Source organism: Parambassis ranga, chromosome 22 (assembly GCF_900634625.1).
Source record: "Parambassis ranga chromosome 22, fParRan2.1, whole genome shotgun sequence".
Lineage (NCBI taxonomy): Eukaryota > Metazoa > Chordata > Actinopteri > Ambassidae > Parambassis > Parambassis ranga.
In genome coordinates, this window is record NC_041042.1 from 11453758 (window position 1) to 11597936 (window position 144179).

General features: G+C 42.4%; 2 protein-coding genes across 11 annotated transcripts; one reads left to right on the top strand and one right to left on the bottom strand.

Moving 5' to 3' along the window:
- Window positions 1-1837: 1837 nt before the first annotated feature.
- On the top strand, window positions 1838-77435 carry meis2a (Meis homeobox 2a). 8 transcript variants are annotated; one of them, XM_028395301.1, is made up of 13 exons: window positions 1838-2673; window positions 3159-3385; window positions 4878-5019; window positions 5322-5372; window positions 5768-5818; window positions 6290-6439; window positions 14319-14433; window positions 33967-34112; window positions 53565-53641; window positions 70222-70280; window positions 71812-71922; window positions 72380-72473; window positions 75579-75715. In XM_028395301.1, exons 1-12 carry the CDS (start codon window positions 2662-2664, stop codon window positions 72436-72438), a joined length of 1200 nt encoding a protein of 399 aa, XP_028251102.1. In that variant the 5' UTR covers window positions 1838-2661; the 3' UTR covers window positions 72439-72473; window positions 75579-75715. The 8 variants fall into 8 exon arrangements, with proteins under 8 accessions (XP_028251102.1, XP_028251104.1, XP_028251097.1 ...); XM_028395303.1 differs by having other exon boundaries at window positions 71833-71922; XM_028395302.1 differs by lacking the exon at window positions 1838-2673 and adding an exon at window positions 2767-2959.
- Window positions 77436-88541: 11106 nt separating this feature from the next.
- cdin1 (CDAN1 interacting nuclease 1) lies at window positions 88542-136177 on the bottom strand. 3 transcript variants are annotated; one of them, XM_028395368.1, is made up of 12 exons: window positions 136122-136177; window positions 135687-135800; window positions 127024-127069; window positions 125977-126041; window positions 125012-125072; window positions 122127-122199; window positions 115095-115174; window positions 114704-114753; window positions 113141-113208; window positions 111623-111688; window positions 111309-111414; window positions 88542-89695 (listed from the first exon to the last, which is right to left on the bottom strand). In XM_028395368.1, the coding sequence occupies exons 2-12, from the start codon at window positions 135785-135787 to the stop codon at window positions 89527-89529; spliced, it is 885 nt and encodes a 294-aa protein (XP_028251169.1). In that variant the 5' UTR covers window positions 135788-135800; window positions 136122-136177; the 3' UTR covers window positions 88542-89526. The 3 variants fall into 3 exon arrangements, with proteins under 3 accessions (XP_028251169.1, XP_028251167.1, XP_028251170.1); XM_028395366.1 differs by having other exon boundaries at window positions 136026-136126; XM_028395369.1 differs by lacking the exons at window positions 127024-127069; window positions 135687-135800; window positions 136122-136177 and adding exons at window positions 126210-126221; window positions 126304-126524.
- Window positions 136178-144179: the final 8002 nt, after the last annotated feature.

Genomic DNA, 144179 nt, shown 5'->3' on the forward strand with positions numbered 1-144179 from the left:
TTAATCGACTATTGAGTGAATGATGATTAAAATGAAATTAGAAAATTAAACACCGACTTGTGTAATGTCACATGAAACTGCTGTTATTAAGCGGATTTTAACCTGTTTCACAAGCAAAACGTTGTCTCGAGTTTATAGCCTCCATTAATTACTCAAATAAATAGTTGACAAAGGAAAGAGGTTAAAATTTCACGTCGTTAGGAGTCGTTGTTGGAAGTTTTATAGGGAAGGATGTGTTTCTGTGGAGCCGTGCATTGGACACGCATAATTAGCCTCTCCTATTTTCACACGCTCTTCGGGTGTTTACATCACTCTCCTCCGGGGCAAATCACATATTTCTGCAGTAAATGTGAAAAAAATCCGGTATAATCGCAAGATCTGCTAGATTTAAAAAAACTCACTCAGGCATTTGGATATTTAGGACACTAGACCTTAACGGAAGCTTATCAGTTCATTTTCATTTGTTTGCATTTATTTTACAGTCCAGCTTCAAAACTTCCCCGTGGAAGACGCGCGTCACAACAAAGCGGTAGATACAGTATAAGCTTTATGCTACTTACCATAGTTGTCCAAAGGAAGAGGATGAAAAAAGTGAAGCGTTAAGTGCACAAATCAATGCGAACGACAGTATTTAGCCTATGAAAATATCAGTCTTCAAATGCTGAGTCTGCCGGGCTGGATGTGTTTACAGAGTGTAAGAGAGACTTGGAGACGGTGAATGCCTTGGCTCTCTGCGCACCGCTCTGCAGCTCCTTCCCGGGGTATTGCACGTTGAAATGTCCACACAGCCGTTTGTCAAACCCTGAAGTCCTACACATCCCACCCCCCTTTATGCCAACAAACATAACTGTTGTCACGGTTTCATTTATTAAATCGTTTTCCACTTTTTCCTTTTAAAAAAGACCCTACTATTACTGTAAGCGACCCCGAGGAACTCTGCTTAGTATTTTGTTTGTTGAGAGAGTTTATTGACCCTCCAACAGTAGCCACAGCCCATCTCCCTGTGCGTGTGTCTATCTTAATCCTAACCTGTGAATAATTAATTTCAACCATCAAAAATGTCACGAAGCAATAAATGGAGCCTTTATGTGAGAACCTATCAATACAGCCATGATGCCATATTAGCACTGATGGAGCTAAATATTAAAAGGGATAGATGGCCTGCTTCTGTTTTGTGCGTAAAAGTGCTCAAGCTCCAAAAGGGGCTTCGCTGGAATCGATGGCCGGAGCGTTGCTCCTCCTCTAAACTTCAATCTCCTCACATGATTGATGATCTTGGGGAGCTTTGATAATTGACTACTCTGAGGTAAGGCACGGGTTTCTATCAAGAGATGGGATTGGATGAAAGAAACGTACAAAATTACTTTCTCCACAAAAGCTTTTTTTCCTCTTGGAAAAGTTCATTCTGGGCTTAGAGGGGTGCAGCGTGCCGTTTAATTTGCTAAAAAGACCAGAGCAATAATTAGCAGTGAGATTAGGAGGTATTACTGAGATATCAAGTATGCACACCGGCTTATAACCACAAAACAGATAACAAGTAAGCGTCATGTTCATATATTACAGTCGGCATGCTGAAGATGACTGTTTTTATCACTGATTGTAAGGGCGGATAAAATATTTATAAGTGTTCATCTTCTGTGAACGTTACGTTTTATCGTGCGTAAAAGTTTGGAATCGTAATGCGTAATTCTGGTTAGAACGTAACTTTTTACTCTAAATCATAATTCATGCCGTCTACTTCAGTCAGTGTTGTGTTTAATTCGACTCGGAGCAGTTGCAGTTGAAGTGTCCGCTCTGTTAAACCTCCCTCATTCAACCCTTTCTGCTTTTTCTTTAGGACTCCTTTCGGCGAAAAGGAATTGGGTGGGAGTTGGAGCTGTGTTGCTTTGCCTTTTACCCCCAGTGTGGAGTTGAAGCCGTCCCTGTGCCTCGCATATACTCTGCATATCACAAGATTTGGTCTCTCCTCTCTCTTTTCTGGAGCTGCTGTAGGACTGGCTATGGCCACCACTACTTCCGGGATCCGTCATTTCATTCGCCCACCGCTCAGCGCTGCGAACTGACTCTGTTTCTATAAGCAAGCTAGCAGCCAACCTGCCAACACTCGCTGACACTCACTCATCTCAGTCTCGCCAGATAGACGAAATACCTACGGGGGAAAGAGAGGATAGATCTGAATCGCAATCTCTTAATTTCTACTGCCTTTTTCTTTTTTTTACAGTGATAATAAAACAAGATAGCGATCTGGAGGCATTAAAGGAGACGCGGACTTGCGGGATGAAAACGGACTAAAAAGATTCGTCCTTCTCTTGAACATCATCACCAACCGTCATTCATTCATTACCTTGACAACCTCTGGCTTTGATTGACAGCTGGAGTGGCAAAAAGCCATGAGACACGACAATTTAGTTACATGCAGGTTGTTGATGGGCCGATTGTAACCTTCACTTTGGCGCATTTTTTTTCTTTTTTTCGAGGAAAGAAGGAAAACAAGAAAAATTGCAAAACTCCCTGATGCTACGATTTCAACTGAACCACACTGGCGAATAGGAGAATTCGCAAAGTTGGTTGAAAAAGGAATCTTGCCACTAAATCACTTTCTAAACGGGACTGGGATATTAAATATACGACAGAATCAGGAGTTTATTGGAGCGCAGCCTGATGGCGCAAAGGGTAGGTTTTAAATCTCCTACACTTACCTGTTTCAAATCCACTGTAGGGAGGCCCTCGTATCGCTAACCTCTTGTCGGGTGGTGGCAAATTTACAAAGTATTCATATCAAAGCTGCTGTATTTGACATTTTTGCAGCGCTCTCACTCTTCCAGCAGAGTGACAGCCTCTGCCTTCACCGACAAGCCTCCACGACAGTCGGAGCAGTTTCACAGGAGACTCCAAACTAATTCGCTCTTTTCGCCCACCAAACTCCGTGTCGAGGAGCACCTAAGTTAGAATGTTTTTGGTAATGACAAACCGTGTAACAATAAATATATTTGGCACTTTTTTCTCTCCTGGCTGCTGCGTCTTCTCGCAGCAACAGCTTATTAGTTTCTCCTTTGCGTGTGTTCAGAATGAGACGGCATGCTTTTTGTACTTTTCTTCACATTTGTTTGAAAAGTAACCGAGAAGTCCGCTGACTTTTACTCTAATTTTATTCCTAGTACGATGAGCTGGCCCATTACGGTGGGATGGACGGAGTCCCGACGTCGATGTACGGGGACCCGCATGCTCCCCGGCCGCTTCCCCAGGTCCACCACCTGAACCACGGACCGCCGCTGCACGCCAGCCAGCACTACGGAGCCCATGCTCCTCATCCAAACGTAATGCCCACCTCCATGGGCTCTGCTGTCAACGACGTTTTAAAGAGGGATAAAGATCAAATTTATGGGTAAGGTTTGCATGAACTCAATACGCATTTAAATACTTTTTATTTTTCAAACTTTTCCAGCGTTTCTAGAAGTTCGCTTCATTGGAGCTTCTCTCCCACCACTTTATTTAAATACTGTTTTGTGCAGGTTTGACCGCAATTTGGAGCTCTATTGTTGGCCAGGGGAGTTTTGTTGATGTGTAATTTTACACTCATTGTACATGGTACCGTCAAGCCTGCAGTAAGTAAGAGTATAAGCCCTGAGCTAGATATACAAGCTATAAAAATAATATGGACGCTCACTGCTCGCAGCCCAATCTCGAAAGTCACACACACTGCAGAGGATTGTAATAAAAAGTATTTTAAACGTCGTAACAATACTTCCGTGTTGTTAAGTGTACTTTAATAATACTGCACACTATTATTTGACTATCGTAAAAAATAGTCCTGACCCCTTTAAACGCTCTTGTTGACTGCAAAAAACTTCTGAAATGTTTTTAAAAAAACACGCGGAGCGCGTAACATCGCACCGTGGGTCTTTATAATGACACTTTTGCCACACAATGAAAGTGGACGTATGTCCGTACTGAACTAAAATATGATTACAGATGTGCTGCTCACTAATACGCACACAGAAAGTGCTATAATCCGTAGATATAATCCGGGATATGTTTCTGAGTAAATCGCCCTTATCTCTTTTTACTTACCTTCTCATACACATTAAATACAGACACACATCAATATGATAAAAAATATAGTGCCAGTTTTATGAAGTCATGGCCTCTTTGATAAACGCTTTTTTAAAAAAGTTATAATCCAATTTTTAAAATTATGACAGATTATCTCATAGTGTCTAATGACTGGAAGAGATATTTTACCAATTTTATTCACCTCTCCAGCACTATTAAAATTGATAGGCCTATTATAGAATTAATATTTAAATCATCGGTGCCTCTTGTGCAACCCTGTAAAGTAAATGATTGTTTTTCACTTTTTGTAAACTTCTTTATACTTTTGTAAAATTTCTAGAATTTCAGTGATACCTGTCGACTTTGTCAGTGTGGATTTTTGTGTTTGATTTTTGTTCACATCTCAGTCGTTTTTAATCTTTACACTGCAAGAAATGTCAGTCTCAGAAAGTCTGTTAATATCATAATTTAGCCTAAAAAGCTACTTTCTACTACTTTCTTTCTAAAAACATGACGTAAAATATTAAAGATGCGTATGTTGCCTCTCAAAACAGCTTCTAAAAGATTTATTTTGAAACCATATTTTGTTGTTTTAGTTGTGGGATTTTAATGTGCTGCTGTCTGACAAGTGTTTAAAACAGAGAGCGTGGGGGTGAAAAAAGGAAAATTGTCTTTGTCAAATGTATTTTGTATTTGCATAAGAAGAAGTATGAAATGTAGGAGCAGGGAGCCGACAGACTTGCAGGTTGATTGGACATTTTTTGCAGTGGGCATTGTGGAGCCGGTGTGCTGCTTGTACTCAGGCTGTCTTTCCCCTCTTGCAGTCACCCTTTATTCCCACTGCTCGCACTGGTTTTTGAGAAGTGCGAGTTGGCGACGTGTACTCCGAGGGAGCCCGGCGTAGCAGGCGGCGATGTCTGCTCTTCAGACTCCTTCAATGAGGACATTGCAGTCTTTGCCAAACAGGTTAATTTTGCAATACATATATATATATATATATATATATTTATAACAAAAATATTTGGGATGTTGTGGCTGCGTCATGGCGCATAGTTTTCTGCTTGCTTCATATTTTTTTTGCAATAAAAACTTACTCTTGATATGATTAAGGATATTAGTGTGTTTATACTCTGTAGAATTTCCATTGGCACACAAGTTGTTTCATTTTTTTAATTTGTGTTATCAGGTTAGAAACCAGGACAAATACAGACACACATTCCGCACATTTCATGCCAAACTAACTTTGACATTTGGTGTATTATTTTTAGGTCCGAGCAGAAAAACCTTTATTTTCATCAAATCCAGAGTTGGACAATTTGGTAAGCGCACCTCTTTGTCTCTCAGTAATTCTTCCTCTTTATGGTGCGGTTACTGTGCGCCGAAGTGTCCACAGAGCATCACGCAGTAAATATGTGAACGTATGATTTAAACTTCCGCACAGATGTCAGATCAGTTTTGAAGTGAAGCTCTGTGACCACATTTGCCGCTGTCATTGTTGAATCTCCCCATCCAACTTGACCCAGCTGACCAGTGTGTAATTACTCATTAGACTGCGTGATGCAACTTTGTTTTAGAGAGATATAAAAATATTTTTTTTGCTCTTGCTGGCTGTTGTGCACTTACTGTTGTGACGGGTGGATTTTATTTTTTTTACAACCCTCACAAATATGAATCCTGTCATGTGAGCTGTGTTTATTTTTGCTCTTTCTTTCAGATGATACAAGCCATACAAGTATTACGGTTTCACCTCTTGGAATTAGAAAAGGTACTTTTATTTTCTTTGTCTAAATAAATCTCACTTTTTTATCAATCATGCCACCTGCACAACAATGAGTGTTCCTCCATAAACAGTAGATACCTGAAAATAAACCGGGATGTATTGAGAGTTTACGCATGTCCATTTTCATAAAATATTCTGTTTTATTCATCCAACTATTGATGTAAGTGAAGTGATTATTGATCAGATATATTAGAGCCTGCGCATGGCACGTTGCACTCTGCTATTGATCCTCAGATTTAGTTTCAGCTGCACATTATTTGGCCAGCTTACGGCATGCTGTTTGTTTTTTTGTCGTCCCAACTTGTTGCTGAGGTCTCAGGAGAATAATAAGCTCTGCAACAATTTCACTATTGTTTCCTTGCCGCCGATAATGCCCCCTTAATTGGAGTTATTCTTGGACTGGCTGAAGCGTTTCCCCATCCTGAAAAAATGTGTTTTTTTTCCTCCTTTTTTTAGGTGCACGAGCTCTGCGACAATTTTTGCCACCGGTACATCAGCTGTTTGAAAGGAAAAATGCCAATAGATCTAGTTATTGACGAACGGGATGGCAGCTCGAAATCAGATCACGAAGAACTCTCGGGATCGTCGACTAACCTTGCAGATCACGTGAGTAACCTTTATTATATTCACGCTCGTGCTGTGTCTGCATGCGTGTCTGCTGCTGATGGAGAGGCCCTTGTTTCTGATGAATAATCGATTATATTTAGATAATGTGATTTCTTCTTATAAAGCCAACTTTTGGGCTGCTTAGTGCTCAGTGTGTGACCCTGCTGTGCCATCAGTAAATAGAGCATGCTCTGTTCTGCAAGGAAAATGTGCCGATCGATGTTCTAAGGTCAAAAGCTACATGTGATACAATAGACCGAGTTATTGTTTTAGTCTTTGATTAGGAGCAGTCATGTGTGCATAATGCGTCCGTGCTTGCCTGCGTGTGTGTGCTCGAGGTTTGAGCGTGTGTATTAGAAGGTGCGCGTGCGTGCATCAGTGTGTGTGTGTGTGTGTTTGTGTGTGTGTGTCGGTGCCCTGCATTATGGAGAGTTGAAAAAAATACGTGAGGCAATTATCTGTTACGCAGGTTTAACGTTAAAGCAGGGTATCAGCGGTAAGCTTTATAGCTTTAGGCCAATATTTAAAAAGAAAGGGGCTTTATATTTGGGGCTGTGGGAGCTGGATATGGCCTGTGCGTAAAGCTGTGGATTTTGCTGCAGAGGTGGAGAAAGTGGTAGCCTATTGAAAAAAGATCTCAGAACTAAAGGCTTACCATCAATGTCAAGTTCACAAGGCATATGACGGTTCGTCTGGAGGCCTTCCATTGCTGTTGATGTTAATGTGTTTAATTGTTCCGTATTGATTGCCGTGTGGTTTGCTCTGCAGTTGCTTTCTCCTCTGCTCCCCGCTTTATGGCTGCAGGCTCCATAATGCTGAATTCAATTATATGCACCTGAAGTACAGTAGCTTTAAATTTGAAGATCGATTCTCTGGTTTAAATTGCACATTTTCGGCGTAATAAACACAGAATCTCCTCCTCCGCTGTATGGATTGAGCTGACAGTGTAGTATTGAGTTGATATCTGTGAATTACAGCTTCTTGCATGTCTGTGATAAAGCTAATGTTTTGGTGGAGGGTAAAAAAAAATGAGCGGCTAGTGTAACAAAGTGACTAGTTAATATCTGTGCAGCACAAGGCCAAGCCTATTAGGAATTAAAGCAGATTTAAGTGTTATGCAAAGTCTCTGCGCTGCATCTGTTGGGTCTGGCTATAGGCCTAATAGCAGTGGATTCCCTTTGAAAGCCCGTCGCCTTCACGGGGCCACGCATGCAGCGCGCTGGCTGCACAAGGTGAACTGAGACATAATTAGACCGAAGATGTCGACATTGGCTACGGAAAACAGCAATATTGTGGTCCTCCCCAACACAAGTGTAGAAATGAGGCATGTTGTTGTTTATATTGTGGAGATTAGATAAACTAGCCTGTTTAGTTTCATGGCAGATGGCTGATACTCAAGCCAATTTCCATTGGGTGCCTCCAGTGCTCAGACACCAGCTTTGTCATCAGTCCACTTGTAAGAAATATTTTGATAATTACAAAATTAAATATGCCAATAAAGCAAATCAGGAGCAGCAATAAACAAAGGAGGTTACACGACAAGCCATTTATCTTGGAGTCATTTGGAATGACCAGCTCATTAGGTATTTAAGGTTTGAGGGATTTATTTCACTTTTGTGGCACCAGTAAACTTTTTATTATACCTAACTGCTGCATGGGCTGAATTTGACTAAAGCAGTTTTTTTTCATTGTTTGCTTTTAGAGCTGTGACTGAGCTGGAAACGTTCATACTCCAGATAAAGAGCTATTTTTTTGTGTGTATGATGTTTATGTGAAAACAATATTTGCAGAAAGTGAAACATTGCAGTCATGATCTTTTGTCTTGTAATAAATAGTTAGCTTCACCAGCAGTGATGTCTAATTGCAAAGAGTCTCACATGCCTAAAAAATGTGTTTTGAATATTGGAAACAATACATAAAAATGTGCATTTGGCTGCAAAACTGTGCCGCTGGATGGAAAGCAATTGCTCTTCTCCATGTGTTGATTTATTTATTTTTCTTTGTATTTGGCTGCTTTTATTATTCATTTCTGTCCTCGCCGTCTCATTGAAGAGAGGAAGGCGGTTTGATAGTTAGATATGCTAATTTATTTAGTTTAGAATTTCTCACGTCCATTTTTCTTTGCTTTGATATGCATTTTTAATATATAGCCCTGGGCTACATCTCATTTGGTGAAAGTTGGTTTTTCTGGAGATGATGAGGCTCTTCACTGAGAAGGAGGCAGCCCGTTGAGCTTGTTTTTTTTTTCTTTTACATGTGTGTCTCCCCTCCCTCCTCATACCTGACAGTGGAGTATAATAAGTGCAGTTTTATTTACACTTGAATGCAGCATTGTCTTAGAGATGATTGGATTATAGTATAGTGAGAGCAGGATGAGGCCTTGCTGACACTGTTGATTTCCCTTATTCGCTTGCGGTGAGTATCTCAACCATGTAGCCCACCCAAGGCTTCCTCACTCATTGCCCCCCCATCCTCAGATCAACCGCATCCTATTTAAATAAAAAGGGAAAAAAAGACTTTGTCTTACACATGGTGGGTGATATAGAGGAGAAAAAAAAAGTACAGAGCGGTGTAGTTTTTGTAAATGGTTGGTGTGTGTGTACTTGTCAATGATTTGCTCTCTTGTCTTTTAATTAATGAATACAATTTCTATCTTTTCTGTGCTACATCCAATTAGGGAGACAAATAGAATTAACAGTGTCTGAGTATTATCTGTTCTAATGAATTAGCCTTTGTGTCTTCTGGTGCTATTGTTCCGTGTCTTCAGTCAAGCTTACATATTAGCAGAAGGCTTTTTCATTTCCTTTATGCATATGCTTTATGCTGGTGGAAATTCTTGCACAGTTTCAGTTTTGTTATACAGGAATTCTGTAGGATTTTCAGGCCCCGCTGCTTTGTTTTGGAGAGCTTTCCTCAGGGAGTGATAGTAGTTCCCATAGTTATGGTGCAGCTTATCTTCACTCTGCATGGCTGCAAAGAGAGGGAAAAGGGAAACCGGCCCTTTTCTGTTTGGATTTGATTCTTCAGTACTGGCTCTGACCGCTGCAGACCATTGGCTACCAGATATGTCACAGGTGTAATAAAGTTGAGCCTATGCAATGATTTCCTGTGTATCAGGGTGGAGATGGGTGCTCGGTAATGTCCTGTCCTAGTTCTGTACATCACTATGCACAGTGCGGCGCATACGCAGCCCTTGTGCCTGTGGACAGCGAGCCCTCGGGTTGAGCTGGCCTGCTGAACCGTGGAATTTCTCAGTTTTGGAGGTACTCTAATTCTACTAGCTTTGTTCTCCTCGGGGACTTACTACGTTTGGATCTCATGAAAACAGTCCATTGTTGATTTGGGCCGCTCTGTCTGTTCCACACAATTGTTTTGTGATGGTGGGATGTCTGGCTGTACATTTCCTATTTGATTAGCGTTCAGAGGCAGGGCCCTGTTGGCAGGCATATCTAATCATCGCTGCTGTGGCCGAAGAGAGGCTATACTCACTTGTTGCATCTCCCACACTGTAAACGGCTGCAATGAACAGTTGCTAAGCAGGAGTCATTTTTAGATCATGAGGGATCTGTACAATATAGTTAATTATAGCACAGATATAAATTTACATACTAATTTGTATTATGTGTAAAATGTCAGTTTTATGTTGCCATTCCTTTTTTTTTTGAACATGTCATTTTGATGGCTTAACAAGCCATGAATCACAATAGCATTTTTTAAATTGAATTTCTTCTTTCTGAAGACATATTTGCACATCTTATGTTGTTTCACTACAGTGAGTAAGATTGTTTTTTGCCTCAGAGAAAGTTTTCAGGCATAAATACAACCAGTCAATCCCTCTTGTCTGTTATAACATGCTGCGATGAATTATTAGCTGCTAAATTAAGGGCTCTTTATATTCTGGATAATTGAGGGTGTTGTAAATGCTCAGCTGTTCAATAGAAGTGCACCTACACTTTTCTAAAGTGGCTGTATATAATTACGAGCTCAAGCCCAACAAAAATGTGTGAGGAGTTGTTTCTCTTTTTCTGTTTATAACATGTGCCAAGATGTGTCCTGAAATGTCAGCTCGCCTTATGATTTACTGTCCTGTGTGTTTTCTGGTGTGTCAGCGATTCTGTACATGTTCAGCACAGGATCCCTGTAGCGGCTCTTCACTGTAACACACACACACAAAGCTAGTCATTCCCAGCCTACCTTACACTGCTGTTACACCGACAGATTTCTCCCCTTTCCCTTCAGGTTTCAGGGGAATTTGAGGGAAATTCAATGATGCTGCTAAATCAATTTTATTTGAAATTCCTAGGGATGTAGGCAGAGTGTAGTGAGGCAAGTGAGATTGTGCCAGGCAGGTGTTTGTAAATGAGAAACCAGGGATAGCAGCAAAGTAGACAGCAGCATTCTCCTGCTCTCCTGTGGCCTGGCTGCACTACAAGCCTTCCTTCCCATATTGTCTCCTGCTTTTATATTAATTACAACTGGTATTATCAGCCGCCAGTTGCTAACCCCAGCAAATAGAAAAGGCTGCCCCTAGAGACCACGCTTCTTTTGTATCTTATTCTCAATCTTGTCCTATTGTGGATGTTTGTGTGTGCAGTTCTGCCTGCACATGTATGTGTATTTGCTTGCTGGCGTTCTCCTCCTCCTCCTCCTCCTCCTCCTGGTAACACTGCTCTTTAACACAATTAGTGAAGAGCATGGAGTGAACCATGTTTGACTCCTAATTATGCCCAGCTTTAGGGAATAGTCACATGGGCTTGAGGCCTTTTTTTCCTATTTCGCTTCGTCCTCTTTTTTTTCCGAGGACTTCTTCTGTAGGTTGAAGAAGACTATTTGGGTGACATGGTTTTTTTTTTCAACTTGTTTGAACTTTATCATACCCACGGGGGTTGTGACAAAATGGTTGTGTGTGTTTGTGTTGTGCAGTTCAGTGTCTGATGATGCACCCTCTATAGCTTACGGAGGACCACTAAATAATTCATAGGGAGGAAAGGCTGTTGCTTTTGTCGCCTTGTTGAGTGTGGAAAGTTAACACGGTTGTTTTGATATTTGTTGTTTTGCAGACATGGTTATGAATGAATGGTGACTTACAGACATTAAAGGAGGAGTGTGTGTGCCCCATTGCATGCACACTAGCTGTAGTAGTCTATTATTATTAGAGGGTGAGATATAAAGTTGCAGTCTTCCCTTTTCTCTATAAGATCCAAACTAACAAAGCATTATCTATATATTCCTGCACACGGGCCCATTAAATCCACAGGGTAGCAAATCACAGGAAAATATCATTCCCTTTAACACCATTAGCTGAGGTGTCTTTGAATTTAATTTAGTGCCAGCACCATTAAAAATGACACATTACTCTGCAATGATAGCTAAATTAAGTCCTATCGATTCCACTGTTGCATTAAAACCATGCTGTGGCCATAGCTGGCAAGTGTTGGAGAGAGAGATAGAATAAGAGAGCAAGTGTGTGTCTCTAAGAGCAGCATGCATAGTTTTCAGGTCTGTCTTGCGTCTCGCCGACAGTGGGTGTCTCATTGTGAGGAAGCAGAACCCAGTCATTTTCTTCTCTTGGAACAACAACAGCCCGTTCTGAGAGTACAGAGCCCAGCTCTGCTTAAATACATTATGCACTCTGAGAGTCTGGGAGTTTTACCTTTCTTCCTTCCATCCCCCTGTGTTTCATATGACAAAGACAAAATTAAACTGTTTTCAGAGGGTTGATGGGCTTTTCCCACATTAGTGATGTTACTTAGCCAGTGCTGTGTTGAGAATAACAGAAAATTACTATAACAACAGACCTTGTTCCCATGAAGTGTACCATGTGTTGATCGGTGGCCCAGAGAGTGAACACATCACAATCATCCACCCCTCTTGGAGCAGGGACACTTTTCCCTCGGCTCACTGTGGAGGGTTGAAACCCACGCACAGGCTATTGTTCACCCTGTCTTCTTGCCCTTCTTCTGGGTAATTCTCCGAGCTCTTTATCTGATTGCCATCCGGTGAACAGCTGACGCTGAGAGGGCCTTGAGTGGAGCGCGGGGTCTGAAGGGTCTTGTGTGTTTCTGTCTGCTGTTTTCAGCTCCAAGCTGTTTGAGAAAACAGCCCGCCTTCCCCAAAAAACTTAGCAGATAAAAGGGCCTCACTCACAGGCATAGCAGCAGCCTCGCCTTTGCAGCAGAACAAGCAGCAGCACATCAGGACTGTGTGCCCAGGGGAACTCGACAGCGGCTTGTCTTATAGCCTCTGTTTCCCTCCAAACCTCTATTAGTCTCCGGGCTCTATCCTGTCTGTCCTCCTCCAGTACAGCTCACTCTGACTGGGGCAGGCAGAGGCAGGCAGGCAGGCAGGCAGGCTCCTCTCTGGCGGGAGCTGAGGCAAAAGAAGTTCATCAGGAACTCTGTTCAAGTTGGACAAAATGGTAAAAAGGTCTATTTCTTGGAATATTCTGAGGCATGTACATTTTCCCCTCTGCTTTCGTATGTATATATATGTGTTTATGTGTGTTTGAGGGAGAAAAAAAACACATAGCGGGAACTGAGAAGTGGGCTGAGGTTTGTGGGAAGCCTTGGTGCAGGCCTGTGTTTGTTTGGCTTGGGTTCTGCTCAAGGGGCTGCTTCTCTTGGGCCCCAGACAACGTTGGTCTTACGTTTGCCAACATTTTGTCATCATGCTCAGGTGACATGTTAAATTGGGAAAGACTAGCCGAGGTTGTGTGAGCTATGACGCTGCATCAAGTCTGTTTGAAGTGTGTACTTGATTGAGCCAGTGTGTTTGTGGGGTTCAAGTGTAGTAAATGACGTGATCAGTCTTTCCCTCTCTTGCTTGAATGGCAGAGGAAATTCCACCTCTAGCCTGCCTTCATGTGGCACTGATAAAGCCTTTCCTGTACAGTAGAAAATCCTGTTGCCCTGTGTGCACTGACAGGGCAGTGGGAATGACCAGGAAAGAGAGGAGGAGGAGGAGGAAGAGGAGGAGGAGGGAAAATGAGCTGCAGGCAGGGCAAAAAAAGTCTCCTTAAAAGCTATGAATTTGTTTATGGGTATTTCTTTGAAGTTAGCCAGCTGAGATTTAACACTTTTTTTTCAAGATATCTTTGTATATATAAAAGTGAGTGTGCATGCATGTGTGTTTATACTTCTTTCTCTATTATGTCATTAGCATGTGTGCGTAAGTGTATTTCTGCAGTCGTCTGTGGGCGTGTGTGTATGTCAGTGTGGGCGTGTGCACATTTTTGGCAGATTAGCAGGAGAATCACTGTCATATCTTATTTTCATTTCTGACAGTGGTAATGATTAATGGTGGCTGTGGTGTGTTTGGACTTTTTACCTCTATATTTCTCACTTGACACGGAAGTCTCAATTGGTTATGGTATAAATGAACTCCACTGGGCTCTACCATATGTGTTTAGACGATTACTCACAAGAGCTCAGCTCTCTACTTGCAACGTTCAAAATCAAACGCCACATTAACAGTGCTGTGTTTTTTCTCTCATGCATTAATGAAACACTTTGATTACAGTGCTTTGACTTATAGCCAGCTGTGTTAGCGCATCCGTTGCTTCCTATTCATCTGCGATTATTGCTTCTTTGATTGTCTCCTAGCTGGGACATAAGTAGCAGGGGTTCTTCTCCTTTCCAGGAGAATGTAAGCAGGCCAAGGACCCTCACAGTGCCTGTAGACCCTTACAGATGTCACTCTCATATTTCCAGAATACTCATATGAACTTTCTCTTTTTCTCTTTTTCTCTGTTTCTCTCCCTCTACCCCCTCCTCCCCCCGCACTCTCTGTTCCCGGTTTGTGGTTTGGATGGGGAATGTGGTTGGATGCACGGATGGATGGATGGATCCCACGCCTGCTTTCTCCCTTTTTCAAACCTCAGAACCCAGCTTCCTGGAGAGACCACGATGACGCCACCTCCACACACTCAGCCGGCACACCGGGGCCCTCCAGCGGGGGACTTGCTTCACAGAGCGGCGACAACAGCAGTGAACAAGGTGAGCGAGTGTGGAAATGTGCATGGACACATGTATATAAACAAGTGCAGTCAAACACCTAAGCATACATAGATCCATACAGGACAGGCACGGATCCATGCAGGACATATTAATCATCATACATGGATAGAGTTGCCAGCACTTCACTTTAACCCTGCCTAATGTGAGATGTATAGTGAATAGAAGGCACATTTCTCTTTACACATGTCCCACTCTTTCCTTTAACACTTTGGATTATCCCTATTTTTGACTGGCGTCCATGTAAACACACCTAAAAATGAATGCGCTTATCCACAGTTACACACATGCCACACATACAACCAACAGCCACTGTAATACACCTACCTCAAAAACAGCTTTCCAAAATGTTGCTATTTAGAGAGCCAAACAAAAGCTGGTGATTAATAGTATATTTCTGCCAGTTCCTGCTTGAATTTAAACCATATTAACTTTGCCTGCACAACAGCCCCTAATTATGTCTCTCTGAGCCTTGTGTTATCTAGTACACGACCTGCCAAACAGCAATAATGCATTTCAAAACAAATGTATTTGAATTTATTACAGATAGTGTGTTTAAGTCATAGCTATCTGCCTTGTATTTTTGTCACGGTGTGTCTCAGGTTTGACATGTAATTCGTGAACAGCACATGTTATTAGGTAACTTTAGATATCAATGCACTGTGAGAAGAAAAAAAAAACAAAGAAGTTTATGAAGTACTACTGCTGTCTGAACTGAGAGAGCAGATTATAAGCTCCTGACCTTCCTTTTCTTGTTTTGAATGCACCAAAGATCCCCTTTCACTGGCGGGTGTGTGTTTCTGTGGGTTTTTTTTCTGTATTAGTGTGCTCCCTCTGGCAGCATCCAGAGTTTTTCATGAAATTTCATCACACTGTCTACTCACACACACACGCACACACAAAAACACCCACTTCTGCGGCATGTTGTGTCTGTTTAAGGCTATCGCTTTGCCAATAAGCGATCAAATGTATGGATGGGACGCATGCTCTGTGGTGGGGGTTGTTTAAATCATAATTCTGCTCTTTAGACAGAAGCAGCTTCTAGACCATTACTGACCACAGATGGAGGGCCGCAGCTGACCTCTGTGGTCAGGACTAGTTGGAGGGAGAAAGACAATGATAACTAAGCCTTAGTTAAGCAACAGGATGTGTCTGTATGACAGTGTGAGTATAAGGAGGGAATGATTACTAAAATGTAACATAATTGATGTTCATTGGGATGATTGCTTTCACAACAGAAAGATTGCAGGGACAAACACAGAAAAGCATATATCACAGTGATTTTTACATCAGGAACCTTAAAACTTGAAAAAGAAAAACCAGAGCAATTGTAGAATATTTTTCAAAACAAAAGATCAGAAGACAAAGCCCAGGTAGTGTTTTACACTCCTCTGTGCAATTGAATGTGAGAGATGAAGAGCAACTGAAAGAGGAGGGGGAGACGAGAGAAAGAAATGCACTGCCTATTGATTATCTTACACACATAAGTACAAGTGACCTGTAATCCACAGAGCACTTATCGACTCCTTTCCCCACCGTATCCAGTAACAGCGGATCAATACGGGCCAAAGACAGTTACGGTACAACACCATGCAGCCGGCCAAGACAGACCTAGACTAGATCAGGTCCAGAGCCTGACCTACACTGAAGAGAGCTAAACGCTACATCCACCAGCTCAGAGGCGCTTTGTGGTTAAAAACGAAGATTACAGCTTAGAACACAAGCTGAGATTTAAACGAGCCATTGAAGTGCAGAGGTGAAAGAGTAGAGAAGGTGAAAAAGTAGGCACAGCGAAAAAAAAAAAGGAGAAAGAGAGAATCGGGAAAGAGACCAAGGGCAGCTGATTTAATGGTCTAATGAGGCCGTCCTCTAGCCAGTTGTTTTGTGTGAGGCATGCTCTGACCTTTCGCTTCGCTCGGGAGCCCCGCCGCCTCATTTTTCACATTCTTGCAATTACGTTAACGCTTGAAGCGCTCGCTGACTCCCGACTCTGGCCCTTCCATTCTGACAGAGCCTTCCCTCTCCAACCTCTTCCCCTTTCCTGCCTCTCCCCCTACTCCAGTGCGCTCCACGCATGAACTCGCCTCCTATCTCAATACATTTCAACATAAAATTTGTAGTCCGCACTCTCAAGTCCACAGAGAAAATGTGAAATGTGTGCTTCACTTCAGTAATGGGGTCTTTAACAGCTTGGCCCCTGTTAAAAGGGGTGACAGTGTGGATCAGTTGAGGAAGAGAGAATAGATGGGGGGGAGAGAAAGAGTGAGCGAGGGAACTGCGATTTTTTTTTTTTAGCTGCCAAGAAAAACAAACTTTTTTTCTGGCATCTTCCATATTGAAAGGCGTGTTGTGTGTTTGCCTTTGGCTTAAAAATCATTTACCACAAAAACTGATCCTGGTGCATCCTCATTGTTCAATATGTGATCAGAGATTTCCTCTAAAGTTTATATGAGTTTCTGCTGGTTGTTTTTAACAGTATAACTTTATTTAACCTCTTAGGGGATGTACAGGAGAGAGAATGTTACTCGCGTACCTTTAAGTACGTGCATTATGCAGGCCTCAAGATAGTTGCTGTTTCACTTTCACAATCTCTGGCTGGTGTCTTAGCATTTTTCTGAGTCTGTGCCAAAAAACAATTTAACAAGTGCACAAATATGTATTATCATCCCTCTTGTGGAATAATTTATTGTTGAGCAGTAAACCAAGGTGAAGCATGTTCATAGCTGTCAGTAAAGATTGCCAGTTAAGGTTGTGACACATATGAAAAAGGTTCCTGTTTAAAATCTGCAACCTCTCCTTAATCCCTGATCTTAACAGACATTTAATCAGAATTTCCCTGCTCAAAAAGAAAATATGAATTATCACCCTCAGGGCATGTTCTGCACTCTCACTTACTGACTCTTAGAGAGTGACTCCCTGTGTTCTGCCTAGATAAACAAAATCAGCGGTTAAGGGGAGATGGTACAGAAGGTAACATACAATAACTTTGTTGGCTCTGTATGCACATCATTTTGATTAACAGTCTTTTGGAGCTCCTCCAAGCTTATCTTGAAACATCAGAGACATCAGTTGCAGGGAGTTAAATTTGATGAATGTGCATGCCTTAAGATAGCACTCGTTTCCAAGCAGGTGTCGGTAATATGTTAAGCACCCAGAGTGTGATGAAGCAGTGTGATGAAATATTCTGCACGTTCGCTCACACCAAACAGAGTCAAGTCAGATGCACTCAGTCATGAACTGTAAATCCCCAAATTCTGATTCAGTATGGTAGGTAACATTTATTTCCCCTCTTGCTCTATGTGATAAAAGCATGTGTCTGAGTCTGCGTGTGCATGCCTCAGCTCCAGTCCACACTTGTAATTATTAGCTATGCATGAAGACCAAATCCACGTTGACATCTTGAGTGCTGAGCAAAGGGGGCTTTCTGTACAATTCCCAGATTCTACTGTAGATGGAAAAGGCTCAACAGAAGAGAGGAGAAAGCATTTTGTACATTTTCTCAGCAATTGAACAATCCCCACGCTTTGCGGATAGACAGACTCCCCAGAGAGACTGAGAGAGGCATAGATGGAGAGAGAGGGAGGAAGAGAGGGAGAGCTTGAGTGTTCGGCTCCAAGGGAGCATGCTGCGCTTGATGGTGTTGTGGTACATTTGTGTGTGTGTGTGTGTAAGTGCGGTGAGCTCCTTTGGCCCTGGCTTGGGGCCCCACTCAGTAAGGTCTTTGTGGTTGAGCTCACCATAGGGGGGTCATTCCTGTTGGGGACACGACTCCTGGTGTCCCAGCATGAACAAGCCCTGTTGAATCCTACATTTTCCAGACTTTTGGATTTGCTTTTTTTATTTTTTTTTGGGTTGCATATAACTCAATGAGACTCAAAAATGTGTGTAGCGTAAGAGAAAGAAAGAAAGAAACATGTAACCATAGTAGACAGAACACCAAAATCTCTGCTAAACACAAGATGGAAGCCTTGTTGCATTTCAGTAGCCTATACTCCAACTCTGGAGTGATTGGCGAGGTGTGTCTGTATATATAAAGCATACGATGTGTGTGTGTGTGTGTGTGTGTGTGTGTGAGCACGTATGTGTTAGCTGTTTCCTTCTAAGTGCCTGTTAGAGTTTAATTTAGTGTAGTAATTAAAGCTGAACACTGGCCCATAAACAACAGATAAACAATAAAGCAGACCCAAGCCCTGCTGTTTCATGGCTCTCACTCCCAGCTGTTGGAGCACTGATAATTTTTACACAGTGCCCCCACCTCACCACAACACAATGCTGAAGCAACAAGGGTGTGTATGTGCTGTAGATGTGTACATGGGTGTGTTTTAGTGTGTAATGGCAAAGGCTGAAGAAAAAAAAGGGTCAAAAAAGCACATAAACACACAGGTTATGTCCACTCCCCCCCTCTCAAAAGAAAACACAGAAAACCACAGTGAGGCAATCAGAAACCTACAAACCAGCTCAATGGCAACAGAGATCACATAAACATTAAACCAAGTGCTGCCATGTTGCTGTTTAGCTGTTCAGTTGCAGCAAGTGGAGCTGCACCTAAAAGTAAAGATATACCTGTCTAATGGAGATAACAATGATACACCGTTTCTCAATAGGATACTGTGTGCAACTTTAGCTTTGTCACTACATGTCAGCTCCATGTTAGTCAGGTGTCTGTTATGGAAACAATATGTCTGATGGTTTGTTGGGAAGGGGCAGGGCCATTGTTGAAAGCTGAGAAGAGTTGCTGTGGAGGGGGAGAAAACATGGTACGGAGGGGATACTTTCATGATCCCATTAGCATAAAAGAGGCTAAATTATTCATGTGGAGTGCTTAATCTATAGGGAAAACTATAGTTAATGCACATAGTTTTAAAATGGATCTCTCCCTGCCTCTGCTCTAACACCAGATTCTTGCTGGATTCAGCAATCGCGGGCCTTTACGGGAACGGCTGTCACTCTCTCTTGCATACACACACATAGACATAGTGCGTGTGGGCATACGTGCACACTTGCTTAAGCACTGCTGCACTTCAGGCTGTTTCAAGGGGCTCTGCTCACAGGCTCATCCCCTCTCTCCCTCCATAAGTCCCTTTCCCATCCCTTCTCTCCCTCCATTTATTCCTCCATCTTCTCTCTCTCCCTCACCGGCTCCCTCCTTTACTGTCTGCCTCACACTCCTCTCCTCACTCACCCCTCTCTGTCTCGCTCTCAGTACCGCAGACTACCTGGCCCTCATCCAAAATGTGATTAAAGAGAATGATCAGCTCCCTCAGCTCCCTCTTTCCTTCCTCCCTTCCGCTCTCTCTTCCTTTTTTCTTGGTCTCTGTCTTTCTTCTGACCCTGTGTTACAGCTTGAAAACAGCAAAAGAAAAGGTACAGTAAAAGGATGATGGCTGCCAATATAGTCAGCTCCACTTCCAGTAACTCTGCCTCTTCCTCACACAACATCACCACCACCCTTTGCCCCTCTATGAACAGTGCAGCTTAAGAGTTCCCACTCTTCTGGTCTCCTTTCCCCCTCAACTCTAGATGGGGCCTGGTCCCTCTGGTCCATAATCATGAACAGGCCCCTGGCGCGACCTGGCCCAACCCAGCCTGGTCGAGCTTGGCCAGGAACTGGGTCCTACACAGCAGGAAAGGCACATTAACTGGGTCAGCCTAATGTGCAAACTAATGTTTGGAGAACATAGGGAAAAAATTACCCAGATTATTCTGACAGCAGCTGAGGAGAATGTCTGTTTTGCGCCATTAAGGGAAAGCTTGGGGGAAATGTTTTTTTCTTCCTTTCTTTTCTTTTCTTCTCTTTCTGTCTTACTCTAAGAAGTAGATGAAGACCAGCTTATCTGGGAGAGAGCTGAGCATAGTTAAAAAAACAGAGAGGAAACAGAGTTGCAGGGAAGTAATCAGGACTAAACAACAGTAAAAGGAGGGGAGTGACTTTTTCTTTTTTTACCCAAAGCCTTCAGCCCAAAACAAAGAGTGCGGTGCTGTTGTATTACTTCATTATACAGTGGGTTTACACACCCATGTTCCATTGCTGATTACACTAGTGCATGTGCTGATGATGAGGAGTGCACAGGGGTCTGATGTAATATGGCTGAAAGGGATTTTAGCGCATGCCCCAAAGGGCATTTCCATGTCCATTAATGCCTCTGCTGCATTTTTGCGAGCACGACAAAGCGCTGGTTCTTTAAAGGGAGAGAGTGTTTTCCCAGGAAATTTTCTGTCTTGTTTCAACAGGGTAGCCTGAAGGGGGTCAGCCAAGAAGTCACCCTTAAGAGGTGATAATCCAATCGCTCTAGTCCTCGCCAGATTTGTTTTCACCTTGTCTGGCAGTGTGTTTTTGTGTGTGTTTATAGAGAATGTAAGCATGTGTGTATGTAATAGACATAGAATAGGAGGCAGAGATGCCACTGGTTTCTGTGTCCAAACCCCAGGCCCCTTTCTAGATCAGAGAGAGGTTATGCAGGCCAAGTCTGTCAAAGGCACACCTGCAGGGAAACTCCAAAAACCCTGACTGCCAGCTTACACAGGCCCGTTTAAGGTGTGCTTATTTGGAGTTTAACCCTGACTTCAAATGTCCTTTCCCTCTCTTCCCCTTTGTGTATGACCAATGGGCCTTGTGCTCTTTTACTTTCTTTCCTTTCTTCTGGCTCCCTTGGCTATTTAATCTCTTCCACCACCCCCACCCTCCCAATTCTCCTCCCCCTAATGTCCAAACCTCACATCTCAGCAAAGATCCATCCAAAAGACAGCACGCGGTTGAGTGGAGTGGCTTAGCAAGGCTAGCTGTAGCTTGTTCACTTACTGTGTGGTTTTCTCGTGTGCAAACTGGGGTTTACACACTAAAGCATGTTTGGAACTGAGCAAAGCCGCTATACCCTACAGGTAGTGCTTTAACCATGCTGCCACCGTCCAAGAGAGTGGGAGGATGATAAAGGAAGTGTGTTACAATCCGAGTTCTTCCTCTCTGCTTCTGATTTTCACGCGCACATCTTTCACGTTTATGCAAAGCTTTTGAGGGCATTATGCAAGATAAGCTCATTTTCTAGTCTGATTCCCACTCTAGTACATGCTTTAATGACTCTTAAAGCCAAGGGCTGCTTTTTTAGGCATAATAGCAGTCCCGCGGTCTCTCAGTTTCCACGTAGCCAGGGTGCTTTTTCCACACCTGATCACTTTTGTTCACCCATTTTATGGCTATTGGGGAGCAGGCGGAGGTGAGCGATTTGACAGTGGTTAGTGCCATGAGCCCTAATGTTTATTGGAAGCAAGCGTCTAATAATTTTTGATTACCCCAGAGGAGGTATTAGCCATGTTAGTCAGCAAGGATAATTTCTTATTTACATGCCCCAAGCAGTGAACACTCTGAAGGAACACTGGGGCTAAATGCGCAACAAAACGAATCAAACATGCCAAACGAGATGCTCCATCCTGGCTGGCTGCAGGGCTGAAGCTGAGAAAACCTTCATTATGCATTTACCATAATTCATTTAGAGGGTTATCAATTTGCAGAATACAGAAAAGATGTTTGGAGGGGGAAGCAAGAACGCCATATCAAACGATGGAGGAGAAAAGAAACAAGGGGAAGCAAGATGAAAAGGAGTAAGATATTCAAGGATAGCTCGCTGCCTGGATTTTTGAAATTACACACTTTTCTATGTTTTGAGGCAGAACTTGCGCGTTAAATGGTGCAATCTCCTCTCTTTTACCAGTGTCACGCTCCGCCCCCTAAAAAAAAAAAAAAAAAAAAAGCAGAAGCTGATTCCCCTTTAATGAAAACTGTTTGGCTCAGGAATTCTCTTCCTGACATTTTTTTTTGTTTTGTTGAGATCGCAGCTACACAGAGATGTTCTAGTTCAAATATTGCCTTTCTGTTCATTTAGGGTTGCTCTTTGTTTAGCTTCGACCCTGCTTACTCAAGGGTTTTTGTATCCGTCTCTCTCAGTGTGGATTTTAAGACAGTTACTACATGTTTTCATTTTTCTCCCCTGGCAACACACACTGAGAGAAGAAAAAGACCTTTAAAAGCATCTTTCCCTCTGCCATCAGGCAAGGATGACTAAGGCCCCATTAGAACAATTGGAGGAAACTTAGGGAGACGGGGAGTGTTTAAAGGAATGAAAGCAGCAAGAAAACAGCACTATATTGTGATAACCAGTGCTTTCTTTCATTATCTCAACACAAAAACCTCCACCTAGGAAAAAATTGCACTGTTCACTCTATTGCTCCATTCAAAAATAAAACAATGAAAACAGAAAGGTAGGAAAAAAAAACAAACAAAAAAAACATTTACCATTTTCCAAAGAGAGGGAATTGTTTAGTATGAATGCTCCCAGAGATGCAGTCCTTAGACAACTGAGTGTCTGCAGGAGACATCTGTGAAGCCTGACCTTCTGACCCTGGAAAGAATGCTCTTAAGGTGGAGGGGGGGAAACTGCCTTTTCCACTGAAACATGGCCTACAGGACGGCCCAGGAGCAGCAGCAGCACAACAAATACAGCTGCTTTAGAAAATAACAACACAGCAAAAGTCAATGAAAATTATAAGAATGGGGTAAAACAAAACAAGTGATATAATTATTAAGACTACAAGTAGGTAAGAAAGAGACAAATGTAAAAGAAGGTTGAAATCACAAGAGAGAGGTAATAATGAGTGAGAAGAAGAAACAGGAGGATGACATGCAAAAGAAAACACAGATGGACTTGGTCTGGATCGTGCCTCACAGGCCTGCCTGTCTCTTACTCCTTTGGCCCCCCATGAGATCATTTTCATCCTTTATGAGTCAAAAGGAAGCCTGGTTGAAAATGGAAGGTTACACAAGCCAGAGCCCAAGCCCTTGGAATGAGAGAGGAGAAGATCCCTGCTGCAAGGGCCCTGCTGCTATTCAAAGCACCTGCCATTGTGTGGGCGCTCATCCAGGCCTATTGTTGTGCAGAAATTAGTCGTGCTCCCTTTGGCTCCCTTCGGCTCCAGAGGCATGTGGCAGACCCCCTTGTTGTTTCGGGTTCAGATATGTGGTTGGATAGATGCGTGGCCCCGGCTACCATCACCACTGGCTGTGGCCCTTTGCCCTTTCTCCCACAGCACAGTAACATTATGGTTTTCTTCTCATCCACTTTCTGTTGTTCACTCCTCAAGAACACTTTCAGGCTAACATTCCTATAGTTTTCCCTCTCTTTCTTTTGTACTCCTACTCTTCATGCTCCTTTGGTGTATATGCTTATTGTTCTTTGGAGCACCCTCATTATACCGATGGTTATATTTTAAGGGCCTCTCTCTTTGATTTTGGTCTCATGGGGAGTGAGTGGTGGGCTGGTGGGAGCTGTAGGGCTGGCCCAGCTCTCAGGGCTCCCCAGTCAGCGTCTCGAAGAGTGGGCTTCGGGGTATTGTTGGGCTGGGTACGGCTGCAGAAACACTGGTTCTACTGCTAGTGCAGGGGGTGGATGTGAGGGGAAAATTGAAAAGTCAATAGTAAAGGCCGCACCAAAAAGAAAAAGGGTGGGTAAAACAAAAGGAGATGGAGAGCTTCAAAAAGCTGAGAGCTATAGAGCAGTGCTAATTAATAGCATCAGAGGAGGAGCTTTTTTCTTCCTTCTGGAACTTTAATGCTGCATATTAACTTGCAAGGCAGGGTGATTAGAAGCCCACATTCCGAGTCAGGTCCATTTGACTGCAAGATTTTATAAGAGGGAGGATTGATAATGTCTCCTGTAGAAAATAACATACAAAAACAACCATACCCAGCCAAGGTGGTGGAGTGGATCCTGGCATCCACCCAACCCCGGAACCTGTCTCAGGAGGCTAAGTTTTGGTAAAGGCACCTCGGGTAGGTTCAGGAAAGATTATAGCTTGGATTGAAACAGAAAGCCTCACAACATTCAACACATTACAAAGTAAACTTCTTCCATTAGCAAGAAGCCTTTTTCTTGCATGATAGTAAGTTCCACACCAGACATGATATTTCACTGCACTTGTTGACACAATTGTAAGATGGTGAATTGCTAAATAAACACCTGATATTTCACTGCTCATTTTCCTCTGGTGAAGATGGCTGATTTCTCTGCATTTGTTAGTTTTGCACCCGTATTCTGAAATAGATTGTCATTCGTCCTCACTCCCCCTTTTATTAATGCAGCTAATCAAAAGGTATGGTCCAAGACCGTGATGAAACACGACTTTTGGTGGGTCAGTGAGGCAGAGTGGCAGTAATTTGAACCCAGGCTTTGCAATTTGTATTTTTCACAGTGGTAATAGCCTGCTCTCTCACTGATCCTGCCATCGCAATTTCCACTGCCAACAGCTGTCAAGCCCCTAAAATCAAAATTAGTGCCATGGAATTGGGCCTTAATGAAATGACCTGCTGGATTTACCTTAAGGAGCAGGGCGGACAGTCAATACCGGCCTCGTCAAAACTCCCTCTCTGCTGCTGCAGTCCCATTAACGAAAGGAAATAGTCTCGAGTAAATGTATTAAGCACTACTTCCACCTTCTAATTATATTTTTCCCTTCTTCCTTCATAATTCATTCTCTCTTTTATTAGTTCTTAATATTGAAAAAGGCTTTTAACTGTCTCTTCTGTCTTCATGGGGTCACCAATTATTTGTCACTATGTATTACATGAATGTCAGAGGAGTCTGAGGATAAATATAGTGTCCTACCACAGCCAGGGTTGTGCAGTTGTATATATATGTATGTGTAGCATTCGTATAGCAGAAAGGATGTCCACAATTATACACAAAACAAAATAGCATTTAGGGTTACACCAAAGATTCCATAACTCAGAGCCCCCTCTGCTTTCCTATAGAAGTGAATGTGTGCCAAGGCCCAGTGGAGGACACTGGGCCATGGTTATTGACTTGTAAAGGAGCCGGTAGGTGAGGGGTCTTGACAAGACATGAGCGGCTGACTCTCTTGTAAAGCTGTATCTGATTTCTCTGCTAGTTGGCTCCCCGGAGAGACCCACTCTACCCTCTGTTGATCAGATTCTCGCTCTCACAGCTGTATGGAAAAATGCAGTGATAAAAAGAATGAAAGAGTAGTTTTGTGAAAAGAGACGATTTCGTTCTGTATGCCATGATTCCTTGTTAGGGTGAGAATGAGAGCAAGGGAGGTAGAGGAGGAGGAGGAAGAGGAGGAGGGCAAAGGGGGCAGCAGCTAGGTGAAGGAAGTCATGAATACATGCACTACACTGGAATAAAACTCCTCAAATTAATGCTTTAATGAGTTGTGTAAAGTCATCTACATGTGTTGGATTGAGTGTATAAAAAAACAGGAAATTATATCAGCAAGAGGGCAGACAAAGCAAGTAAGAAACATCCTCACTCCTCACATATCTGACTAATTTATGAGGCTAAACTGCACTGACAGAGAGAGAGAGAGATGCAGGTGAAGGGAGGAAGTTTTCATTGACTCTCTAGAGCAGGCCAGCCCAAAGCCCCGGAGGGATCTCTCTCAGTTTGAACTTTATCAGGGGCTACGCTTAATCAATACACTATCGGAAAAAGAATTAATTACTAAAGCAGAATAAAACAGCTGCATTTTAAACCAAGGATTCATCAATTCTGTAATCTCTTGGTTACAGCTCAGGTGTCAGGAGGATCATTTCAGCTCCATGTAATGAGGAACTGTGGGAGTTTACCCCATCCCTCTGCCGTCCTCCTCCACCTCTTCATTTCTGACCCCTCCTTCCATCCAACACGCTCTCTTTCTTCTCTTCTCCTCAGCTGTTTGTCATATACCTACATCTTTTTTTATGCTTCCCTTCCCTTGCCCCATTCTTAATAGACCAACTGTATTCCACTCTTTTAAGCTCCCACCCTCCCTCCCCACTACATTCCCTTCCCACCAAATTCCTGTCTTTGCAGGGATGGGACGAAAGGGTATTAAACTTGAAATCTCTGGTGCGAAAGCCGTCTAGAACGGGACATTCCCGCTGCTGCAGCCATCAAGCCGGACATTCCTGCACTCAGGCTGGGACACCGCTGGTATTACAAAATAAGTGGGGGGGGGCTGCAGGGAGATTGGTGTAAGACCTAAAAACAACAACCCACCGTACTCAAGCAGTAAATATGTTTTTCCTGGTGTCCCATTCAAAGTTAAAATGAAATCAATGGCACTTATTGAAAACACTTCAGTACACAGGGACAGACAAGTCACATAGGAAGTATCCCTTGTGTCAAAATAACCTTGGCCACACTGTTGTCACGGCCACTGCCATCCACCCCTGCAGCCCTTGACCTCAGCCCAAAGCCTGTAAACGGACCGTCCTTGACTCCCCCGTAATGGGGGATTTCAAGGCAGGTTGAGAAGGGGTTATGGGTGATGAATTGGGTTTTTAGTGAGCTCATTAGGAAGCCAAACAGAGTTTAGACTGGCGGAGCGGAGCAACAGTGCAGTAATCAGTTCTGCTCGCTTTGTTCCCTGCCTCCAGGACATTTGTGTGAAAAAAAAAGAGGAGAAAAAAACTTCATGGCATTTGGCTGATGAGAGGGCTGCTGAGCAGGGGCTACAATCTGATGGTTGACTTGTTGATTTATAAACCTTTTAATTCATTTACTATACCAAAACCCTCTCAGCTTTATGTAGCAACCCCCCTTCCCCCAACCTCTGTTAAAATCTTTGATGCCACTGTCTATCAGGTGTGGTAAAAATGTCTGTAATGGATCCAAGTTGTGCTCCTATTTCAGCACAAAAACAGCAGGTTTGTTTGTTTGGTTTTAAATTGTAATTGAGGGTAGAGAATCACTGCTCATGCTGTTATCATATGTTGCCTCGAACAGTGAAAGCTGCTCTGAATCACGAAATCACTGGTGCAGCTGCTCTTTTTGGTGGTTTTTACATAGAAGACTTTGATATACAATAGTTCCTAGCGGGGATTATAAAGCCATTTCACTGCTAGCAGATGAATCCATATGATGCATCTATATGCTCCTCTCTTTGTTTTTTCCCCTGTCTCATCTCTTGATTCCCTGCTTTTACTACATTACCACTCCAAAGTAGAAGATTTTAGTCATTTTGAGTAAGCTTATAGAATTGAAGCAGCTTGTTTTACTAATGATCACGCTTGTTTCAATTCAGCATAGCCCCTATCACTGTTGGGAAATACCCGTTCTTTAATATTTAATGCAACATCAAACCTTAGGATTTAGGTATGCTTCTCCAGGTGCACACAGCTCTGTTTTTCTGTTGTAACAATGATAAATTATAGAGTGAGTCGTGTCGATATATGCAGTTTTAACCTCTAAGAAATCTCCATTGTATCATATTAAGCGGGGAAAGAAAATGACAATGTGTGCACAGACAGATGAGGTTTTTTAAATTTAAATTTAATTTAATGCTACAATGACAAGTTTGTTTTTTAAGAAACAAGACATGACCTGTGTGACCGATTAGACCCATTCGGTTCTGTATGTAAGGGAAGTATACAGCGGCAGTTTCGTCTATGGTGTTAGAGTGCAGTGGGAGCAGGGTGGAGTTGTCAGGGAAGCAGAGAGTGTGAAATGTCTGGTGGAGACCCAAAGCCCTTCATTAGCCACTGATCCCTGTCTGCTGAGTGAGGGGCAGTCATGGGCATCACAGCTCCTTTTTAGTTCCCCCCTCCAAAAAAAAAAAAGGGGGTGAGGGGGTGGAGGGTAGCTCCCCCATCCCCTGCAATTTAGCCCTTTGCCATTCATGCAAATTGGGTCCTGACATCTGCAACAGCCTGCCTCCTTTCTTTTATACATCTTTATTCCATCTCTTTTCTTTGGATCTTTTTTCCCCTCCTCAAATAAAGCCCCCTTTTGGATGGCAGAGCCTTGTTGCAGCTGACATGCATTCTATTACACACATCTGTGTAAAAGCAGCACTTTTTGTGGGTTTTTATATACATACACTAATATTTTATGGGCAAAGTATCAGAAAAATTTAAAACCCGAATGTAGTCTTCATTTATGATGTTATAAGGCAATTGTTGCATGTAGCATTTAAGGTCCTTGGCTGATTCTTGATCTTTTCAGAAGATTATAGAGGTTGCAGGCAGTGACTCTGGAGAAAAGGCAGTAACTAGGCAGCTTTCCCCCCTCCTCCTTTAGCTCCTGGACGAACTACTCTTCTTTGGCTCCAGAGGAGAGGCTGAAAGGGGAGGGTGGCTTTGCTCCAGCCTATATTTTGGGTTAAAAGGTAAAATAGATTAACTGGCTGTTAAAAACAAGTTTTACCTCCAACCCTTCACCCTCACTCCCCTCTATTTCTCTCTGTTCCCTCCACTTCAACTTCACCCTCTATGGTAGGGATGTGCTCAGTGGGGTCAACACTTTGCCCGTGAGAGGAGAGAGGCCTTGTATCAGTGAAGAGGCGATAGTTATCTCCAGCATTCCAGGGATGACAGAGAGATATCTGCCTGATGGCAGGGTTAGGGGGCTTAGAGAAGGGGCGGAGAAGGGAGGGGAGGAGAAGAGGTACAGGAGTTGTTGAGCAACTGCCCACCACCACCATACACCGCACACCACACACCTCCCTCCCTCCTTCCTTCCCTACATGCCTTTCTTGCTGCCTGACTGCCTCGCTTCCACACACATAGAAAAAACCCATCTAATTAGAAGCTCTTATTCCACTTCATTTAAGGGAACACTTAATGATGTGTTTTTGGGGGGAGACAACTACACATTATTTCTCATGCAAAAGGAACCACTCAGTTGTAGCCCCCAGGATGCAGATACAGCTGTGTTTGAGATGGAGGTTTGTCCTCATTTCTCTGGGGTGTCATGGCTGTTGGAGGAGAGGAAGGGGAAAAATGGCAGTGTTTTCTCATTCACCTTTAGCCAGTGTCCTAGTAGTAAGGAGGGGGGTGGCAAAGAGGAGGTGGGTAGTGACATCTAAGTTTGGCAGGGAGACTTGCTGAAGGAGAGAGTTTGTTGTAATTGCTCTGACAGGTTTTAAGGCTGTTAATGACTCCGGCCTGAGCGCTACCAATTTGTCAGCATGCTTGCTGTTTACTAAGCTGTTGTTTTATGGTCCAGTGCAAGGGGCTGCTGCTTGTTTAAGCACAGATCAGGAAATAATCAGCGTAAAACACTGGCTGCAGTGGTGCAGCCACACTAAAACAGTTCCGTTTAGAGCCCTCATCTACTGTATGGATCTGAATGAGTGCAGTAAACCATATGGTGTGTGGTCACACAAACACACACAAACACACTGATGGCTTACTAACTTACTGTTAGAAATTGGATGCTGAAGTGTGTGTTTTATCATTAAAGGGATTATGTTCTACTCGTTAGCACTTGTGTATGTGGCATGTTATGTGAGTGCGAAGCATATTGCTAGCATGTGGTTATAGCAAGAAGACCTGTAATCCCCAGTCGGCACAGAGAAACAGAGGGCTGGCAGTTCCACTAGTGTGAATAGAGCCTCTACGTGTTTGTGTATGTGAGAGAGATTGTGTGTGCGTCAAGAGCATGTGGTCCCAGAGCCGGCAAAGACCCCTCCGTAAATCCAGAGTAAATAAAAGGGGTAACCAGACGGACAAAAGAGGAGCCCCCACCGCTTCTCTCATTCGCTGCCATTTGGGGGGGACTGAATGTGCTAAACGCCGCTTATGTTGGCTGAAAAGTTGAGGAGAAAAAGAGGGAAAAGGGAGGCTCTAAATCCCCCCTCTTCTTTTCTCTTCATTCTCTGTGGCCAAGCCTGCAGGGATAGAGGTGGTGTAATAGGAGGGTGTTGGAAGGAGAGGTGGAGGGCCCGGTCACTGTGGTGTGCTAAGGTAGAGAAGGCTTAGCTTTAGTTCTCCCATCTACTCCTCTTTCCTTCTAACTCTCCTTGTGTGTTTTTTTCTCTTCTTCTTTTTTTTGGGTGAGCTTGGGTGAGCATGCCTGACTAGTTTGGGCTGACAGGGGGCGTGGGGGGTCTGTTGTAATTAGTCACTTTAACCACAGCTTCCATAAGCCACTGCTTCTACACTCTTGCTTCATTACCCTGAAACAAACGCAAGGGGCCTCCCAGCACAAAATCACTGCACAGCCTTTAGAATAATACACACACACAATGTCTAAAGCTTGTCTAGAGGCTAGAGTGCATGTATGTATAATGATATAGGGCCCAGTCTGGAGTGTTATTTGATAACTAACCATGACTGTGTTTGAATGTGTTTTCCAGCTATTGACAAGTCATTATTTATTCACACTCCAGTATATGAGAACAGTGGAGCAGGAGAGGGAAGACATTGGTCTACTGATAGCTGCAATATGTTTTACTCATGGTCATATCCATAATACTTCCAGGGCTGACTAGACCTTAGTGGCTCCCTTAGGGCCAGCGTACCTCCTAGACATGAAGCATGAGCCCTGGCTCTGAGTCATCAGGGCTGCCATGAAGTCGCCCTTACTTTCAAGCAGAGATTGTAGGACAGTTTGTACAGAACACAATTTATTTTGTGTGTGCAAGAAATCCTGAAGCGACCCTGAGTGTGCCAACATTAGATAAGCAGAGTTGCAATGTGTTTACAGTCCTATCCCAACCCGTTAATGAGCTCAGCCCTGAGACCAATTTACTCACAAGGAGATATATCTGAATGCATTTTTAATAACCACCCACTGGTGATGAGAGAGGGAATGTATGTGAGCGTAATGTGCTCTTGGACTTGCGCTTGTTTGTTTGCTAGCATGCTCATTCACTCTCTCACCCTTATTGCGTCCGGTCATTGTCTTCCATCTTGCCTGATTACACCTTCTTGCTTTCTGTGCATATGAAAATGTGCACAGAAACTTTCATTGCAAGCACTTTAAGTCAAGATCTTGATAGAACGAATGAGGAAGGAGAGAGGAGAAAAGGTTGAGAGAAGACAGAAAGAGAGAAAGTAGGAGAGAGAGAGAGGAGGAGGAGGAGGGGGGGGCTGTCTTTTTTCTGTCTCCAAGGGCGCTGCTTTTCCAAAAGTGCCTGGGGCTATACTCCAGCACCTCGGCTCCCCTAGGCCTTTCCACTGCCTCCTAATAGCCAACCCCCATCTGTGTCACATGGCCAGATGATGGGACTCTTCCCCCTGCTCTGCCCTGCACTTTTTTTTTCTTTCCCGATTTTTTTTTTCAGAGTGCACATCCACACAGGTTAGAATGGCAGAGTTGCCAGGGAACAGTCAGAAGCCATTAGCGTTTGGGACAATTTGCCCTGCAGCGTTCCTTCTCTCGCTCATAAGAAAAGAGTGGGGGTGGATGCAAAGCACCAGCTCTCCTTTAGATGTAATGAGGTTGTGCAAGTTGGATCTTCTTTATTCTATTTCTACTCTTTTATTGCTGCTACTGCTTCTCCTTCTTCTACTCTTCCTTCTTTTCATGTTTTGTCCACACTTGGTTTTTCTTTATTCTCTGTTGAGAATTTGCATATTGATGCATAGAAGTGTAGTAATTCAAAAACAACTATTTAAACTGCAGACAGAATTGAATGTTGCATATCTGATCTGTGGACACATGTCAGTATCCATGTGCATGTAAGAGAGAGAGAGAGAGGACCTGAAAAGCACAGGAGTCTGGTTTCATCCTTGCGGGCTAGGGCAGGAGGCAGCGAGCATGCTGGGTAATGAAGTGACAGGTCAGTCTGTAAATACGCACGGGTCGCTCTGGCCCTGGCCAGGGGGGAGGCTATCGCATTGCAGTGAAAATGGAAACGTCAATAAAATTAATCTGCCAGCCTTTTGGCCACTGTGTGGTTCTATTGGATGAGCCTGACTGCTCACAGCAGGAGAGGGATTTGGAGACTAGCTCGAAAATCAACACAAAACCTAGCAGCATACAAACAAACACCAAACTGTGTATCAACATTATTCAGTGAAGCTCAAAAGCAGAGAAACAAAGGGCGGGTGGTTAAAATTCACAGCTCACTAGTTGTGTTTTTATTGAAGTTTGGAAGCAAACTGGGGGAGTTAGACTTAGCTTCCGTCTGGGTCGCATTTCTCAGGAAGCCCCTCACAGTCAGGGTAGGGCTATGGCCAGACCAAAGTTTATTGTTTTAGGCTTTCCTGAACAAGGATTCGTACTTAGCCTGGGATTTATGGCATTTGCCACTAATGAATGCCCATTCTACAATTACAACACCCCTAGTCTGTGTCCCCGGTCCCATATGTCCTTCACAGGGGCTGTTGCTTCTTTAACTTCACACAGGGAGCGCAAAGTCGGCACTTCTTTGTTTTCCTCTTTCGTGTGGCTCTGCACTAATGATGTGGAAGGAAAACACTGTGCACAGACAGAAAAGAAAGACAGGGAAGAAAAAGAGAGGGAATAACAAGGGGGAGAAAAAAAAGAAGTTAGAAGTGCGGGCCCCTGCTGTCCTTGTATTCTTCATTTATTTTGCATTTGATTACGCCACCAGTCGGATCCTTTTTCTTTCCTCCTTTTTAATGTTATTAGTTCAAATATTTATGCGAGATTAAGGCTTGTATAGGTGGTTGTGATTGACGCCTCCCCAAAAACAGGAGGACATGCGAGTCTGAATTTTGAGAATGTCAGGGTCCTTCTCTTCCTTAGTGGAGGAGTTTTTCAGATACATAATTTAGATGCCCTCAAGGAAGGCTTTCAAGGCATTTGTGCCCCGGGGCAAGAAAAAAATAACTATGACTGTTAAAAGTAAATCATTTTTGCTAATGCACAATTAATGCTGGGGAAGAGGAACAAGAAAAAGGCAAGGGACAAAGATGGAAACTTTCGATTTAAAGGCGAAATCGTGTCAGGGTATGCGCATGTTTTCCTCATGAAATCAAACACTGATGGACATTAATGCAGGCAAAGCCACCGCTGGCCTGTCATGCTAATCTTGCGGCGGAATGGTGGGGGTGGCGGCGTGTTTTAGGGTTTGGGGTGGGGTGGGGGGGCGAGCAGACGACGAGTCCATTATGTGCATCGAAGTGCAACAATGAACCCCAAATCACATATCTACTTTAATTCTCATGCACCTCAACTGGATGCCACGAATTCACGGAGGCCTGTGTATTTCTACACATATCTGCATAACTCCATCCTGTCCCCTTTGGCTCTCTTCAAAAATGAAAAAATGCTCTACATTATGTCAAGCATGCAAATGTAATTGAATTAATGACATGAGTCCAAGTCTCTACTGTTCTTGAAGGCTCCTTGTCCATTTTTTTTTCCTTTCTTCCTCTTTCTATTGTAGAAATGCAATGAGGACCCTAGTGTTTCAGCGTCCAACCATAACATTAGAGTCATTAACCCCTCTTCCCTCCTCTTGTGCTCTGGGGTATAGTGCAGCTTTGCTAGGCCTCTCTTTAAACCCCTCACTTACTGTACAGGCCTGCGTCTAAGGCTAGCTAAAACCCCCTAACTTCCACATCCTCACTACACAACACTGGCTTTGCTGCAGGACTTTTGAATTCCTTCATGGGTATCTGGGGTATTTGTCCATTTATCCATCTTTCATGAGCCTTAAACTCAGCTTTGACTGTCTATACTTCTGTTTCATCTTTGACTTTTGTTCTGTTGTATTCTGAGTCAGTGTTGTGGTCTGGGATGTTATTTAACTCAGGGTTTGTTTCCCGTCCAGGAGATGGCTTAGACAACAGCGTTGCATCGCCTGGCACAGGGGATGACGATGATCCAGACAAGGATAAGAAGAGGCAGAAAAAGCGTGGCATTTTCCCTAAGGTGGCCACTAACATCATGAGGGCGTGGCTCTTCCAGCATCTTACGGTAAGACATTTTGAAGATACATGTGTTTGATATCAACCCATGGAGAAACACACACATACAATCAGAAACACACACACACAGGCACACCTGTCACATAGGCCTTACATAGGGAGGAAAGGAGTGATTGACAGCAGAGTTGTGATGCTCACCTGTCAGCCACCTGTCAGAGAGCCACAGTGACCAGGTCAATCTAATCAGTCTGGACTGTTTACTCCGCTCAGCACACTCTGGGTAAGAAGAGAAATGGCTCAACAACCCGCGACATTTATGCCACTGTGAGATGCACTGTGTGTCTGGCCTGAAGAAGATGGTTGTGGTAGTTAGAGGAGAGTGATGTTCTCCAAGAAGCAGTTTTTCACCAGAATGAGCAAAGACTTTCTATTCATCCCTTGATCAGTGTCAGATTTTTAATTGACTTGGTGCTAATCTAGCTTGTGTTTGAGGTTGAGCTGCTAATTTATTTCTCCTCCATAGCTGAGGGGTAATTGTTTGTTTGCCAAACAGTTCAGTCAGACATCCCTCACATTGGCTCATTCACATCACTAAACACAGTGATGCTACACGACTTGGATTAAATATTCAAATGCCACATTAATCCACATGTTCCGTTTAAAAACAATAAAAAGATACTCTCTGTTTAGCTGTTCTGTCGGTGTCTCTTTTGGAAAGAGGGTGGCCCACATGTCTCCTCACCCTTGCTAATGTCCGGACATTATCAGAACATCGGGCTGTATTGATTTTGCAGCACAGGTCAGATTTCAGAAGGAGGTGGCCACGCCGGGACACATAAGCTGCCTGAGCTTGTGGCTCCCTGTCCCTGAGATGGAGGGAGAGTGTAGTGTGTTTAGGCCAAGTAAAATCAGAGAAAGTAAAGGGGACTTATTTTAGTCTTGTAGCTCATCCGCACATTTAAGAGGGTCAGGTGCCCCCAGTGCACCCTGTAGCCCCCACCCCAAACACCACAGTGCCCACTCCCTGCTAAAAGCCCCTGTACCCTGATTACCTAACCAAAAGCCCAAGTAATAAGCGGCCAGCAAATACAGCCTAATTGAAAGGGCTGTAAATCCATTACATATTGGTCAGGGATAATCAGGAGTGCTTTAATCACTTTTATCTATTCAGGAGCAGTGAAGCTGCAACAGCAAAGCCCTGAGCCTCGCAGGCCTTAGCGGCTCCACCACGCCAGTCTGCACGCTTATTATTCTCATCATTATCAAAATGACTTCACAGCTGTTCACAGCTCCATCGCTCCCTGACTGGAGACCTCTCACCAATCCATACACACCAAGCTTCAGTCAGAAGCTTAGGGCGGGAGGAAGGCTAAAGTTTTTGTTATTATTAAGTATTATCTGAGAAAGTGTGCTTTTTTTCTGCTTTAGGTCTTTTTTCGGGAATTGTCTTGATTGCTCATGAGTGGCACAAAGGGAAAATATGCACCTTGTGATTTGGTGTTTGGTGTTTGGTGAAAGCCTCATACAGCTTCAACACCCCCATCTGCACCTTTTGGATAAGTCGCCAACAATTTTCTTTGGAATTGTTTTAAAGCTGAAGAAGGAAGGGAGAAAATCCAACGTTGGGCACATTTTTCAGAGAGCTTGTTAATTCAGATAGAGAAGAGCTTTCAAGCCTCTCTTTCTCTCTGTCCCTCTCTCCTTTATCACATCCCCTGCTTGTAGATGTTCTCCAATCTTTATTTGTTTCTTTTGTGTAAAGCCTTGGCCAGTCTTGTACAAATAATAATCCCTCCCTTTTAACCTGCCTTCATTTCTCTGCTGAGGAAGAGGACTAATTGAATTATCCCCCTTCTCTTCTCACCATCCAGTTCTCCCACCCATAAACTCTCTCTCTCACACACACACACACACCCATTAACCATTCTCCTTTCTTTTAATTTGTTAAGCAAATGTATTTGCCATAGCTGGATGCGTTTGTGCAAGGGTGAATTCTTGGGGACTTTGGCCCCTGAATGGCCTATAGCGGCATTCTGCCATTCACGCATTCATTAACTGAGGGGTGAGGAGTGAAAGGAGCGGCCTTGTATTTTCTCGAACTGAGGGGCCAGCATGGAGCTTCTCTTCCATGAGCCACAGGGGTCTCTCTACATATGTTCTCAACATCCAGCCATTGTCACATCTTCTGAAAAGCTCAAAAGGACAGGACCCCCCCTTCACACACACAAAAAACAACACAGGCCAATAGTAACAACTGTTGGCTTTTAGATTCTGTATAACAAAATTGCCCTCTCCCTCGCCCCTCCCACCATCCATCCCTTTGCTCTGACCTCATACTCTCTTGGGAGAAATCATGACATGATGGTCACATCTAGAAAGTAACCTTATTTGAACTTGAATTTACCCTCCAGCTGAAGAGATGAGTACAGGTTTTGATCTCACAAAACATAAAAAGACTTAACAATCATACTGTAAGGAATCTGGGATAACGCTGACCTCTTTTATGCTGAGGCCACATGCACATGCACTAGGGAGCAGGTGAGCTGGTGACCTTAAATGTCCCATATGTAATTGGCAAACGGCTGGACAGATCAGCTGGTGTTAGCTGGCAGAAGAGGGTCAGACTGTCTCTGCACTCCCTTCTTCTATCCTCCCTCCCTCTTTTTCTCTCTAATGCCCCCCCTCCCTCCCTTGCCATGAGTTTCTGGATGTCTTCCAGCCACATTAGGGGAAGGGAAATCCCAGACTGTTGGTATAAGCTTTTCAATACTACAGGGAGATTATGTTATCAGAAAGGTAAACTTCACTGTTAGGGGCAAAATGTTCTGCTGTACTTCCAAAGCATAGACTACACAAGTCAGGATAAGAGCAGGATAGGTAAATGTAAGAAGAAAAGACGAGATGAGAGAGCAAAAAAAGTGATTCCCATTGTGTCTTTGACAAAAGCAAACTCTAAATTTTACAATTAGCTGCTTGGCGCCCCGGTCCTTGCCTCCCTCTCACCCCCTGCTAGCCCCTACTCACCCCTGTAAAGACAAGGGTCGGCCTTGCAATGAAAACAGGAAGCACTCAGATACAAAGATACCTCTCCAGGCTCTGGCCTTGTCTTTTGACTAGTGTAAACTCTCAAACACCTATGAAAATAAATAGGGGACCTCAAGAGCAAACCAGGCCAATGGAAAAGTTTACAATTGTGTGTAGTTACTTGGAAGGGAGGGAAGGATTGTGTGTGAGAGGGGGAGAATGGTCAGTTAGATAAGTAAGTAGGTAGCCCTCTCGAGCATCAAGCGTCTCAGGTTCTGCGCTGGGCCACCCTTTGGCCTGGGTGTTTGGGGAAATGCTGTTAAGCTGCTAAGCCAGGTGTATTGGTCCCCTGGGCTCCTTGAAAGGGAAGTGATATATCCTTTGGTCATTTAGAGAGTCCTTTGACTGTGAAGTAGAACTGAATGTTCAGATGAGATTTTGTTTTTGTATGATTAGATGGTATTTAAATAAAGCATCACTAGTTTTGATCCTCTTGATTTTAGCAGTATTGATTCATGAGCTGTTTTTTTGAATAAAGTGATGAAATGAAAGATGCCAATGTGGCAATATAAGCCCTGCCTAATATAGGCATTCACTGAAATGAGGAGTTTTGTGAGGAGTTGAGTGCATTATGCTGCAAACATCATTAGATACACTAGTGACAGTGGCGACCCCCCCCCTCCACCACCCCTACACACACACACAAACATAGCATTAGTCTCCATGACAACAGGGTGTCATCGTCAGGTCGAGCCCTCCTATGGGAGCTGCTCTCTCTACCACCCTTTATAGACGCACATAAAAGAGCCAGCTAGGGTCATTCACAAGACATGGGCGCAGGCAAGGCCGAACCCTGGCAACGGATGTTTGTTCCATACGATAAACAAGTGTACAAGTCCATCCCGCAAAAAGAGAGGGCATGTTGTTTGAGTAGACTAAACAGTCAGGCCTGTAGTATCCCCAGTTTTGTTTAAGCTTCTCTAGTCCTTCTAATCCTTGTGTGTTGTTCCAGGACAAGCAGCATTTAACTGGTGGAGACACACATCTGCAAACAGTTTGAAATACCCAAGCCCTTCCTCCTTTTACATTGCACTGCCGAAAGCTGTTTATTCCATTTTTGTTGGTGTCTACTTTTTTCCAGTATACATGATACCATTCATTTTTTATTTTTTTTTTAATAAATACACTTTTTATTTGATTGTTCATTTGTAGATTTTTAATGTTTAGGAACAGAAAAACTAACATTTTAGTATATATCTAAATATTTAGTTTCAGAAATCTGTTAACTTTTCCTACTCCTTAGTTTGTTGTGACTTTAAATGGAGAGGGAGGTGGAGACAAAGGAGAGGCAGGGAGTAGGTTTAGGGGTAAGAGTGAAGGGTGAGGAGGGGGTAAAGAGGGGGCTCCTAAAGGTCACAGAGGTGGACGCCTGGAGGAGGCCCACACACTAATCTGTCATGTGCTTGTTTGCCTGAGAAGCCCAAAAGTCAGTTCTCCAGTCACCCGTAGCAACTCAGGCGACAGTGTGGTTCACTGCCACTGCCCAAATGTGACTATCAGCGGAGGACGCAGGAAAGAGAGTCATCACAGTGCTTTTGTGACAATACCCGGCGCTTTGTGTGTGTTTGCAAAACAGATGTTAGCGACAACATGACAGGATAGTTTTAGTGATGTTTAGCACAGGAGTCATTGAAAGTCATTGATAATGAGTGTTGGAGGAGACCTTTGGAGGGAGGCGGAGGGGGTTTTGAGGTTTGGTGCCTAGCTATTGTCTAGTCACTGTGTTCTAATGTTGGCTGCTCAGCGACCCTGGAAAACAGAGACACAAGCCACCTCAGTCTGCCATCTGTTCTTTCCCAGTCAGGTCAGGACCGAGGGGCTATGACAATGACTGACTCAGATTCAGATACTACAGTGTAAAGATACTTCAGAAATTCTTTATTTCACTCAAGAATTTTGCCATCTTTATCAGGACTTATTAAAAGAATGAAAAATGTTTGAAGGCATATCCAGTGACTGTCCACAGCCTGGGTAGTCATATGAGAGGCTGCTTTAAGTTTGCCGTTTCATTGCTGTGCTGTGTTAGCGTGTCACAGCTGTGTGAGTGAAAAAAGCCTTGTTTACAGTGTGCTTTGGCATAGATGCTGTTCCAGAGATTTAGTGCTGCATTAGAATGTAATAAGCACTAATTCGTTTCATGCTCCGACATCAGACCTTTACACTTTGCCCCCTAATCCAGATCTGCCACAGTTCCACTTCAAAGCCAACTTTCCCCACGTGGAATCCACTGACATACAAAGCATGGCACATTAACTTTACATACACTGTGTGATGTGTGTGTGAAAAGTGCTGGTGTGTTTATTTTTGTTTTTAGTTTTTTTTGTGGTGTTTTTTTATGCCCATAGGCCCGCATATCCTCAAAATGAGCATCATGTTATTTTGCATGTGTAAATGCAGGGATACCTGCCTCTCCTCCTTCATGCTGCTGCATACTTCCTGTTAATTTTCTATCCTGCTGTTTGCATCTTAATGCAGGTTGTTTAATGAAGTAGCAGAAATGAGTGCTTTCGCTGAGGGACTGTTTACGGCACATTCCCTCTGCATGGAGGTGATTAAGCTGTGTGAAACTCCACAGTGTTTGCCAAAGGAAAAAAAAGAGAAACCTGCCACAGTAAGACAAAAATAGAGGAAACACAAAAGAGGAGACTGAAATGTTGTGGTGTAATGTGCATTTCTTTAAATGATGGTTTTACCATTGTGTCCTCATGAAAGAGCAGAAGCGCAGCATGAGTTTGACCCACCCCTGCAGAGGTGACTGCACATGCCCTGACCACAGCAGACTACAAACAGAGCTGGGCCTGTGGAGGGCAGTCAGATTTATAAACTCAACACCATGAACAGTGAGAGACTCTTACAACAATACACACGCACAAACCGGAGGAGATTTTTAAGGCCCTATATGCTCCGCTGAGAATAGACCCCAGCTCGGGAAAATCTCCCTGCCTTCAGCGTTGCCAGTGGCTTCTGTAGTCATAACACAGATCCAGACTAGGATGTGACGGAGTTATGGGAAATAGGACGCGATGACGTCATTTGTAATAAGGCACCCCATGTGGTAGTCTGTGATAGCACATATGCCCCGGTGAGAAAAAAACATGGTTATTAAGATGGTGGTAGCTGATTCTGTGCTGTTTTCCGTTTTCTACACTTTTGGGGTTATCTTACTCATAACAAAATGTATAAGAGGATTTTGGTTTCACATCTTAGAGCTAGTTCCCTTAAATTACCCCTTACCCTTCCAGGGGTTCCACCCTGCAGGCAAGTCTCTTGCCCCCATGGTTGATTGCAGGGTTGTGGCAAGAGCTGTTAGAATAGTGGCTGCTGCTTGCCCGGGACCATAGAGGCCAATGAGATTCTGCTGCAGGCCCCTGAGCTGCCCCAGCATTGCTTTGATATTCATCTCACACCAAGAGAAGAAAATGCAAAAGGGAAAAGGGAACAGTACCGGCCTGGAAACGGCAAACTGGCTAAAGAAGGGAGGAGGAAAAAGGTTGAGGGATGGAGGCGCTGAGAAGAAATCAAAAACAGACTATGTGTTTCACTGTTTGGTTTGTCATGGGACCCTAGCTGCACCAAATCCCACTCGTGCCATTTTTGTGTGATTTTTCTCCCCTCCCTTCCTATGCTCTTCTCAAATGCATGCTTTTGTTTTGCCCAGCGCTCAGTCCAGGGGCAGGCAGAGGGATTCCTGCACAGTGGGATCCTTATAACTGGGAGCCATGTCTCTTGTTCTCACCTCTTCCCCCCACTTCCTCACCTTTTCATTTTTTCCCCATTGATATCCTCTCTTTTTCTCTCTCTCTCTGAACATATGGACTGGTTTTTAAAAGAGCGCCCAGTCCACATCAAAGACTGACGCTGAGCGGGTCAATTTGTTGCTGCTTTCCCCAACTCTTCCCCCTCCACTCGCCACAGTGGACCCTCCCTGCACCACAGCTTTTTACCCAGAATGCTTCATTGCTCAATCATTTCTGCCTAGCATATATATTGAGCCATATGTTGTTGCTGTCTGTTCCCCACACAGAGCAGACATAATTCACTTCAGATCTAGATTTCTCTGCAGCCACATCCCCCTTAGATCATGTAAGGCTATACAAATGAGCATGTGTGATAGATGACAATCTCTGTATCAAAAATAGCTGTACCACACACTGATAAGAAAAAGCAGATGGATAGAGGAAGAAGAGAACCAATGAAAAATCAAATAAAAAGAACAAATAAATATATAAATCCAAATCTAAGCAGAGCAGGCCTTGGCTCCAGATGTGAATCTCTCTGAATATTGATCGTGGGGAAAGCTAGTCCCCCCCATATCCCCGGGGCTGCAGCGACTGACACACAAAGCACCTCTCTAAAGCCCATAAACCAGCTTGTACAATTATTTAGATAAAGAGGGCGACAACAGCAGTGTATGCCTCCCAACCCAGAACCACCTCCTCCTCACTCCTGCTCCTCCTTTTCCTCTTTCTCATCCAGCATAGAGATGAAGAAATATAAAAAGGGGGGCAAAATGTGTAATTAGCCACACATTTCTGAATCCTCCTTAATGTTCATTACTGAAACCAGGGGCAATTACAAGTTCAAAGGGGTTTAGGGCACCCGCAGCCCGCATAATCAGTCACAAATTAAGCACCGCTCATTTGTCATAGCACAGCATGCACACTTGTACATGCACGCAGAAACACACATGCACGCATATTGTCAGAGTTGAGTCATAGACAGGCTGACAGGCATCAATTTCCATACATGCACAAATCTGAGCTACCCCTAGGCTCTGGGATAGGCCGCCCAATCCTCTTATGCTCTGATGCTTTGTTTTCACTAGACAACAGCAAACGCCACTGACACCTTCACCTTTGCTAGCTCAACATTATACTATATCCTTCTTGCGCTCATCCTCTTATAAGTGTCCTGTTTGCACTTACAATCCCTGCAACCACCTGTCCCACACCATCTCCATTTTACAGCTTTGTTTTTGTAAACCTCTCTCTCTCTCTTCCCCGCTGTCTGTCTCTCCCCACCTGGCTGTGTCCCTGCAACACGTGACAGTGTGTGTTTCACGTCTGTCCCCGGAGGTGTATCTCAGTTACCTCTAGGGCTAGGTCACAATGGCTAATCCTGTCTTCAGGTGGCTGTTTAGCACACTGAGAGGAGAGCTCGCAGAACCGGAGGTGAGCTCCTGTTACAGGACTCCCTGACCAGGGGTCACCTCCGACACTGTCACACATATACACACACACTCAGAAACATACACATGTCTTGGTGGGAAAGGTAATAACATTTGCACATACATACACACATACAGAAGGTTTCACACACACACACACACACACACACACATTAAGACTGCTTATCTATCCCAGGTGGCTCAGCCTTCTCTCTTGTGCTTCTTTATCTCTCTACTGTACCGCTGCTCATCTAGTCTTTCTATGTCTTCTCTCATTCCCAGATCAGTCTTGTTCACATTAGGATTCCCTGATATGATCTCCATGAAGGCTTGCTCTAGTGGCCATGCGTTGCCTGTCCTGCCCGGCACCTTCATTGTTTAAGCTTGTCTCACTCAGGGGCACAGTCAGGTCTCTAGTGAATTGAATGGAGCCCTATCATGTGTGGCTCTGCCTCAGCATAGCGGGAGAGAGAACTCATTTTTCAATGGGGGAACGACATCCATCTCAGCAGCCAAATGTTGGCTGTTTCATTAAGTAGCCCATCCAGGCAGACAGATGTGTTCACCACACAGCCATGTTTGCCTATGCAAGAGCGTGTATTAACCCACAATCCTTTGGGGGAGATTAATAGGCTACCAGCCCCTTTCCATTGATTATCTCCATGCCATTTTCCCCTCCTTTCCTTGGCTAGATATTAAAAACTAATGAAGCCTATTGAAAACGAGAACCGCAAGTCTCTTCACGGATCATTTTAGGTTATTTGGACTCAAACAGAGAGGGATCTCTTTAAGGCACAGTTTGAGTCGAATTAAGAAAATAAATGTGGAGAGCAGTGTTGAAGAAACAGGCGAAAAAAAAGAGGAAGAGAGTGTGACTGTAAAAAGATGTGTGTTTAAGGAACGACAGCTCCACACTGACACATGGAGCGGAGACGAGGCAGATGTTAGCAATTCCAGAGCATAGCAAAGCATTCCTAGTGTTGGAACAATGTCCTAATTGCCATAATGGAGGTGGTAAGCGCTGACAGTAATGGAGTCGTGGGGATCCATCCCCAGCAACCTGAATTAGGGGCCGCTTGGCAGATCCACTTCAAGATGGCCTGAGCTATTTTTTTTTTGTCAAGATAGATGTTTTAATCTTGTTTTTTTCTTTCGAAGTTGATCTGTACTTTGAGCACTTTTCTCACTAGTGCCATGGTGTTGGATGGCTCGTAATGAAGGTGGGCATTGCCATGTGGATGGAGAAGTTGGTGTGGAGTTGTGTGACAGAAAGATCCAAGAGACCTGGGCGGAGAGTGAGCAAAGAGTTAAAAGCGTCCATGTGATGGGCTCACCTCTGCACCAGGCCTGGTGAAAGGCGGCGGGGTGCTGTCGGGGAAAATGACTTCCTGAGACATTACCATCAATCACCAGACAGGTCAGGCCCCCCAATCCCGCCATGAGGATGGAGGAGAGGAGAGGGGGATGGGGATGGAGGATTAGACGAGGGGGGACGAAAACAGAGAGGAAGACTGTTGGGGAACAGACTATTAACAATCTCTTCCTCTCACCGCTTGACTGTTTTATGTCCTTCTCTTCCTCTGCCTATCTGTCTCTTCATGTCTTTCTCTGTTTCTATTTTCCGGTTCTCCATAAAACGGCTACCCAGGCATTCAGGAATGGCCCCTGCTGGTCAGAGTCCTCTTCTCGGCTCAATTGCATCATTAATTATTCCACAGGCAGTGGGCTAGAAGCAAATCTAAAGAGAGGAAAAGAAATAGAGAGGGAGCAAGAGTTAGATGGGGAGATGGGGGACAGCTGTCTAACACCCCCAGTTGGTCTTGCTCTCACTCTCTGTCTCTCTCTTTCTCTTTCTGTAAATGAAGGATGGGAGAGGGGAGGGGCTTGGGTTACCTCAGTGAGCGGTTGTGTTACATTCCTGAGAAGGGAAGGGGTGGGGGGGGTGGTTCAACGAGTTGTTGAAAAGAACACAGACGCTTGTCAACAGCCTCAGAGCCAGGGAGCCATCATGCCTTGCGTTAGGCCCGTAGGTCAATGACCTTCTATTGCACCCAGGCAAAGAGAGGTAGAGGGAAACATTGAGGAACAAGGGGAAAAAAATCCTCCATACGGTACGTGTCACTGCTTGTCTGTGGCAGAGGTCAGTCAAAAGTCTCAAAAATCTCCAAAGCTTCTCTATCTCTCTTCATCCATATAACACTGTACGAGAGCACTGCCTGAGTGGATTAGCTTTTGCCAAAGCGCTAGTAGTCGAAGGAAGAGGAAAGCAGCCAGAGAGAGACAGAGAAAATGGCAAGCGCTGGCAGTCAAGCTAAAATGGCCCATTAGATTTAAGGAGTAAAAGTTCATCAGCTTTATTAATGGGAAGGTATATAAATGAAGTATGAATTACCTGACTTTTATGGAGTGGCGAGAGTGAAACTGGAGTGTCTTATGATATAATGTTTTAGTGAGCTGTTCCGAGCGCTCTGATGAGCAGGCTGCAGAGGGGAGGAGGAGGAGGAGGAAAGGAAGAGTGAAGTGAGAGAGAGACTGAAGTGTGCTGGGGTCCCATGAGTCCAGCGGCTGGAAGGTTGCCTGATTGTTGCTAACATGCGTAGCTGATCGGGTTAGCTTGGAGACAGGGACATTTGTAGCTTCCAGGCTTATTCTTTGCGTGTCATTAGGTAGCATAGTAAAAATTGCCAGAATGAAAAAAAGGGTGGTGACTATTTTAGGTTTTGTCACTCTTCTACACATATGCTGCCACAGCTGAACACATCTGCAGTTGCACGTGCACAAGTACATACATGCATGCAAACAGATGCATAAGCATGAGGAAACGCACAGACAGACTCACACACAAACACACACAAACACACATGCTCTACACCATCCTGTAATAAGCGGTAAGCTGAGCTTGCTGATGGTCATCCTCCCATGGGGCTGCTGGGTGGCTGCCAACTTCCTGCCTGCTTTGTCAGTGGATAAAGCGCCTAACAAACGAGAGGGCTGTAGCTAGGCAGGCCAGCCAGGTCAAAGGTCACATCGGCCCCCGGGCAGGATTGAGCCTAAGAGCACTGCAAGGAGAGAGAAAGAGAGGATGGAAGAATGCACTTAGGTTGGCTGCTATTAACACACTAAAAGCTAACAAAGCCTTACGTCTTCTCTTCTCTTCTCTTCTCTTCTCTTCTCTTCTCTTCTCTTCTCTTCTCTTCTCTTCTCTTCTCTTCTCTTCTCTTCTCACTTCATGAAGGCATTTTAACTCCTGTGACATGTCGACCCTCCCTTCAGAAAAATTAAGAAAGTAAAAGATCCTGAGGGCATTTGTCAGTCCACACAGCCTCATGCAGCCAGCCGCCCCTGGGTGTTGAGCAATGACAGGAGATATCTTCTTGACTCATACACTCCTAGATGAAAGGGGAGCTCAGAAGCCTTGCATTTCTGAAAGGCAAAAACTGTATTCAGCAGAGAACAGACACAACAGGTAGGGACGTGGTGGTGACTGATCAGGGCTTGGCTGGCTTTGTTCCATGGAAGTACTTGTGATCACACATGAATGCACCTATGGTTACCATCAACTATGCTCCTCTGTCTCACTGACAGCGACATGATCTGAAGTGTCTGTCTGTCATGGACCTGAGAGCTTTTCTCAGTAGCAGAGGGCAGAGAAAAGGAGAGGCAGAGGAGAAGAAAAAAATGTTTCTTTCCACCCCAGCTGTCCATTCGCAGGGGGAGAAAATTTGACATGGTTGACTTGAACACATTTAGCATCATTAGCAAACAGGAAGTGTCCCCTGCAGCTGTTTTTTGGCAGGGGAAGGGGGTGTTCCTGCCTGCAATGTACTGGGCAAATGTTACCTTCCATGTTTGCCTTTGATTTTTGACCTGAAAACAAAAATTGACATTACAAATGTCCTATGATATCTTCCAAATTGGCTTGACATTCCATAGTTGGCCCCGGGGGTTTCTTGTTTGTCCTCTGTAAGTGGTTGTGCTCTTGTTGTTGTGTCCTGAGGCTTACTATTAGAACGCACTGGCCTTTCTCTTGAGAATGCAGAGTCTTAAAGAGACAGAGGGAGAGAGGCTAGAAAGAGAGCTGAAAGAGGTGCTGATTGTGTATTTGAATACTTATTCCCATTAAGTTAGTGCACAATGAAAGGGAGAACCGTCAAGTGGAAACCCTCAGAAGCTTCTATTTGAAGAGTGAACACCCCCCCTTTTCTCTCAAGCTCAGTCTGTCCATCTCTCCACAAATGAATCTGTTTCTGTTTCAATTGAAGATCAGCCCCACTTTACTTTGACTTAGGAAGTTAAACAAAGTCTGAAGAACACAATAGAGAAAGAGGATAAACTTAGAGAGACCCTGTATGTTAATATTAAGTACTTTTTCCAACAGACTTTATCAACAGGCTTTAGGTTGTAAGTGCTTTACAGTCTTGACATTGGTTGGATTTCTTTATAAAGGCTTGTAAGCTTCAGACTGACTTAATAGTATCTAATACCCTACAGTATATTAAAATATAAGTAAGTGTAAACAAGTCTTTTTTTTTAATAAAATGTGTAGATAGGTCATTAAAAACTAGTGTTGATGTTTATTCCACTGCACATTAGTTATAGCATGTGCTACCAACGACTTTGTGAATGGCCCTGTAACAAGTCGTGTGGATGTGGGGTTGTCCCAGGCAGAGTGGGTGGGTCTTCTGCTTTGACGGGCCCACCAGGCCTCTAATGATCTGCTTATAGGTCTTAAAAGTACCTCGCAAAGTAGGGACACCAATTACTTCACACTGCCCACAAGCAACATCATAGTACATAAAAACACGTCATCTTAGAGAATTACATTATAAAGAGATCTGCCACAGACTTACATATAATCTGAATAAATCCATTTGTAGGAGGGTGATCCTTTGGTTCTGCAGCAAGATTTCCTGAATAGTAAGAGTGGCTGTGTGTTGACATCAAGGAAACTAGAAAGGAGAGCAGAGGAGAGCTTGGTACCCCTGAGCAGGCAGTTACCACAACAAAGCCAGCAGACTGGTCTAAAAAAACCAGGCCAAATTCCTGCCCTCTAGGACCTGGCTTAAAGCTTGAGCGGAAACTTTGAAAAAAGGGGACGAGATGAGATGAGAGGAGAGGAGAAGCAAAGAGGGAGTGAAGAAGATGCGAGACAAGGGCAGAGGAGTTAGTGAGAAAGGGATGGCTGCTGGGGCCTGTAGAGTATGGCGGGAAAGGGAGAGATCGACAGAAACGAGAGAAAGAGAGAGAGAGAGAGGAGGCTAGGCCCCCACTGTAAGGATGGAGGGATCGAGTTCCTCCTCTTGAAAGCGTAAGGGCAGCCATGTGGTGGAAAAAGAAGCCATGAACTCGATCTGACGATTAAATAGGCACATCTCTTTGGCTGCAGGCCTCAAATGGGACCATGTCTGCAACACAGCACACACATGTATGTTACCGTTGGCAAACTGCAATAGATCTACAGGTTGAGCTCAGTTGATATTTGTTCGGGAGTCTTTAGTAAATGTGCATAATGAATATGTTTTTATACTTTTGCTTTCTTTATTGGCTAAAAGTGATATGTTATCATTTCATTATGTATGATAGCGTTTGGAAAACCCTCTCTCTTTTTGTTGGTCGATTACTAAGTCCTGGAGGTGCATTGGGATTGTGTGGGAGTGATTGCTATTTAGCCTCATGGAGCTTGATACAATCAGATCCCTATATCTTACACATCCTCTAGGGCTCCTTCCATTCATTCCTCCCTCGTTCTGACTCCCCTCACCCACTTTACTCCCTCTGTAGCTTGGCAGGCGAGCGGGGCAGTTATGCCGTAGAGCTTCTCTACAACCTTGCACTGTCTCCAGTGAACATAAATTAATGGTGTAGAGCAAACAGGCTGCTGGCTAGGGTCCAGGAGTTGGCTACAGGAGCCCAGCCAGCGATTGTTGTGGGGGGCCGTGGCAGCAGCAGCAGTAGTAGTACTGATGCACTGCCAACCAGCCAAACTGCCAGCCAGTCAGAGAGGCAGACAGACAGACTAGGGGCCCTGTTGCTCTATAATAGATGCCACAGGCCTTTACCAGTCCGTCTTGTATTTGCAATCATCACTGTTTTACAGTCAGAGGGCAGTCCACTGAGAGCCCTTACACTTAGTGTGGAAGCTTTGGAGTCTGGAGTGAGAGAGACAGAAGTGTAGTGGTATGTTCTGAATGCAGATTGTACAAGGTGTAGATATGGATGTGCTTTCATTTGCTGTTATCAGAGGTTGGCATGCAGTGCGTGTGGTTTGTTGTTTGGCATCATGTGAGTTCTGTTTATAAGTCGGCTCTATCTGTGTGTGTGTGTGTGTATGTGCAATTGAGAGAGAGAGAGAGAGAGAAGGAAAGAGAGAGCAGCAAGGTTGAGTCATTGAGTCATGTGGCATTCTTGCCTGTTTTCAGACTGTTGTCAGGAAGCGGTGTAGTTCCGTTAAAAAAAAAAAAAAAAACACCCAAATAACCCTCTACCACCACCCATATCCACTCACCAAAAGAGGCCACAAGCTGGCACTAATGAAGACAGAATGAGAAATAAAAGGGGACATAGATATGAAGACATTTGTTTTTTAATAACTTTGCATTTATACTTTTTAGTAGCTGTACAGAAGAAGTTAAGTCAAAGTTAAGATCAAATTTCCAAAGCAGGATTACTTACAAACACTAGATTTATTTCACCATTATTATAATTGTATTAGAATTAAAATGCTTCAGTATTTACTGACAATTCTGCAGCATCAATTCTCTCACTGTCAGAAGTACAAATGTTTTCTTTTTTTTTATTGTCAAGTGTCCATCTCTTTGATGCTTACACATGGAAGTAATTAACTGCATTCTTCATTTTAAATCACAAAATCTGTCAGAAACCTGCAGCTAAAAAGAAATATTAGGCACGCTCTATGCATAGTAAAGACTCATGACAAATTCAGAAACGCCAACTGGATTTATTTGTCATATCTGTCATTTGATCTCTCAGTAATGCCGATATGCATTCAATCTCATTGTCATTTGTCAAAGAAGCCAATTGTAATGTTATTAGCGACGGCAACTTGATATTTAAAATGTGCCAATCTTACCCCAGCTCAACACAGAAACCATATTAAAATGTCATTCCTATATTTGATTGCATTTATTTCTGACAGTGAATATTATTATTATCCTCCAGTCACTTTGATTAAAAACAAATACGATTCCAATCAATGTGTGGATGGATGAAAGGAAATACTGGGATACAGCTTTTCTGCATAAAGAAGTCACAAAAAAGCCCATCAAGTCTGCCAATACTTAAAAGCATTACGGTGACAAATAAACACTTAAAGTTGAGCGAAACATATAGAGGCAGATTATCTAAAACCGAAATCCAAGGGACAAATTAACTAGGGCTAAATCACCCCTTGCATCTGGAGCAAATCCTTTGTGTTGCCATGGCACTGGGGGTAAACAGCCAATGGCCTGTGATTTCCTGGGAGTCATTAGCATGGAATAGGTTTGCAAGCCTCTGCAACCTTGTGACCCAGCTCTATAACTCATGTCAGACACTGATGATGTAATTCATCAATGGGGTCCACCGGCAGCTTGGGCAAAGGGACTGCAGGTTCAGTGGGTGGAGATGAAGCAGCAGAGTGGGAAAAGTGGTGGGGGTTGCATGGAACAGCCAGGATAATGATCAGGCTGCAGGATTTGATGACGGCTGCAAATAGGTGTCAGGAGAGTACGAAAGTGATATATAGCAAACTGGATGTTGAATGAGTAGATAGGAGTCAGTGTGGGTGAAATGTGTGGTGTGAAGTAAGAGTAGATGTGGTTATTGTATATGGTGAAATGCCAAGCTGGGCTCAGGGGGGGTTTAAGGACCATACACAGCAGATGATAGAGCTAGCTCAGCTTGTAATGTTCAACAACCACAGGGGCCATTACATCCAGCACTATCAGAGGGCACAGAGCACATCAGACACTGTAATTTAGGCAGCAGTCACTCACACATACACCCATGCACACACAGCACTTCGATTCAGGATAAATGGCACAGTGTGATCCACCTGCCTGTGTGTTTGTGTGTTGATGTTTTGCTGAGCATTTTTAGGTCAGATTGTTGAAACTGGGACAACATGTGTCCATCAGAAGATGTGCCATTAACAGGTTTCAACATAATTAACAGAGTTGCTTCGATCGGAGGCTTGTGTTGTCAGTGGACAGCAAATTGAAACTGCTCATTTCTGGCTCTAATTATCTATAGACTGTTTTTGCGGTCAATCTTCTTTTAAGGATATTGGCCTTGGTGTTTGTAACTGAACATATTGAGTGGATCCAAAGCTAGTGGGGAGATTATCAATACCATCTTTGATCTTGGGCTGTGTTTGTGTTTCATCCATTAAATAACCATGTCATACTGTCTCCTGAGGGTAGAGAAGGTTGTCTCCAGGAGGAAGCATGTCAAATAATTAATCTTTAGGCTAGTGTGTTTAATGTTTATTCACCAATTTACCCCTCTTTCCTCTTTTCATTACAGACTTTCATTGATTTACCAACATGCATGTTGTTTTTACTTTGGCAATTATTATTAAAAGGTTAGTCAGGGGGCTAAATAGCCGCTCTCCAATTTCATGGCTGCTGCAACATTGTAACCACTAGGCCCACCATGTTGACTTGTGTGTGTGTATGTGTGTCACTTCAGCCACCACACACCATTTTCTGTAGCTGAGATTTCAGAGTGCTTGCTTTAGGGAAAGCTGCCACTACGTAAAAAGTCTGGGTGGCCCGAAGTCTGAGCCATAAAAAGACGTGTGTATGTCGAAGAGGAGGGGCAAGAAAGGAAGAGAGGACAAAATGAAGACAGGATGAGGAGAGGTTATTTACAGGCACTGAAAATTTGCTTCCTCGTGAGTGCGTGCTGTGCCTGTGTGCGAATGTGTGCAAGTCTTGTAGTTGATCGGGTTGATCATCTGACACAGCAAGGCAAGGAGTAGGGGGAATAAGCGAAGGCTTGAAGAGGTATGAGCCGAACAAAATAGGATTTTTTTTAGTGGTCAGAGTAAATCTCCTTACTCAGGGGTTTTGTGTGCAAGGGGGGCTTTAACGTCCCCACTCTCCTTGATGAGACATCTTTCTTGTTTGTTCAAACCATTCATTACGCAGTGGCTGTTGGACGAGCTGTGCCGCTGGCCGGCGTATTTATCACCAGGCTAGAGCACGCTCTGGCTGACAGTAGGCGATTGATGACCGGGTCCGGCCCTGAGAGGCTGAGGAAGCCTTAATACAATGTAAATGACCCACTCCCATTTCTAATCTAGGCTGCTCCTATCCCCACACTTTCATATCACATCAATGTGTGTATTGCTTCTGTGCATAGGTCTGTGCAGTATGTGCTGCAGGAAGGGAGAATGTGTTCTGTTTGTATATTTGTAAGCCTTTTCTGATGGTGACCGAGGTCACGTGAAAGCACAAAGGAAGCCCAGGAGTGTACGGGGGAGAGAAAGAGTCATTCTGACTCTGATTGCATACTGCTGTCCACATCGCATAAGCACATGCATATGGATTCATACATGTTGCCTATATAAACTCAATGGACACTGTGCACACTGTGGCTGTCCTTGTTTACACACACAATCATATGTGCATGCACACACACACACACACACACACAGTGACTGTCTCCAGTAGCCAAGGAAATGTCAGCACCTAGCAATCAAAAAATGTATTTCTATGGAAGCATTATCGTCTTTCCTTTGTTAATGATTTTAGCATATTAAAAGGGACTAAGTACAAAAGTACAAATCAGATTAATCCCTGTCTGTAGCCGGGACTCATTATTTGTCCAATCTTAGCCTTGTTTGTTATTAATTGTGCACATTCCTCCAACCATTTTTTTCATCTCTGCTTTAATTAAAACATTTAAATAGCCAGGGCTACCTGAAAGGAGAAATCCTCTTTGCTGCTGATATGAAATTCACACTTACATCAATTATTTCAGCTGTAAATGAGAAAATGCTTCTTAAGCAGCTGTTATCATTTCATGTTAAAATTGAATTGAATTTACACGAGCCAGGGCAAACATTACCAGCTCGAAAATGTGAGTGTGGAGATGGAAGAGCAGCTGAAAGTTAATGTTTAGGAGACTGAAGGTATTTCCCTGAAAGGATTGAATATGTGTTAATAGAGCGCGAAGCCACCCAAATATAGAGGAGGATTTAACATTACCTTTACAAGGGATTCTTGTGTGTATTGATTTGCAGGTGTCATCTGGATAAATATATGTATGCATTTGTGTTTACACATGCTTGTGTGCATGTGTGCGAGCATGCTCTCTGTTTAAAGCGACTGAATGAAACACATAGTGTCTCATTTGTTTCGTTTGCGTGCGCCCCGACTCCTAATCTGGCCCTTAAAGACATCTGTCACCAGCGATCACTGTTGTTTTGTCATGCTTCATAGCAGGCCCAGGGGGAGCAAGGCAGCCCAAGGTCTGCCATTTATATCAGCCAATGTTCTCTAGATTGGACCTGACACAAATAGTATCATTGCAGCCCCTTGTTGGAGAATTACATTTTCAGGTAAAAATCTTGGCGAAGCTGTGCAGGAGATTTCACAGCATTCTGTTCTTTTAAGCATTAGTCTGTATTCAGCTGCTCTCTATGAAAGAGCCACCACCAGGAAACATGTCAGACATTCAAGGAAAGATAAACGTATTCATTGCAAATCTGCTCCCACTCATTCTGTTGCATGGTATAATAAAAAAGAATTCTCAGACACCACCATATCTGTGGTAGACCTACTGTACAGTAATGTACTTTCAAAGTGTGTGTTCTCTGTATGTGGTGCATACGATCAGTATAGGTCACATTACTGTATACTGTATAGTGCGTAGGCGGGGGTGGGTGTAAGGAAGGGGGTTATCGCAGTTGACAGTTTTGACAAACTTGTTTGGCCAGCTCTGACAGGTTTAGCACTGAATTGTGTGTGTGTATGGGTGGTTGGGTGGTTGGGAGGACACGTGTATGCTGTGAATGTCTATACTGTGCGAGGGAGGGGCAGGGTTGGGTGGAGGTCACGAAAAGGTGCAGTCTTGGGTTACACAATGTAACAAACACAGGATCATATTGAATACATACAGTAATAGGCAACAAGCAGGAACTTGACTCTGAGCATGTGCCGCCTCCTCTTCGTGAGTGAATATTTATGTAAATCTGTATGTCAACAAGGCTCATGCGTGTGTTTGTTTCTCTTTTTGCTCCTGCAGCACCCATACCCTTCTGAAGAGCAGAAGAAGCAGCTAGCCCAAGACACAGGCCTCACCATCTTACAAGTAAACAACTGGTGAGTCAAGATTTCCGTTCACCCTATCTCCACCACCAGCATCGCACTGCCTTTTATTCTCAAAAGCCTTCGCCTCCCTCTCCCCACCAGCCAAGACAGCTAATGCTCCTAAAGTGTGAAAACCGTTTATGTACATCCCTCCCAATCGCATATAGACACACACGTAGTGGCACGCACATAGACGTACACACAGACAACATTATTATATGTAAGCTACCGGGATGTTCCGGTGTTATCGGTAAAGTGTTCTGCGGCTAAGTCACTGGTCTTTGTGGTTTGATGCACATGTATTCAGTGGGATATATTTAAGGGAGACAGACAGAGATCATAAGCTATCCCTACAGCCCCCACACCCACCCCACCCCTTTATCCAAAACCATACCTAGCGCCGCCACTGGTGCCCCCACAAAAGGCAAAACTGCCTTCCACCCCCTCCCCATTTTTTTACACAAGCTATATGGTGGATTAAGGTTTCGGTGGCCTGGCCAGCAGGGCCTTTGTAGATGGCTTAGCACATAACTGGGGGTGGTGGATTAAATAAAATGATCACAGAAGCAAAGAAATGATACAGGAATTACTTATCAAAATACTAGCCCAGGTTTTATCTGAGGCTTAATTTTGTTCAGTACATTCTCAGGGTGATGTTCAGATTAATTGAACTGACAGCTTCCTTTCAAAATTCCGGGAAGGTATTTGCACGGATTTCAGGTCTTACACAAACTTAATTATATGGAACCCCATTTTATCATTCTAATTCCATGTAGCGGGGGTTCTATTTACAAATGACAAGTCTGTGCCTTTTATTCACAGCTTTCCTTAATATATTTATCAAAGCGGGTTCATTTACAAAGTGCTCTATCTGTTGGGTACAGGCAGGCCGACATTAACGAAGCTTTTAGGTTTATCAGACTCGCAGCCTGACAAGCCACCCGAGGGTCAATTGATTTTTTTGGTTCTGTGATTCATTTTTTTCTCATTTTTCCTGGATCACAATGAGAAACATGCCTGGAGAATTAGCCTGGTTTGTTGGCCTTATCTATCAGCCCCCCCTCCCTCATCCTCCCCTATCCAACCTGACATACTCTCTCTCTCTCTCTCTCTCTCTCTCTCTCTCTCTCTTTCACCCTTTGCTTTATTCCCTTCTAGCCAGGGGAAGTCAAGCTACTTAAATTGGCCACAGGAACCACTGTTATCAGACTTTAATGCACCCTACAGTGTGGATAGCATTTCAATTACACCAGTAACCAAAGATTAGCCCCCGCTTGCCTGTTTCATGCCTTGTGCCACCGTTTCAGGACGCCATGCACCTTACCTACAGGAGCAGAAAATTGAGTTGCCTTGCCTGTGTCATGGTGATTAATGCAGAAATACTCTGCTAACCTGGAAGGGGTGAGAGAGAGAGAGAGAGAGAGAGAAATAGACAGAGACACAGACAGAGATAGATATAGGAACACTCTCTGTCTTCTCATTGGCAGTGAAATCTAAGCCCCAGCACTGAAAGGCCTCAGATCTAAGGTCTGAAAGAATCTCACACTGTGTAACGTCCTCACGAACCCTGTTTCTACTCACACAAACACATGCATGCACATAAACATACACGGCTGTGGAGCTGTGTATTGATGTTACACCAGCCGTGACAACAAAAACACACCGGGAATCAATTTTCACAAATAAAAGTTACCAAAGAGGCTTGGATTGCATTAGCCTATCTGTGGTATGTTCTGGGCGTTGTCCACATGCCTGGAGGATGCTGCCATAAGGGAAAGACGAGAAGGAGTGAAGATGCTGAAGTTTTTTACTTTTCACTAGGCAGGGTAGTTATACTTAATGTGTCCTTGTTTACTTTTTGTCTTTGATTTTTGCTTCCAGTTCCTTCTAATGTGGTCCACCCCGGATATGATAGAACACTGAAGTATGAAATTCCTAATTTAAAAAAAAAAAGCTCTTCAAATTCCTGGCTGGCCCCTTGCATTGTTCTGTAGTCCCCTTTGATGCATGGTCGCTACCATGCTACTGGCCAAAGAGAGGGAGAGAGAGAGAGAGATAGAGACAGACGGAGGGAGAGACAGAAGCAGAGGATGAGTGGGGGGAAAGGGAGGGGACGGCCCCCGTCTTCGGTTTCCAGTGCTCTCCCTCGGGGAAAGGATGTGCTGAATCAGGGCTTTGTCCGCCGGCACAATTGCAGCCCAGCGAGGGCACAACGGTGCTCTGTGTGATAGTCAATAGACAGTGCATCTCGCTCTCTCTCTCTCTCTCTTGCTCCATCAAACCTCCCAGAACCGTATCCTCCAACTGACACCTACCTTTTACGTTTACCTGCAGCTCACCTGTACACACAGAAAAACAAAGCCCTGCTGGTTTGTAACCTTCTGGATCTAGTCTGTATCATTAGCTTACAGCTTCACCTGTTTGTAGCCCACACCCCATTAGCTGTCCCCTGTTAATAGAGAGCAAAGGAAAAGGTTAAAGTCCACAATCTCCGCACTGGTGTTGAGCAGATGAGGAGGAGGACTTGATTATCCTGTTAATAGTATCCTCTGTGTACAAAGGTGTGTGTATGTGCATGCTGTGCACATTATTACTGATGGGAAACTATGCACTCTCAGAGATGTGTGTAGAGTGTGTCAGGGCATCATTAGTTGACCATTAGGTAGCGTGGGGTTTTGTTTGTTCTGCCCACAGTTGAGACAGCAGGCGTCATGCTAACAGAATCGGGGCGTGGTTTGTCATGTAAGTGCTTTTTTTTCAAGTTTTGCAGGAAAAGGTGAGGGCTATGTCACACATTCTGCGATTGGGAAGTAGGTGAAACAGCAGACTCAGGTGTCTCCTAGGCTTTTATAGTTTACAGTATCTAGTGGTATATTTGCCTGCCTCAGCAGCTCCTGGTGTCCTGCTATCAGTCTGGGCTAAATGGAGCCTGACCGAATCCTTTCATGTCTCAGCGTCAGACCCAGCACGACATGCCCTCGCTCACTGCCATAAACACACACACACTGACTATGCTGCCGTTATTTACCACTGCAGCAACGCGTACACACTCACTCATACACGCATGTTACCCACACACACAGGGTTATTACATGGGCCTGGGAGATGACGGCGATGACAGATCACTGAGAGAAACGGTATCTAAAAAAAGGAAGGAAATCGTCCCGTCATTATTCCCTCATCTCACAGGCAGCCAGTTGGTCATTTCCATGGCAGAGAGCGAGAGAGGCAGACCAAGTCAGAGAGAGAATCTGTCAGTTCTTGGCATCTATGATGACTGACTGCTGTGCCACTGGAGCACTAATAACAATAAAGAGGGCACTAAGCCATACTCTATTTTTACTTCTCTGTCTCCTCTCTACAGCCCAGGGGAAACTACATGCACAGACACACACACACTCACAGACAGCGCTGGGGAGAGGCCCTAATTAGCGGCAGAAAGGAATACAATGAGTGAGTTATTAAGACACAGGGGCGGATCGCAGCCAACCTTTGCCCCCTCTCGGAGCACAGGTCACATGATAAGGGAAGGATATCCGCCAGACGACGGCGCCAAGCAGCCTGTGCCCACTGAGGAGATGAAATAGGTTCAATCTCTGCGGCCATTCAGGGCAGGGCATGGTGCACTGATTGTTTTCTCTTTTTTGTCTGTCCTTACCAGGAGGACAAACTCCACCTTGAGCAACAATAATTATATCATTCACTGTATGTTTACATTAGTTTAATTTACTGTTTAATGTCATTGTTTTGCAACTGAATAACTGAATGAGGTAATACCACCAAACCTGCTGTATATATGTCCAGTTTTTCTATAGGAAATAAGTCAAATAGAGATTCAAAAGCATACTAAAGAGCCTATGTTTCAAAAGTTCTTGCATGCCTTTCCAATATTAGCCTATTTTTGTGTAGAATCTTGATTCTCTCCCTATTTTGCGCCCTGCTGTAGCACAGCATGCAGATAAACTGAGTTGTGATAGCTCCAAACTGACTCCTTTTTAGCTCTCTTCACAGCAGGTTTCTCCATTCCCATTCAGATCCTCTCCTTCCCTCTGTCCTCTTCCTCCGCGGGTCCTTCTAGAATTTATAGAGTTTATATCACTCAGCAGCGGTATGAAGAGGTCGTACTGCAGGTTCGCATGCAAATGGTAAAGCACATTTGTTTGTAGTATCTGAGAACAAGAAAGAGAAAAAAAAAAGCCAAATTTGTTCCTCCACTTAGCAAAGCATTTTCCACGCCCCCCCCCCCCACTTTTCTCAGTCCAATGAGACACTTAGGAACACTGGCTTTTATGATTTTTTATGATTTTTTATGATTCTCTGGTTTGGCAGACGAACCCATTATGAAATGCAAAATAATAACTAATATTTTCCAAATGTAACATAAAGTTATGAAACTGGCTCTAGCCGCCTATTTTTTCCACATTCTTTATAAGTATTTAAGTCTCATGAATCTCACACAGACGCCTTTGAGGTCCCTTTTCCCCTCTCCATACTCTGCTTCATATCTGTGCAGTAAGTATTCCGTGCTTCTCTGTCGCTGCCTCTTTGCCACATTGCTGGGCTAGTTGACTGAAGTTGCTGGTTATCTGTCTAACTTTGACCCAGATGGAAATGTCATGCCTTTTTTTGGCTGTAACCAGGGACTCCCAGCAGTGGCCATCTCATGCCCCTGGCTTTCTAAATATACAGCTGGAGTGTGGAGAGGTTGCGGCTGTGTGTGTGTCTCTGGTGTCTCTGTGTGTGCAATCATAAGTGTATATGTGCGTCTTACTAAAAAGAGAGACTACCAGGGCGCTGCCAACACAGGCATCATGATCCCTCTCATTTAGGGACCGCTAATTGGCAGTTAATTAGCAGAATTGACTCTGTTGTCAGATCCCAAGTGCCAGCCCCCCTACCAACACCCTCTCCTCACTAAGTTCATTTGATCTGGCTGCTTTCTTGATGCTGTAATAATAATCCCATTTTATCTCTTTTGGAGGGAGAAACACATTTGGAAAAACATATTCTCATTATTGGCAGAGGAGAATAGAACAGACTCCCTGTTGTAGCAGGTTTCATTTTGTTTTGCTACAGATTCAAATATCTGTTCAATCTCCACACATGCTTTACTCACAGGATAAGCCTCGGGAGTCTTAAACAGCTGATGTGTGCCACTGTGTTTATGTGCACACTCACACTATATGTGCTGTGTGTGTGAGTGCTTGGTGTGATTAACAGGGCCCGCTCCCACTTTAGCAGACACTGGGGGCACGTTGGGTCATAGCATGGCAAGGACACCCACCGAGGCTGCAGAGAAACCCAGTGCCCACCTCTGTGTGAGTCTGGAGTTATGAAAAACAGGTGGTGCTTTAATAAAACTGGCAAAGTTGGGCAATCATGCAAAAAAATGAATGCCCTTTTACTTGTTTTCCCATTACAAGCTCAAGACTCTCCAAGGCTGTGGAATTCTCCCAGCAAAGACGGCATGCAAGGAGAGTGAAGCCAGACGAGGCAAGATAGAGCTGAAAGAGGCATTACAGAGAAAGCATTAGAGAGAGATGGAGAGAGATGGGAGGAGGGAGGTCTTTGTACTTCTCTGCTCCTTTTGGCTCTTTTATTCCTCAACGGCTTGGTTTTATTGGTGGGTCGTTTAATAACAAGGGCTCTGCGTTTGAAATGAAGTCGAGCTGCGTTTGCGTGGGCAGGCCTCCCTTTTTTATTTTAAGATGGTAATTTCTGTACTAGGGGTGAGAACTGGTGAGAGAGAGAGCGAGAAAGAGAATACACTAGAGAGAGAGAATGAGAGAGAGAGACTCCGAGGGAGAGCAAGAGGGGTGAGAGTGTGGGAGAGGTAGAATTCAAGGAGAATACAAGGGAGGAAAGTAGGTTAATTTATTTCATTTGTAAGAAGAGAAAGAACTTAAAAAGAAGGTTGGTGATAGTGAGAAAGAAAGTGTAGGATGCTGTTTTCATGAACAAGCAGCTTAATGCACACGGGCAGCCACAGTAAGCCTGCTAGAATCTCCCTGCGCCTGAGGCCATCTGTGAGCAGAATAGCAATTTTATTACTTTGTCATTAAACCAATTTCACAGCAGTATTGTTTGTTAATGAGCAGCCGCAAACGAGCGAAGATGTCACGTACTAGAATAGCAGCAAGATTTGTGACCCCAGCACTCCTCTATCTCATTCTCCCAACCTGTACCTCATTCTTATTCCTCTGCTCTTTCTGCCATCATCTTCTTTCTTAACATCCTCACTGTCATCCTTACTCTCTCTCTGCCGTCCTCCCATCCTGCTCATCCCTCCCTTTTTCCCCCTGTTATAGAGGTCTCCTGCTCATAAAAGATGGAAACTGCTGAAAGATAAAATGCAAAGTCTATACAGTCAAGTCTCTGTTTATGAGCTTCCATTTGCCTTTAGAGCTCATTGGGACGAATGGTTTCAGCACAGGCTTTCAGGGTGTGCAGTTGGAAAGCTTGGCATATTGGCCTGTTATTTAGCTCTAAAACCTAACATGGGTGCCAACGGCAAGTGCCAACAGAGGGACTAAGCATCTGAATAGGTGCATAAGTCCTTTGGATTGCATGCGAGATGATGTCATGCATTTTTTTGTGATTTTTTTTCTAGGCTTGATCACTGCTTTTTTATTTGATTAGTGATGTAGTCAATCTAACTTGAATTTTGGCAGTTGTTTGTAATGGTCTGTTTTCACACAGAAAGCCATGTGCTTCAGCTGCTGTGCTGCTATAAGTGTCTTTATGGCTAGTCACTCTGTTTATGTTTTTACTCTGGAGGTCAGTTGGCACAGATTCTTGGTCTTTTTGTGGTTTATGACTTAGAGAGAGAGAAAGAGAGAGAGAGAGAGAGGGGCAGACAGAGGGGGGGAATTAAACTGAAGCCCCAGAGGATCAGACAACCTGACAGAGTAGATTTGCAATAATTAGTTTTATCTGCTAAGGGAGATAGCCAGAGGAGCTGTGTGTTAGCCACAGGGTTCCGGTGTTTGTGATGTGAATCAGGAGACTGGATGTTGTGTATATATTTTTGTGTTAGTAGTTAGTAGTAGGGGTGGGGTGTAGGGGACTAAAAGGGATAAAGGTGACCAGGTGTAACAGAATGGCCTTGAGGGTATATATGTGTGTGTGTGTGTGTGTGTGTTTTGGAGCCACAGAGGACAGGAGCTCCTTCTTTGGCTGAGCTCTTTAAACTCTGTGAACCTCTAAAAGGTATTTTCTCTCTGTCCAGGCATGCTCATTCTCTCACTCTTTCTGTTTTTCTTTAACGTCTTCATACACACTCTGGAGTCCCTCTACCTCTGTGTTTGGATATAGAGTAACCACATGCAAATAAGCTCAGCTTTGTTTGTGTTTTTTTTTCACATTCAAAATAACCTCCAGTGATCCCTCCTAACGTCTCCTTGAAGAAACAATAAACGTATGTTCTACAGGAGAAAGTTGTATTCACATCCTTAACAATGCAACAATGTATTTTTCTTACCTGTTGTATTGTGTATTCTATAAAGCTGTGATTCATGGCCCTGTGCCCTCTGTGGCTTTGAGGTGTAGGCCAATAAGCCTATCATGGAAGACCCTATAAATCAATATAGACCTTTGTTGGTTTAAGCCATGTTCTGCCCCAGTTCAGGCCTGTTATGGATGAGATATCAGTAGAGTTTGTGCCAAGCAGGAAAAAAGGGAGGAAAGAGGGGGAAAGGGAGGAGGGGGTGGGGTCACAGGGCCTCTCTGCAAAAACAGTCTTAATTGGAATGTGGCCCGAACGCTTGCACGTATCAAACCCAGTAATTTGCAATTTGGAGGAGGTGAGAAATAAACGGTGCCGCTCGCTGCCACATTCTCTGCATGCAGTCGGAAACAGGCACACATGCACTTTGATGAAGTTATCAGGAGGAATTAGACACTATTAGCCAAAACTGTAACATGCATAACAAGATGCTGAGATACAGAGAGGAAGAGCAGGAGAAAGGAAGAAGGGAGAACAATGAGGAGTATATTACCCTAATCTAGGGTTTCTCCATTGCCAGCCTTATGAATATTTATTCCTCCCATTACTGATGATGATGTTTCAATTGGGAGTTTCTGTGAGCATGGGAGAATGGTGGAAAAGCCTTTTGCCTCAGCCTGCAGCCCCTGAAGATATATCTGCTTTATCATCTTCTTGTTATACTCTATAAGAGACTATTCTATTCAGCTCTGGCGTACAGGGAGGTCTTCAAATTGTTGTCTCGTCATTTCATTAAAAAGTTCCACATTCCACAGATGAAGAATCATTCATGACAGTTCACAGACTTGAATTCTGCAGCTGAATTGACTGTAGCTTTGTTGTATTTGTTTAAGGCTGTCACATATGAAGGAGGCCAGTCACAGCAGTACACAGTCAGTGGTAGAGCTGATCTGAGAGGCAGAGGGCTCGCTTCAGGCCACCAGGCACATCAGAGTCCCTGTGGTCTGCTCCACAGTGTCAGTGCTGCTTCTGCCAGCAGTCCCCTCCACAAACAACAGCTATTTATATCACCAGCCTGCTGCTGGGCTTTTTAAGCCCTAAACTCTGCTACTGACCGTGCCTGCACATGTGTGTTTGTGCATCCGTGTGTTCACGCGTATGTATGTCAAAGCGATTATGTGCAATTGAAACTCAGATTAATTATTCAATAGGGAAGTCAGAGGCAAGCTGACAACATTTAACCGATGACTCTCGCGGTCACTAATACTGTATGTGCTAGACTTGAACTCGCTCACTCAGACGCATCATGGAAATGTGCTTGATGGAAACACTCACTCAGATGCCAGAGACACAATGATGAGAAGATGATGACATCCCAGTAGGAGGGAGAACCCCTGTCCAAACACACACACACACACATACAATGAGTCCTGTACTCCCCAGTTGTCTCAAGTGCAGTGGTACCTAAACCCCGGCCTTAGAGAATCTTAGTAGTTTACTCAATAGGCATAGATGTCATTTTTTAATTGCTTCAACTGCTGTGGCTTTTCACTGCCCCAAATTCACAGCACACCACTATGAGTAAGTCGCAGTAAGAGCAGGGAGAACATGTATACATAGGTTTGGGGGCGGGGAGGTAAAATGGGGACACCTTCCATACAACATCCTATTGCCTTTGCTTTCTGACTTCTGCTAATGCACTTATATATTCAGGAGTCTGCAAATGTGCGTGTACATGTACAGCACATGCATGCTCGCAAAGCATGTATGTGTGCTCCTTAAAGAATGTAACTGTTGCTCTTGGCATGCCCCTTCTTCTCTTTGAGCAGAAACCATTACAGTCTTAAAAAGGAGGGAGAAGAAAGATGTTTGATATGAAGCAAAGGAAATAGATTGGCCTTATTTCCTGCCTGGCTGCTGCAGCGCAGACACTTGTGTTGCCTAGACGATGCAGGCAATTGACACTCAATTTTGTTTGAAATATCACGCCTCTATCATGTCATTATCAGCTTCCCCTGGTAATCCACAAAGCCGCCCTGTTTGATATCTGACAATAAGGGGGGAGTCACAGAGTCATGGAATCTCTCACTCGATTACCAGGCAGAGAGAGAGAAAAGGGGTTGAGAATGAAAGGAAGCATGAAGATGGGAGAGCAAGAGACAAAGACGGGGTGAAAGAAATAAGAGATGGAAAGATAATGCAAGAGTAGAAGAGCTAAAAAAAAGCCATACATTTGTGTGAGAGCAGTGAGAAATGTATGAAAACTTAGATCATACATGCCCTCCCTGCCAGAGACACACAAATCAGCCCAACAGGTCTGGCATTTTGGGAGAATCTGGGCGATAGAGGTGGCACTCTTTACAGCTGAGAAATTGGGGTGATCTTGTAAGCACACCCAGTCCTTTCATGAGGGCTAGGGGTAATGATAGTTTTGGAATTCTATTCTCTGTGTTGCTTATTTCTGTATGTGTGTGCCTGCCAGTAAGTCTCTGTTCTATTGCTTGTTGGCCCTGCATGAAAGCAGGAAGCCCTCACCCACCCATGAGGTGAGAAGCTGGGTTATGAGGAATGAGCATTACCTTCCAGCGTTGACGGCCTCTGTCATGCGGCATGTGCTGAAGCCTTTGACGGGAGCTAATATTGTGCGTTGGGTGTTTTCAGGTGTTCTTCAAACAACAGAAAACACAGCTGTTAGTCCCTCAGCTCCAGGGCAGCCAGAAAATACCTTTTGTGCACCTATGCACGTTAATAAGGTGTCGTCTTAAGGGAGGAGGTGCAACTGTAAGTTAAGAGGGTCTTGCTAACAAGAGAGATGTGGATCAAGTCTTCCTGTAATCTCCCTGTCTAGGTGTGATGCTATTAATTAAATAATAAAGTATTCCAGGGCAGAGGTGCCACGCTCTGAGGAAGGAGAGGTTAATGAAGGGAAATATTAGGGGACTGCTGGGGAGAAAGTAAAAAAGAGATGATTTCATCCTCCCTCAGAAAACTGGTAGAGCTAGGGCAGGTTAGCCATGCTGGGTTGCTACAATAAGGTCTCTTTCATACAGGTGTGTTGACGCCTGGGGCAGGCTTGGCCTCAGTCCATTCCATTCACCCTGGCTGATTTGAACAATAACTATCATATCTCTTTAAAGGGAAGGGAGGGTGAAGCATCAAGAAGGAGATGCCTGAAAGCTGTGTCGGGGCCAAGAAAAACCCCCGCTGCCGTTGTCAGAGCTTGTTGATGTTGTCGGGAGGGAAAAAACTGTTTTTTCTAAGCCCCCCCCCCCCATAACCCCCACATTTTTTTTCCTCTTCTCCTTCCACTTCTGTACTGGATTCGGTGTTTTTGTGCCGTAGGACAGAATGTGGTGAAGAGACAGAGGAACAAAGTGCTGCTGTGTGGAGCAGCAGCTGCTGCTTGCCGGATCAAAGGGGCAACAAGCGTGGTCTTCCTGGCCCAACGCTGCTCTGGAGGTGTTTGACGGACAGTCAGCAGCTGGGGCCGCACAGCCCGCCCTGTAGGGGTCAGGCTGCTGGACTGCCAGGCCCAGAGGTGACATGCCCTCACTGGACAGGGGGAAGAGGGGGGAAGTGTTAGATGGGAGGGTAAATAGCAGAAGAGATGTCTATGTTTGTTTCTTTTGTTTGTTTGATTGTCTTGCTGTTGTTCCTTCTGGGATTATTCTGTATTCGTATCAGACGTTTTATTTTTATTTTTTTTGAATGAAGAAACAAGTTCTAATTTATATGTATAGGTGGTATGCTAAACCATCAGTAGCCTCGCGTTTCACTCCACACTGCAGTATTCCACCTCTCTGGTGCTGACAGAGAATCAGTGAGAAAAGGGAGACAGAGAGCAAGCATGCCGCAGTGCTATTGATTTATTTTAATTAGCTCCTCGTTAAATCTTGTCAGTTTGCAACACAAATATATAATTCTTTGTCTGATTTTCCACTGGAGTCCTAATGACTCGCACTCCCCGGGTTTCAGAGAGGAATGACTTCTGCAGACTGACAGAGCAATGCAAATGTTAGTCATATAGGGTTGAGGGGGGGATGCCACAAATGGGCAATGAGTGGAGTAATAAAAAGGGAAAGAAAAACAGGTCAGTGAAAGTCCATGGAGGAGAGGTGAAACAGTCCCCCTTTCAGAGGCAGACAAAAGAGTGTGTAGGGGGTGTGATGTGGGGGCACTGTGGATGAGGGAGAGAGGGAGAAAGGGAGAGATAGACAGAGGTAAAACTATGTAAACACAGTGGCTGCCCTAAACGTGGGCCCTCTCTGACGTTCCTAAAAAATGATCCTGCCTTGCTCTGCTTCACATCTGCACTAAATCAAACACGGGGGTGAGGTAATGTTCGCCCGGCGTATGTCTCCTGACTCCTGTTTTAACTTAAAGAACGGATAGAATAAGGGAAACTCTGTTTCTGATAGGATGAGCTTGAGGAAGCTTCCTCGTTCTTTCCCTATCTCTTTGTCCTTTATCTCCATCCTGGAGGAGGGCAGTCTGTGAAAAGCTCCTTTGTGATAGTTTATGATAAATCCACAGATACTACTAGGTTCAGTCGGGTGGTAAACTATGTATAGACTGTTACAGGGGGGCCTGCCTGGACCATGTGAGCTGATTAAATCACTGTTGTTGACACTACAGTAGATCAGTGTTGGAGGTTCAGTAGCCACAGACTGCCCCGTGTCTGACCGGACCATAATTAGTGTTTGCTTATACTAAACACACCCTCCTCACGGGGTTAATTTGCATGCACTTCCTGGTCAAAGGACAGTGAGTGTTTTTACTCCTTTCTTTCTCTTTTTTTGAAGGGAAAGGATCAAACTAAAGCTTTCCTCCTTTGAATCCAGTGAGTTGTGACTCAATTGCTGGGGGTTTGGAATCTTTATTTCCTTCTGAAGCGGAAGTATGGAAGCAATGAGCTTTAATAGGAACCAGAGGACAGTCGTGTTTGCAAGCACTGATCATGGATTGAGTTCAGCACGTTCTTGTTCAGATTGTGTTGCATCTAATCTTCCCACAAAGACGGACAGACAGGGGCCCAGGAATTTGACTGTCAAACGGAAACTTGGCATAATATGAGCTTTCCAAATTGGGCATGTGTAGGTCAGCCATGAAGGCAATAAACTGTCAACAATTTCTGTGTCACACTTTGAAAGCCACCTCCCATTATTGTCCACTCTTAAGCAGTCTACTGCTTATTTCTTGGAGAAGACATGTTCAGTGTTTCTCAGTTTCTCTCTCCCGTCTCATTTTGGCTCTGGCTCGGTTTCTTTCTTTCATCACAAACTCGTCAAACAAGTGACCCCACTCCTGATTGGCTGGGTTTCCGCCGATCTCTGCAGCAATTGGCCAAACAGCGAGGCTCTTTCTGTCTCGTCTCCCTCCCGCCTCTCTCTCACTCCCTGTCTCTTGGCTGTGCTCCAGGGTAGGGTGGTTTGGCATGACAATTTCTCAGGGAAGGAATGCTGACAACAGGAGCGAGTTACCAGGTGTGGCTGCAAGTCAGTTAACCAGAAACAAGGTCTTTCTGACAGATTGAGATGAGGAAGTAAGAAAAAAGTACTGAGTCAGACTGACTGGTTTGTGATTACATCTTCAAACTTCCTGTAATCTGCCATAGATTCTGTCATTTTATAAAGCCCTTTCTTTTATGATTAAGATGTTGTATTGCATTGGTGGAAATCTTATAAATCTGAAGGACTCTACTTCATAAAATTAAAGCACACAGTCCTCACATGCGTTCTATATGCATAACATAACTTTGTACATGCTTGCCAGGGTATTTAACACCTGAAGAGGCACTCTCTGAAGCTCCCCCCTTGTGTGAGGGTAGATATTAGTAACAAGGGATGCTGTGTTGATCCAGCCTTATGGAGACCCTGTGTCAAGTGGACTCCTGCTGCCCTGGCTCCATCATTCATATGGGCTTGTTTTTTTCCTCTGACAGATACAGCCACAACGCTCAGAGCACTAGTAAAAAGTACCACTTTATATCATAGTTTTTTAAGGCTTTCTGTGTATCTATGTGTTTGTACACATGCATCCCTCACACCATTTCAGTGCATGTCTGTGAGAAGTGCTACTGTGGGCCAGTTGGCAGTACTGTGTGAAGAATGCGCTGACATGCACAATACACACATATTGACTGACACGTGCATACATATTCACATGCATGCTCCAAAGCGTACTTAGCACCACAAGTGCAGTTTTTGATACGCAACTTGAAAATGTGTTTAAGGCTTATTGGCTGGACGAAAGCAGTCACTCACATTAAACAGCATGTGTACTGCTGCCCCCACCAGCCCTGCTTTCTCCTGGGGTATTGTACACATTCTGTGCTGTATCCCAATGAATGACCTCCACACGACCCCCTAACCTTGCCTTTAATTATTTGTTTGAAGACAGCATGGAGTTCCCATGCTGAGAGGTACTCTGTGTGCTGTGTGTGTACGTGTGTGTGTTTCTGTGTGCTAACACTGAGCAGAGGCAAGCCATAATAAGCTAGACCACCAGATGTAGATAATAAAACATGGGCTTTGGGTTGGAGGTTTTTTTAGCTAGTGTCCCCTGTGAGCCTCCTGTGTTCTGGTTAGCCTACGGACACGCTGGCGGTGGTTGTGGTCATGTCCATGGTGTCGATGTGTAGATTTACGGCACGCACATAGCAAATGGTTTAGGAATTCTGAGTCCCTGTGGTCAACCTCTGTGTCTCCCTCAGGGCTTTGGGTCCTCAGATCCATCCATCTGACTGTCCATCCGAGTTGACTGGCCCTCATCTCTGGAGGATTCCTGCTTGTGTTGTTCTAAGCACACTCCATTAGCAGCTCACGGGTCGAGGGAAAACACTGTTATCAGGCCTGGCTCTGATAATCTCAATTGGCTTTACCCAGACTGATAAAAGGTGCTCTAAGGCCACGAGAGGGGCCCTTGGTCATCCCCCCCCCACCCCCCATTCCCTCCAGTGCACCTCATCGCCGCCCGTTACTGTGGCAACTTGTTTAGCTTGCAAAAACAGAGCCTTTGTGACTATGTGGTGTGATATGGTGGGAATTCGCCAATAGGGAATGCTGACAAGAAGCAGGCCCATCTCAGGAGGGAAAATATTTGAATATATGTTTGTCTACACAGAATTTAGCTGTTTTTACACTTAAACTTAACATTTCAAATAGAAAAAAATGCTGTGGTAGCTAAACATTTCCTTACGAAGCTGGAAAAAACACAACATGAAGAACACTGTTTTTAAAATCTGCGAATGGCTCTTTGATCATACAGACTGTTCTCCAGTACGTAAATTGTTTCCTCTGCAGTCACTGCAAACCGTATGGTCAAATTTAGCACCTGGGAAGAACATTCCTAATATTACGTGTTTATGGTTATGACCCAGAATAGGTAAGAATGCACATGGTTGTGATTTTGAGCCCCTTGGTGTGTCTAGAAAAGGGAGAAAGCAGGACATGTATTTTGGCAAGCCTTGTGCTTTGTGCTTAAAGAGGGGGTGTGATACCAAGAATGTCTTACTGTTTACTTGCTCAGCTGGTTTTGATGCTTTCTCTCTTAAGCACTGCAGGCATTTCTGACAGCATAGCTATCTAACAATGCTCTGTCCTCTTTGTTCTATCAAAAAAACACACTTCACAGTTAATAAAACTTAATCCTCATCCCTCCCTTAAATCCCAAATCATGCATTACAATCATATAATTTCCAATCCAACTCCTCTCATTCCTGCACTCCCTTCCTCCCCTTTCATTCTCTTTCATTCTCATATGGATGCGTTTCATCTTTTTCCTCTCAGGGGCCCGCAGCACCCCTGCGTACCTGCACTCTGGATGCCCCCTGGCAAATGAGCACCACGTCTCTCTTTTCCCAACCGTGCATTTTGTACGTTTAACCATGTCACTTTGAGCCGGGCAGATTACAGGCGTTTAAGTTCATTGGAGAAGGTAAGGGCAGGTATCAGGGCTTCATGGGGGATTAGGAGCCCAAATTGGTTCCAGCTCTCCCTTCCTTCTAATGACCAGTTCTTTAGCTGTATTGATGGTGCCGTGGCCCGTATGTTAGGAGAGGGAGGTGAGGCCTTTTTTTTTCCTCCATCGCTTTGTGGAACCAGCAAAGAACTCCATGCTGGACAGCTCCAACGTGATTTGAAACCCCTCTTTAATATCAACCACATGGTAGTACCCGAGCGGCTGTGTCCACGCTACGTTTCCAAGTTTATGAATCTGAAAACAGGAAAGCAAGAATGAGAGAGAGGGAAAATGGTGGAGAGCACTCTTAACCTGAGTGGCCAGCTTGTCTTTGACACAGCCCAAGGCATCCCGTTCTAAGTTAAAAAGGTTGCCCCTGGTTGGCAGTCACCTCCACATGACCTCTGGCTCTACACTGGAAAAGCCACAGGAGCAAGGCTTGACTGGGGAGGCTTTGTGGAGCTGCACTTATTCGCTGCTGTGGCGGTGATAAAACTTCAGACAGCCTAATTGATGGGCTCACTGACATAACAATACCTTGTGAAAGCACGGAGTGGCCCATGCCTGGTCCTCATTTCTAGACAGCTGGAAGGGGAGCAGAGCCCCCTACAATCCAGCTAGAGTCGGGGTCCCACAGAGGGGGCAGGAGGTGGAGGGATGGGGTGCAATGAAAGGAACCATTTGTGTGTCACATTTTGCAAACCTAAATCACACTTTGAAATTCCAATGCATGATAACAGTGCAAAGATCTGAAGCGCATACAGGTTGCTGTACAGTGAAGCTGCTGTGCATGCTGTGCAATGGGCTGCAGGGGTGACTGAGAAGAGAGAGAGAGAGCGAGACAGAGATGTGCCATGTTGAGGGTGCTTCTGTGCCCAAGCTGCACTTAATACTTGAGGAATGTCTCCCTGGTGCCCATAGCAACCCAACGTAATCAAAAGCTTTATTAAAAGAGGGGGGAATAGATCATAAGGAACATTAAAAGTATCCCTCACTGGGTTCCCAAGTCAGCACACAATTGCCCTTTTGTTTGTTGCTGTTTTGTTGTGTGTGCCTCTCTCAAGGACTCAGTGGCTAATGTTGCCATTAAGTCATGTTTTGTCTTTGTGGTGGCTTGTGATGAATCTTTCTACGTGTGAGAATGCAGGGTGATTTAATGTTTGTTTTTCTCTTTCTTTGTGTTTTCCAGGTTTATTAACGCCAGAAGAAGAATAGTACAACCCATGATTGACCAGTCAAATCGAGCAGGTAAAAAAACAGAACAACCAAGCCGATCTACAGTACTGCTTCTTCTCTCTCTCTTTATATATGGAGACACCCTTTTCCAAATCCTTTACTGGCAAGCTCAACATGCCTGGAGCCCAGATTTTTTTAAAGGGCACCCTACATCTACATCTTCCCCAGAATCACATCTACAACCTCCTCTTCCTCTTCACTTGTTTCCATTTTCTCAATGAGATGTGTTCAGCGGTGTTGTGGGCCGTTTGCTGATTGACTCTAATTGGAGATTTCCCAGTCTAAGTGGAGAGAGAGAGGTATATTAGCACTCTCCCTGTGAATTACTAATTGGACACAAGAGGAGTGCCAGAAACGCTAAGAGCATTTTATGAGTTATCTTCCTTTTTTTAATGCTTGTTTTGGTTCTTTTCTTTTTCAAAAATTTTTTTCTAGTGTCAGGGTTACGAGGTTAGGAGGAGAAGGGGCATTCCTCTTACTGATTCTTCAAGAATCTTATAGTTAGTGATAACTCATTTTCCTTTTCTGTTATGGTCAGATTACAAACAGAGGAGTAAACATGCCACTCTGTGATCCTGTGCAGCGATTCAGTCATCCTTAGCTTCATTGACTTTGGCATTACAAAAAAGAAGTAATTTGTCTCGGGGAGGGAAGAGCTGTTTTTGTTGATTAGCAAAGCTCACCGTCTTATACGGATCTTCACATACTGAGGGTGGAAATTGTTCAAACAAAAATGAGCCATGATTAAAATGAGATGCGTTTACAAATGTGGGCGACTCTCTCGACAGTTATTGTGCTTTTGTTGTGTGTGTATATGTGTGTGTATGTGTGTGTGTGTCTGAAATATTTGACGGCATGCATCCAACGTGTTTCAATCAACAATCTCTTACAAACACAGCATGACTAACATCTCACTCTAATCTTTAAGAATTACAGATTATCCAAGATAATGCTGTTACAGTCCCAGAATGTTCTCTTTTCCACAGTCTCTAAAGACCATTAGGCTAATAGTAAACAAAACAAGATGCTGCTGATCAAATTGGTTGCTATGGTGTCTTCTGTATCATGACAGATACTCAAGTAAATCAATCATAACATGCAATGATTTGACAGTTTAGAGATTATCTTAATGTTTGAGATTCTTTGTTAAGTTCCTCTCTACACTAGAGACTGGCTTACTTATTGACTGGGTGAACTGCCTTCTGCAGCACAAATGCTTCTCATCCTGTCAAACTGCATTGCTGTTTCTCTCTGTAAGAGAACAATGTATCTCCTGTGAGTGTGGTTTTGAATGACACTGGCTGTGTGTATCCACATGCGTGTGTGTGTGTGTGCGCGCGCTTGTGCTTGCATGCGAAAGGACCTACTGTATGCGTGTTTGCATGCCACACGTCAGTCAATGTGGTCCACAAACATGAGCACAATGTCTTACAGTATGTTTGGGCTGGAGCTGGGACAATTGCTGATTGTCTGGTGTGTTTTCTCTTCTTCTCCCTCCCCCCCTCCCCTCCCTTTTTCATGTCCACGTTTTGACTACAATCAGGTTTTCTTCTTGATCCTTCAGTGAGCCAAGGAGCAGCATACAGTCCAGAGGGCCAACCAATGGGCAGCTTCGTACTGGACGGTCAGCAACACATGGGGATTCGACCAGCTGGTAAGATGGACCATCTCTCTTCCTTCACCCCCCTCTTCCCCTTGCACCATGCCTGCTTTACCAAGTTTGACCCCTGGTGATTACAGACCTGATCAGCACTTCTTCACCTCTTGTCTGTATAGCATGAGATTCGGTCACCTCAGCACGGAGCAGGTCCCCAAATATTAACTGTGCACCGCAATAACACCTCTCTCTCATAATAGTTCCCTCACAATTCCCCAAACTGTCTGTATTGCTTGTTTTTTAATCAAGCTCACCACTACCAAATAATCATAACAAAGTGATCTGTGGGATGCAATGCAAAACACTATCCCTAACACCTTCCCTTTTATACTACCTTATCACTTTCCATCTTAATCTAACCAGCCTCATCCTGTCTATTAGCGGGTCTTCTCTGGCCTCTCTACAATTCAATCTCCCGCTGACCCTTTTTCTGGCATTTATCTCTTCTTTCTAGGGCCTATGAGTGGAATGGGGATGAATATGGGCATGGATGGGCAATGGCACTACATGTAACCTCCATCTTGTAAACGCAAAGAAAAAAGGGGGAAGTAAGTACTGGGCTCTTTTCCTTGTTTTTTTTTTTTTTTTTTTACACCTTTGGGGCTTAGGGTCCCTTTCACTTCACCACCACAACCTCTTCTTATCCTGGCCATAATTTTACAACATGCCCTGACTCCATACTCCTCAGCAACAAACTGTCAGGGTTGTTTTTAAGAGGATGCTTTAAGGGTAGAGGAGGGGGCGGCTGAGGATGAAGTGAAGGCTTGAGAAAACTGGGAACCATCCTGGGACAGAGAGGACCCGACTTGTGGCGCCAGACAACAGGAACAACAACAACAGAAGAACTGGGGAAGAAACAAACCTGGCATGGCATGCGCAAATTTATTTATCACAACAGCACCATCGCTCTCCGCATCTTGGACAGCCAATGCAAATGTTGGACATTTAGGGAAAAAATAACATCTCCTGGGGAAGGGGCTGACAGGGAGAAATTAAGCAGGCTCCAGTGAAGCGATAAAGAAGGAGAAGTGAAACTGTCCTCCGAGTGACATAAATCTGTCTGTGGAAGGATTGATGCCCAAATTATCTTATATGCAAAGACGGGAACACCGCAGTACATTACGGTCCCTGAGCGAGATATACGGGCCGTGGGTGACATGGCCGATCCTTCACTGGGGGTTTGGTTTGAGCTGTGTAAAGGGTGGAATGAGTGTGTGGGGGGGCTGTGTGTTTTGATTATTTTTTACTGGAGGGAGACGATTTAAGGTGGGGCGGGGGCCAGTGACTGACCTGAGACTCGCAGACAAGAGCAGGGAGACAGTGAGATAAATTTATAAGGCTGCACACACAGGCGATCACGCTGTCTCTAAAGGGAAGGAATCTCTTTCACACACACACACTGTGTCACTGTGTTTTCTCTCGCTCACACACAATCCCTTTACAGCTAAATGGCTGCAGTCTGATTAAGCTGGCCATTCTGCCACAGTGCTGACATTTGAAAAATCAAGACATATCACATCCCAAAGGCAGCAGGGCAGACGAGATTTTATTTAACACCTAAACTCCCTTGCCCAATGAGGCACAATATAATAACACTTACCTTGATTAAAAGAACCCTTTATATGTAAATGGAGACTGGATTTTCCGAAGGGTCACAGCAGCAATTCTGCCGACAAAGATCATTTCACCCTTCTATTCCTTGCTTCCTCTCTCTCTCTCTCTCTTCCTCTGTTACTCTCTGTCTCTCGCACGGTTTATCTCATCCCCTCCTGTCTTTGCTAATGGCAGCAGGAAAAAAAAAGTGAAAATCAGGAAGCAATGTTCCCTAAAACAGCCACACAGAGACAACATTTGCTCAGGTTGGCTAATTCTTAATATAGGCCTATATAATTTTGAGACTATTTAATTACGTAACATACTTTATGCTTCATGACCAATTACATTAATAGCTTAATACAGAGGAATATTATCCTCTCTTGATTTGATTACACAGCTACACAATATGGTATATTTGGTACTTAATTATGACTGGCCATTGAGCAGGACTGCTGTGCCATAACAGAAGTGCACAGGGAGGCAGGCATGCAAAGATGGCAAGAGAGCTAGAGAGGTGGGGGGTGGGGGGTGGAGGGGGTAGCCTGGTCTGTCCCCAGTTATTGTCTTCGAATGGTTTTACCACTCTTGTTAATAAGGGAGGGGGGTCTCAGATCTACTTAACGGAATGACTGCAGCTTACAAGACTAGAGATTACCAGCTTACAGCGTCAAAAACATCTGCCGGGCCTTTTAACAGGAGCCGCTCTAGGTTATAGGGAGGTGAGGGCACCTATCATACCCTAACACCCTGAATGATTTATTTATTTTATGACCCCAGTAGTGAGGTTTTAAGAGACCTTCTCTGACAAACACTTGCATTTGAAATGAACTGACATGGAAAGGGAGTATTAGTGAATGGTACAGCTTTCAACCAGTGAGACTGCTCATTAATCTTGGCCTTTGCTGTCCCTCTCTCCTTTCTGTCTTCCTCCTTTTCCCCTTACCGGGGCCCTCCAGTGTAATTTCTTAATTGCAGTGTACGAAGGTGGAGGAATGCAGAGAGTGAGCATGCCTAGTGACCTTGCAGCGACCTCTCCCCTCCTATTACAGCTTCTAATCCCCCAGGGGTTCACATTACAAAGCAGGCCAGCCCAGACCCAATCCCAGACCCAGGCCCCCTGGCACCAGCAGGACCTCCTGCTCACTCGTCTCTCCCCAAGGTCCAGGCCTCTAGACCAGCCATGTTCCCATACTGCAGTCCCAGGCTCCAGACCCCCCACCTGACCCCCCCTATTTCTTTTCTTTCTGATTACAACAAACAGCCATGTGAAAAGCCAAACAGTGGCACTGCTGAGCCAGCTCTGTGTCCTGGGTCCTGTCACAGTGTGAGAGATGCCAGCATGCTGGGGTCTCCACACATATGAAGCAGAGTCCATCTTGAAGGACATCAACATACCCCCTCCTCCTTTTTATTTTGTTTTTCTCCCTACTTCCTTTTTATCTTTGTTACTCTGCCTTGGTGCTGTTTTCTTCAAAAACCCACACTGCATGCATCCAAGAAGGGCACTTTGTTTTGCCTGACATGCTCTCATTCAGGGGTGGAAACAAGCCTTTAATGTTCGCTGATACCACTAACTGAGTCCTCAATTATTTAACTTCTTTAAGGGATCTTAAATCAAATATGTTCACAGAGGCAACGTCCCCATGAGAGAGCGCCTGTTCGGTTTGTCACTAAATTCAGCTGGGGAATTGACTGTTTCACTTGTAAAAGTATTAGCACTTCTCCACATCAATACGCCTGCTTGGTTTTCCTCACATCCTCCAGGACTACAGTGTCTGCGGATGACTGAGGATCATTTTCCAACCTGAGACCTGACCACAACGCTATTGGGCATTGTAAACCACTCACCATAGCCTAAAATAGCTCAGTGCAATAATGTCTGTCTTTACTTTCAGAAGCTAAAAGCTCTGTAGTCACAGACGCAGTGTCATAAAATCTGCTCAGCTCTTTGTTGAGTTTAAATTGAATTGAAACCCGTTAATGAAGAAGGAGCCTGTCAAAGCAGCAGTTTTATTGACTGTATAACAACATTATTCTCTTTCTGTCTTTCCTCTCAGGTCTGCCAGGCATGCCAGGGGACTACGTACCTCAGAGCGGTCCTATGGGCATGAGCATGGCCCCACCCACCTTCGCCAATCCTCATCAGATGACTTCTCACCCATCCCAGCTTCGACATGGACACCTGCTCCACGCATACCTACCCGATCATCCCCACAGCCACCACCCTCACCATGCCATGCTGATGCACGGAGGACCCTCGCCACACCCGGGAATGACCATGTCTGCACAGAGACCCCCTTTGCTCACTCCCATTGACCCCAGTACTGGAGGACAAGGCCTGGACATCCATGCCCAATAGTATAAGGGAACTTTGCTACCACGACAACAGCAGCTACAAGAAAACCGTTAAAAAAAAGAAGACAAAAAAGAAAGCAGCAGCCCACAACAAATCCTATTTTGAGACTATTTTTAAGAATAAAAAAACAAACCCTTTTGACCAGAATTTGACACTAAAGAAACAATTCCAGATGAGCTGTGATAATTCTTTTTTCTTTTCTTTTTCTTTTTTTTCTCTTTTTTTTAAAAAACTTGTCAATTTTGTTACTTTCATCCAAACGGAGGACCAAGCTGACAAGAACACTTTGTAAAGTCTTGGGCTTTTGGTAAAGATCAACACGAGGATGTTTTGACGTACACGTGTGCAAAGAACGGACAGATGCACGCACTTGAGAAACACACACTTTTCGCACTCACACACCATCATAAACACGTTCAGTACACTTTCATGTGACGCGCTTCAAAAACAATATCACTCTGGAAGATTTAAAAAAAAAACAAAAAAGAAACAACAGAAAGACTCCAAGAGTTATAACTACTGTAGTATAAAAGTATAGATAAATAAGTTAAAACTTGTGCATTTTTTTTTGTTGATCACATGGTTTATGTTTCCTGAGCTAGTTTTAGAATCAAAGGTTAACCTTTTCTCTCTCTCACACTGTGTGTGCTCCTTCCTGGAGGAGAAACTGTCTCGCAGCACAGCACTATAAAAGAAAAAAAAACAATAAGAAGATGGAACATCTCAAAAAGGCTCCAAACCACAGAGGGCAATCAGGTCCTGTCCCCCCCACATAAGAACAGGGCATGATGGGAAAAGGCTGCTAAATGACACCGGATCTCTCCAGAAGATTCAGTTTGAACATTTGTCATGCCCCTCTCCTTTTTTTTTTTTTTTTTTTGTTCATGAATGAATGTTGCCCTGTAGAAAAAAAAATCTTTGTTTGAATTGCCCAAGCACTGGATTGTGTTGGTTTTATACATTTTTATTTTATTATTTTATTTTTTTGTACCCAGGACTCTCATTGGTAAGAGCCTTTTGAAGGAAGCTTAACAGTGGAAAAGCAACATCCTGCAGCGCTTCTTCAATCCACGGATCAACATTCTTTTGCCATAAAGGACAATACTGACACAAACGTTGATTTGGTGGCACTGGAGAAGCATTCGATGGTTGATGCACCAAAAAACCTAAAACTTAAAAAAAAAAAAAAAAAAAAAAAAAGAACAGAAAAGAAAAAAAACTTAAATTATGAACTCAATGCTTTTGGGGGGAAAAAAAGCTGAGAGAATATTGTAACAAACTTCGTACAGAGTTCAGTCTATTAATTGTTTCATGTTAGATATTCTATGTGTTTACCTCAATTGAAAAAGAATGTTTTTGCTAGTTTCAGATCTGCTGTGGCATTGATATTGTATGTCCATGAATTCCTTCCTTTTTCAGCACGTGTTCCTCACTAGATGATAAGATGCCGTCTCCCTTAAGCTTTGTCAAAAATACATTAAATACTTGTATGAGGACTGTGACGTAATGTTTAAAAGGTGTTCAGTCACAAATGCTGTAATAAATATTTCATTTTTGATTTTTGTTAGATTTTTGTGTGATTAACTGTGTTGCTTAAATGAGTCTTAAATCCAGTTTTAACAAAACAAACAATTGTTTATTATTGGTCAGAACATCTGTTTATTGGGTTTATTGTGGCATGTTACATTTATTTTTTATTTTATTTTTTGCATATGGTCATAAAAATACACCTGTTCTCACTTTCTTCCTTCACTCTGTTTGCCATAGTTTTAACCATTTAAGTATTGAGTGCCCCTTCTAATATTATGGTTGAAATACATCTTGCTATGGCAGACATACATATATATAGTTACACCAGTGCATGTCTGCCATAGCAGGTATACATACCTAGGTTTTAAATTTAAACATAAACAGTGAAGGAGGGGGTATAAAAAACAACTAGTGGCATCCAGGTCACAATGAACATGGTGGACAAAATTAAACTAAATGATCTTTTATTTTTAATTTGTAACAGTCACAAACAAAAAGGCTAAAATAAGCAGATTAAATAACATTAATTAATTCTACTTCAATAAAAAAAATAGCAAGGGTAATTTGATTTGAAAATGAATAGATAAATACATCACCCTTCACTGAATCACAGAGACAACAGAGGTAATGATTTGTCCCTGGAATAATTGCTGCTGTAGTGAGAAACATGTCTGGTCCTCGTTTCTGCCGTTTTACAGCGCCGCCTGTCGGTTCAATGTGGCACCGTCGTCCAGGAGTACACACACACACACACACTTACACACTTACACAGATGGGCTTTGATAGGCTATCTCCTCTCTCTTTTCTCTATTTCTCTGCCTGTGTCTGCCCGCGGCCATCCACCTCACAGCCTTAAAGCAGAAATGACAACAATCACTCCGGCTGAAATATTTTCTGTCCTTCACAGGGAAGTAAAAACTTCTGCTCTTTTAGATCCACGACTTCAATATTTTTTCCTCCTACAAATACTGTTTATCGCTATTACTCCCATGTGCGAATTAACGATAATAATAATAATAATAATAATGTGTACACTAAACCACGCTGGCCTGTCAGAATTTCTTCTTCGCCTTCTATAAATTCCGATTTGTTTTTTAAATAATATTCTTAATCCTTTTTGTTTATATTTTTATTGCATGTTTAAATAATACTTTCCAATTATTCTGAGCATTATGAGCTTTTTGATTGTTTATTTTTTTCTGCCTTATACTCAAGTGTTTAAACACTACACTCCTGAACACATTTTTTAAGTCACTGTTGCATTTATAAAATTACGATCAGTTGTTTTTTATGTATTTATCCTAAAATAGTTGAATATATTTTTATGTTCTTTTTCATAATTTTATACATATATATTTTATCACTACCCACAGCAACTATCCTTTTAGACTTTATTTACCATTTGGTTTAAATATGGACATAAATGGGCCTGTACCTGGATTGTCTTAGTTTTTCCTGTGTGTACAGTGCAGAGGGAGGTGAGGCCTTAACACACAACAACAGCTTTTATTTATTGGTTTAACACTTGGGTTTAGTTATTAGTGCATTTTCCTTTCTCAGCTAGTTTAAACCTAAAAGACTTTTTTGTTGTTTTTCTCGTGGTCTATTATTCTGTGGATAAAACGGAAGGAAGAAGCCCTCCGTTTTGTGCGGAGATTATCAGATGAAAAAGAGAGAAAACGTGAGGATTACTGTGGATGGAGAGGATTTTAATATTAATAGTTTTTTTTTCTTTTCTCTCCCCCCCTCCTTCGTCTCTCTCCCACCCTCCCTCCCCTCTCCTGCACCCCCCACCACCACCACCACCCCCCACCCCTCCCTCTTCCCCGATGAGACAGAAGGTAGATTGCCTCTGCTGCTTTCCTTTTGCCGATTCGGTGTGACAGGGATGATGGATGATCCAGCCGAGCTAAACAACTCCTCCCCTTCATCTCCTCCCTGTCAAAGCCAGTCCGGGCTGCTGCTGCAGGAATAAAATAAGGAATATATTCCCCCTGCACTGCTGCACAATGCAGCCCGTTCCTCTGGAACACACTCTTCTCCAGTGCAACAATATTAAAAGTCCACACACACACACACACAGTTCACAAACACTGTTCGAGCGCGTGCGCGTGCGTAACGGAGGCAACATGTTAATAATGCTCATGTTATTGGCTCTTTTTTTTCCTCCCCTCTGCACAGCATCTGGTAAAGTGTGATCTGGGAGAGGAGGCTGCAAATATATATTTTTAGATACTCGAGTGCATCTGCTGGCAGCGACAGGAGAAACTTTTGCTGCTTCTTCTTTGTTTTTCTTTCAAATTGCTGATTTTGGATAGTGGTCATAAAAATGAGCGCTCACGCAGGGGCTGAGTGTCCTTCGCTGTGCAGCTGGCTCTCCCCAAAATGGCTTGCTCTGGGGGACAGTTTTTTAGGTTTTGTGTATGTAGGCCCGTGTGTGTGCGTGCGTGCGTGCACGCTGCCCTCCTTTTCTCTTTTTTAAACATTTCAGCAGTTTTCTCTCTTCTTGCCATAAGGTGTTTCTATGACTACGTTATGTAGGCCTGCCTGTGTGAGCGGGTCAGAGGCGGGGGTCCCTGGGAGAAAAGGGCTGCATTTGGCTGATCATTTATCAATGTCAACCGCATAATGATTCTCCCTGCAGTCCCCCTATTGATGAGGATAATTACATTAGCTCAGAGTGACTGATCAATAAAGCCCAGGGAAAATGGTTTATTATAGCACCAACGAAAAGGCTTTCTGGAAGAGGGGGACGGTTTTTTTTAAAGAATAGAAGGGTGCACAATCCAAACTCCGTTTGCAACACAATCGTGCGAGAGGCAAAATTTCATCTGGACGCAGTTTTCTTGTTGTGGTTTGAAGGTTTTTTTGTGGTGTTGTATTCTTTGGTTCTCTGCGTTCTTAGATTGCTTGAAGTGTTTTTTGTTGTTTTTACTGATGTGGAATCCAAACATCGCGTCAGGAAATCGTTCACCTAGAGCTTGGAATCTTCCACAAAGTCACATGCTGTATAGGCCTACTTTTTGTGAGAGAAACAGGGAACCAAGGGCATCAAAGACCTACAGCTGAGCCTGCATTCCAAATATTATTATTACAATTATTATTATTATTATTATTATTATTGTATCTGGATGGTAGCATCTGATGCAACGTCTAAACTTCCAGCCTTTAAATTAAGAGCAAACAAAACACAACGAAATTAACAAATTAACCCACAAACACGGCCAGTGAAAGCGTTTCTGACCTCTCTCTTCCTCTCTCTCTCTCTGTCTCACCAACGTGTGCGTGTGTTCTTTAATTGTCAACAACTTATCCCCTGCAGGAATGTTGCAAACTCTTTCGCCTTAATTCTCCGTGGTGCTCTGCGCCAGCTCCCATTTACCGCTGATGAACGTGTCTGCAGGAGACAGCTCCATTATCTATTTATCATTTATGATAGTATTTCCTCAGACAATGGAGGAAGAAGCGCGCCCACAGTGTAGTCTCTGCTGATGACTCCTCACTGGCCTTTTTACAAAGGCTTATTTATTCGATGGCATTTTCATAAATACAACATTAGAATTTTATCTTGAAACATAAAGACCAGAAATATTGGAGAATTATCTAAATAGGCATATCTTAAATAAATATGGCATTTTATTTTACTTTTGTTAAGTTAAAAATGACATCAAATGTGCATTATATCCCGTTTTAAGTGGGAAAGATGTGAGATAAGAGGGTTCAATTCTGCACTGATTAGAGGCGATTTTTTCACACTTCAGAACTTGTCTTCTTAAAAGAGGAGTGAGTGTCACTCCCCCCGCTCCCCCATCCCACAAATATAAATCTTAATGATGTAAAAAATTATAATTAGTCAATAGCTACAGGGGGTTAAATTAGCAGAAGCTGAAAATTGCAGTGGCCACTTGTGAAGCTGCAAAAAAAAGGAGGGCAGAATAAATAAAGCGCAATAAAAAGGGAAATAGCCGGAGTTTAGTCAAGCCTAGAGGTACTCAAACCTTTATTTCAATCAGTTAAGATTTAATTAGGCAAGCCTCGGGCCCGGCCGTTTTCTTTTCTCATTATATTGCCTTCTCCAGCGCTGTGTTACAATGGCCCCAAGGTTGTCAACATTTGACCGGTTTTTCCAGTGAAATAATCACGCTTTATGGCTTGAGAAGCCATAAGATTCACAAATAAATCCGACATTATTTCATTATGAGAAGGAAGTCTTCACAGTGAGCGGCGAAAATATCGATTCCACTTAATTTATGGGTTGTTGTCCTAAGTAGATTTTTTTTATTCTTATTTTCTTTCGGTTATTTTGAGAGCTTAAAAAAAAGGTTAGAAATATCTTGCGGGTAGCCGAGGGCAGCAAAGTGAGACATTTCACAAGAACTGTAAATAACAGAAGAGGGTTGAGGGAGAGAGAGAGAGAGAGAGAGAGGAAGAAGCAGCACGCACACGCACACACATGCACGCACAGAGGCTTTTCTAAAATATGAAAATTCCTCGGGTTATTGATTAATGTTCACACTTCTGAGAGCGAGCTGCACGTTGCAAATACATTAATTAATAACTCTAATATAATGTAGATGTTCGTGCAGTAAGAGAGAAGAAGCTGGAGAACCCCCCCCACCCCACAACCCAAACCCCCGCATCCCTCCCCACCACCACCACCACACCCTTGGGCGCACTGTTATTACATGATGGCGACCCCTTCTGGAGGCCAGAGTAAATATAGGAAATGAAGAAGGGGAGAAAGAAGCGGCTTGTCTGTCTCTCTTGTTGTGACACCAGCTCTGGAGGAGCTTTCATTCTCATTTATGCTTCAGAATATTGATAACACTGATCAGCTCCTCTGGTTTTTTGTGACATTTTTTCCTTCACTTCAAAAGTTCACTCAAAAAAGGGGGCTCCCACTATTTTTTATTTTAAACCTCACAGATGACAAGACCCTGACCTGCTGCAGGAAACGTGACCTCCAGAGACTCTCATCTCATATTTACTCACAGGTATAAAGCCCCTTATGCATGTATTAGGAGGCCACGTTGATGGTAAAATCAATAAAGATGGATTGTAGGGTCAATATTATGCTTTGCACCTGGGGACTTGTTGCCCGGCTCCCCTTCCTGAGTGCGTGTGACAGAGAGAGAGAGAGAGAGAGAGAGAGAAAGAAATAAGCAATTCATAATATGCGACCGCAACATGTCTGCGGTGTATACGCACAGCAGTGTGTGTGTGTGTTTAAAGAAAAGAGAGAGAAACGCAGGGCAGCACGGCTGAAGTCATCCAGCCAGGGGCCTGAAGGACCCGGCATCATTAATCACGGCCCACTTGAAGATTATGACTGAAAGTATAGAATCGGTAACCATTATCGTCTCAGATGGCAGTTAAAACCTCTCCTTATTTTTCAAAACATTGTAATGGCGTAGAGGTCTACACACACACACACACACACAAGGGAGAAGTTCCAGACACACACTTAAAGGAGACACAGAGCTGGTCCACTTCATTAGCTATAAAAGTAATGAAACGATAATACATTTAAAAAGAACAATATTCAGTTAGAAGGAAAAATTGACTTATAATCATAATTTATTTTTACCCGTTGCTTTTATTATATATTATTTATAAAATGCATATTTCTATTTAAAAAAATAAAAAGCTTATTACAGTCTAAGCCTAAATGCATTTTTACTATCAAAGTCGATAGAGAAAAACGTCTAAATATGAAAAATGGATTTATAAAAATTATTCTTTGACGAATTTTAGACCACATGATAAATTTTGACCGTGTCTCTATTGCACATAACAGCTTCGAGAATAAGATTTAATTATTATTTTTTTAAATTACAACCGCATTTATTTATTCATATATGTATTTGTCAGCGACCCGCATCATGATTATTATTATTATTGTTATTATTTTGGCGATAAAAAGTTGTGATGTAAAAGAGAAAACGTTGCTCCTGCGTAAAAGAAAACGTTTCCACACAGCGGCTTGTTATTAAGTCTGTCCGTTCTGCCTTTACTGTATTCGCCTTTTACGCGATATTTTGTAATATTTGTGTGATAAATGTATCGTAGGCTACGTGCGTGTATTATCATCTGCACGCACACGCACGCACACACAACATGAGAGAGGCAGGAGAATCTAGCTGGGTCCCTGTTAGCAGTCGGAAGCTTCAGTGATGAAAAGCAATAGCTGGTGTCAAGAACTTTTTTAGCACGTCACTACAGCTGGTGGGAATAAATAGTAGCCAAGTGAAGAGGAGCCGCAGGAGGAGGAGAGGGAGGAGGAGGAGGGTGCAGGCTGTGACATAAGGCTATTTGGGTGTGTGACCACAGGGAACCCAGGTTTTCATATCTCCTCTACACAATAAAAGCCCTGTGTGCAACTGTCTCACAAGTCCAACCTTGTTTCTCAACAAGGAGTGTAAACTGTTGTCAATATTCAGATAGCCTTCATCTGCCAATAATGACAGGCAGCCGGCTTCCTATCTTATCTTCAGCCCAGGTAGCGCCATACCTGTGGGGAATAACTGCTGCGATAAAGAGGGTCTGGGCCAATAGAAAGGCTCTTGTCTGTCTGTGAGGAGTTAATGGAGAACGCCACTGGAGACAGGAAGTCCTCAGAAAGTGAAAAGCACTTTATTGCACACCTGAATGGCCCGGCGTAGGGTTTCTCCCAAACCCAATGGGAAAACCACATTACAGGCCCTTTACACAGGGTCATTACAACAGGGCAATGGAGTTCAAGTGATCCATTGCATTTGAATGACAACATCACATCGCTCCATTCATTCTTCCCTCTTGTGTGACCTGATGATGATCCCTGTGGGATTGAGATGTTGTCAGAGCTGAAGTTACAGTAGAGAGATTTGGTCCATTCAAGTTCCTCCTAAAATCTGTGTAAAAACTCCGGCACACATGTTACTTCATCGCTTTGTCACCAACACCAAGACCAGACAGTTGTGGTTGATTGTTGCTTTCTTATAGCAACAGGTTCATGGAGCCATAACCCACAGTACACCGCAACATGACATCATCAGGCCTCTAAAAATGAACTGCAACATCGATCCCTCGCAGGCTGACCTCCCATAAGTCAAGACGATGTGGGACGTGTTTGGATGGAAGTGTATATTTACCTGTCACCAGGAACTCAAGGACATGGCAGCAGCAAGGTTGTATCCAGCCACACAGTGCAGTGTTTTGGGGTGAAAATGAGTTGTAAAAATGACAAATGGCCCACATTCCTCTAGCTAAAGGAGCAGTGTGGAGCTGGCACTGTGCTTTCAGCCAAACAGTTAATTGCTCCACACAGCGAAGGCCCAACAAAATACTCGTAAAGCATCACAGAAAAAGTAAAGTCCAGTCAGTCTCGTCTCCCGCCCTGCTTCTTCCTTTTCTCATCTACACCAGCTAAACAACTGCTTCCATCCCCTGCTCTTCACAATTTCCCAGCACAAAAATATTATGTTGCCAGTGGCAACAGTTCAATAAAATACCCAATCACATCTGTTCTTTCAAATATTTCCGAAATTAAGCTGAGTCTGTACATAATGGAGAAGCCGTCTCAACTGTGCGTTAGGATTTCAAGCCAGGATTTATTGCAGTGTGATAAATGATCATAAGGCTTGTTTTGACAAATGCAAGGGTACTTCTGAATGAGCACAGGGTTGGCACACTGTGCAGGGCCAGACCCACTGTTATCGACTGGATTAGTGGCTCTGATTATGCCTTGGATTCGAGCTTTGCTCTCAGCACCAATCAAAGCCTGTGGCTTGCATGCATCCTATAATAGCTGCGTTCATCTCCATGGCTGCCGCCAACAGTGTACAGTAGCCCCACCTCCTCCTAAGTGCACTTATTTCATAATAACAAGCTTGCGACAGCTCTCGTCAGAGCTCACAAATAGAGGACAAGGGAAAGGGTGAGCCAGGGTTTGTTTTGACTGAATCAAATTTTGTCTCCAACCTCTTGCAACTAACCTTTTTCCCCTGCCTACCTCCAGTCATATTTTCCTACCACACAGCTCTAATCTTTTAGAATGTCACTGGTGATCGTGCGTCTACCGCTGCCTTTCTGCTGCGTCCTCCTCCTCCTCTACCTCTCCTCTACCCTGCTGTTCTCCTCACCCCTGCCCATCACCATGCTGGCCTGTATCTGATTCTGTGGATGTTACCGGGCCCACTCTGGACCCTTGCTGTGAACAGGAGATGGCACGGTTTCTGGGTCACTTCTGTCACAGACCAAATGCCACTCAGGGGGGCTGACCTTTCCTGTGGCCGATGCTAGAGCAATGCAGGTTGTCACCCCTGTGGTTTCAATGAACGCACACTCTGCAGTATTTCCCCTCCTCCTCTTTTTTATTCATGACAATACACATTGAAACAATGGGGATCAACTAAACCAGAGCAAAAAATAGCCACTGTAAAATATGGATGATGTATGACATCTTGGCTTAACCGTGGACTATAACAGGCTTCAGCGATGGCCGCAGACACATGGTTTATCATGTCTCACTGGAAGGAACTCCAAATATGCTTCCTGGATTCATTTGAAAGCGTGTTACAAGCAAGTGCCACTGTTTTTATACAAATAGGAGCTTAGCTCTAAATGGAGTATCAGTACTTCAATCAGCATCAAGTCCAGTCAACACTGTTCGCTTTAACACAGGACTAGGTTTCCATTCGTACTTAGGTAAAGCAGTGAAAATGGGATATTTTAAATGCTGGGCCTTAGGTGCATGTAATCTAATGTCAGATCAGTGTTGAGTGTTCTTTCCAAGCTGAGAATTTTTCATTTTTTGAAGATCTCAGCTATGTCTCCACTTGTCCCATACTGCCAGTGAGTCATAGGAAACCAAACTATCCTCCATACCCCCCCTCCCCCAAGTGGATTTATGTGTCATAGTTGTTCAGTTATTCTCATACATACCATCTGTCCTCCATCCTGTCAATCAAACATCCGTCGCTTTGCCATTTAAAATTTCTCCCCGACCATTTTTCTCATGATCCATTGTTGTTTTTAAATAACAGCCTCTGATTAGTGGGTAGAGCTTCCTAAAAATAAAAATGAAATCTCTTCATATCTGCTTCAGCTCTGAGCAAAGAGGCCTCTTTTTCCCATTGCTGTTATTCAAGCCCTCTGAAAAAAAAATCCTTTTTTAATTTCAAACTGGCTGCTCTGACTCTTCCAGGAGAACCTTTATTTATTTCCACCCTGTGATGTCTTGCTGGCTGGGGGAGGCTGAGAGGATCCCTACTAAAAGCACTTCTCTGCCTGGGGCAGAAACAGGCCAGAGCTCTCTCCACATAAATAACACAGAAGCGTGGAGGAAGTCCGTTTGGTGGTCTGCTGGAGGGAAAGAACCTACCCTTCAGTCTCCGGTTCTGTCCTTCTTTTCTCATTCTCTGTGTCTCAGTGGTCTATCTAGCAGCTTGGCTGAAGAGGCATAAAACAGCAGGATCTGGAAGAGATTGGGCCAAGATGTACATCTGAGTGGATAGTGGACTTCCAATAGCCTGTAGGCTCAGGCCAAATGGAATGGATGCTGTGAACTGCGTCAAACTAATCTGACACATGGGAGTCACAGATGTAAGGATTGTAACCAATATTACAATACAGACTCAAATGTGTAACAAAATCGTCTGCGTATTGTTGCTTGGTAAAATTCCAACAGAAGAAACATGATATGCTCTTAGTTCCTGCATCACACTCATTCATTACCATAAGTCATAAGTTCTTGAATAGAAAAAAAGATTTTTTTTAAAAAGTGCGGCGTTTTATTTTAGCAGGACATCCCTTAAAGTTAAAATTCCACCAGATCATGGGTGTTCTCTGCACCAGGAAGTGACCTTTCCAAACTGGCCTTATTTGGAAAGCACTCGAGTGCCCCATTGTTGTGACAAGAACAATGAATCTAAAAGGAGTAGGAGACAAGGGCAAGGAAAACACAAAATAAAGACGCCTGGCTCTTAAAAATCGTCAGATGGAAGCTCTTTTTTCTGTATTTGCTCTTACATCATGGAAATCTTGTCAGCTGCAACGATGCCGGCGCTTTCCCTTTGAAGTAGGTTTAAAAAAAGCTTGCATTTAGTGCACATTGTGTGCAGGACCTAATTTATAGGAGCTGACCCTGCCTCCTCTTTTGTGCAACAGCCATCTTGGAAAACAATGGCAGGAAGGCTTGAAACTTAAGAGGAACTGAATCTGCTGTTTTCCATTTTTGCTGTTCTTATTCAATGGAGAATTTTCCCTCCCCGTGTAAAATAGCTCTGTTTTTGTGTCCAACAGGAGCCATAAACTGATGTCTAAGCATACCATGGCCCGGCAATAGGGCCGAGTTTAACTGGACACATGGGGACAGTTGTTTTGTACCACATGGAGCAGAGGGGCCTGACAGAGGAAGCCATGGCCGCCTGGCGACCCCACCATGACCCAGTGGCCTCCACATGGAGGGATCAAGGCCTAGAAGTGAGCCGGCTGAGGGTTAGAGGTTTAAGGGTAACAAATCAAGCAACACTTTAGTGGTATTTAACCCCCACATACCATATCTCTCTAACTGCATGAACAGTGCATAACTGCAGAGCAAACATAGCAACACTTTTTTATTCTATAAGGGGAAGAAGAGGAGTGGGTCACATAACACTTAAAGTGAAAATGAGAAAACATCTTTTATTTCCTTATTAAACCTTTCACCTGAGGTTGCTCTGATACATCAGGTGAGTCAATGGAGGCACAATATTAGGAAACAAAAGCAAATACTCATCTTCACATAGCACATCCACAGTTAAAGGGCACAATGTGGGAAACAATTCCCCTCTTACAAACTGCATTCTTTAAGGTGACGGCAGGTTCTTCACCCTTTCACTTTCTTTCCTCTTATCGTTTTGTGTGCCATAAAGAAGGGGACAGGACAGGGACCCCCTATAGGCAGTGCATATCTGCCTCTAAAAACATCACTCAACTTTATGTTCACTTCTGGTTCCCCCAGCCCAGCTGTGTTTCTTCCATTAGTATCTGCTCATAAAATGTACAGGAGTTATAAAGATGTGCAACAGACAACTACTAGATAGTACTAACACACCTTTACGTGAAAATCAGGTGTTTGTATATACCCATGGGCACTCACTCCATAACATATGAACATATTTAAACAATGTATTTATTATTTTTGACACATATACAAAATTGTGCAATACCAAAATATATGTTTGTTTATGTTTACATTTTTAAAAACAAATTTACATTTACAATATTTTCCCTTTTTTCCATGACAGTGTACAGAATAAATTGGTAATCAATTAATTACAAAAATCTTAAAGAGTAATCAATAATGAGAGCAATGTTCATAGAACTCCAAACAATATGTGTAGATTGAGATTGAATATGAGAGCAATTTAATGATGTTCAACATCATGAAGACAGGGGGATCTGTGAGGAAGTCATTTACTGTATGTATTTCAATGTTATGTAATGTAGTTGCATCATGATAGGTAGAGTGCACTAAAAAAAGGGCTGTTATAATTTGAAAAGTTCACTGTGAGGCCAGCCTTAATCAGAAACGATCCTGTTTACCCCTCTGGAGAGTGACTGAGAGGGCACTGAGTGACGCAGGTGAGAGACAGGCGTCCACACGGCCCCCAGACCGCACCTCTCTTATCTGCCTATGGAACAGAGAAGGAAGGAGTGACAAAGGCCAGGGCATTGGGTGCGATAAGGAAGGACCCTATGTCCTGCTTTGGCCCTGGCTTACACTGTGGCCTTCCACTGTGAGAGGCCATCCAAGGGCCAGATGTTGATCACAACCAGAAAAGTTTCCAATCAGATGGTTTCGCACGCAGGTATGAATCTGGCCCTGTCCTGTCAGATGTACAGAATGCTGGTGTAAATATATGCGGTTGCTTTGGGGCAGTGAGTGAGAAGAAAATAATGGACAGACAGAGAAAGAAGGTCAGGTGGAGTTCAGGGGAGTTTTTTCTGGCAGGAGTTGCACACTGCAGGAAAGCTAAATTGCTTCCTGATCTTGGTATCCACCCGTGCATAGTTCAGTGTTCCTACACCTCCCACCTCCCTGTTGTCCTCTCATCCTTACTGTTTTGTTTGTTTTTGGCTGCACGTCTAATCTTTTCTCACTCTTTGTCCCGATTCTGGCTCTCCGGCAGTCTCTCCTGCTGGGTGGGATGGCACAGAGTGACAATGTCTGTAGGGAAGCAGTCTTTGAGTAGGATACCTCTGTCTCTTTGGCAGTCCAGCTCTCCAATGAAACCATACCAGTAGATCACAAGGCCTGGACCAAACCTGCAGTGCACAGCAAAAGACACAAAACAAGTCTTTTGTTAGAACATCATTGCTGTCATTTCCAAGAGCTCTTAAGTAGCTAACAGTTGCTTTCAAATTCAAATCAGCAAAGAGCTTACGGCTGTTGACTTTTGGATATGGAAGACATGGCTAAATGTAGGAGCAAGTCAGTAGAGAGACAGAAAGATGGGACACTAGCAAGATGGATCTGTAATAGATAAGGTCGCTTAGGTTTTTTTTCGCCTTTGATCACCATCCAGGAAACTTTTGCTGAATCAAACAAAAACACCGCCAGGAAGATAAAGATCTCTTTGACAGGCTGATACACACTCGATCACATTACAATGGCAGTGAAATAACAATAATCTGTGAAATAACAAAGCGCTACACCAAGGCCTCCGGATCCTGTCATCAGAAGCCTTTGGCACATAACAGAGCACACAGAGTTCAACACAGAGTCTGAGACTTAAACAGACTGCATCTGCTGGTTAATGTTAGCCAGTCCAACTGTGTCCAGCTGTTTCATTCACACTGATAGCAAGAGCAACTTTGTCTTTGTTGGCAAGCACTGCAGTTCCTAATAGCTATAAATAATGTTGCCAAGCAACTGTAAAGCCAAATTTAAATATAGGAAGTTTCCTTCTGTGTTATTCTCTTCTCATCATTGTGTTGTAGCTACTGTATACCTGAAGGTCTGCTGAAAGGTAGAGACATTTCTTCACTGCATAGTGTACAATGTTATTTTACGCCATCTCTTCACAAAGGAAATAAATCATCTTTCAGGCCATTTATTAAACCCCAAAGAGCCACCAGTGGCCCCTCTCTGCCTCATATAGATCATGACTATTCTTTGAACATTAGCTGCCATGCATAAAGACATGTCACAGTTGAACTCTGAACGAAGAGCACTTTGGCCCCCACATGCAAGACCAGATTGAAGAGGGCTGACAGTGCTCCGGTCCCAGATACTCTATCCTCAGACAGTTAACAGTGTTGCATGGCCTCTGGAGATTTGGACAGGAAGCAAGCCAAAAGGGCCATGGAGAGCAGTAGAAGTTCAGTTCCAAGGTAAAGTACATAAAACCTTGAAACTGTGATCAATCATTTTCTATAAAAATTCTGAATCAAATACATCTCACAATCATAATTTTAATTATCATAATTTTATTTATCATTATGTAAATCAGGAGTATTTTGTGTTGTTAGGATTTATGAGATTAGTATTAGTACCTACAGCTGATGGCTGACCTTACATCTTTGGCAAGGTATTGTGACCACATAAATTACCAATGCAAGTCTCAGCTGACGTGACAGCACTGGCTATACGTGTACTCTGCTTTGCTGACTGGGCCTTGAGGCAGTGCATGTTCTACATACAGTTCTTGTATGGAGACAGACACATGTACAAGAAAATATGTGACTATACACGCACACCCCTCCTTCTAAGAGGCCCCCGCAGCAGTACATGCTTGTGGACCCCATCCCTGCATTCTGTGTTTTACAGTGTGTGATTTACGGTCCTGTATCTATGAGCAAACAGGCCAAAGCTAACAGCCCTGGAGCCTGCAGATGCACACTGCAAGTTCACCACAATGTCACACACATAGCTCAGCCTCTCAGCACTGCACAAAGCTCAAGCCCCAAAACTCCCATCATTTCCACGGTCCAGTGCTGCACATGGCCGCCAACTCTTAATATGGAAATGTTATGGAAACAAAACCTAAACATTTACATTAGATGACTTCAGAGAGGGGTTATGCTCTTCTTTTTATTCAGCTGCTCTGCTGTATGTATTTCTAGATGGGGAGGTGAGGCTGAAACGGGGGAGAGAAAAGGGAGCCCGGTCTGCACAGAGTGGAGAGAGGCAACCTTCTGAAAAGGTTAAAACTGTACATCAACAGATAAGGCAGCGGTACGCGATACATCATGTCCCAGGTCTGTCAGGGGAGGCCGAGTACAAATTGAAACAAGCAAAATTATAAACACTGGGGAGCCATGTCACCAAGGCCTTTCCATACTGTAAAGAAAATAAATGGACTTTGAATCCTTCTCAGGATTAATACAGTTCAATACAACAGGGACCTTGAGGTAAAAATCCGAGACTGGGAATAGAAACAATAACATTGAGGGGGGAGGGAGCGGTCAGGAGGCCAAGGCGAAGCCTGATGGCTAAAGTATGAAATTCTTGAGAAAAACTTTTAATCAGCATCTAGGCAACGTACAGAGAGTAATTACAGATTTAAAGAACAATGTTTTATTTACTACTACATATATTCGGCCTGAAGTTTGTGCACTGTGACATGTGAGGGAGTGACTGGAAGTTTAAATTTGTAGGCAAATTATGGTTTATTATGTGGCTCATTTTAACCTGGCATGTGCTTATTACACGTAGCACCTTTAAGTCAGAGTCAGCCATCTTCCAATAAACACCTAACTATGTAACGAGTTGGTGAAATTGTTTGTGAAATGTAGCTAATTTCAGCAAGGGCCGCTTGACGAGCCTGGGCGTGGATTGCGGCTGCCAGCCATGCTTTCGTTAGTGTTAATGAGCTGCTGGTGGTCGCATTTAAAGCAGGTGCCAAGCAGCTTACTACAGCAGCTTAATGAGACCAAGGCACTCAGGAACAAAAACCCTTGAATGGAGAAGAGGGAGTGTTATTAGTGTCTGCCTGTGCACACACAGCGTGTCGTGAAGCCAAGCCTCACACAGAGCTACGCAGAGAGCGAAATCTCAGCTCCTTAAAAGCACAACCTGCACATCAACAAAAAAAGGCAGTGGTTATTATACCCTTATTCTCTTTTTACTTTTTTCCCTGGTAGTTAACCCACTTATAAAAAATTTAAATAAGGTTAAACTTAAAGAAGGCAACTTTATATTTTGTTTATTTATTTCCCTTGTGGTGTCATGTTCAATGTCAAGAACGTACTGCCAGTAAAACAGGGATGACATTCGAATGAGCATTTTAAAAGTGAAAGGGACAATTGTGGTATATTAAAACAGTGCAACCTTAAAAAAACTGGCCTTTTTCAGTTTTATTTCTGCCTTTTTTTCTGAGAAGTGTAAGCTTACTGGAGGTCAGACAGCACACCCACCCCCTAAAAAAACAGAGTTTAACATTTCTACCAAACACACAGATCAAGGTTAATTTGATCTGCCACGTTTGGTGAGAAAAAGCTTTACTAAAACTGGGGGCCGAGCACTTCTGCCAAAAAACGTTACAAGACATGATGAATTATCAATAAAATCAAGATGAATTTACGCTTTACTTTAAAACGGCCTCACTTCATTTTTACACACCGCAGAGAACCGTTTTAAACAAACGCCGGCAATGATTTAGACAGTGCATGCCTCTACCTGAGGGTGAACTCTATGTCTCTGAGGTCTCTCCACAAAGACTTCTTTGTTTTCAGCATCCATACATCAGGTCACAAGGTAGGGCCACTAAAGCGCTGCCAAACATTAGCTTTAGTCAAGTCTTTTCTCTGCTTCCTGAAATGCAGGTATGGAACCTGCTCAACTTCTTTCAAGACAGACAGCATTGAGAATGATCTGGGGAGAGGTTCCGAGGAATAAAAGTCTCTGTGTTGAAGACAGAGGAGCCGTTTACATAGGAAAATACAGACAGAATATATGTGCATTACTGTCAAATGGCCTGTTCTTTTGAGGTCAACTCCTCCTTATAGGCAGCTGGCAATAGGAGTTAATTTACAGGGTCAGATAACAGTTGTGTGATGTGTTTGTATGTATGGAGTTTTGGAGGTGAGCAGTGACCCAGGGCCTGCATGCGAGGTGATACGGCCCCGCAGCGGATCACTGTATGTCCAGCTTGTGTATTTTAATGCCCTTGCAGGAGCTTGTTTGTAGCTCATCAGCCACCCTGGTGATGAAGACACCCCTGATAAGTCAACCTTCCCCACACAAACAGAATATTTAAAGGCTGAGTCTGCCCTAAGGGGTGTCCTCGAACAGGGAGGTAAATAATCCCTTGCTACAGACTGTACATTGTACTGTCCATAAATAACAGCAGTTGAATGGAAGAGTTAACCTCCAAAAGACTACAAATAGAAGACTGTTGTTCCCCCGACACAATTATACATATTATTTAAACCTGGACAAGTACACTAAAAGTGGACAAATTTAATATTTTAGTATTCACAAAGGCCTTAAGAAAGCTTTCATTTTTGTTTCTTAGGAGGATTTTTCCATCTGGCAGGAATTATACATGGGTACAGTGAGAGAGGTTTTGAGGTCCTTTTTAATCTGGATAAAACGATTAAAGCCTTTTTGCATGTGTGCAGACTGGAGGGAGTAATGTGTGAGTTTGAGAGATGTGAAAAGTTGACTCGCTGGACATTAACAACTTTTAACATTCTTAATCCCCCGTTGCAATCACTGCACTGTGGTAGATTGTATCCCCCACCAAGTATTTTATCAATTATCACTTTCTCTGACCTCAAAACCCCCCACATACCCACCTTCTCACTTTAACTTAAATCTTATCACCTCACACACACAGTGTGACAGCTGTTTGATAACCTGGCTAACACATGATTATGTGAATGATCTAAAAAGCACCATCTTATTTTTTAATTTGATAGCACAATAGTAAAGGTGCATAGCCTTGCTTCACAACACCATTTGGTCCTGGTTAGAAAACTGTGTGTACATTACCATGCTTTTCCAAACATCCTCCAGCTGAAGGGAGGAGTTCTAATCAGTGTTTGGAACTCGTTAAGTCCCTTAACTGAGCATGTCGCCTACCACATTAGCAACACATATCTTAAGGGACAAGTGTGCATTGTGTGTGTGTAACGTGTGCTGGTCCCTTCTCTGATCTACGGCGTCACGGTCCAACGCGCTTTGACATGCTCCGGTCTGCTTTGGATGTGGAGCGAAACCAAACAAGGTGTGGTCTGGCTTTGGCTTTGTCTGTTTAGTGTTCAGAAGTTGGTCCAAACAGCACAGAGGACACTGCATACAACAAAACAACCTCCTGATGACAGCTCAGTGATGACACCAGAATGATTCATAGTAAAGTTAGTTTGGCATTATGGAACAACTTAGTCTTCAGAACGTTTTGAACATCTTACTCTTTTGCAAACTGGATCACATTCACAGCAACGTGACTGTAAGTCTAAGAATATAGTGTCGCTGCACTTCTCTGGCTCCATAGGGGTTAACAATTAAACAGTCAGAGCTCACCTGATCTTTTCTCAGATATCGACTCCCCCATCCACTATAATGACCCTCTACATCATGAAAATAGCCTGATCTCTTCAGTTATGACACACTGAGTAGGTATTCATTAACACTTGATGCTGATTTTATTAAACTCTATTATGGTGATGGCTCCATATGGTGTCTCCTCTGCAAGTAGTTCACTGAAATCATGAGCAATAACTGAGTAAATTTAAAACCAGATACTATTGGATAGGGACGAGAGGACGTAAATTATATATCACAGGAGAAGTACAAATAAGAACAACATTCTCAGAGAATTTCACTGTTTTCAGTTGAGGTTTACAAGTTTCTCAAGCCAAATGCTGACCACAGTGCTAATTTGGAGATCTGTCCAGAGAGTCCCTCTGGCCTTTGATGGGTCCCCCATGTCTGCGAGTTGTGCTTGGAGACAGGAAGCTCCCCGTGGTGGCAGGCGAGCGGGCCGGGGGCTGGGAGGCTGTGCAGAGAGGACCACATCGTCAGGGGGATACATGCCCCTTTAACCTGTTATTCTGAACTCCCAGCAGCCCTGGCCGATAATTGCCACCTGTCTCTGGGGAAACACAGTCAAAGCCTAGCAGAGGGACGGCCATTTTGTGTCTGCCGCTTCTCCTCGCCCCACACAGCTCTGGTCCTAATCCTGCCCTTAACCCCGGCGGCTAATGTGTCTTCAATTTAGGATGATCCCCCACTACAGGCACGGCCCTAATCAACAACAGTTTGTACTGTAACCCTATCTGCCCTCACTGGGGCAGCGTCAGTCTGACCGGGCGCCTGCAAATCTGATGTGTCCAGCCGAGGAACAGTGTTATGTGTGTGTGTATAAGTGGGGATATCATGTTTATATGTGAGGTCATAGGATGTGTGCTTTTAACTTCCCTGTTTGTCTTCCACATATGTCATTGTAATAAACATCTAAACACATGCAACAGAGCTGCACCTACACTCAGAAAATCAAGTCAGAAAATATACTTTACAAATTAAACACGTACGTTTGATGAAGTCAGGGCCCCATTTTTAGGCATATTCTGTAAGCACCTAGTATTGATTAAGGCAAACATTCTTCTGCCCCAGGTTTTAAATTCTAAAAGATATATTACCCACTGGACTAATTAGTTTTAGTTTTCATAATCCGTGCTACCACTTCAGTGAGGGCTGTATCAGAAGTCATGGAAAGGCAGGTGTGAATGTTAGTTGTGTAGGCCTCCTGGCCTCTGCATCCATGAGTACAACCCTGCCCCAAAATTAGAGTGTGGTCTCTAATGTCTCCCTGAGAGAAAAAGAGGCCTGGCTTTTATCCAAGTCAGCACCTTTGGAAGTGCAGTCGTGTTACCACCACTAAATCAACATGTCAGCACCCGGCCCAGTGAACTTCTTCACCCAGACTGCACTGCTACAGCTACCCCACACACCTAATGAATGGGTGTGAATGCCAATCAGTCTGCTGAAATGAAACAGGAAAAAGAGACAGAGAAAAAAAGAAAAAAGGTTTCTTTTTCAGCTGTTATATAAAACATTTACAGTCCAGCAATATGATTATCATCCCTAAGACAAAGTGTGCCTCAGTCCTGTTGCTTGAATTTAGAACTACAATGGTAAAACCAACTAATTCCAGGTTAAGGTATCCTTGCCATCAACCTTGGCCTCTGTGTCCAAAATGGAATTGTCCCAGTTTGGTGGCGAGTTTAGAGACTTACACAAGTGAAGGGCCACAGAAATCCGTGTGCTTACTCGGCAGTCTGTTTACATTCCTGAGAGTAATTTTAGCCCCCGGGGCGGGGAGCAGAGCAGGGGAGGCAACATGTCGTTGGGGCTTGTCAGTGTTCGATGGGCCAGCCAGCGCATTGGCGGCACCTGGACATCTGGGTGGTACATAAATACACAGAGAGACACACTAAGACCATAGACCTCCAACGGAAAAACCACTCATATCACTTGTGTTTGTACTGCTGTTTGTATCGTATCTGTGTTAATATTAGGGAAAATCTTCAACACAATAACTATGGCTACTTTGTGTCTCAGAAGAAAGCACATAAGTAGGGTGTAGTCTTTCTAGCAGGCCAACCACAGAGTAGCATTGGTTTTGGACAACACAGGATATCCCCAGTGTTTTCACTGACAATCTGGGGCGCAAATCTAATTTCATTGTAGTTTTTAAAAATTTGCAAAGCAAACACAACAATAATCCTGGATCAAGAAAAGCTGAGGGCTTCTGTATGCATGCTGGGATTTGTCTTTTTATTACTCCCAGCCCAGAGTGTCCCTTCAAAGGGCAAGAAAGCAAAATGTCCATGTGTTTGTGGTGTTCGTGTGCGAATGTAAGAGAGAAGGAGAGAGAGAGAGATAGAGATAGAGATAGAAAGAAAGAGGGAGGGAGAGAGAGTCAGAGCTTATCGAAACTAATTAGGCGAGGGATCAGGATGGAAGTTAAATACTGGGCTACATGTAATGAAAGAAGCAGAGTGGGGGACATCTAGGGGTCAGGCCCACACCAAACAGTGGTCCTCAGGCAATCTGGTATTGATTTTCACTCGTTTGGGGATGAAGGTAGATGTGAGGGAGGGAGCCGTGGAGAGAGAGAGAGAGAGAGAGAGAGAGATAGCCAGGGAGAGTCAGTAGGGGAGTCTAAGGGTCTCATGAGTTGTCAACTTGACAGTTTAACCCCTTTTGGAGTAGAACAAACAAACAGAGGGATCTCCTGGGCTGACAGCGTTGATCTGTTATAGCGATGACACTGCAAACCCCCACACAATGCCCACACAGGAGAGGCGAGAGGGGAGGAAAAAGGAGGGAGGGTGAGCTGATACAGATATGCATAGACACATTCCTTAAGCCTAAGAACATAGGCTTGTGCTCTACTCTCCTTAAAAATGTATGAGTTAAAAATAATGCTATTTAATGGTAATGCAAACTAGATTCTACTGAAATAGTGATATTTAGTATTAAATTAAAACTAAATTTTCTAGTGGTGTTAGTGGTGTTAAGTCAATGTGGTGAATGATAAAGTTTTTTTTCATTTCAGGTTGCCTTGGTCTTCCCAACATTTCAGAAAGTACGGATACTCCTGATAAAGCAGTACTGGTGATCGTCCACAACCACACAGACACACAGATGTCAGTGCTCTTGTCCTGTCACTCAGTCTGTGAAGGCCGTCACCCCGAGCACCTTCTCTCTCATGTCCTTAAACACTTGAAGACCCCTTTTCACTCTTACCCTCAGACTGCCTCATCGCTTTGTCACATTGCCAAAGGGGACTCCATTAGCCTGGCCAACTCTCACTTATTCTTAACACACACAAGCACACAAGCACACATACACACACACTGAACGGCTGATACTCACAGCTAAGGCTGTCCACATCAAATTAGAGTGGCCCCTATTGTCCCTATTATGGCCTGGGAATGCTCCATCATGACGGATGCTACGGGGTCCCTCACTTGTCAGAAGTTGTCAGACAGATAGGGAGTCTGGATACACACAGCTGACAGGTAATCTTAATGTCTTCAATTAGCCCAATTAGGCCTGTCATAAACAATTCGATAAGTGTTCAACAAACACAAACAGATAAACGCACACACAAGCACACATCGACGCACACGCTCACACACTGAGGTCTGCAGGGTATTAATGAGAAGGGTAATGGGTATATCAGTGGATGGGTGACTTGTCTTTTGTTTCAGGGAGGGGTGTGTCCCCACCCTTGCTCTCAGCTGTGCACTGCTGGCTGCTACCTGGTCAGTTCAAATTGTACTATCTCCTTTCATTAGCACATCGCCGGCTGAGAATCTGAAAGGCCGTGACAAAATTCATTTGAGACGAGTGGGAGCAGATTGCCTGAAGCAGGTGCTATAAGGGAGATAAAACAAAAGCAGCACCTTTGTGAAGCTCTGTGTGTGCATGGATGTGTGTGTTTCCCATGTGAGTGTGTGTGAGAGAGGCTTTTCCGCGGTCTTCACATTCTGTTCTTTTCCTTGCTATGGCAAATGGATAATGACACAAAAGTGCTTTAGAAAAAAGGAAGGAAAAAGAACAGGGACCAGAGAAGAATTGGCCCAGTACACACTTGGAGTGTTTACAAAGCTGTGGTGAAATCTAAATATTATTTCAAGTGTGACTAAATAGGCCAACACCTTTCTGTGCAGAGGATGTGTGATAGCTAACATTGTTTGATTTGGTCGCTCTTTTATAATGCCTTATCACAGAGCAAAGGTGACACCCACGCTACATCCTCTGCTTTTGTCCTCTAACCGTTTCTTTAAATTCATCTATTTGCATTCACGATCAATTTCATTTTCCTTTGGGGATGCAGAACATGTTTAAGGAATCGTCAAGCATAACCGAATGTTTAAAGCCAAGATTCCACAGTTTGCAAACACAAGAGTCGAGCAAAGTTAGCATCAATATTTGAACAAGAACTTCACATCAACACTGCCTTCATCTTATATGCAGAGGCCTTGAAATGCCCCACATCAAGCAGCAACACTGACACTTTCAATGCAGCACTAGTCTCTGGGTACACCGACTACAAAGACAAGGGAGAAATACGAACAAAATGCAGTCAACAAGAAGAAAAAAAAACCAAAGCAATATTCTGAATGATGAAGTCCTAAGGCACATTTTCATACACAAGTCAAACTGGGACAAGAAGGCACATGGACTGCTATGAGCAAAACCTGTGATGGACCTCTAACTCTACTTCTGATCCTTTTCTCCAGTGATGGCTGGAAAACCATCCGAGGAGAGAAAAAAAAAAGAAAGAAAAAGAAAGAGAAAAGCCGTCACCGGGAAGTTGTAATAGGAAATTGCTCTTGGCAACTATTTGTTCAAGCACCAGATTTTTTTCGTCTTTATGCCAACCCAGTGAGCCCCCATTGGAAAACAGGGCAGGTCCCCCTAATGAGTAATCTATTTCAAAGCAGTCGTGTCTGGGCATGACAGTTTACTGAGAGGCTTGAAGAACTGGTAATTACCAGTGTTACGGGGCAATTAATGCATATTACACTGCGGCACTCATGGCGGTGACTGTCAGCTCCCCAATAAAAATGAGCACTCTTCAGCTAAAGGGTGACATTAATTGGGCCCTTAATGACTATGCAGAGGAACCAAGCCAAATAGGAACAAAACAGGGGACTCGCTCTGACACTAGCAGAGGGCTGGAAATTGGACTAAAAATGAGATTAATTGCTGTTTAGAAAAAAAGAAGGGAAAATGTGGTGAGGGGAGAGGGGGGAGAAAGAGGTTGGAATTATAGGGTGCAGAGAGCAAGAACTGTTCATACAGATGACAATTCAATTAATTATTTTATACTGTATTTTTCTATACCTTAAGAAGTGCAGGCAGGCCTCAGGGCCCATTTTCAGGGCTTTGTCTTGATACATGGCTTATAGAGAACTATACATAGATTTCTTAAAGCATCTACACATAGTATCAGGGTTGATGCGCTCACTGTAATGAATATGTCTAACATTTTCATCAAAGTGAAAAGAAGCTTTCAGGAAGAAGGATTACTGTATATAGCTGTGATGAATGCAAAGAGGGTCAGAGAGGTAGGTCTTCTATAATGTGCAATAGAGAAAAATCATCTTAAGAAGCAAGTATTGAGCTTTTCTAGGTTGCACACTTTCATATAAAGCCTCAGGCCTTTAGTATGTCTTTCCACTTAAAACAGTCCATAAAACCCTTAAGCAAGGCTTTCATTAAAAGTAAATCTACTAAATTGCAGGCCTTCCACCCCCAGAAATGTTTGTTTAGAAGGAGATCAAGGATGTGGTGAAAGACATGAAGCAATTCTGATTAATGAATCTAAAGCTATGCACGTACTGAGCACCACCTGAATATGCAAGCCCCAAATCATAAAAATATCAGCATGCAAAACACGTTGTCATTTGCATACATTTTTGATTTTGGATTTCCTTGCTATTTAAATATGCAGTTAGAAATAGTCCAGCACTGCCTCTTGCGCTGTCACGCTGCACACTCACACTGTCATTGGTCCTGATAGAACTCTTCCGCTTCAAAGGGAGCTTTGCAATGGAGAAGAGAATGAGCAAATATTTGAATTGCAAAAACACATCATCTTTCGAGGGGGAGAAAATTCCAGACAACTTTTTAGAGTTAAAGACACCCCCAACCCCCAGCAAACTAACCTTCTGCATGCGGCACAAAAAAGTCAACATATTCATAGTGTAAGCACTCAGTAATTTACCATATCCAAATTTGTGTAATGGGATATGACATATTTTAGAGGGGATTGCAGGGAAAAAAACTTTAATTTGAAGAGAGAACCATAAAATGTTTAAGCTGCTCCTGTATTTAACTGAAATCCACCATACAAATCCAGGTTCTCAGACAACCTGACATGGGTTTGATTACAGACTGAAGTGTAATTAGCTACTTAAGCTAGGTTGGAGTGAACAGCACCACCACCCTTGCTAGTTATTTCAGCATAACTAAAGAGACCCTTTAGATTCTACAGGAGTACCTTTCCCCTCAGGATTCAGCACAGCCAGTTTATAACCATTTACATGCAGGCACTCCAGGAGAATCCCTGTCAGCTTCCAACTTTTGCAGAAGTTACAGAGTAAGTGCAATAAATAATCTTCATGACAAATCAATAATATGACTCAGAGCATATTTGAAAGTAGGAGGTCCCGATTTGCTGCCAGAATAAATACAACATTTACGCCAAAAGTTACAAGTCTAGCCATGAAGGCCATGAACAACATTCATAGCACTAAATACCCATCTTCAGACATCTGAAAAAAAACACCTCTGCAAAGGGGGAAAACACTCATCTCCTGTGTTTATGATTGTAAATTTATTTACCACAGGCTGAGAACTACCTTGAATTTTAAATTAGGGAAAATTTAACGGTTTTAAACACATACTAAGAAAACAGAACACATGGAGAATAACTATGTACTGTAAGGAAGGTGATCGGCCACTAGTGGAAAAAATTCAAGGCTACTTTTTTTTTTAATGTATGTTTTAAATTTAAGAAATGCGTAGCTGTGGATGGACAGTGTAAAAATAATAACAGGATAAAATTAAGTTCACAATGTTAACGCTCTTTTTAAATTCACCAATGCTTCACAGACCATCTACATCACACCTACCAACAGCCAGTCCTCCTGTGGCCTCTACTCCCTCTGATCTGCCAGTCTATGTGCAGACAACTTGGAGACAGGTCTGAGCAGAAATCAAACCTGAATGATGGATAGCTTTACTGCACAATGACCTCTGTCACTGGGTTCTTGCCCTAAATCAATGCTGGCGATAAGGTCCCCGCAGCAGCGTTCACCTTGGTATGTTCACCAGCAGACCTTATCTATGGCAAGAGGAAGTATGAGTAATAACTAAAGACAGGCTACGACAAAACCACTAACCCCACCTTGTCAAACATAATTTACAATGTATATCCCTTTATTCCATTCCCACCCCCCTACACCTTGTCAGAGCTGCCGTTAAACAGTAATTATGAGAACGAAAGAGTTTTGAGACTGTGTGTTTGGAAGATTAACCTGTTGTAGGGTGGTGTGGAGCATTTATCTTACTCCAAGCAGTAGTCATATTTTAAAAAGGAGACTGGGAGAGTGTCCCTTGCTATGCTGGCATATGCATGCATTCATTCACAAAGTTATGAAAAAGATCCTTATATTTCATCAGGTCTGTTTGGTGTGGCCAAACATTCGGTTATGCACAGAAAGACAGGGCAGAGGTTTAAGTTGAAAAAGGGGCTGACAGGAAGTAGAAGCAAAGACTTCACAAAGATTACAACATTTAGGACTCCAAGACCTTACAGTAATTTTTCATTCGACTACGTGTGATAAAGTGTCTCTGTGACAGAGAGCAGAGCGAGAGAGCGAGCATGCTTCCAGGCAGTCGCATCAAAATGGAGAGAGAGACCAAACATGACATCAAACGCTGCAATTAGCTGACCCCTTTCTCTCAGAGCCACAGTTTGAAAAGCCCTGCCTTTTAAAACCCTGATTAAAATATGTTTGCTTTCTCATCCAAAATGACATTTGACAAGGTTAGTAATATTTCAACTAGCTGCAAAAACATTCTTGTGGACGTAATCCTTTTTTCCCATCTCTTTGCAGGGGTGCAGGTAACCTCAGAGTGAGTTTCCCATGAACTCAGTGCTACAATTTGAAAACAAAACGACTGCTGCAGGAAAAAAAGAAGGAGCAGTTCAAAGTTTCTCTCCACTGTGTTATGTTTCACCCAGGCAGCTGAAGCTAAATGTTTTCTGATCATTATTCAGAGCATTTATCCCCTTTCTAATTCAAACCACAGAGAATATTTAAAACAGAGCCAGCCAGTCTTTTTTTTTCCTTTCTAACCACAAGCCTCATCCATAGCAGGGACTCGAGAGGGTGAGGACTGTCAGCAGCTCCGAGGATGGAGTTTCTCAAACTGTTAAACCACCTCATCACCAAATTAGGAGAGGTATAGTGCATAGCGCAACAGTATATCCAATGGAAAAATAATAAGTTAGCTAATGTAATAATGCATGACAACATATATGTGCAATAGATTTGCACAGGTATATTGTTCTTACAACTTTGGGTTGGAATCTGTTTTTAGTCCAGTAGGAATACTGAAAACTTACACAAAAAGCAAATGGTGTGTGTGAGAAAGTTGTCAGTCCTGACAAAACAAGCCGAAGATAAGCCATGAAAAAGGGGGGAAAGATCAGAAATGGTAGGCCAAAACTCTGTCTGAAGTTAATAGTTTTCACATCCATTCCAGTTGCAGGAGAAGAGAATGTGAAGTGTCGGGCCGGACAGTGAGCCAGCCAGGGCTTAGCTGCAGCTGTGCTCAAATGGAAGTGGCACTTTCTATCAGAGGCCTTTCACCAGACAGCTCTATTCTGCCCATTCGCTCGTAACCTTCATGACACGCAAACACCCATTACAAAAAATAAGAGTGGTCATTTAAAACACACACCAGTCATCGAAGAGACAGATTTTCGGTTTAACATGGGGGAAGATTCATGGTGCGAATGTGCCAGCTGATGGAGATATCACTCAAAATGAGAAATAGATTTTTCTGACATCTCTGTGGCGGCCGTTCAAAGAGGGTGGGTCAAAGCTCTAAACTCTGCAAAGAGTTTATATTTCATTTGTTCAGAAATGTATGCCTCTGTTATCTTGCATCAGTCCGAAGGAAAAGGATTGGATGTCGTATGTTTCAACTTCCTGCTTATGATGAAAAGTTACATCGACAGCAGACACAGGAATTTGATTTTGGATCATACTATTACCTTGTTAACTCCTTCAGCCCTTGTCAGAAAGTATCACACAAAATGATTTAGTAAATCATTATCAAAATAAAAGAGTTAAAAAAATATACTTTAGCAGTCGTTTTGTGAGTGTGCATATATTCTCCAAAAGCAGATGCATTTTTTCTTGGAAACGTTTATAGATCTGACAAAGTCCATGAAGACAAATCTGTTGACCTGCTAGATCGTGTACATTAACCCACAGAATTGATGAGCAAAATCAGAAGGTCAGCACTTGGACACAGACTCCTCATGTGTCTTTAATTACACACTCCTACTAAAACATAGACAGGGCAGAGATGTTTAAGCTATCAGGCAATCAGACCGCCGAGAGACGTGAAACTCAAACCAGAGACAAGAGAGGGCTGCCTGGGAACAAAGATGGGGGGAAGACGGCTCTGACGATGGTCTTTAACAAATGCCAGGCCAGTGAGGAAAGACTCAGATGTGCTTGTATCTCTTTCAGTGTTTCTGGCAACAACATTATGAAGTTAAATTAATACTGAAACATGAAACAAAGTTCACCTAAATACGTACCTTTTTCTCTGGTATTTAAATTTAATTACTTGTGGTACATCAATCAAAATGACTGCCATTAGGTACAATCAGATAAAGGTCTTTAAGAGCAAAACAAACACTTCAAAACATATATATCAAAATTATTTTTGAAGAGGAATGAGGTCATATGGCAAAAACGAAACACAGAGCCCTCTTCAGAACTACAACTTGGAATCATAGGTGCATTTGCTGATGTCATTTAGAGGCTGACTGGCGTTTTGGTGACACATGTTTGTTTACAATAATTCAAATCTTATTCGCTGCCTTGTCCAGAAAAATGTTATTTTCTTAACTTTGCTTTAGAATATGAAACACCTAAATGACCAAAAGCCTTTTTCTACAGACAGAGGTCACTCAGAACAAGGGTAGCACTTATCACAGGAAACTACAGTAAAAGAATGCATGTATGCTTTATGTAGTATATAAAAAGGATTACATTTATACAGGCAGTATAAGAAAAGACGTAATAACAAAAAAAAAAGAAACAAGAAGCACAAATTAGAAAAAAGCTAAGGGAGAAAAAGGAAATAGCATGGGTGGGAAAAAGCAAGGTTATGTGAGGGACAGTGGGCCTATAAAAAGAAGCCTACTGTCTAGGTTATCTATAAGGAACCACTTATCACAAGCGACCAGCTCCACACAGTGACTGATGGGCCTCCACAGACCACAAGTACCTGCACATTATCTGGTACACACAGAGCTGCTCTTTAAACACAAAGGCAGAAATATGAAGCATTGTTTCCTTGGTTGCCATTTGGTAAAAATATTGTATTTATTTTTGGACTGAAATAGAAAACAATGTTTACTAAAGACACAGACAGTAATGACCAACATATAAATTAAAGCTTAGATAATTTGGCTACACAGAACCATTCATTTGTAGAAACAACACTACTGACTACAGTGACTCTTCTTTTAACCACCTCCAAGATAATCACCTGCCATGTCATGAAGCCACACACCTGGAGGAAAGCTCTATTTATTTAAGCTAGCTTTCTTGATTTCATTTATGTCCTTTGACAAGCTACAGAACTCACAGTTGACCTACAAGAGGAATCACATATTATTGTGTTGTTTTCTAATTTGTATATCTATTTGTTAATGAAACATTAAAGCAAGTTCAGCGTAAATCTTAATCTGTTTTGGAGGTCAGGTAGCCATTTAAAAGCTCCTGTATGACTTTTACAAAAAGCCTTTCTATTCCTTGCCCACTACTCTCCATGCTTTTGACAAATGCTGCTGACTTCTTCCTGGAATGAAACCCAGAAGGTCAATGTAGAGGAAAAAAGAAAAGGGAAAAAAGGCAGCGAGAAAATGAGGAGAAAAGGAGGGGGGGTGGCTGTCTCTGTAAGTCTGATGACATACATCGTGAAAGCTGACAAAAAAATGTACGTTCATCTTTTAAAAGTTCCATAGCAAAACAGGAATTCATGCAGCAGACATGCTTGCACCTCATTTTACTTGAGGCTTTCCTCTCCATCTCACAGTGTCACAGGCAAACAGAAAGACAAGAGGAGGGGTATGAATCGCTGGGGTGCCGCTTTCTGTCCCGCTCCTCGTTTATACACACAGCAGCCACGTCAAAGCCGCTCTCACACTCAATGGTAAATGACAAATTTGGATAATGCACACATACAAACCTACAAAAATAAATAGCAGACATGGAGGCTTAACCAGAGCTAAATCCTGAGGCTGCTGGAGACCTGAGTGTGCGGATTACACCCCAGACGCCTTAAACAATGCACCCAAATGTGCATCCTTAAAAGCATGAAATCCTTGAAGCATCAGAGCTGGCTTGTCATTTACCATTAATATTCCAAGTTGCTTGTGCTTTGGGGGCCAGCATTGCGCTTCTGTGTGTAGATGTGCCCTAAAACAAACACTTGCAAAGCCCTAAAGGAACCACCATTGTGAATAGCTATTTTTCTAGCTGTGGAATATTCTCCGAGAGGATGTCATAACAAAGGAAACAATAAAAGAGGCCACGTTCCTGCTCTGCATGGGGCATCCATAACTATAAATAGGAGGAAGGCTATGTCAGTGGCACTAATGCTCTACCAGGAAAACAGAAGATTTGGGGTTCAAAAGAGCTTTCTAACTAGAATCTTAGATAAATATAAATATTAGTACATAAAACTCCATGAAAAGCCACCTCATCATCATCCCAAAAGAATGTCCTACTTCGATTATCTTGCATTCTAGTGAATATTAGGTGGTATAAAGGTGGCTATTGCAATGGAGATTTTCCTTTTTGTTGTGCACATATCTGACAGGAACCTGAGGTAAATTATGGCAGGGCACAGGTCTAGGAGGTGTCACACTGTCACCCTAGAAGCGCCAGTACCTGTCCTCAGGGATGGCCCTGTAATGTCCAGCCTTATTGTATCAGCAGAAGCCATGGCCTGTGGGCTCCCTCTCTCAGGTGACATCCCCTATCTACTCTGGCTCTATGATGTCCTAGCTGCTGAGGCACACTATAAGAACATTTTTTCTCCACATACAAGCACTATACCTATCTTACTGTATGCAACCCATGAGGAAGGCTTTCAACCTTTTTTTTTTTTTTTAAAGCTACAGGAATAGTCATACAAATTCAAATTTAACAAGCAATAATTACGTATTCCTGCCATGCTTTGGTAGGTTCAACAGAAAATGATGGACATGACTATTAAAAAACAGACAACAGAACGACAACATACAATATCTTGCATCAAAAATTAATTTAATGTCGCAAATGGATTGACGTTCTCAACCTATAACAGAATGTAATTTCCTCTGTAAAAATCTACAGTGCACGTTTCCAGATATAATTGGAAGTTAACTCAAGTTGTCTAATTACAGCTATGTCAACTGATATAAACGTTGTATAAATCTTCTATTTATTAGCCAATGTGTCAACAAGCAGATTAGTGATGCTGCAATAACAATGGTAACAGTCTTCAGAATTATGACTTCTTCACCAATACTAGCCAAAAAAGTGCTACACCAAATCTGTATACAGATCGACATGTTCTTTTGGAGCATGAGAATCCTCCCCTAGTAATAAAAGTTAGATATAAATTATCTACATTACAACCGGGTGTAACTTTCGAAATTACTAAAACAAAGGGGCCTGAAGAAATACAACGCATGTGCATGCATTCAAGTCAACAAAATTTCCAAGTGGTCAAGCCAGATGATGTATAATAGCAAACCCAAAAGTCTTAACCCCCATTTTATATGAGGAAGAAATGAGCCATACTGTCCCATTATTTTGCTATAAATCATTTTTTGTGGATGGCTGACAGCTTTTTATCAGATCTAACCTTTTCAAGCCTCCATTAAGAGTGCTAACATTTTCAACTCTGACACGTTTGCAGTTTACGAATTGCACAGCTGATTTAGTTTGGGTGGGGGGCTGTGCTTATTGTCAGAGAGGGTGTCTGTTAGAAAGGGGGAAGGTAGAGTAGAGAGTAGCAAAGTGAAAATCAGGCTCTACATTTACACTCTTAATCTGCTTTAATACAATACTAAGTATTGTTGTAAAAGCATTTTGTGATTCTTTCTATTGATTATTTCTGGGTACACAAATGCATGGAGGCCAATTAACAGCAACAAAGATCCTTGATAATCTGACAAGTTAATAATGCGTGGAATTTGTCAGAGAAGAGATTCTGAGAGACAGAAAAAAGCAAAGATTTGAGAAACAGAATACAAAAGAAGTATTTTCAGATTTTGTTGTGACTGAGTTTTGACTGAAAAGACTATAGTGTTAGTGTTGTAGTTTTTTACATTTTCAGCTGTGATACACTCTCCTGACAAAAATCCAATCTATTTATTAAATCAATATGTATTTACAATAATAAATAACCAATCAATTATTATGTTTTGTTGAATACTATTATAATCTACCATAGACATAATAATTCAGTACAATCTTTATAAAATATTCAAAACTAGCAACCACAGCAACCCAAAATCCATCACCAAAATTTGTAAATTGATTTTTTGAATGTATTCTGGATTATATAAGCAATCAGATAATCAGACAAATACAAGAACAGAACTTTAACTGCAGCTTGCAGAGTTATGGGAGGAATTTTGCCAACCATAATTGATTTAAGCACACCATAATCAAGGAGGGGCAGTTAAGGTGGCACCACACAAGAGTCTATATTTCATTACATGCTGTGTTTAACCTTACCCACTTCTCCTAAAACACACAAGAGGCTCATTATGTGTTTAATATTCACCAGCAGGTGAATAATTTTTATGCAACTCTGATAGTTGGGTGAGATGGATCACTCAATTATCTGAACATCCGTCAGAGCAGAGGGCTCGCTGGCTTTGGAACGCCACCAGCTAAGATTGATGGCTGGAAGACACCAATAGCTGCTGCTTCACCATCTCATCCAGGCACTGGGCCTGAACACGCTGTCTGATTCTGCACAAGACCGTTTTTCTCCCCATTTTTTTTTCATCTTTTCTCTCTTTTTTTTTCTTGGGAGCATTGTAGGTGAAGCGTCATTACCCCTCACTCCACTGAAGAGGGGTTCATTATGGGGTTAGTGTGTTGGCAAGACTATTGTTTGGATGATAAATGCAGTTGGTGAAGGCTTTGGAGGGAAAATTAGTTATGTTTTTTCTTCCCGTCTACTAAAACATGTCCCCACTCAATGAATGCTTGAGGGCAAACGAAGAACAATTAACACAAGCAATGGGTGAAGCAGCTCATTTAAAGCAAAGAGGGAATTCATGAAAAATAAGCAAATCACTGGAGATGTCAATCAGGGGCAATGAAGTAATTACAAACACTGGTGTGCGATTCCAAGGGCAGTCAAAAAGAAAACCATGGGGTTTAGACTTGAACTCTGAAATCTGACTTTTGAGGAATGAAGTAATGTACCCCAAACATCGCTTAAACCGAACCCCACTGATGAGAGGTGAAAGAAGAATGATGTCAGGTATTGGTTCATGTTTTTGTTTTGTGGGCACTGATGCTAAAATTCCCAGCATTTACAATCAAACACAAACATGCTCAGGTACACAGAGACACACTTCTGTACCTTCGATGATAATGCATAAGGTCCAATAACACAAAGATGAGGCACAATTTGAAATGTCAGTGTAAATGTCAATTAAAATTTACAAGGGTGCTGGAAAAGGTAGGGTCTGAAGGGACTGACATTTTTTTTTCTATTTTGACATGTAGTGTTTGTCTTGACTTGGCTGCTGGCTGACATGAAGGGATCTACTTTGTCACTTCCTTAATACACTTGGACAAGTCTGCCCTGGTGAATACAAATGAAAGACACCCATGGGCAAATATGCAAGTAACCAAGCTGTAAGTATTCAGATATGGTGACTTACTGTAAGCTACTGCCACATGTAAGATTATACAGTATGAGCTCTCTTCACTTTAATTAAATTTGACTGACTGAGATAGAGATCGTTCATATTGTCTTACTAAAAAGGAATGTTTAGGAACTTAAACACAGAATTTTGCCAAATTCTTTGAGGTATTTAATGAGAACTAACAGAAATGCTGGTTAACAACGATGATGATTTTTAAAATTAATATTAAAATACACAGTGATATACACATTATATGGGTCATCTTCCTCGAATCAAATGATTATTCCTCGAAAGTGTGATGTTGTGTTTGTGATCTAGATACAAAAAACCTGATCATAAAATGGTAGACAAAAAACATGAAAAAATAAGCTAGATCGGTTGTGCCTGATTTCTGGACACAGATGCAAAGACTGGAACCTCCTGGAGGTCCAGCACAATGTCACAACATGTCAGCTGGCCACTGCTGCTGATGGGGATCAGGGCTGAAGCAAGGTAGTGGAACCCAGTGCCAAGGGAGGCAGGGATATGAAGAGCATGCATGACTGACCAGCACTCCTGTGTGTGTGTGTGTCTGTGTGTGTGCTTCCCAAGTTACATTAGTTGAATGAATCCTATATACCGTTCAGAAGAACACTAAATGTGTCTTTTCACTTTTTTTAAGAAATGTTTTGCTGTTAACACTGACATATTGTTAAGTGAAAAAGGCATTGATGCATACTTGTTTCAGTTCTTCAGTCAGTGATGTCTTGTATCTTGCATTAATTTCAAGGATTCATTCACAAATTTGTGTGTATACACACACCTTTCAGTTCCACCACGGTCAGACCACAAGGGCCTGTTCCTGTCCAAAGGTTCTCATGACAACAGATGCAATGCATTAATCACCCACTTCCTTGCTTCCCTTTCAACACAATGTGTGTACTCTACAAAACAATCAAGCTCACAGACAGAACATTCAGGCTGCAAAGGGCTCCAATAGCACGACTGGAAGTGGAAGTGGTGTAATATACAGACACACTATGTGGAATTCTGTGGTGAAATGCCAAAGAGGAAGTGGCAAGCGTTGCTGGACAGAGATATGAGTTGCATTTATAATACAAAGAACAGCTGATTGTAATTTGTTTTTGAAAAAAGGAGAAGGTACAGAGCATATGCCAACGATAAAATCCACAAAATGAAATGGATAAGGAAAAAGAAAGAAATGGAAGGCTCACCTGTTCCAGTAGCTCCAGAATTGTTCATTGAGGTAGGTGCGATGGCTGTGGTCATCTCCAAAAGAAGCTTTGCTCTCAATCCAGTGCACAATGTGGCCCTCCACCGCTTAAAAAAAAGGACATTGCTGTGTTAAGACATAGGAAATCTAGAAGGGACAAGTGACATTTTTTTCCCTGTCATTTATTTATCAAATCAAAGATCTGGCATTAACATGACAACATTTTGACAACAGCAATCTCTTTTGAGAAAAAAGGTGCCTAAGGTTAGAAAGTAGTTATTATAGATAAAGACTGACATTTATTTAAATACTAACCAACAGGAACCTCCAGGATGATATCAGGTGTTTTGTCGTAGCCCATGGTTCTTAGTTGGTTTTCATCTACAAGAAATAGTAGTGCAGAATATTTATACATGACCATCACTCTGACAGAAGTTTTTTTATATTTATTTAAACAAGTTCTGTTAGATAATCATGCTACATGACCATCTATCACAGGCTGCTGACCTCAACACTTCCACCAAGGTTCTGGTAACAAGCCCTTACTGTTAGCAAAGCAGAAGAAACAGCAGTAGAGGACAGCCAGTGCAGTAAAACCATTAACTATACCTGCCACGTATTCGCTGTCATTGCACAAAAACCTGTAAAGCCTAGCTACAAAGCTGCTCTGCAGTTTGCAGTTTGGCAATGCTTTATAAAATATATAGAAAGAGGACAAGGATGGCATTATAGCCTCTGTAAGCCTGACCCCTGCCTGTACAGACAGTAGCCATTGTCCTTGACTTCTGGCATGCTTCAGCCATTATCCCTACAACACCTGATTTCTCCATTAAATCTCAGGCTGACCAGGTCATTCAGTTCCAAGGACCTGCCTCTTTGTCTCCAGCCAAGCTCAACTAATGGAGCATGGAAGGGAATTGAGGAGAGATGGAGGGTGGCGGTGGCGGTGTCAGTGGTGGTGAGGAGGTAGTATGAAAAAAGAGAGCCGAAAGAGGTCGGGGAGGCTGCCAGAAGCCTGTGGTACAGAGGGGCATCCTGGATGTGGTAATGTAGGTGGTAGATATGTGTGTGTGTGTTTGTGTGTGGCAGGATGGGAACCTCCGTTCACACCCACTGGGCTGTTGACATTCTCATGTGGCTCTGATCGCCTTTTTACATCAGCTTTGATTAAAATTAATGGGCCATCCCTGCTGTTGGGTAGCTTATTTCCAATCCATTTATCAGATGGGGTGAGGCCGCTTCAGTGGCCCCTGTGCCCCCCGAACTCTGACAGTTTTAGAACAGTCGTCTGTATAGCCCTGAAGAAAGGTCAGCACTCCATGTCCAAATAAATGATATGGTCTTAATGATAGAGGGAATGACTTTTATCTTTCATCACTCATCTGACCTAGGGGATGGTGATGGGACAGAGGTGATGGGAGGAAAGGTGTGGTCCCACCATCTTAATTTAATTTTGTTGGAACAAGCATCTAAACATGGATGATATGAAGAACACAAAAATGCTTTGATTTTTTTTATCAACATAAAACTCCTAAAATACCCTCTAGTGAAAAAATAGCAGCAACCTTTTGCTGTCAAAGAGCCCCAACATGATATTCATGGTATAGAAACAAGCCTTCTTCATACATTGAACAGCAACCTGAGAGGAGCAAACATTCAAGTTAAGATGCATAAACATCCAGGGATATATGATAACGGCTCTTTGTTGTTAGCAAATCAATACAGGATAATATCCACTGTATCAGTCTTCTTTTACTAAGCTTACCACAAGGCTACATTTCCATGATGAAAGGGACTTTAAAAATACAATGAGAAGGTCAAAAGATGACTTACCAAGAAAGGAAAGGTTCCTCTCTTTCAGTTTGTCACGGAGCAGTACCTCATGCTCTTGGCCAATAGCACTGAGAATAGAGTTAAGGATTCCACAAACCGTACAGCAACCGTATACAGAAACATCAACATATTAGGGTAAAATGTTGATTCAGCAGAGACAATCCCATCACATTTAATTAGATGATCTAAAATGGGATTCATGAGAATAAATGAAATAACTCACAAAAATTGATTCCCCTTGGAAACAACAAAATACACATGTACTGCGTGTGGTGATGCAAGCTTATGTATGTGTGTACATGTTTGACATAGATTAAAATTAAGATTCTGCTTTTCTCCACTATTGGTTTACTATGCAAAGCAAAAAAGCCACTTCGCTCCATTCCAACGTGGAGTGGGTCAAGCAAAATCAGCTTTCACAACAAAGCTCCGAAGTGCATTACCTAAATGAGTAAGACGAAACAAATGCCAGTTTGACATGGTCTAGGAGCTCTGCTTATTCCTCTAAAATCTCTTAAGAAAAATGCTTGTAGAATAAATGCCATGTTGTGTTAGGATCTACAGTGCTTGATGCCACAATAATTCTGTACTTAAGAGGCTGGATGGATATATATGCATAAAAATTTAAAAATAAGACAAGACAAAAGGTCTTAGGGTATTATACTACTGTGAACAAACACTAATCATTCAAAATGGATTGTAATTGATACATACATACTATTGCTCTTATGTGTGGATGAAGTTCTTTGAAAGCACATAGCAGTGGGGCGGTTATCATGAACTCTGTGACAGAGTGACTGACATTTAAGTTGTCACGGAGAGGACTGCGACAGAATGGTGGTAAAGGAGGGAATGGGGATAGGGGGCAGGATGGGATAAGGTTGACTGGCTGTGAACAGAAACACACAGCCCCACCTCACACAAAAAAGTCAGGACAGACACAATGATGTGGACATACACATGTACACTCATTCAAATAAGTCTCCTCCCCCCAGGAAATGGTTGGTCTGCTACCCAGCTGGTTGCCCCTAAATAGCCCGGACTCCCATTCTGTCCCTAGTCAAGGCCAATGTCCTACAAGATGAGAAGGGGGGGTGGTTTGTGTTTAAACAAAGGAGGGGGAGAACATTTGTAATAGTAATAATAACATAAGATATACAACTAAGGCATAAACAAATAAAACTAAGGTTAATAGTTTAAGTTGGACTAAAAGGCCCAAATTCATTAACAAAACTAAATAAAATCAAATTAAATAGATTCAAATGTCCACATGTAAGAATGGTCTTTTTAAGGCTTTTGAATGATAATTTTCTCTTGTATCATAGAACATTGGGCCTGATCCACTGCATGCACATGGAGATGCATTTAGATCAGCCTATTCTCTCCTCCTCCTCTTCCCTCCATCACCTTCCAGCCCCAGCACTGGTGATAGTGGGATGGCAGGCAGGATGAAACACTTTCTCTGTGAAGCAGAACTTTTATGTCAGGTGAAGCCAGACACATCTCATCCCCTTCAATAGCTCCTCGTCAATTTCAGGCTTAAAATTTTATGGGATAGGATACTGTTTGATGCAGTCTACCAGCGGTCCATAACAGCAGTCATTTATTGTGCACTGAAAGGAGAGGGAAGAAATATTATGGCGCACACAAAAAGGGTGGGTGGGTGTAAGAAAGGCAAGGGAAGCCCGTACAGTGCTGGGAAAGGGGAAAACACAAGAGATGCTGGCAGATTGGCAGGCATGACCGCTGGCTCTCACGTGACCTCATCAGCAAACATGAGCGGCTGATGCCGTCTGTCAGCAAGGTGCGATCGTGCAAGAACTCACTGTACATGAGCAATGGATTTGTTACATGAAAATCACGAGGGATCAGCTGTTATAAATTTATATATAATTACCAACAAAAACCAACAATTTAAAATATTTCCTATAATAGATCAGTATCAGAACCTTACCTGATATATGTGGTTGGACAAATTTTGGTCTGGAATTAATGATGGCTCCTTCAGCATGCTGTTGAGGACTGTTTTAGAGGCTGAGAAAAAAAAAAGAGACAAACACAAAACACATTAATATTATCACACAAATGACGTAAAGCATAATAACTTACTTAAAATACAGTGTTATAAAAAACACATTTAACTGTTACAATAAATGCAGAAGAGTGCAATAAAGATACCCTAATTCACCCTGCCTTGTCAGCGCAGTATTTCTACACTTGTCCAATAGATGGGTGTTTGATGTCTATACAGATTTTCTATGGATAAATGTTTCAGTCCACAGCACAGGCGCTTCATGTAGTTTATCTATGTTATGAACGTTGACTATTCTGCATCTCTCATCCCCATTCTTGCTCTACTAACATTATAAATCAGAAAGGAAAGCTAGCCGAATTGACTTGCCGTTACTGCAACAGCAAAAAAAAAAAATTCCTTAAATCATTTCTTAAAAAGATTTGGATTAAATGGATTGTATCATTGTGTGACGAAATGGTTGAGGCACGCCATTTTAGTGATATATATACACACACATGCATGCTCCTGACAGACTTGCAGCATTACAGATAATACAAGGAATATTCCTATTCACATTTCAGGCATGGATGGTGCCTATACCAATACAACGCAGAGACTCTCAAGCTTATCTAAAAAACTACACACAGTATATAACTGTTAAAGACCAAACAGTTGATTTGAAGATTAATAAAAACGGATAAAAACCCCCAAATGAAAAGGATCCATTGATTGCTGAGTGGGTCATTAAGCCTGTGTTGAATGAATTTCATTAATAGAAAAACACTTAGACCCTTCTTTTCCTTAGACCTATCTTATCCCTATACGCTTCTTTCATTGGCATTCCTCCATGAGAAAACTATCACAGAAAGGACAACCTGTGCTGTGATCTCTCATCTACCTTATGATGAGAGCAGTTTGAGGAAGAACAAAGCCTGTTCAGTACACTCTTCTCTTCTGTTGCTCCACTGTCTTTGTCTTTATCTTTTTCTGCCATCTTTTTTATTTTTGTATTTTTTTTTTTTTTTTTTTACAAACTGCTTTCCCTTCCGTTCTCTTTCACCCACGTTGCTCCCCCAGCCCACCCCATAACCCCATGCTCTCTCTTAGAGCTGCAAGGCACACGGCTGTGCTTTATTTCTCTGCTCATTTTTCTCGGAGATTGGTACCTTCACACGCAGATCCATACCATGCTCCTGTGCAGTGCAGGCGGTGGTGAAGAAAGAGGGTTATATTTTCCCCTTGAGTTAGGACACCTCATGACAAATGATAATGGATAATCAATAAAGTGGGAAATATGAGGCTGCAAACTTTATGAAGCCAGGAGACATATTACTCCCCAACAACACTGGTTTCCCTTAACAAAGTCACTACTCGACTGTGCCTAATAATCTGAAGGAAAATCAAAGGACCTGCAACCACATCAGCAATATTGGCAACTTATTCCACTTTAATGGCATTTTGATTGATTTTTTCCCTCTTCCTAATGGTCGTTTTATAGATTTGACGCTGCTTCTGCAAAACAGTAGTGTGTAATAAACCTCCCCGAAGGCAAACGTTAGCCATTAAAGCTCTTGTCTTACTAGTGCTCATAATTGGAGGTTGACCACCGCCACATTTTGGTCTCTCACATAACACTCACTCCTAGGACTAGACTTCTCTCTCTACTGCGTCCTTTGATATTTTTGGTAGATGTCTATAATAAGTGATAGCATCCCTCTCTCCTTCTGTTTTTGAGCGATAGGGTTACAAATAGCCATAAAGAGGTGACCTTGGCGCTGACATTGTGGAATTTCAGCCAAGCATTGACCTGATGAAAATGGAAGGCCAGGCTGCTAATAAATCAGGATGCTTTTAAAATGAGTTTACCCTAATGCTCATTCATCACAGACTGTAATGCCATTTGCAGGCCCAGGATTCGCTGCTGTGCACAAACACAGCAGTAAATAACAACAGGGCCCTTGCATCCTTCGCATCATTGCAGCCTCCAACATCAGCATACATTTATTAAAGACGCCCCCGCCTAGCACAGCAGCGCACCTCTATGACACCCTGAGCTCGTCTCTGCCACACACACACGCACGCACAAGCCATGCTCTTTAAATACACACAGGCACACACAGACGCACACATAAAACATGTGCAGGAAAATAAAAAGCGCAATCTGAAGAACACCAGACACAGAGAACAAAGCCCTGCAGCACAACTTTGCACCTTGTAAACATTCACCAAATTTACTGTAATTGTCCCATGTTGGTATAAATTCTGACTAAGGCACCATATCACATCGTCAACATCTGAACAGAAACAACAGAGAAGAGGAGAATAATAGATGTGAAATGCTACGCCTCCATTGGGATTAGCTAAAGAAAACAACCAGTGTAAACAAATCACAAGCTTGTTTTCATATGCACCTCCAAAACAAGATAAACTATATAAAGCAAGGTAACAGGAATATAACCTTGGCTGGATTTCTCATTGCTTACTTGTGTCATTTGTAACTACTCTTCTTTTCTCCACTAGGGTGAAAAAGTCATTATCTCCAAGACAAAAAAAATGTAGAGAAACCTCATTAAACAGCAACATTTGTTGAGGGAGGACCGTAATAAACAATAACGGATGACGATTGTTATTGCCCCTGACACTGATGAGCTCCTCTGCAAGTTTGTTTATTAATTAAAAAACCCACTTTTTTTTTTTAAATGGGTGGGGGACACTTACCCATTTCCTCTATGTGCTAACACCCCCCACACACACTCCCCATGCACAAGCCATTGAGCTGTGGAGGGGCACTCGTTCATCAAACTTCATGGAGCAAGGGAGAGACAGGTCCTGATAATGTGCGCCGCTAAAGCTGATTTTCCATGATGAATCTCGGAGCATATAAATTGGCTAATATCTGAAAACATTTACAGATACTAGAGGAATTGACTACTTGTGGGACATGATGGATGAGGCTCTCCAACACTGGCCGACAGCTCTGCAAATCTCTGCGGCTGCCTAAAGCCCTCATTTGATTTTCCAATTTACTCCTTTTAAATTTATCCTCCCGCACTGAAAAAAAAACAGAAGATGGGAAAGGGAGAGAGTAGGAGACAAGAGGAAAGAGGGGGGAAATGTGTTTTTTTTTTTAAACTATCTGTGGCTGTGCGTAGGTGCTGGTTGATGATATGAGGTGGTATCTCCTGTGCAGGAGGAGCCCAGTCCCTGAAGAGGTTACTGGGGCAGAACTGATCTGCTTCCACCTGATTCTTCCTGATAGCAGTGTGATGAGACTCTACATTTCTGTGTGTGTGTGTGTGCGTGCGTGTGTGCATGCCTGTGTGTGTGTAGTTGTAGTAATAGTAGATCTGGGGAGGCTCTGCTATGGAAAGAGGCTTCCCAGGTCAGGCCATTAGACTGTGGCAGAGGCTGACTGGAGCTCCTCTGCTGAAAAGGAGTAATTAGTATACTTGTCAAGTGAAGTACCACGGTGCTGCTTACCTCCCTCGCACCCACCCCTTGCATACACACACACACACACACACAGTAACACTCATGCTGTCTTTGCCTCCTTACTCCCTCCTTTCTTGCTAATGAAGTGCCCTTGCTCTCATTATTTGAAAAAAGGCTGCATATACACACACCAGCTCTGCCACAGTGAAGAGGTGAGAGAGAAGAGAGGAGCACTTGAAGACAAGAGAAAAAGAACCATAACAATCATAGAAGAGAGTTGAGATTTTACTGGATAGAACATAATACAATATTCAGTTATCAGCGCGTTTTATCTGCAAAGCACTGAAGTTATTATGAATTCTGTCAAGGAACCGAAGGATCATAGTAGACACTAACATTCTCACAGTGTTAACATCAAACACAGGACATTTATAACCTTGCGTACAAGGCTTGTGTAAAGGAATGTGACAATAAATCTTAAAGGCGGTCGAATCACATAGTTACAAAACATGGAGCAGCAATCTAATCTGGAGCTGGGCCTTGGGAAAATGGAAAAGGTCAAATAGCTAGCAAAATTGCCTCCTCAAAAAGTATGTCTAAATCTAGAGGCACATCAACTCCTGTCAAAGGAGGAATAAAGAGAACGATGAAGAGATAGCAGGAGGGGGAAAAGAAAGAGCATGAGCTCCCCCAGTGTGTCTGTAAGTGACTTCTAAGAGGTATCTATACAGAACTGGAATGACAAAACTGCAGTTTACAATGTAATTCTATCATTATGAGAACTCATCAGGAGGCTGAAGTATCTCCTATGTATACACAATGTGGTATTTTATTTTAAATAAATGTAAACATTTTAAAACATGTTGAAATAATAATATTACAGAACAAGCCAGCTGACTTAATTTCAAATTTATTTTTTAAACTAAAAATTTCTACTACTCTTTCTTACTCAATATCTGACCATTGTGAAGAGCATTTCCATTGTTTTTTATTTTTTATTTTATTTTTAAATTTTGTATCATAGTCATTTACGTGCCATTTGATCTATTGCCATTATAAATTATTATTGTGAAATGTAATGTAAGTCTCCAGTAAAAAAAAAAAAAACGAATAATAGAGTAATAGTAATAGCAATATTATAATTAAAATCTAAAGCGACAGTGGAAATTCAGATTTTTGTATAAGCAATTTAATTCTGTAGGATAAATTTATAAAAGGCACTGTTTTGACAAAAGGAAAATAGAAAAATATAATTATAACAAGCAAATACAGTATGTTTACGGTACTTAGGAAATTATTAAAAACAGGACATCAACTTTATTGTGGAAAAAAATAATACTAAGGTACTAAGGCTGTCATACTGGGTACACTTGTGACCTTTCCTCCCCTACTGCCCAGTCTGTTTTCATGAAAAAAAGGAGCATTATGGATGTTGATATCATATTCAATACACGATAAAACTGCTTTGAATGTATTGATTCATTTACAAGCACCATCAGATAGTCTTTCATTCTGCTTGACTGATGCTCTCTCCAATACTGCAAGGAGAGAGGGAGGCAGCTTGTTGGCTGTGTCGTCATGTTGAGGTGTGGTGGTGAGTGTGGAGCTTGTGTGGAGGAGGGAGGGCCAGGAGGGGGCGAGGTGGGGTGGTGGGGGGACAACAAAGCGAGCAAAACAAAACAAGGAAGGTACAGAAAACAATTTAAAACTCTGTATTGATCCAGCACTAGTGATTGTACATATATTCCATAGTCCCAGAGGCCCCATTCCTGTGTCTCTTAAATGCAAGGGGAAAGTAGAGGGGAATAAAAAAACGACAATGCTACGCAAAGGCAAGCCACTCACCCAGTTGGGGGTAATGTCCCTTATATAGAAGTCTATTGATCTTTGCAGTGCGCCAGCCTGCCCTCCCTCTGGAGTCCGGCTAAAACACACAAATACACAGACACACACACACCGGAGCATAGTCTGGGGCAGGCAGTGGTGGGGGGGAATGACAGATATGCCTGCCAATAGCAGTGAACCAACCTGTTAGCTAATTGCCAGCAAAGACAATTATCCTTGCATTGTTTCATAGTGGAAACACATTACTGGAGTCTAATATACACACAGGGAGATTTGACGATTTGACCGTGTAGCCCATGTGGGCAGCAATTCATGTGCAAAGGCCAGGCGGTTCACGGGGAGAATGCAGAGAAGCTTCATCAAAACAGATGTCACCCTCACAGATGCTGACTTATACTAGTATAGTATAATGACATCAACATTTGAAAATGTAAAGTGAGTGTTTATGAGATCTAAATCAGTGCTTGTGTCTTTATTTGGACTGATTTCGATATAGGATTATCCTGTAAAAGCCATCTTGTCTTTGTGAAATTGCCTACATGAAGAACCATGACATTACTTCAAAAAGCGAGATACTGTCTTGTTACAACAATGTTGAAATTAAACAACGATCATGCAGGAAGTTTCATCTGCTACGAATCTATTCTGAACAATAATAAAGCATGTTTTCACTGTATGGAGATGGACGGATGCAGTGTGCTATTATCTGAGACAGAGTGCTTCTCCTGGATGGATGCCCTGTTCTACAAGCTGCTCAGACTAGTATTTTGACAGGCAGTGGATAACGGTGGGTCCAAAGCAATCACATCTTTGACTTTGACAAATGGCTGTGGTGTGGCGAAGTTGAAAATAACACACATCCACTTTAATCTCTTTCTTGATTAAATTGGAAGCACGTCTTTTTGACATCATGCGATTCACTCTCGAAGCCCTGACTACTGCGCAGGCACACACATTCTGTCCTCAGAGAAGACCTATTGAAATGATATGGAACTATGTGCTAAATCCCACAGTGAGGACGAGAAAAAAAAACAAAGAGGAAAGGGTTTTTTTTGTTTTTTTTGAATGAACATTGCAATATTTTTGCCTGCAGGAAAACATGTTGAAGATGATATACTAAATTCCTAGCCAGGAGACAGATTAAAAAAATGCTAACCATTATAGACAATGATTCACACAGTTTCTGGAAAATCTCTTTGACATGCAAAAATATTTGCGTCTGGAATTTTGTTCTCCCGCAGTGTGTCCATCAGCACAACATAAGAAACTCATTTTTTGCCGCAGTTTTGCTCAACTTAATTTCCTTTGCAGGCTCGAGTAGGTACAGAAACACAGGGAGAGATGAGAGAAAAGGAGAAGGTAGCGGATAGATGGATGCACTGGGGGATAAAGGAGGGTGAGGAAAGAAATCAGGGGTGTTATAAATAACACTGATGAGGTGAGCTAGCATTGATCCACACTGCAGTTGAGAGGTGGGTGGTCCTTCTAGTACTTAATTGCCAGTCATGTGCCTTGGGATGCAGCTACTACTAAATGTGGTCTGTCTCTCATTAGGGGTGGACAGGCTGAAAATACAGCAGCTAGACTGGAATTGGGACTCAAACAGAAAGGGATTCAAAAGACAAAGTGCTACAATTAAGACTGATGGGGGAATGATGGAAAGGACAGAGCGGGAAATGGAAAGGTGTTACTCACGCATTTCGCCATCTAGGTCCTGAAGGAACCTGTCCAGGATGATACGAGCCATCAGTGCAGGAGACAGATCCACCTTAATGTAGAATGAACAACAAAAATGAGAATTAGACTTAATAAAAACAGGCTATGGTGTCAGTGGGGAGTAAATACTACTTTAAAACCTAGGTATTGTGGAATTGTTATTCCTCTCTGGAGAATTGCTCCATTTACAAACCAGCAGAGTGAATCCCACATATCCAGCTAGAAATGCAAACATATTTCAAAGAGCATAAGAACTGCAGCACTGAAATTACATAGCCAGTCTACCTTTGGTTGATGTCACACGGTTAATAATGATTGTAATGACTCTAAATTATATTATTGCATTTCTAAACCTTGACCCAACTTTCGACGGTCCTCGTGCAAATTGGCCGTTGAAAGCCTTGCTTTGCAGTAACCTTTCCCACAGGAACAAAAGATCGCCTATTACGCAGCCAGGCTACCTGGCTGAATTGCCTTCGCCTGTGTCAAACAGAAAACCCCAGTCTCTCATCTTGTAAGAAAAAGCAGCACACGCTATGCCCAGGCAGGAGACAATGGAAAGCTTTAATCATAGAATGATCACCAAGGCAAAACTGCAGGAACCAATAGGACACACCCGAGGGGCTATGGGAATGCAGTCCTTAATAGGAAGGATAGAACCTATGGCTGCAGCACTCTTTGAACACAAAGACACTTTGAGAGGTGAGCAATGTTTTTGTTTGAGTGCAGGGAGAAACCCTGACAGGTAAGAGAGTGCTAATGATTGATGCTGAAGGTGTCTACCTGACCACATTCAAAACATCACAACACATTATCAACAGTATTATCATTATATTCTACGTTAACACTAAAAGGCACAGCCAGCTCAATAAAATAAATACTGTCAAACTAAATAGATATAATCTATACATATTAGTTTTAATGTATTTTCTCTATCATTGCATTTGACCTTTGTTAAACTATAGTACATATGCTGAAATAAGATGGATATAGTCACAAGCTCCTCAGTATGGCGGGGGAATGAAACAGTCTTTGCCATTCCTAGCCAGCCCGTTATGAAACAACATTCTTGCAGCCAAGGATAATTTTTCCTCTTGTTAGCATAATTGGGGACCAAAAGTGAATTTGCCCTCAGCTTGCAGTGAGAATGGAACGTTTCATCTTTTCTCTGATGCTTCCTGGTAACGCTGGGAGCAGAGACGCTTCTGTCTAAACAATGTCTTTTTACCCACAGTAGTATTTGTTAACATCTCCATAATATTGCACTAAGAAAGCAGCTTGTAAAAAAAGACCCAACATGTCTATAATAATTAAGGGGTGAGCATAGGGTTTATATCTTCATTAAGACCTCTAAATAACATTTCAGACTAAGGATTTGTAGCCTGCAGCCACAGTAGCTTCCTTTCATCTTTCTAATTCTTCTCATTTTCTCTCCTCTTTTTTCTGTCCTCTCAACATTGGCCTGCTCTCCATTCACACCTTTGGATAACGAGAGAGCATCTGATTCTTGGTAACCTGCATCAGAGCTGACACATGAAAAATGGCAACATTACCAACGCTGGCCCAGCCTGAATAAGGACCACCTGATTAGTTCAGGTACTTGCATCTCCCTAATTTTCATATTAATCATGAGTCCATCTTCATTCTCATGTCAGACCACAGCACTTCATGTGTTTAACATGTGACTAAGATTCAGACAGCCTTGAATACCTGCTGAAAATAATTATTGTTATGTAAAACTCTGGTTTTATAAGCCTCTAAAGCTAATGAGGTCTCATATAGTGCAGAATAACTGTGCCTGTTCCATAGCTAGTATGTTGGAGTAACCTTTGTCTAAAGCTCCCCATAAGGCATGCGACAACAGTGACTACCGAGTTTAGAGCTCAGATTCACATGGACCTTTTCTAAAGGCAAAAAATACCCATGAATATTTTTCATCATTGTTAATCATTACATATTGTCTCATGAAAGCATGAAACTACATCAATTAGCAGTCTGGGAAACCATGAGTGCTTGGTTTAAATGTTAAGTAGCATATTAAAATGACAGTTAAATGGTTCATAGACAGTTATCTCTGAGCTGGATTTAATCCTTTTAAGAAAAAAAATATCATGCGTCAATTAAATGGACAATGAATAATGGCAGTTAGCTTTGAGGTACTGCTGATGCATGTGAACAACTCTTATTTTAGATTAAGAAACCCTCAAATCTCATTGCCTAATGTAAGCACCAATGAAATATTAAAGGTTTAAAATGGGTATAGAATCCCATAATAAAATAAGGGAGCAATGAAATAGTAACAATGTACATTTAAATATCAGATTAATATTTGCATGTCTCTAGAAACATAACCTAAACAGACAATAAGTATAAAAATGAGGTCATCAACTAAAATGTAAAGTCTGTTATTTAAAAAAAAACAGGAACATAAATATGACATTTGTTATGCACCACTGTTTTTATTTAGGTTGTAAGTATACAATGTAACTTTGACCATCAGAAAAAAATCCTTCACTGGCCTACTAAAGTAAATAACTGATGAAGTGATAAAGAGAGGAATTAACCAATGACCTCTGTCCTCACCTGTCTGCAGTTTGTGGCAACTCTGCCTGAACTGCAATTTGGAAAATGACATAATAAAACACAAAAAGTATTTTCACATCTGCTTAATAGAGCTGAGAGCTAATTACAATTAAATAATTGATAATAGAGCCGGCCATTTTACCAATTTCGATAATGACTAACAGGCAAGGAGAAAATCAAAAGCTGTAGCCAAACACTATCTATCTATTTATAAGAAAAAAAAGTATCAATTGAGATTTTCTTCACGGGTAAGTAAAAAAGAAAAAAAAACATGGGGTTACCTCATTGGCCAGCTCCAGCAGGACAGGAGCAGTGGGATGTGTCTTGGCTTCACTCAGATACCTTCATTATAACAAAGAACAACAACAGAGGTGAAAAAACACACACGCACACAGCCCACAAAGGCAGACAGAAGGGTAGAGGGGGCTAGACCAGGCTAGCCAAGACATGCTAATGTCCCTGATGACTTTGCCCTGGGTGGCATATGGCAGGCTCTGTGCGGTTAAAACAGAACTGCTTGAAGGGCTTCAAATTTCCTTCAAGCCAGACAAGCATATGATAGTTAGTTAACCCCTGCCGCCCAAAAAGCCTTTTTTCCCTCGCCAGCTAAAACTGCAACTCCCCTTAGATCTTACCCAGATCATCTCTGAGGTTTGCTGTTGTAAGTGGATTAGAAGTGCATTATCCAGCCTTATTTTCCCCAGAACAATGGCCTAATAAGCTAGATAAAGGCTAATTGCAATATGCAAAGAGGCTTTTCCCCATACCGCCTGTTTTTTCTCTCCTTTTTTTAATTCAGCCGTATTCATTGAATTACAGATAATTATCCTATCATAAGCCTGTGTAAGGCCAATGTCCAATTGTTGGTTGTTTATTTATTTTCTGACATGGAGAACAGAGCTTTAGTTTAGCAGGTGCAAGTGGAGGTCTGGAATGAATCCTGAGGGTGGTGATTTGTTTGGAGGAGATTACAACTGTCATGGTGGCCCACCTACTCTCAAATCCCCTCCACAGTCAGAGTATGAGGAAGACAAAGAGAGCTTCCAAGAGTGGGAGACAGATAAAAAAAAAAAAAACAGTAATAGAGATGAGAGGAAGATAAACAGAGTGCAAGACGGAAGAGGGAAAAGCAATAAAATAAAATGTTGAAGCAAGTGGACTAAAGAATTCTTAAAAAACCTTGAGTCCAGTTGCCTTGATTTAAACATTTGGACATGATTATGACCTGGATAAATGAGACCTGTACCTTTGGTAGTGGCTTTCAATAACATCTGGTGCATGGTGTCTTGAGATTGTCCTTTTAGTCCGTTTCTGTCACAAAAAAGATCACCAAAGTTGCCGCAGTAATAATAGTAATAATACTTATAATTTCATCCATGCATGCACACATAATTTCCTTATTATTATTACAAATAAATTGTTTTCCATTTCCGGTCCACCTGACTAACATGTAAAGTTGTTCAGTTGCCTCCTACTTACATGCTTTGTTATCTGTGAACAAGCAGAAGAGATACTGTGTCACAGTAATTTAATCTCAATAAGTTTGCTAGGGGTCAAAGTGTGCCAATGCTACCTTGTAAAACCACCATCCCCCACAACCTCCCAAGCTCAGACCTTGTATTCATTTCCGCTTTTTTCGATCAAACAGTGACATTATTCCACATTCCACACCCTGACATTTCCATGCAATTCAATTGCCATCCTTGCTGTGATGGAGGACAGAGGATAAAAGAGGAAGAGCATTGGTTAAAAACAACTTATTTAAAAACTACTACACACAAAAAATGTAATTCCACAGAGACAGGCACTGTGACTGACACCTGTCACTGGGATGATAAATGACTCCATTTTCTGCCTGTGCTGCCTTCTGCCACTGGCAGCAGCGGCCATTTATCATCATCCGCTGTCAGCCGTGGAAAGCAGCAGTGACAGTGCGAGTCAGCAAACATTTAGCACACGCAGCCGCACTACACGGGGAAATTATTATTGTCAGAATAATAATGGTTTAGCATAATTTATTACAGGTCCACCAAATAAGCAGGGGCTAGATGTTATTAGACAGATGGATGGGAAGGCTTGGCAGACATCCACTGAGGCTCAGGCAGGCAAAGGCCCTCAACGTGAACGGGGGGGGGGGTGGAGGTGGAGAGAGGGGTGAAATAAACGGGGGTATGGTGGGGGGGCATCCTCCAAACCAATCAGAAAGCTGGCAGTTCAATTACAAAGAAATAAAGGGACATTCATCATTCAATTAGGCACCTGTCAGGGCTCACAAAGGAAGAAAACTTCTAACCTGGTACTCCAGGGAGAAGATGCTCAGAAGAGTGGACTGCGAGTGACTGGAACAAATAAAAGAAGGACAAAGTTAATTACCAGAGTGCATTGCACAGAGACAAAGGGAGAGGGGAGCTTCAAAGCTGGGGCCAGCTGCCCTGTAATCTAAAAGAACATGAAAACAAGTGTGGCAAAGTTGTTCCAGATGAACACCTCTGACAAAGGATTCCTGCCTCGATGGCGTGGGAGGAGAAAAAAAAAAGAGGAGGTGGTTGTGCGTGGTATGAGAAATGAGAAATATAGCTCTTCTTCTTCTTTCAGTCATTCATAGATAGTATCTTCTTCCAACCACCGTCTCAATTGAAATTGTTGAGTTTCTGCTGTTGTACTACATTGAAGCAAGAACACTCACAGCCAATTTAAACACGACAAAACCTACAGAAACTAATGACATTCAGGCAATTAATTGACCCCTGGTTGACTGTCTGCAAAGTGGATGGCCACATTGAGTATTTGTCCGACTGTAGGAATACATGCAGTTTCCCTCTGCACTGTCTTTGCTTGGCATATGGGCCATTCTAGTGTCCTCCCGCTGCAACTGATGGGCTTTGAAAATGGAAACTTCTGCTGCATGAAGCTGTGACTCCCAGGAGTCGGTCAATTCAGTGGGTTGCCATAAGCTACATTCATCTCTAGCTCCAGTCAATGTCAAACACCTGGCAGAGAGGCAAACCTGGGAAACAGGCAGCTCTGACAGGGAATCACAGCTCCCCAGATATCCCTCCCCAACCCCCCACTTTATCCTTGGAATTGAACAGATATTTTCTAATTGGATGGTGCATACTTGCACCCAGCATATAAAACAAAAAAACACACAAATGCACATTTGTGCACACAAACACACACAGCAGCTCTACGATGCCCTCAAATGGTTCTGTGTCTCCATACTACTCCCAGTTGTTGATTGTTAAATTTAATGGAGATTTTATTACAAGTCACCTGTGAATGGTATGTAAATACTCATGAGAAGTTGAAGCTACCAATTTACATTTACATGTTGGGGCTATGCAGGCCTTCAACATCAATCACTATAAAATATGAAATAACCATGTAGACAAAAGGCGAAAGGATCTCAAACATTGATTTGAGTCTGGAGTCTCCATCTATGACCATTACTTACTAAAAGCATGTTAACCACTGGACTAGTTCAGCAGTTAATAATGTCCTACACAATCAAAGCTGTCATGTTTGTTGCTCTAGAAGCTATTTTAACTATTTTACCGCTCTGGCAGAAGAACCACTACTTCTCAACCATTCAACCTCTCTTTTGTTTGACCTATCATGCAGATGAGTGTTACAGAGAAAGTTACAATTACAAAGGAAACAGTTTGAAGTAAAAGGGAAGAACACACACACAAAAAAACACTACAATCTCTGCATTAATTTACTATGATGCTTAGGGATGAAGGGGCCACTGCAATTAAGTAGGCCATTAAATGGTCAACTGTCAACATGTGGACACTTAGGGAAGGGAAAAAAATTCTTCCACACTTCAACCTTGCACCTGAGCATTTTACCAACATTACAGCCTTATTGTTAGCATGGGACCATCTCGATCCCCCTGCTGGAACAGACATCTGTTAGGTTTTAAATGGATTACTCTCTATAATGACCATGATTACTGTTTAATTGCTAAATCTATACCCTGTTAACTTTAAAGGGACATAAACTGCTCTTAATATCTATGAAAACATATCTGTTTCACAAACACTAAGAACTTTTGGGACTTTTGTTTTCCTTTCGTACCCCATTCAGATATTGCCGACATCAAAACTACACAAAGGCAGCAATTTTAGAAAAGAACCAAAGGTACTAAAACATGACTAAAAACTGAGAGAAGTTTTTAAAAAAGAGAACAAAGAGGCAGGAGGAGGTGCCTCTTTTAAAACCCTGAATTGCCTGATTTTTATAGTGCTTGTCTAGTTTTACACTGCCAATTTTTCACACATTGCTAGCTTAACATTAATGTATATTCAACTTGTGCTCTCCTGGGGACAGTTTTTCTCACTTCATGCTAAAATATGTTGCCAATTGCATTCTTACAACCAGGATGTGATCTGCATCCTTAACAGTCATCACATTTCAACTGCAAGCCATTTACCTTCTTGCCTGAGGACTCCTCTGACTACACTGCCTAAAATGTTTTTTATTTTTTTGTCAACATCACAAACACAGCAAGGATATGAGAAGAAATAAAAAATAAATAAATGAAAAATAAGATAATAAGGATACAACAGCTTCAACCTTTTCTGATATTTAGTCCATTAATTGAGAACACAAAGACGTTTTTGGAAAGCAGTGTGTAACACTGCATCCTTACACTTTCCTTTATGCGAAGGAGAAAATAAAAATCTTCCCTCTCGGATATAATTTAGAACATGGGGAAACAGAAGGTTGGGAGACAGAAGAGTGGTTAGGGAATCATTCACTCTCAACCTAATTACCCTTCCTTACAACATAAGACAGAGCATTAATATGCACTGGCACCCAAAATAGTAAAGCAGCGGATTAAATTAAAAACAATTAGGGACTTTCACTTTGTCACTGAGCTGGTATGGCTGTCTGGTCAGTGCTTCAGGCTCTGTTAAGCTAGGATATCTACTGGTTGTGAATGTGACAAATTCAAGTTTGAGTGTTGAATTGCCTTATCTTCTTGTGCAGAGCATATCAGTGTCTTAAACACACAGGGGAAAAAATGTAGTGAATTCCCATCAACCTAATTAATAGGAGATGGGGGAAATTCAAGCTATCAATTATATTCAGAATCTTCCTATTTACAAATAATTAATTATAAACAATAGCTGTAATTTGGGTAATGAAAGCCACCTGGCTAATGGCATTGGTATCATATGCTGTGACAGTACTTAGCATTTGGTGGATATGCATGCAGGGAGTGTTGTATGGTGCGACTCTTCGGGGCATGGAACGAGCTAATTGAGGCGCTGCACACATTTTTTACTAATGGCAATAAAACAATTTTCAGAAGGGGATGATATGAATGAAATAATAAGAAAATATAATTTAAAGCCAACCACATTCTGTAATCCACACCTATATACAAGTGCTGAGGGTATTTTTTGCATAGGCGGCACATTACGAAAAATCTAAGGACCTCTTTTAAGAAGGAAAATGACATAAGTCTTTATTTCACTCTAGAACAATATTTTAGTGGAAGTGGAAAACAGCTGAATGTGGGCTAAAACACTGGATATGCAAATGCTGCTAATTACACATGCTGATAGGCAAAATGCTAACATCTGTTTCTCAGCTAAGCCTACCATCATCAGCAGCAAAACAAATGTGTAGAAAAAAAATGGCATTAATGTATAAATGTGATACATTTTGACAAGAGATAGAAACAAACACAAGTCTCAGTGTGTCATGAAGCTTCAAACAAATACTTGCACAATGAGCCCACGTGTTTACAGTGCAAATTAGTGTTAATTGTTTTTCTTTCTGCAAAGTCTTTGCAAAAAGAAATATATTTTTTATTTATTTATTTATTTTTATTTATGATATTGTATTTTTTCAATCCTTGGAAAGAGAACATGTTGATATTTCTAGGGTAGCATCCCTGTGTGTTATGGGGATGGGAACCATCGTCACAGTAACTAAAAATTGGGACCCCAGTAAGGGAATGGTTTTCCTTGTAAAATGTGTTTAATATTATAAATGTGTGTTATAAGACAAATCTTGATCTTTATCTAACCCCCTTAGTCTGTTTTTGAAAGAAGAAATACAGCTTGTGGTGCTTGTGTTGTCGTATTGGTCCTGTGATTGGAGGTACCAAGTGATATGTTCATATGATCCGTTTTGACCATCCAGCATAAACGTATTATTGACCAAATTGGGAGTTTTTTTTGTGTGAACGTATTGGTATTTATTGACAATAATCTCCACCCACTGCCTTTTTGTAGCGCTTTTACAAACCCACAGGCCTGCAGAGGGCTATAGACAGCAACTGCTTTTCCAGAGGCACAACAAGATATCCTGCCTATTTTTATCCTAACAGATGAAAAAATTACCCCTACCCAGCTTCCTTCACCTTATTACAACCTTTAAAATCCCTGTCTGCTGAGGAGCCCTGAGATGTCAGAACTGTTACCTAATGGTGGTAAAAACAGCAAGAAAGTCCCCACAATCACCACCCTAATTGTGATTCTTCCTGAAAGCTAAGGATCTTCACAACTCTGTCCGAAACATGTTACAACTATTATGGTGCATTGCCATTGTTATAGTGTAATTACTGTCATTGTTGCCTCTGCAAACTCTCACGAAAAACTAAAAATGAGGTTCATGTTATCCGTCAAGTGGCGAGTGTCCACTGGTCTGGCAAAGAAACACATTACACTGACCAATTGCCTATTCCCCCAAGCGTGGCTGGGGAACTTGTACCATTCTGGGCAATTTGTTTCATTCTTCTCCTGCAATTGATTCCAGTATGCAAAGAGAACCTCAGGCAAGAGACTCTACTATGGCTGTCCAGCTGAAGCGTGGTAGCGTGTGCTGTAGATTTCCCTCTGATATGGCTTTGGGGGTTGAGGGACAACACCGACTGATCAAGATAGATAGATACATGTTGCTGTTACTCACAATAGCTCATATTCCTTTACACACAATGTGGCTTTACTGATATTAGCTTATTTTAATTCTGTGTCGGAATCCAATAGCCACTGTTTGTTAACCTTCAAGATAGTGTCCCTTTTAATCACTATAAGCTACACCTAACTGGAGAAACAAGCTGCTTACCTCAGTGTTTTTAGCCCAATGAGCCAAAAAGGCTTTATAATCTATAGCGTGTGCTTGGACAATGTCCCTACGATATGAGAAGGAAGTAGTCATTCCTGTGCTTCCTAATCAAGTAATTGATTGCATCTATTATTCATGAACTCCTTAGCCTGACATGAAGTTGTAAACTCAGCACAGCTTCTCTTCTTTCTACATCTCTCCTCTCTGCTTACACTTCATTCATCCCTTTACCCTTCCAATGCTCATCTAACCACATAAAGCTGTGGAATTAGTTTGCCAGCCTCTCAGCCTTTAAGGGTTGTACCCCTAAGCCCCAACTGCCAGTTTGTGTTTTGTTCAATATGGGCAGCCAGAAGTATGAGGCCGTGCACTGGAAGCCGTCAGGGCTGCCCCCACAGGCTCTGCACTTGATCAGTCTCTGGGTAATGTCATTGCCACTTCCAGCCTACAAAATAGCTGTGGAATTCTACCTTCACAAGAGCTACAGTGCACCAGCGCAGATGAAGACAATAGTGGAAACAATTGTTAAATCTAACAAACCAGGAATTAAATATATTTAATCCTAATTTTTAAAAAAGTTGCATACTTCAGATTTTAAGGATCTTGCAGGCAAAAGTGTGACACTTAAAATGGTAATTACCTTATTCTAAAGGCATGCTAAATAAACAAATAGCACAACAGATGTTAAAAATACAAACAACATTATTTTAACCTGTTAATTTCTTTTTTATTCTTGAACTAAATAAACTACCGTAAATATATAAACTCAATATATAAAGAGGTTGCCAGTTTAATGCCTCATGCTTAACAAAGAGGTAAACACTACAGCAACAATAAATAATCAATGAGCAAGTCCCTTAGGCTTCATCCTGAGTCGAGATATTACCATCAAAAACAAAGTGTCTGCAGCCAAGAAATCACCATATCAATGGCACATGCCACAACAACTCTGCCCCGCGCTTTCCTTCCAAAGATCATGCTAGATAAACCCCAAATAACAGAGAAATTAACAAATGCTTGACATTTGCTCAACATCCATTATTCTGACACTTCTTCAGAATTTCAAAAGGCTGAACGCATGCTTAATCAACATTCATATTCCCAGAGTGAGCTCCAGCACCATATTGTAGCCCGCCTCAGTGCTGATGAAAACGGCACATTAGGGCCCGATTCGAAAAACGTTCAGGGACTTCTCACCAGGGAGTGGTGTGTATGTGTGTGAAAATAAAAGAGACAGAGAGCAAAAGGCATTGGCTGTATTTAGAAGGGAGGGATGCTTCACACTTTATACTTAAACATTTTGACAAAAAAAAGAGGCATCTGGCCATTTTTGCTCACCCTCCTACTTTCAACACTGTGAAAGCCATATGAGAAGTGAGCTGAATGGCATGTTAAAAGGGGGAGGGGATCATTACATCCAAATTCATTCATAATATAGCACAGAAGGACACAGAGGACTCTCACATTCCCTCCCTCTTTATCTTGCCCTCCTTGCGCCAACTCTCTCTTGGGACAAATGGTGGAACTGGGGTCCCCTCTCTACACCCAGGGGAAGTCAGGCAAGGCCTCAGAGAGCAGCCCATCATTTCCAATTCTAATATGTGGCAAGAGAAGGACCTGATGGGACTGATGTCACATTTCCCCCCTTACTGCCCCCCTCACTGCCAAGCCACAGTCCAGATACTAGACAGGACACAACGACTGGCTAAGAGGAGGGCAAGGAAGATAGGGCAAGAATGGGGGTTGATATTTGCATGTCCCTCCATTGTGAGTGGGGGTAAAAAGTGACAGCACCGTGTCCAATTCTTTTCCCCCCAGAGCAGCTCGGGCCCAGCAAGAGAGGCCAGGCTGACAGATGACTCCCAACATCTGTGTTATGCAGCCGTTACAGATGAGGGAGTCCACATCACAATCTCTCTCTTTCTATCTGTCTATAGGACCCTCCCTCTCTCCTCCCACTAACCCTTTTCATGGTATAACCAAAACACTGACAGACTGTCCGTGGAAATTACCTTGAAATGGCCTTTAACAATCATTTTGTTCAAAGTTTAAATTTCCTTCCCTTTTTGAGTGCCCAATAAAAATCAATGACTATGAAATGACTTTGAACTCAATACAGCTTTCAGAGTCAAGTGGTTAATGTTTATTGATATTAATCTATATCAACACATAAATAAATAAATCTAAATAATTAAATTCACTTATATATAATATATGTTTTAGATATTTTAGATTAGCCAAGTTGATTATTGTTATTGTTATATATTGCATTTATTCTGGACAGAATTTAAAAATAAAGATTTCATCTTATCCTTTATGATTTGATCTAAATAATATTGAATATATATACCTGCAATACTGTCAGCGTGCCTTTCTATGCATTACCTGACTGTAATGTGCTGACTGGACAGGTGTCAAAAAGTTAGCATAAAAGAAAACTACATATTAAAACGTTTCAATAATGGGTGTATTAAGGTTTTATTATGACACTGGTACATATCACATGAATCTATAGTGCACACATTGTTTGCATCAATCGAAATATCCATTTACAAAGTCTGATATCCAGATATCTGTCTTTTTCATATCTGGCAGGCTATTATAACCATTGTTTTGCCCACCCCTTCAGTGCAGGCTTGTCCACAACAAGCCCCTTGCCCCCCCTGCTACCCCACCCCTGCCAGCTCCAGCCTGGCCAATATTTACGCAGTGGCAGGACTCCCACACAGTCCGAAGGGACAGGAGGGGTGTGGGGCGGGGGTGGCTGACTGCTGTGCCTGAGCGCATGCTAAGAGATGATGGATGGCCTAGTCGATATGTTATGTCTTAAGAGCCTGATTTCCTGCCAGTCCAATCACTAACCCTCCAGAGCCCAGCTCAGCTGATTGGACAACCAGAATAATTTCGCAGGCTGTGAAAACACTGCTGCCGTGCCTGTCTGTCAGGCCCAGTGACGAGACTCAGGGATTTTAAAGAGCAAGGGCCTCCCCAAGATTGGTTATGGTGAATGAAATAATAACAATAACCAGCAAGACTAAACAAAAGAGCAAGCACCTCTGGGATAGAAAGATTGTGCAGAATTATTGGAATGAAAACGTTTCAATGTTTTTCTTTAATTATTACACCCACCAGCACCACTTTTCAAAAACTGTGTTTGTTAAAACACAGTCTGGATAGGCGAAAATACAAGAGAAACTTAAAATAAAATGAGAAGAATCTCCTGGTGTTGGTGCCTAAACATGAGGGATATTGAATGCACTTTACACGCATGACATATTCGGTAAAATGCTGACAGTGAGAACAAAGGCGGGCTGAAGCTCCACTGCATCCCCTTTGGGGACCTGATACCTTCTTCTAGATTGGTGATTAGGGCACAATGGAAGTAGGAAGCTCCAAATACATGCGACTTTGTAAGTGACCTCGGCGGGATCAGCCACGGGGTCCTGGTGGCCTTGGGGGATTACACATGTTACATTCAATAAAGTGAGGGCCCTCAGTGTCAAGGAGAAAGGCAAACACAACCATTAACCTCTCTCTTCGATTTCTGGATGGCAAAACACTGGCTAATGTTGTGGTGAAGACCAATACACGGAAGCCTGTGTGGAATTAATTAGTGATATTAACCAGCGAATTAAATGAAATCATAAATGTTTAATAATCATAGGGGGATAGATTACGCGAGAAAGAATAAGTCATCACATAATTTACCATAACCCGCTCCCATGTGTAGAGTTATTTTACTATAATATAAACTTTTTTCTTTTTTGCTCATTGGTCCTTTCAGACATGAAAACACACACACATAGCAAAAGAAACTGTAAACAATGAAGTGCACATAAAAAAACAATAGTCAACCTGTGTGTAAGCACTTACGTTGGAAATCTGTCCTTAAGCATCTTCATACACTGACGGGTTGGTCTCAGTTGCTCAGTCCATCTCACAATCTCTTTATATTCAGCTCTGGACAGTTTCATCTTTGAGTATCTCCTGTATCAATATGCACAAAGAGGGTCTTTTAGATTCCCTGCTGCAATTATCCTGCTGCAATCTGCGAGGTAAACAACGTGCCACGTGAATGACTGACAGCTGATTTTGACAGCTGTCAATCACTTATGTAGCACGTGGCACGTCATGGCTAATCAAACTTTAGCTTTGTGTTATAAGTAAAAAACGGCACACACTAAATGACAATCACGCAATAAAGCACATTACCTCGTCTTCAAGGAATACACTGCAAACATACTTTAGGCAGCATGCAGTCAGAATGCCCTCTAAAACAATTAATCACACGTAATATTGCTTGTTTACCTTTGATTTGTGCTGCGTGAGGACTGTTCCCGATAGCCGCTTCCCGCTAGGAAGTTGAAGAGATGACCTTTGTCTGAACAGCGCAGTGATTGGTGGATTTGTCCCTGGAGTTGAGTAAACCGGCAGATGATTGGTTACTTTGCAAAAGGAAGGCGGTGTCAAGCTATGACATGTTGCTCACTGCATCTCAACTCTGTTTCTTCATCAGCTATCACCCATGCGTACGAAAATAAGGTATAATGACAAGACGCAGGTTCTATTCTTACACTTGAGTGAGTGTGAGAGAAGTTTCCCTGTTTAAAACTCTGAAATGCATTACCTCTACGGTCGGGGAAAATGTTTGGTGGAGGAGGGAGTAGCGGAGGAATGTGAGAGGGAGAAAGGAGGGAGTGCCCTCTGCATGTGTTTGTGGTGAATATGTTAGCTTACAGTGTGACAGATTTAACCATTTTTAAACCATTTGTCGCACTTATTGAGAATGGCAGCAGAAACAATATGCTGACAGCGGGAACAGGCGTTAGCCTTTGCCTCTGAGGAAGCAGCCCTCTCACCGGAATCCTCACACCAATACTCTTTATATGATTTGGATTTCTCCCGTAGCCTACAGCCTGACGTAAAGCATAGGCTTTAGACAGAAATTCAAAACAAACTGAATATTTAGAATTGAATATATATTCCCCTGGCAGTGGTGACACATCTTCAGTGGCCTGGCTGTTCTGTTTATACTGCTTCTTTATTTAAATATTAATGTACAAGAAATTGAAAGAATTGCAAATATTTTAACTCACTTAAAAGAAATGTCATCATCCTATACTGTTAACACTTCCCATATCAGTTGCAGTTATTTTAGATGAAAGTGTGTGTATTCTCTCACTGTTGCAGGTGTTGAATCGGGGGTGTGCACCTAAATAAAACCTCCTGGTTGTCAATCATCTACACAGTTCTTCTCACCAGTGAAGGTACAGTGCTTTAAATGGCTCATTACAAAAATATGCAAAGACAGATATATACCAAATGCAAAAAGGTTTGTAAAATAGTAAAATATTGTTGAATTTGCTCTGCCCATCAGGCTTTAAAACTAACAGTCCTACATTTATGTGGCTTCTGCTGAAGTGTTGAAATTAGACAAGAAAGGGCTAATTCTTGAAGACCTAATTTGTCAAATACATCCCTTGAGATCAATATAATTTTACAGTGATATTACTATGTAATTAGTCTCTAAACAGTGCTAAAGTTCAGTCCCTAATAAATTTCCTCCTTAGTGTTTTCTTCTTAGATACAGATTCACGGTAATACTTTTTAGGTTGTGCATTTGTTTTATTTTGTTGTTTTTTTTTTAATTTGAAAAAAAAAATAATACTGATAATACTGTGCCAAAATCACAATTGCAATTGACCAGATTACCTACCTGCCTGCATGGGGACATCAAATAATTTTATGGTAGACTTGAACATTCTTTTGGTTTTCTCCATTGTGGCTGAACAATGCATCGGTGAGCAGAAAGGCTCTATCTGACCTGTGCTGCATTGGAAAATAGAGCTCATTGTTGTTGGGCAGTGTAGTATGATGTCTGAGATGAGCTGAGGTCTCGGGCTGTGTGTTCACCGGCACAGTCCATGGGTCTGAAAGGGCTCAGTGCTCTGTGGTTGCTACAAAAGGGAGCTGTGTAGTGGGATTGGTATGGCCAGATAAGATCAGGGCCTCTGAGGAAGTCTGGTCTGATTGCTACAAAGGGCTGAGGTCAGGGGCAGGAGGAGCAGTTTACTCATCTAGGTATCAGAGGATCAGGGGTTTTGGTGGGGAGCCGTGTGTGTAATAGGTATAAAAGGATCAGTGTAATGTGATGGTATAAAAAGATAAAAATCAGAGGGGTTGGAAGGCTATACTGTAATGGTTCCAAAAGCTAAGGGATCAGAGATTTTGTTGTGTGTAGGTGTCTACTCATGTGCTTATATATGTAGTCCTGTGTGTGTGTGTGTGTGTGTGTGCAGACTCTTGCATGGAATAAGTTTGTCTCTGTATGCATCTTTGATAGCCATGAGATCTACAGTGGGCCATGCAGAGAACCGGAGGACAAAGTGAGGTGATGGAGGGAATATAAGGAAAGGATGCAGAAAGATGAGTGCTTTGGAGGCTGTGTGTAAACAGGGCAGTGATACACCCAGTGCCGTTAACCAGCTGTGAAGCCTGCTCACAGTAGGAGATGAATTTACAAAGGATGTCTCCCTCTGATATCCAGAAGATGCTGCACTGATCTTTGCTTCACTGCTCTCGGCACACGATTGTAGTGCTAAGCACTGTGCCACTAATGGCACTTATATACCTTAATGCCTGGAAAACGTTTACATTTTGCTTGCAGCGGAGGAAAAGCATGTCTGTGGAAGGGAAGAAAATGTGTGCGCGTAGGGAAAATTGTTTTTTATCAACATTATCTTCAGTCGATGAATGTAAGATTTGTGAGGCTGTGTAATTTCCTTTACTCATCACACAGTTTAAGGAAATTGCAAGCCCTCCCATGTCTTGCACATTAGTCCCTCCTTACCTTTTCCAGTGATATTACTCACCATACAAAGAGAGTATTTTGTTACACTAGATCGTCAGCATTACTGTCATAATCGTTCTTTTTTTTTTCCATTTGTGGAGTCGGTGACTTCACTCCTCTGCACCACAGAATTGCTCCCCAATCTTTAGGGAGTCTGGGATCTTAGCTCTAAAAATCACAGTTTAAACATGAGGCAAACCATAACCAGGAAATGCCTGTAGTATTAGCAAGGTATCGGATTCATACATCCCCCCTGTGCAGCATGACTGCCTCTGAAAATCCCACATCCATATTTTACATCACAGAAGACAAGACACATGTGTTTCAGCCTAGCTTTCAAAGCTGTTTCTTCCATTTATTTTATTATCCTTTTAATGAATTTAATTAGAACACATGTAATTAAATGCAATTGTGTTCACCCCTACACATACACACACACGTGCAAACACACATTTGGCTGTAAATTGCTCAAAACATGTGCAATGTGAGCAAATTTACTGGATTAATAGGGGATTGATAATATTTTGGGATTGTATTTCACTCTAAACGGCTGCATGCGGAAACAAAGGCTGCAGCCCAAGCTCATTAATCATAGTCAACGGGTTGCCCGGGTGCAATTTGCATGACCAAGGTGGCTGCACATGCTGCCATTCGGCCTAGGTGGCTGGATCTGCCTCGATTTGGCCAGGCCGTTAACGCTGCGTCAATCAAGGATAACCCAATAAGCGTATGACAGAGGAAGAGGGAAAAAAAAAACATTTTCCTGTCATTACCCAACACTCCTTCCCCTTCTTCTCCCTGTCTGCCCAACTTCTTATTTTAGTTAGAACTAATTATACTGGCCTGGTGATAAATGGAACCATTCTCTTACTGAAAGTATGAATTTGTGTTTAAAATATAATTATGTGCTTGAGTATTTCAAATATTTTAATTTGTGGAAGGAATAAGGTATATTAATGCAAGAACTTTGACTTTAATGATAAATTTTTTTTTCACAGAAAATAAAAGTCTATTCTAGACTTTTTGGAGACTGTAATCACTTTTATCTATAAAGAAAACTTTTTGATTCGTCTGTATTTTTGTCAGTCACAGTTTGGAGCCTCACTAAGCCATTTTAACTGTAGATAATTGGGTTGAGGCGTGATGCAGAGAAGTTCAAAATGAAGCACAATTTCACAAAGCTGTAATCTTACCAGTGGCTCCATACACTGAATTCTAATTATCTCGTCATGAACTTTAAAAAAAAGCCAATTTTTAAATGTTTTAACTCCATAAGATGTGTGTGTGTGTGTGGGCAAGCATGGGTGTGTATATGTGTCTGACATAGATTTGATGTGTGTGTGTGTGGGTGCTTGCATGTGGTTTGTGTGTCAGACACACACACAGAGACACCCACCATCACCACACACAGACATGTGAATGCAGCTTGTGTCTGGTCTGCCCTCTCTACCTAGCTGTGCTGCCGTGGCTCACGCTGCGCTCTCCCCCCATCCCCTAATATCCTGGAGGCATTTTTCTCATTATCAAATATTGTTTGATGTCTTTGTTTCTTGATGATTAACCATGGTCACCAAACACCGGTCTGGATTGTTTAAAATTTAATTTTGGGGCTCTGAAGTACCTGCAGAGGGGCCGACTGGTGGGGACACCCGTATTTTATGTATGTTATTTTTCACGCTGAAATGCGGACACACATTGAAAACCACAATAAATCCTGGAGGAGAATCATTAGTGGAATACTAGTGCTTTTTATGAGCATTGTTATTCAATGCTGTATCGAGATGCAATAAATTATTCTGTTTATTATGGTTTTATGGATTCAGTCCAATTTTCAGAATAATTATGTTGTTTCTCATTCTGCATATATACTTTTACACTGTGTTTAAACACAAATGTTGATGTTACATATGCAGATTGTGAATATCGTGAATCGTGAATTTTCTAAATTATTTTTATTGGGGCATCTTTTTCATGTTTCTTATGCTTTCATTTTACTGACCATGTGTATATTTTAGTTGTAATTTAAACATCATAAAGACAAACATGTTGCCTTAGGAAACCCAGATTTATGACAAAATCAACATTGTAAGCAAACAAATAGGGAAACAACCCTCTTCCCTAATGTCAGCATGTCAAAACTATATTGAATACTTGAAATATCTGTGTATCTAAGGCTGAATAGAAGCCATTGTATCGGTCTAATGATATTATCCTCTGAAATTTGGAGTGAAAGAAAAATGGCAGAAATGAGCAGTACCATTGTCTGCCCCCATTTTATTTAAACAAATTGCAAGAGCAGAGAGAAAGAGACACAGGCTGAGGGGAAAGAACGAACAAGGGAGACACAGAGAGAGAGAGAGACAAAAAGAGAGAGAAAGTGCTCTGTAAATGAAAGGTTATGCGTCGTCCCATGTGTTTGTATTGTCAATAACTGGAGAAGGCTGTCAAGAAAGTGGAGAGATAAAGGTCAATAACTCAGGCAAATGTGTTTGTATTTGTACACTCCTGCTGATAGCATAGCAAACGTCAGGGCCTGTGTCTGACACCCCACAACAATAACACAAATAGTGGGGCTAGCACTAGAATAGTCATTATTATTGTTGGTGCTGGAAATGAGAGGGAACCTCAGCACATGGCTGTGACAGCCGGCGCAGTGTCACTCAAACATCACTTCATAATGAAACACGCCAGAGATCAGAAAAGGCGATGATAAAGTGTAAACACAAAGAGATTATGCTGCCAGATGACTTTGATATTTGCCTTATTTTATTGTCTGTGAATAAATACGATGATGTTTCGGAAGCACTTTAGCCAAATGTATGTATTTTAGAATAATTAGGAATTTAGTGTTATTATTCTTTCTTTAAAATAAAGCTTCCAAATTTAATTATTTTATTAAGTTCTTCATCTCAGCTCATCAGCACATTTTTTTTTTTAATACTAAAATATGGTTATTAAGAATTTAGCCTGTATAAATAGGAAATTTTATTTTATCTTGCACAGAGTTGCAAGTAAATAAAATGTGTGGGACTTATTTTTGCAAAACCAAGTTAAGAAATAATCTAACGGCTTAATTTATTCCTATACATGTTCAAGTGTTATTTTATTCTGAAGCCGTTTAGTGTATCTCTCTGTGGCCTTGAGTGCAATAAATGTGCAATTAACAGACTTAACTAATTCATGAGGAACATTGTGAAACTAACGAAGGGCATAACTACTGTACAGACGCCACTGTCATTGGTGAATATTGTTATTGTTCTTCTTTTAATTGCTGGAGCTGGAGGAGGAGACTGAGGAGGAGAGGGAGGAGGAGGCAGCATGTTTTGAATATACGTCCTTGGTTACCATAGCAAAAACAGAAACACAGACTCCCTCCTGACAGAGTATATGTAATGTCAGAGGTACATGGAGGTGTTAACTTCTCTAGTTTAAACCAGTTACCAAGCAAATGACCCTTTTTAACATACAAAGAGAACTGATATAAGCTGTAATTCTTCAAGTAACAGCGTGAAATCCTCTGGCTATTCATCTTGATCTGTGGTCAGAGAAATGGTTCCAGTATTTCTGTGATTTGTTAGCCCACAGTCTTATTATATTTTATTATTATATAATAATATAATCTTTTTTAACTGTTATCATGGTGAAATCAGCATTAAATTCTCTGCTTTTTTAAGAAACTGATAGGATTAAAGCTATAAATCATTGTGATTAAATTATAAAAAAGCTGTGCTAAATCAGTGCTTCTCAGTCTGTGCTTTAAATATATTTAGGCATGAACCTGAGAAGCTTATTTTCTGTTGTCATCAGCACACAACTCAACAGAATTTGCAAACGCTGTCCTATTGTTGTGAGCAGATGAGGCAAAATGTACTTTTAGTAAGTATAGAAAGTCCATAGGGGAAAGTGGATCCCTCTCTCTCTCTCTGTCACCCTCTCCCTAGTCAGTTTGTTTGTTGGCTGCAGAGCCTCGTAGTGGTTTACATTACATATGATTATGTAAATCTGAAGCTGTTCCTGTGCATTATGGGCCAACGCATTGTCAAGATCTTTTCTAAAGCAGTCAAGTAGCTATTTCTGAATTCTTTTATTATCTGAGAGTGCAACAAAGAAAGTCTTTTGTTCACTGTTTGCTGCACACACACTAACATGCAAAAAAACACACACACGCGCACTACTGCTGCCGTCCATGACTTACTACTGTCCCCTAGTGGCGTTAAGCTCCATAGTCTCTCCTCTCTCCATTTCCATCAACTTTCCACACTTCCATTCACCTGACTTCCCCCTTGTCTTTGTGCTGCTCCCCCTGTGTGTGCCTTCTCTCTGCCTTATCATGCACAAACATTTAAAGGGCTGATTTGTTGTATTGTATGACAGAGAGCTCCAATTATGCATTGCTGTGTCCACAGTGACTTTGCTTTCAATGGAGGGCTCCAACAGTGTCAACAAAAACAGGAACCCTGATGTTTTGTGGCTATTGTGAGGCCACAGCTCATGTCAATAAGGCATTGTTTAGTCAGAGTGCCACACCGAAACTGCAGTGTTGAATGTTATCAGACCTGTGGAAATTGGGTGTGCTTGTAATAGTGCTAAAATGTAAGTATGATTGTTTGGACAAGCCCAACACCAGTGCACACAGGGAGCAGCCTTGAAACCTTGTCAAGTGTGTGTGTGTGTGTGTGTGTTTGCACAGTGTGAACTTCTATAAAACAAAACCCTTTTTGTTTTTTTACGTCTGATTATATTCTGTTTTAAAATTACTTTTATATATTCTTTTGAGGATTATTTTTAGCAAGGTCAAAAGAGTTCTTTCCTATGCTCTGCGTTGATCCTCCCTTCCCTCAGCTAACAATATGCATTTTTATACTTTTAGTTTTCCTTTCCTGATCACTGTTATTCCAGCTCTAATTGGTGTGATAACCTGGAAGAGTGCTAATAAACAATAGGGTAAAAGGGTCAATCTCTGCTGGCAGTGCACGGACACACACAGTCAAGCCACTCATGTCAAATGACCAATTATACAGGTTATAGAGGATGGCACCTCTGTCTCCAGTGCCCTGTCCCTCATGGGATAGTTTTCCAAAGAGAGGGCTATCACTCAAACCCAAACCACATTCATTCATTAGTCTGTTAAGATAGGCATCAATTATTCATTGAGAAGGTGGCCAGTGGATTATTACTGTCAACACTAGGCTTATTGTATCAAAGGTTGATTATGGCTTGGTTGATTATATGGTTGAACAGTTGCACTGTTGTCTGTGTCATTGTTTGATACTACAAAACAAAACAAACAAAAAAATAATTTACTTAAATGTAGGTTAAAAACTTTTTATATATAAAATGTTATACACAACACCCTCAAGTCACTGATTTGCATTGATCTGATTTTTAAAAATCACTTTCCCATTGCTCAACATGATTCACCCTCACTTGACTCCCTGTCTGTATGATATGATGTCTTCTTGATTTATGACTAAAATATGCTCAACACCTTCCATTTATTTCTCCGGTCCCTCACT

What these genes read in the sequence shown, in the direction of transcription:
- meis2a (XM_028395296.1), top strand. An exon ending in CGACTAACCTTGCAGATCAC is followed by an intron (nt 6,440 to 14,318) that starts GTGAGTAACCTT and finishes TTCAAACCTCAG; the next exon opens with AACCCAGCTTCCTGGAGAGA. An exon ending in GGCTCTTCCAGCATCTTACG is followed by an intron (nt 34,113 to 53,564) that starts GTAAGACATTTT and finishes TTGCTCCTGCAG; the next exon opens with CACCCATACCCTTCTGAAGA.
- cdin1 (XM_028395366.1), bottom strand. Translation starts at nt 136,054, where the DNA reads ATGTTTGCAGTGTATTCCTTGAAGACGAG. An exon ending in GTGTATTCCTTGAAGACGAG is followed by an intron (nt 135,801 to 136,025) that starts GTAATGTGCTTT and finishes ATATTGATACAG; the next exon opens with GAGATACTCAAAGATGAAAC. An exon ending in TGCTGGAGCTGGCCAATGAG is followed by an intron (nt 122,200 to 125,011) that starts GTAACCCCATGT and finishes TTCTACATTAAG; the next exon opens with GTGGATCTGTCTCCTGCACT.